At 36.7% G+C, this 132,772-nt stretch overlaps 10 protein-coding genes across 26 annotated transcripts; 4 read left to right on the top strand and 6 right to left on the bottom strand.

Moving 5' to 3' along the window:
* Positions 1-8,529: 8,529 nt before the first annotated feature.
* LOC115416273 (low affinity immunoglobulin epsilon Fc receptor-like) lies at positions 8,530-9,533 on the bottom strand. The gene has a single exon (XM_030130021.1). It carries the CDS (start codon positions 9,356-9,358, stop codon positions 8,564-8,566), a length of 795 nt encoding a protein of 264 aa, XP_029985881.1. The 5' UTR covers positions 9,359-9,533; the 3' UTR covers positions 8,530-8,563.
* Positions 9,534-14,146: 4,613 nt separating this feature from the next.
* On the bottom strand, positions 14,147-26,474 carry tgfbrap1 (transforming growth factor, beta receptor associated protein 1). Of its 4 annotated transcripts, none has more exons than XM_030161009.1 (13): positions 26,218-26,474; positions 24,364-25,079; positions 22,626-22,820; positions 22,359-22,513; positions 22,142-22,224; positions 20,765-20,945; positions 20,500-20,660; positions 20,013-20,070; positions 19,774-19,917; positions 19,408-19,551; positions 18,299-18,458; positions 17,663-18,129; positions 14,147-16,674 (listed from the first exon to the last, which is right to left on the bottom strand). In XM_030161009.1, exons 2-13 carry the CDS (start codon positions 25,058-25,060, stop codon positions 16,486-16,488), a joined length of 2,634 nt encoding a protein of 877 aa, XP_030016869.1. In that variant the 5' UTR covers positions 25,061-25,079; positions 26,218-26,474; the 3' UTR covers positions 14,147-16,485. The 4 variants fall into 4 exon arrangements, with proteins under 4 accessions (XP_030016869.1, XP_030016877.1, XP_030016886.1 ...); XM_030161017.1 differs by having other exon boundaries at positions 24,364-25,074; XM_030161026.1 differs by lacking the exon at positions 26,218-26,474 and adding an exon at positions 26,096-26,185.
* A 604-nt stretch (positions 26,475-27,078) lies between these two features.
* Positions 27,079-37,193, top strand: cul4a (cullin 4A). The gene is made up of 20 exons (XM_030161044.1): positions 27,079-27,708; positions 28,778-28,893; positions 29,214-29,317; positions 29,884-29,953; positions 30,037-30,110; positions 30,195-30,357; positions 30,450-30,539; positions 30,675-30,757; positions 31,152-31,219; positions 31,501-31,619; positions 31,738-31,930; positions 32,034-32,138; positions 32,295-32,405; positions 33,092-33,177; positions 33,294-33,401; positions 33,571-33,684; positions 33,764-33,869; positions 33,960-34,132; positions 34,698-34,850; positions 36,279-37,193. Exons 1-20 carry the CDS (start codon positions 27,573-27,575, stop codon positions 36,372-36,374), a joined length of 2,268 nt encoding a protein of 755 aa, XP_030016904.1. The 5' UTR covers positions 27,079-27,572; the 3' UTR covers positions 36,375-37,193.
* Positions 37,194-43,186: 5,993 nt separating this feature from the next.
* On the top strand, positions 43,187-52,998 carry lamp1a (lysosomal associated membrane protein 1a). Its single transcript, XM_030163328.1, has 9 exons — positions 43,187-43,523; positions 47,736-47,842; positions 47,966-48,185; positions 48,798-48,959; positions 49,042-49,244; positions 49,358-49,483; positions 49,570-49,636; positions 49,722-49,889; positions 52,061-52,998. Exons 1-9 carry the CDS (start codon positions 43,469-43,471, stop codon positions 52,198-52,200), a joined length of 1,248 nt encoding a protein of 415 aa, XP_030019188.1. The 5' UTR covers positions 43,187-43,468; the 3' UTR covers positions 52,201-52,998.
* Positions 52,999-53,019: 21 nt separating this feature from the next.
* Positions 53,020-63,362, bottom strand: grtp1a (growth hormone regulated TBC protein 1a). 2 transcript variants are annotated; one of them, XM_030163341.1, is made up of 8 exons: positions 62,790-63,362; positions 59,263-59,414; positions 59,029-59,187; positions 57,561-57,685; positions 55,952-56,048; positions 54,727-54,899; positions 53,895-54,080; positions 53,020-53,776 (listed from the first exon to the last, which is right to left on the bottom strand). In XM_030163341.1, exons 1-8 carry the CDS (start codon positions 62,843-62,845, stop codon positions 53,684-53,686), a joined length of 1,041 nt encoding a protein of 346 aa, XP_030019201.1. In that variant the 5' UTR covers positions 62,846-63,362; the 3' UTR covers positions 53,020-53,683. The 2 variants fall into 2 exon arrangements, with proteins under 2 accessions (XP_030019201.1, XP_030019212.1); XM_030163352.1 differs by lacking the exon at positions 62,790-63,362 and adding an exon at positions 59,506-59,635 and having other exon boundaries at positions 53,250-53,776.
* An 11,570-nt stretch (positions 63,363-74,932) lies between these two features.
* On the bottom strand, positions 74,933-82,326 carry adprhl1 (ADP-ribosylhydrolase like 1). The gene is made up of 7 exons (XM_030160661.1): positions 81,668-82,326; positions 79,479-79,643; positions 77,093-77,218; positions 76,831-76,971; positions 75,938-76,065; positions 75,737-75,869; positions 74,933-75,635 (listed from the first exon to the last, which is right to left on the bottom strand). Exons 1-7 carry the CDS (start codon positions 81,879-81,881, stop codon positions 75,466-75,468), a joined length of 1,077 nt encoding a protein of 358 aa, XP_030016521.1. The 5' UTR covers positions 81,882-82,326; the 3' UTR covers positions 74,933-75,465.
* Positions 82,327-85,256: 2,930 nt separating this feature from the next.
* On the bottom strand, positions 85,257-91,799 carry dcun1d2b (DCN1, defective in cullin neddylation 1, domain containing 2b). 3 transcript variants are annotated; one of them, XM_030121611.1, is made up of 7 exons: positions 91,669-91,799; positions 89,602-89,818; positions 89,346-89,514; positions 88,649-88,779; positions 88,456-88,538; positions 88,152-88,248; positions 85,257-87,727 (listed from the first exon to the last, which is right to left on the bottom strand). In XM_030121611.1, exons 2-7 carry the CDS (start codon positions 89,774-89,776, stop codon positions 87,648-87,650), a joined length of 735 nt encoding a protein of 244 aa, XP_029977471.1. In that variant the 5' UTR covers positions 89,777-89,818; positions 91,669-91,799; the 3' UTR covers positions 85,257-87,647. The 3 variants fall into 3 exon arrangements, with proteins under 3 accessions (XP_029977471.1, XP_029977461.1, XP_029977480.1); XM_030121601.1 differs by lacking the exon at positions 91,669-91,799 and adding an exon at positions 90,792-90,876; XM_030121620.1 differs by lacking the exon at positions 91,669-91,799 and adding an exon at positions 90,366-90,386.
* Positions 90,927-103,686, top strand: tmco3 (transmembrane and coiled-coil domains 3). Of its 10 annotated transcripts, none has more exons than XM_030121558.1 (16): positions 90,927-91,097; positions 91,908-91,934; positions 92,866-92,996; positions 93,533-93,846; positions 94,451-94,618; positions 95,094-95,273; positions 95,474-95,674; positions 95,812-95,940; positions 96,032-96,124; positions 96,283-96,469; positions 97,101-97,218; positions 97,314-97,509; positions 98,845-98,995; positions 99,089-99,168; positions 99,255-99,404; positions 102,066-103,686. In XM_030121558.1, the coding sequence occupies exons 4-16, from the start codon at positions 93,589-93,591 to the stop codon at positions 102,177-102,179; spliced, it is 2,025 nt and encodes a 674-aa protein (XP_029977418.1). In that variant the 5' UTR covers positions 90,927-91,097; positions 91,908-91,934; positions 92,866-92,996; positions 93,533-93,588; the 3' UTR covers positions 102,180-103,686. The 10 variants fall into 10 exon arrangements, with proteins under 10 accessions (XP_029977418.1, XP_029977411.1, XP_029977442.1 ...); XM_030121551.1 differs by having other exon boundaries at positions 92,863-92,996; XM_030121565.1 differs by lacking the exon at positions 90,927-91,097 and adding an exon at positions 91,155-91,401.
* A 3,444-nt stretch (positions 103,687-107,130) lies between these two features.
* LOC115413773 (potassium-transporting ATPase subunit beta) lies at positions 107,131-117,266 on the bottom strand. 2 transcript variants are annotated; one of them, XM_030126865.1, is made up of 8 exons: positions 117,118-117,266; positions 116,874-116,992; positions 109,919-110,047; positions 108,886-108,999; positions 108,605-108,810; positions 108,452-108,514; positions 107,618-107,710; positions 107,131-107,421 (listed from the first exon to the last, which is right to left on the bottom strand). In XM_030126865.1, exons 3-8 carry the CDS (start codon positions 110,007-110,009, stop codon positions 107,263-107,265), a joined length of 726 nt encoding a protein of 241 aa, XP_029982725.1. In that variant the 5' UTR covers positions 110,010-110,047; positions 116,874-116,992; positions 117,118-117,266; the 3' UTR covers positions 107,131-107,262. The 2 variants fall into 2 exon arrangements, with proteins under 2 accessions (XP_029982725.1, XP_029982715.1); XM_030126855.1 differs by lacking the exons at positions 116,874-116,992; positions 117,118-117,266 and adding an exon at positions 113,645-114,163.
* Positions 117,267-117,396: 130 nt separating this feature from the next.
* Positions 117,397-132,235, top strand: grk1a (G protein-coupled receptor kinase 1 a). Its single transcript, XM_030126842.1, has 7 exons — positions 117,397-118,378; positions 122,771-122,898; positions 123,826-123,983; positions 125,198-125,281; positions 125,721-125,845; positions 127,421-127,622; positions 131,292-132,235. The coding sequence occupies exons 1-7, from the start codon at positions 117,677-117,679 to the stop codon at positions 131,582-131,584; spliced, it is 1,692 nt and encodes a 563-aa protein (XP_029982702.1). The 5' UTR covers positions 117,397-117,676; the 3' UTR covers positions 131,585-132,235.
* Positions 132,236-132,772: the final 537 nt, after the last annotated feature.

Raw genomic sequence — 132,772 nt, 5'->3', positions numbered from 1 at the left:
CATGCCAATTCTTCTGACATTATTTTCAGACCATTTAAAGCTTTTGTAAATGACCCCTCTGGAGCTGTATTGTTAGGTATAAAAGCACAGCATTCTTGGCCAAACATGTAACAGACACCTCCTTGTTCTGTCAACAAAAACTCTAGGGCCAATCGATTTTGATAGGTCATGAGAGATGTAGCAGCCAATTGTTCATGTGGACTTTGAATGCATTTCTAATTATGTTTTGCAGTCTTTGTACATTAAGATGGATATAATTAATTCGATCCACATTTTTATTAATAGTTATCCACCATGTTATAGATTCAAATCCTGCTGCTATTTGACTAACCAGCTTGTATTCATCAGGAACTCCCCTGGGAACTCCTATTCAGATTCAGATTCAGATTCAAGTTTATTTGTCATTTCAGCATATAAAAATACACAGAAACGAAATATTGTACTCAGGTCCCCGACTGTCAGCAGCATTTAGTAAAAATAGTATAAGTTACTGATAAAATAATAAAAATAATAAAATACTGATATAAAAAAATATCAATGACAATAACAATAACACCCCGCTAAAAATTACCTATAAATAACTAAAAAAAAATTTTATTTATAAAGTGCACAGCAGTAAAGTGCCAATTTAAAAGTGCATTCTGGGCTCAAAGTTCAGCAGGAGTTGAGTCTATATAAGCCGGAGAATTCTTATATATATCAAATTCATCATTTTTTTAAACTTCTCTTACACCTATGATAACTGGTTTTAGAATAAATTTGACTGGCCATGTCACTATAATGTGCCAGTTCATCAGAGTCAGCTTTAATGATCTTAATAGGACTGATTAGGGATTGTATAGTACATGTACCATACCAATTAGGGGGTAAGTAATTCCTGAGTGCTCGTCCCCCACAATACCAATATACATCTGATCAGGCTATGGTCAGTTTTGTTACATTTTTCCAATTAGTTACATTTAGGGTCAAATTGCACCAACCATATGACAAATGTCCAACTAAAATACCACTTGTGTTATACTTAGTCAGACAAGTATGGTTGTTTTCTACCGATTCAACACAATTTGTGGAGTAATAACTAAATAAAATAATATTAAAAAAAAAAAAAAAAAAAAAAAAAAAAAAAACGTTCGCCACTTGCAAAACCTTGTACGTCACTTGCGTAACCACCAACTCACTGCCACTTGCAGAGTAATGAAAGAAATTAATAAAATGCATATGCTTATACCTTACTTGTGATCATTTCAAGCCAACGAGACAACTCAATTATTACTCTGTAACTATAAATTTAGTATCAGAGAATTACCAGGTTCAGACAATTCAATTTAGAGCATTCAATTTGCAGAAACTCTGATATTAGAATCAAAAAGTTTTCTGCTCACCTTATTTTTAGGGCCTTTTGGAATTGTCTGAACCGGTTCTCCGCTGATCCCTCCAGACCCAGTCCTCAACCGGATGCGGCCTGCAGCTCTGCCGTCCTCACTCGGATGCAGTCCCAGAGTCAGCCAGTCATGTCAGGGTCACCAATTTGTTACCGTATTCTTTTATTGGAAGCTCTAAGGACAAGTCTGGATTCAGATCAGTCTTAAAGTTGGCAAAATTTATTCAGATCACAAATAAAGTGGACACTCAGCACTGAGGACTCAAAGACAATGAGCCCCGAACATTACATGAGATCTCAATTTATTCACCCTATGGGCAGGCTCACCTGTACAAAATGGGTTGGTCTTTAACTTAGCGTTATCTAAAAAGATCAAACAGATGTGGGGCTTTAACTCTAAGTAAACTTATGCCAACAATAAGTTTACCCTTATCACCTATATGTGACAACACTATGTGTGTGAATGTGTTTTGTTCAGATGTGTAGCTAGAAGAAGAACAGAACCTAATCAACTCTTGTTCAGACTGATGGTTCCTATCTAAACAAGCTTATCCTAGTGATAACATACTTAAAACTCCAACAGAGTAATACATCAATCCTGGTCACAAAGAACTCACTATTAACATTATTGAAGTAAAACAGATTAAGACAAAAGAATCCTGTAGCGGCTATTTGTCATCCAAATTAAATCAGCTTAAAGGTGACTGAATTTAAGACTGTAACAGAACTCAAATAACCACTAGATGCACCATGGGTTTGTGGTTTACGCAGTCAAAAACACAATGTCCATACCATAGATGTCGTTCAAGTGGTTTATTTTCAAGATTTTGCAGGAAAACAACAACTGAGGCCTTTTGTGCTGTCTCTCCTGCTCATCCTGTCTGACTGTCTGATCATCTGATAAAAAACCATAGGCCCACCCAGGTGCATGCTGGTCTAACTTTGTGCTCCCTGTTAATACCCAGGTGCCCACAGTCTAAACCACAGGTGTCAAACATGTGGCCCGGGGGCCAAATCCGACCCGCCAAAGGATCCAATCCGGCCCACGGGATGAATTTGTGAAAAACTGCAAAAATTACACTGAAGATATTAACAATCAAAGGTATCAAAATCATTTTAACTCAGGTTCCATGTACAGACACATACAGTCTAATTAGATTTCAAGTGGGTCAGACCAGTAAAATATTATCATAATAACCTATAAATAACGACAACCCCAAATTCTCTCGTTTGTTTGGTGTGAAAAAGTAAAATTACATGAAAATGTTTATATTATCAAACTATACTTTTACAAAAAATGTCAATAATCTGAACAAATCTGAACAAACGGAAATGTCTTAAGAAAAGTAAATGCAATTTTACCAATATTCTGCCTGTTACTCAATGTTTTGTGCAATTGTAATGCACATGTGTAAATGATAAACTGATAAAACGAGGCAGAATAGTGTTAAAATTGCACTTGTTGTTCTTAAGACAATTCAAGTTCATGTTCATGTTATTCAGATTTTAAAGGAAACTTTGTTGACGTAAACCTGATCATAATATAATTTTACTTTTTTCACTGATATTATTTTACTGGTCCGGCCCACTGGAGATCAAATTGGGCTGAATGTGGCCCCTGAACTAAAATGAGTTTGACACCCCTGGTCTAAACCAATAAGAAAGCACAAAACAAAAAGGTGCTAAATACCAAAGAATGAAAACAATAACCATAAAAATCAAAAAATATATTCTAAATATTAAACAAACAAAAAATAAACAATTAGCAAAAAAAAAAAAATTAAGTTAGTAAACAAAAAAGGTAAATTAACTTTAAACAAAAAACTAAACCGACAAATAGCTCCTACAAATCCTATGTTAAAACAATAGCTACTTAATACTGAAACAATTCATCATAAAACTTCAATATCTAAAGTCAAATATATTTCACCTCTTTCTCGTCTGTTGAGGTACATCATCACGGGGGCATTGACTTTTATCACCAAAAATGCAGCCAGTCCCAGAGAGTGTGAGGCAGGCTGGAGCTCCACACTGTAATTAACATCTTGTATTTTGTGTTTTTTAACCAACATTTACTGGTTTGTTCTCATACATGATACCAGCCATCCAGAAAAGCATCTGTTGTTACACATTTCCTCAACATTTTTATTTCCATAGCAATGCATGAAGTCAGAAAATTGTCTCCAATGATGCTTCAACCTCAACAGCCTGAAGAACACTTAGAATTTTAGCAACACTTATGAAAAAGGACCAAAAGTGCACATTGGATAAACTGTGGTGTTAGTGGTCAGGTGAGTTACTGGATTTGGCAAGTGTGTATTGTGACAGCATAATACACTGCCCGGCTAAAAAAAAAAAGCCCCACCTGCACTATCTGACTGCACCACCTTTGGTTTTGAGTACAGGAGATATTCACTGTGACATCTTTTTTTTGCTAAATAATGCTTACACAGTGTCACAATAAGGTTCATAATATTTTTTCCATCCATAGTTGCATTATTTTTTGATTATTGATGATAGAGAATCAGACCGCTGCATCAAGTCTTCCCAAATTTCCATCCCAAATTAGAATCTGGACTTTATGGAGGTTAATCCATATGTGAAAATGATGTCTCATTCTCCCCAAACCATTCTGTCACAAGCCTGATGACCTTGATCAATCCTGGCATATAATAAACATAACATAAATAAACATGCCTGGCCAAAATAAGAATAATAACTGACTGGCTTTAACTAAGCAAATAGTTCAGATCCGTCCGAGGGTAAGTACTACTGGTTAAAAATGTTTCAGCTGTATCAAGTTATTTAACCCTAACTGATGGAGTAAGTAGCCTCTTATGTCTCTAATGTTAAAAAGACTGGACAATGCCAGGACTGATCAGGATCATCAGGCTTATGACAGAATGGTTCAGGGAGAATGAGGGCCTCCCTAATCCGAATGACAAATGGCATGGGATAATGAATGACCTAACCCTAACCCCTAACCCTAACTCTACAGGGTGTCCCATAAGTCTCCATACATAGGAAAAATAAACGTTTCTTGACATAAACCATTTTTATTTATATAATATGCTCTATATGACTGCCATTTTGTCGGGAACACATTTCAGTGCATGTCTGCTGAAGAACTACAGGGTGGAGAAGCAAAATTTACAATATTTTGAGGCAGGGATTGAAAGACAGTGTATGACCAGTTAGTTTATTGAAAGTCATGAGAATTTAAATCTTCAAATCATATTTTACTGCATTTCTAATGGTCTTGTTGTCTACCTCAAGTTCAATTGCCATTTTTCTTATGGATTTGGTTGGATCCTTTATGGATTTTGGATTTGAGAGCTTTAATAAAAGCTTTGGTACGTTTTTTGTTACTTCCTCCACTTCCAGACTTTCTTGTAATAGTTTTGCTCATAGTCATTCTCTTCTTTCCATTCTAAACAGTCTTTATGGACACTCCAACTATTTTTGAAATCTCCTTTGGTGTGACGAGTGCATTCAGCAAATCACACACTCTTTGACGTTTGCTTTCCTGATTACTCATATGGGCAAAAGTTTCTGAAAAGGTATGGATAATAGTGTTAAGTATGATTATGACATCAATATGTTTGGTTTCAAAACAATTGACGTAGTGCCTGCTGAGAAAAAACAACTAAATGTTCATTGTAAATTTTGCTTCCCCACCCTGTATAAAGAAGAAATATAAAGAAATACATGTTAGAACCATATATGTATGGAATGTATTATGTCTCCTATGTATGGAGACTTATGAGACACCCTGTAGTGGTCATTTGTTATTCCATGCCATTTGTCATTCGGATTAGGGAAGCCCGGAGAATGAGACATCATTTACACACAAGGATTAGCCACTATACCGTCCAGACTCTAATTTGAGATATGATGAAGACTTGATGCAGTGGTCCAATTCTCCATCATCAATAATCAAAACTTAACCCTTTCATGCATACTGGTCACTCCAGTGGACAGTTATTCTATAGCTTTTCTATTGTTTATTCATTGGTTTTGTTGTTTTAGTTCCATATCAGCCAACAGAGTGGAGCTTACACATCATCCCACACACTGCAATTCATACAATTATTGTAACGTTGCTGTTCTTGATAAACCTGATCTGCAGTAACATGTTTTAGTGTAAATCACTTGCTAATTGTTATTAGACTGTATTTAACAGTTTTCTGAAACAAAAGGTTTTTTTTTTGCATATTGTCTCCATGAAATGAGTAATAACTAGCATTAGAGTATGATAAAATGTGAGAAAACATCAGATTAGCTGCATTAAAAATGTTTTAATTTAATAGTTTTCACACAGTTTATCACTTTCTGATGATGAGTTTTAAATACACGTTTCTTTGCTTCAAAAATTAAACACATGGAGTCCCAGCTGAGTGGGCATTTTTGTAACTCCACGAAAAATAGGTTCATTAAAAAAAAAAAAACATTAAAAAAAAAAAAAAATCAATTTCATTGTTTTTTAATCCCTAAAGAGGACTAAAAACAAAAAATATTGACTAAGGTTCTCATAATTCATGCATGAAAGGGTTAATGCAACTATGGTTGGAAAAATATTATGAACCTTATTGTGACACTACATAAGCATTATGTGGCAAAAAAGATGCACAGTGAATGTGTCTTGTAATTAATCCCAAAGGCGGTGCAGTGAAATATTGCATGTGCCACTTTTCCTTTGGCTGGGCACTGTATCTTGTACTACCTAACTCCCAGTGTCTTAAGTCAGACAGTTAAAAACTAGTTGCAAAATAGTTGTTTTTTTGTTTGTTAAATAATACATTTAGGACAGAACATCAAAAATGCCTTTAAGCAAGGAAAGGTTTGGCAACTGTTGCTGTCACCAAGATTGTCAATGTAAGTTGAATATGAAGTTGTTTCTTAATTCAGATTTATACACAAATGAATCTTTAATTGTGTTTTAGTTTGGTTTTTAAACATGCAGACCATAGACTGTATTGTACTCTTGTCAGTAATCAATCAACCAACAAAACAGCAAGTTGTCAGAACAGCAATTTCAGCATTTTGGTACATTCAGTATTCACTGTGTGTAAAATGTAGCTGATGTGACACTGGGGTTAAATGAATTATCACGGGGAGAACGTGTGTGTGCTGCAGGATTTGGGAAATGCAGCTGTGATTTAACCACAGTGGTACAGTTAATTTCAACTACACAGAGAGAAGAATATGGTTTCAGAGGAATCATTGTCATTCAGCTTGCAAGATATGGATTTTACTTTTGAGATATGATGGAGTTGTGTGCCATTTTATTAGTATTTAGGTGCCTGGCATTATTTAAGCACCTGTCTAAGTGTTGTTAAATTTATTTAGCATTTTGGCAATGTATATTAAAGTACTGCTGTTTTGACCTCATTTGTATCAGTTTTTGTTAATTTGCTGGGTGATATATTTACAAAACTAAGCATGTGCTACCCAAGTGTCATGCAACTGTTTTTTTTCTACCATTAAAGGCATTCCTGGGCAGCACAGAATATACTGGATGAATATGACTGGACAGATACATATAATTTGCAGGTAGAAGGACAACAAAACAAGGAGAATACAAATCATCTCTAATTATGATGTATGTTGTAGATGTTATATGAAGATTATATGAATTACAATGTGTATGCAAGATGTATACATTATGTACTGTGTGTTATTTGTTTCTCATTGTCTGTCATTCTTTGCATCACCTCTTACATCTCCTTTTTTATCTACACTGCAGACAGTTTCAATTTGGTTAAATCTTTAACTCCAGATTTTCCCACTATATCACCATTTTTGGAGTAAATGTAGGGTCTGTAAGTATTAAACCTGAATGTGGAATTTTTAAGCTCATGCTTCTCCTGAAATAAGTGTTTTTTTTTAATTAGTCAAAGCTAATAAAATTCCAATTTTACTTAAAAATGCCTCTGTGAGTGCATCTGTATTGTGGCCCCTAACAGATTCAGAGGAAGAGCTTCAGATTATGGGGTACAATCTTGAAGTGGAACAGCAACAGCAACAGAAAATGGAAAGTGTCTCAGCAGGAACATCAGTAATATCAGCTGATTCAGACCCAAATGAATGCTGTGTGACACTAATATGTCATCCTATTGCTCTGATACTAATGCTTCACTTTAAATATACTTATTCATTTTTGAAACATTTCAAAGCACCATTAGTGTGATTGATGACCACAGTGAGGATAGAATTATTTATTACAACATCAAATCAGAAAATTATGGACAGGATGTAAAATTAAAAGGAAAACTAAAAACAGTAATTAGAAAAAGGTGCTGGGACAATCCTAGACCACAACACACCTTGGATTCTAGACTTGCTAGTAGCAGTTTGGATGGATGGTCCTTATCGTCTATAGTCCAGAACACACGGCGTTCATTTCTTCCAAAAAGAAAAAAGCAAAAAGAAACAGGAATGCTGACTGGTCTAAACATACAGCTGAGACTTCCTTTTGGGATAGTGAAGTTTGACCTGGAATTTGTGGTACAAACTCTGACAAAGGTTTGCTTCAGTAGTCCTGAGCCCATGTGGTTCTGCCTGTGATGAATAGCAGATGTCAATGCAGTGCCTTCTGAGGGATCAGAGATCATGATGTTAAATTCAGACTTGTCCTTTTTGCACATAAATAGTCACATTCCTTGAATCTTTTAATTATGCTACGCCAAACAGAGGGTGAAAAATCCAAATCCTTCCTTCCTCTCTTTAAGGACCTTCATGTCAGTCCATCTGTCTGTCCTGGAGCACAAAAGGAAAACCATCTCAATACAATTAATCTGCTATTTTTGGAGTGCTGTCCTTTTGCTATTTAGACACATGTAAAGCACAAATGGAACCCTGAAGAAGAAGTGATAACAAGGAAATCATATATTTCCCCAAACCTGCTACAATTTCTTAGTTAATTATTGAAATGATGCTTTCGCTGTTGTCCATCTATCTACATTTGACTTATTCAAGTTACCATTTTCTGAAAATAGCAGATTTCTGTGCATAGCTCATGTGCTAAGCTGATGAAAGTAAACTAACACAGAACCACTTTTGGTTCCTGAACAACAACAATTTAATTTCAATTAATATAATACATGTAACACTTTCTAGTCCTTTAGAGTCCATCATATGTCCCTGGGCCAAATGTAGATGTTAACATCTCATTTCTGTCAATCAAAATAAAGTGAGAGCTGCAGTTTCACACAGGTAGTGCCGGTTGCCAACACATACAATGTCGTCCCAGGTGTTTAACCAGTTCTCATCTGTGTGGTTGCTAGATGGCACAATGGCAACACAGTCCTGTCCAGACCCCTCTGTGTCCCAGGAGACCACAGCATTATTGGGCTCATTAGGCATCCAGTAGGTCAAATCTTGTGGGGGTTTGTTCCCATTTATCCAAACATAAACTCCTTCCTTCACCAAGTCTTGCAACCCAATCCATGCTGAATGGAAGTCTGTGTGTTGTTGTGCATACTGAAAAGTCACACTCGTGAAAAATACCTGGTCTTCAGTATTCTGGACGATAGCTAGGTCACCCCCCATTTTAATACATTCAACACGAGCGTCTTCCCAGGTTTTTGTTCTGTTGGACAAGAAAAAGCAGCGTGATGCATGCTCTACCCAGCCAGGCAGGCAGCGCGAACACTGAAGTGTGTCATTGTCGCAAAGTGTCCAGAGGAAGGACAGTCTGTTTGAGAACAGGATTGAATGCTGGCGTTGAGTTCTTTCTTGTAGCTGCATGGATTTAGTCAGTTGTGCATTCAGCTGTTTGTTCTCGTCTGCAACAATTCTGAAGTTTTGCAGGGTTGAATTAAGAATTGCATTTAACTGTTTCTTCTCCTCTTGTAATTGTGCGATCTTGCCCATGGACAGTTTCAGCGCCGTGTTCAGCTGTCTGCCCTCTTCTTCATAAATTGAACAGTTTCCTTTGTTGATAAGGATTTTGGGGAAGCATATCACACCAAACATCACTATCAAAATTACAATCGAAATAGTTTGCCAACTGGATCGAAGTCTATTGGGGAAGCTATTTGAGATCTCTCCAGTGTTGTTTTCATCTTGAGCTTGTGGCACAATGGTTGCTGACCCCTCATCAGGAGATTCACATCTAAGAGTCGAAAGAGAAAACGTAGAGACAGGACTGAAAAAAATGTGATTGGTAAATGTGCATCAATATAAATATGATTTTAAAAGCTCATAGTACTACATTCAGTTATTGGTTGATCTCTTGTAGGTTAATAACCACAGATAACTAATAACATGTAGGAATACATTCTAGGAACTGGACTTTAAAGCATATAGGGATGTGCCTAAGCCATTTTGGTTACATTTGGAGAAATTTTTATTTTACATTGACTGCAAAAATAGAAAGTTACATGGAATAACAAAAGGAAAAACACATTTATGAGTAAAAAATACGCAGATAGCAATGCTACTTTTGACAACAGAGATGAAAAAACATAATTTCATACAGTTATGACAGTTCATAATATATTCTGAGTGGTTTACAGTCCTGTTTGTTGTTTATTTACTGCCTTGCTAAACGCTGTATGTATGCAGGTCAGAGAAAATTTGATGCGATACAACAAAGTTTTTAACACAATATCATTTCCACTGAGTGGTATTCATTAGTGTTCAGACTTTTGTCTTGTGGACAAGCTTTTGGAGGCATAATTCACAATAGTTCTCATCTAAAACAATATGTGCAAATAAATGAACCCTCCTGACCATTTGCCCATTTCCAAACATATGTTATCTGAATAGGTAGCCTAAATCTTTCATTTTGAGGAGATATTTCTGATGAATTTATTTTATGTACATGTTATTGAAAAATATTATTACACCAAATTAATGTACTCAGGTGGCAATTACGGAACATTTTTTACTTATCAGTGAACTTCAAAAAAATGTTCTGTGACGCACCTGTGAGTTGTGACCCAGTCTTTGGGAATTAACAGCAATATCTTGTTCTGTGTTTTTTATCACAAAATTGTGAGGGTGTTGTTTTGTTTCTTTCTTGTTTCTAAGACCTAAATAAACTAGTAAATAATTACACATGTATGGTATGGTCATTCTACACCATCTCTTTATTTAATTTACAAAATGATTACTCTGTCATAAATCCTAGCGGTGGAAAATGACATGTACCTTGACATAAGATTTTGTCTACATCATCGCTGGAGGGCTAAAGTAAACTCTGATTGAAAACATGATATGGGGTGCAGAATTTTTTTTAACCCATAAAGACCCAAACATCCATCGGCAACCAAAAGCATCTACTGATGTAAATGTTTAACACCTGTTGATCCACTAATCCTATCAATACATGTAAATAATTGGTGTGAAATACATTCATTTTCATGATCATCAGATATGATGCATTTGGACGTCCAGAAGCTCCGTAGTGAACGTGGAAACATCGTCATCTTCTACAACAGGGGTGTCAAACATGCGGCCCGGGGGCCAAATGTGGCTGGCCAAAGGGTCCAGTTCGGCCCCTGGGATGTTTTTGCCAAGTGCAAAAATTCCAGAGTCTTGAATTGAATTAAGCAAAAAAAATTAGCTTGAATTAAGGAAAAAATCTTGAATTAAGCCCAAAAAAAATCTTCAATTAAGTAAAAAAAATCTTCAACTAAGCCAAAACAAATCTTCAATAAAGTAAAAAAAAATCTTCGATTAAGCCAAAAAAAATCTTCAACTTAGCCAAAACAAATTTTCAATAAAGTAAAAAAAATTCTTCGATTAAGCCAAAAAAAATCTCAAATTTAGCAAAAGAAAAACTTGAATTAAGCCAAAAAAAAATCTTCAATTAAATAAAAAAAATAATCTTGAATTAAGCCAAAAAAAAGTCTTCAATTACGTAAAAAAAAATCTTGAATTAAGCCAAAAAAAGTCTTCAATTACGTAAAAAAAATCTTGAATTAAGCCAAAAAAAATCTTCAATTAAGTAAAAAAATCTTCAATTAAGCCAAAAAAAATCTTCAATTAAGTAAAAAAAATCTTCAATTAAGCCAAAAAAAATCTAGAACAACTTAGTTTTTTTCCCTCCTTTTTTTTAAGTGCAAAAAATAACATTAAATTATGAAAATATTTACATTTACAAACCATCCTGTAACACTAAAATGTGAGTAACCTGAACAAATATGAACAACCTGAAATGTCTAAAGAAAATTAAGCACAATTTTAGCAATTTTTCTGCCTGTTCCTCAGTGTTTAGTGTCTTTGTAGATCTGATCCTTAATGCACATGGAGAAATGATAAAATGAGGCAGAATATTGTTAAAATTGCACTAAATTTTCTTACATTTTTAAATTTAAATTTCAGTTTTTTCAGGGTTTTTTTTTTTTTTTTTTTGAAAGTTTATAAAAGTAAGTATTTTCATAATTTAATGGGGTTTTTTGCACTAAAACAAAGACAAAAATTTGGAGTTGTCATTATTTATAGGTTATTATGTTATTATTTTTACTGGTCCAGCCCACTTCAGATCAAATTTAGCTGAATATGGCCCCTGAACTAAAATGAGTTTGACACCCCTGTTCTACAACATTGATTCAACAGTAAAACCCATGGAGTTTGATCAATGACAGAGGATGGAGACACCTGTTTTTACACTCAGTTAATGATATATTTGCTGAAAAAGACACTTTTTCTTCATTTAACTTTGTTTTGATATAACCCTCAACTTTAATCTGAGCTTTTATGAACATCTACATGATCACTACATTAAACATAGGAAAATACCTGAAAATACTGAGCATAATATTAGAATAAATGGTGATAAATCCCTTTAGAAAAGTTAGAAATAGAGGAAAAACCTGTTGGGAGCTGCCACAAAAATAGTACTGGGTCTTTATGGGTTAAACATTCATTATTATAATTTCATTAGTGTGTAATCACCAGGTACCAGTTATTGCATATTCTTTACCACAGAATGAGTCCCTTCTATTATCTACAGAGGGAACAGTTTGTCTTCTTAAACGGGGGACATCATTTTATATTAGTACGTTTCTACAGTAGTCTTCTATCAACATTGCAAATAGTGGTTCTAGTTTGAACTCTAACCAAATCAATCCTATTTACAGGCGTTTCTTGAGGAAATAGCGGATACCAGTAAATTTGACATAGTGTACTTGTTAAATCCCAAAACATGCAAATTAACCCTTTCATGCATGAATTATGAGAACCTTAGTAAATATTTTTTTTTCTTGAGTGTTTTTATTCCTCCTTACACATGAAAAAAAAAAAAAAAACAATGTGATCTTTTTTCTTTTTTTTTCATGGAGTTACAAAAATGTCCATGCATTTAATTTTTGAAGTAAAGAAACGTGTTTAAAACTCAATATCTGAAAGTACAGAAGAGGATTAGGGCCACTGGAAAAAAAATAAAAATAAAATAAGGTCCAATATATATATTCATTATTATTATTATTATTATTATTATTATTATTATTATTATTATTATTATCATTATTATTATTATTACTACTAAGAGAAAAAAAATCAGAATTCTGAGATTAAAGTCAGAATTCTGAAATTAAAGTCAGAATTCTGAGGAAAAAAAGACAGAATTCTGAGTTTAAAGTCAGAATTCTGACTTTTTTCTCAGAATAACAATAAAAAAAATATATATTGGACCTTTTTTTTTTCTAGTGGCCCTAATTCTCTTTTGGAATAAAGTGATATGAGAACAATGAAATAAAAAGATTTTTAATGCTGCAAATCTGATGCTTTCTCACAGTTTAACATATTCTAATGCTAGTTATTACTCACTTCATGAAGATAAGATGCAAAAAAAAAAAAAAAAAAAAAAAAATTGTCTAACAAATAACAATTGGTTTACACTCAAACATGTTAGTGCATATCAGGTTTATGTAGTTACAGCACCAGTTACATCAGTTACAGTAATGGTCTGAATGTCAGTGTATGGGGTGGTGCATAAGCGTCCACTGTGTTGGCTGATATGGAACTAAAACAACAAAACCCATGAATATACAAGAGAACAGCTGGAGAAGAACTGTCCACTGGAGTGACCACTGTGCATAAAAGGGTTAAATATGGAACGAGCTAATCAACTCTAACTGACAGTCATTAGGGTGAGTTAGCTAGTTAGCATAGTTAGCTCGACTGCTTCATTACCTCCCAGACACGTGATCCAGGTTAATCATTTCTGTTGTTTCTCAGCTTCTTTTTACGGCAAGAGAAAGGAATTATATATATTCATAGACGGTTATAAGGTAACCGTACTCCAAGAAATTAGCCTACAAAAACTTGGTCGCGAAAACCTTTCTTAACAGCAAGAATTCGCCGCTACTTGCCATAACAACGAAGTGGAGGGAGTTCATATTGTAATCACGCGAGAGTTACGTTGGATGTTTATAATAAAATAATCATTTCTCATAAACGTGACTTGTAGCCACCAGAGTGTACAAATGTGAAGCAAAAGAAAGTAGATGTTCACTTTCCTAAAAATAATAAACACACAAGTTTAATTGTAAATTAACATAACCCCAATTTTCTGACTGACAAGTAAGATATAAATGAAGAATGATGTTGAAGGTCAGTCTGGAAACTACGAGCACAGCATAAAACTGCATTTCAGTTAAAGGGCTGTTTGATAGAAGCAATGATCCTTTAAAAAGGATACAATAGTCTACAAGTGCAGATTCATCTCATACTGTATGAGACTGACAAACAACAAACCACAAATGAATTATTCATGATTAAGTGTTAGATGTAAAGGTTGAAACTGAGACTCAGTAAGTTAATATTATTTCATGTTTATTAAAATGGGACGGATTTACAGTTTGTACACTCCATCCACATTGGCATTGATTAAGAAAGCAACAAATAGGTACAAATGCAATATATACATACCAGTTTACATATATTTAAAAATACAATAGCATTTTCCCCACACAACTGTTTAACTATTTTAAATCATTTTAGGTTATGGTTAGGAGGCCTTAGTTTAAAGCAAGCTTCACTTTATTTTCAGACAGAAATATGATGTGCATTAGGCTATATGGATGTCTGTCACTGAAAGTGATATAATTTTGTGTTGTCCTTGCTAGAAAAATAATATTTGCAGAAACGGGTTGCAAGTAAAGAAGGCTAGCATCAACAGTACAGGCATCAGAGGAACAGGCAAAACCCACCACAGACATAAAAGAGGACACATTCAAATGTGATAAATATAGACAATATGAGAGACACATTGTTTAGCTCTGAAAGTTGTTACTCACTTTAGTTGTTTCTTGCAGACTTTGAGGAGGATGTGGAAGAAAGAAAGGTTGTAATTTTATGGTCAGTGTGTCATGTATAGTTTTTGTGAGAAACAGCCAACAACACAGTTTTTGGACAAATGTAATAAAAAGTGTTAAGACAACCAGATACAGAACATGTTAACCTTTAAAAAGTATTTTGTCCAGAGCAGCTTAACAAACCGTATTTGGTTTCATTTTGACTCTCAATTATTCAACTGAATTCCAGCTAATCCATTAATTTAAGAACATTTATGAGATCAAAGCAGCAGTTTCTTATTCTGTAACACACATGGAACTTTGAAAATTTGGTGAAATAAAACCAGTTAGTGCTTCCTCCTGTGTTCAGAGGGTTGTCTGATGGGGTTTAAAAATCAGAACTGTAACAGCTGCAAAGCCCATTTCAGGATCATTTTTAAATATTGGGTGTATGATGCACAATATCAAAACTTTTTTGATTTGTTTTAAATTTAGTTTATTTAATTTTGTTTGATAAAACTTTGATGAATACATCAGAAGTAGGTATGGTTTAGACTAGCTCAATTTTCAGTTATCTAAAAAGATTATCAAGGCATTCAGTAGAATAAACCTGAACACTACAACAGTCGTCACTGTCCCCATATAGTGTTTCACCGGTGGACAATTTCAAGTGTCACAAATGAGCGCCATCTTGTGTTCATTCGTGTTTTACATCTCGTTATGCCTGTGAAGGAGGAACAGGATTCATTGCATCTACATAACAGTGTGTTCTGCAACAAACAAACCACATGGATGTGTGATGGTCAGTGGCAGTGAAGATCCTTCTTGATTTATTTCATTTGTGACTCAAAAGCAGATAAAATGTATGCAGTTTGATTTCACATGAGCTCGTGATACTTCACATATCTGCAGCATACTGTATGACTCTGCCAGTACATTTGCTGAAATGTTAAACTGCGAGTCGACTGAAATATCATCAGTGAAGATTATTTCATTTGTGCAAGGGCCAATCTGGCAATTCATGGTACAGTCTGAGTAGTGATTTGTTCCCAGTTGCGTTTAATCATGACAAGTGGGGAAATGTAACAGTTCACATAGGGATTATTCTGTTGTTGCTCCTCATATGATACACTGAACTTTAATAACCAAACACTCAAAGCCAGTGGCCTTAGTTAAAAATTGTTACCAGTGAATGACAGAAATACTGTAAATACAACATCCATTGCTGAGGGGACACAAAGCAGTGAGACCAAATGTCAGAGTGAAGTGTGGACATAAAAGACTGCCTTTCAACTTGTACGTCTTCACATTAAAACCAAACACTGCAATGTGCAGGTTAAGGCCACACTAGTACAATCTCCATGTGACTTTATCAGACCAGAACTGTAAGAGTGGATATTATGTTCATGCATCAGAAACATTTGCAACAGGGATCAAATATGGTATGTCTCATAGTCCAAAGCTGTTTCTCAAATTCCAGTTGAAAACCGTTTAAGCAAGGATGGGAACATTAGTGAACCACCAGATGGGGCAATCATTCATTTACTCTCAGTTTAAAGTGATAAAGGGCAGAGTGACGGATTTTTTTCCCCTCTTGATTAAAACTTGCAGTCTGAAAGTATGGTATATTTGCAGCGCAGGAATAAACAGCTGAAATCCTCTGTTTCTCCCATGCCCTCAATCGCACACTTTCAGCATCTTTCTCTTTGTGTTTCTCATTACTTTCAAGTAGATTCTTACAACAGCGATAGGGTGTTGTGTGCTTTTTGTGATTCCTACAGTCTGTAGTCATCCAAAAACTCAGCCTGTCCTGCTTTAGTTTGGTGCCTCTCACATGAAAGAGTAGAGAGTGAAGTCTCACGTATGGTTACTTCTATTAGTTAACTGTCTCTTTGTGGGAGAGTCTCTTACTCTCTGGGCAACACAGTGAGTATGGACAGGCACTCCCCCCGGAAGGCACACCACATCAGGCTCACTGAAGGTGTTGTGGCACAGGTGGCATCCCTTCTTTGCTGACACAACGACTGGCTTCTTCCGCTCTTTCAACTGTGAGAAAAATACACAAGAGTACACAATTATAATGAAGTTATGCTGTAATATGATGCATATTGAATTTCCCTCGAGATTAATAAAGTATCTATCTATCTATCTATCTATCTATTACACTGAACAACAAAAGATACACAAGTAGGTATATAAAAAGATCAGTTCCCTTTGTCATGGAATCATCTCCACAAACAGTTAATGGTCAATTCATGAACTTTTAAGTGATATATTATGCATTTTCAAATCAGCAGCTGAAATGCCAATAGTTCAACCTCAAAGATTTTCTAAAAACGTGGTCGAAATGTTCCAAAGAACAACCTTCTTTATAGACCAAACTCCTTAAAACAAAAGCACCAGAACCATTGTTTACACCAATACATGTCTAGTTAAAACAGCTCAGACCTGTTACTCATTACAAGTCAGAGCATGTAGTGGTGTGTGTCTGTGGACATACCTGTACAAGGTGTGAAGTGTACTCGTATCAACTTTATTTTTATTTCAAAAACTTTTCTTTTGTCAGCCTATATTTTAATATTTTTGACAAAAGAGGATAATAGATTGTATGGTTATGGTAATTTTGAAGATTTTCAGTAGGTTTGTGGAGAGTTTAGATCCTAGGATGTTTCTTTTTGTTGTCTGATTAAAAACTATGCAATTTTGCATCATTTTAAACTATATTATTGCGTAGTAGCTCAAAGACACGTAACAAAAGTGCTCTTTGAAAACAATTATCAGATTTGTTAAGGGGCTTCTTTTCTGAGGAAAAATAAAAACATACTTCTGTGGGCTAATGTTATGTTTTCTCTCCAGAGTGGTGGCAGTGGTGTGTCTTCTAATGGTGCTGAAAACACTGATTCTGATATGACTGGTGAGGCTTTTTCTGTATGATATGAGCTATGATGAGAAGTCATATAATGGCAGGTACAATAAACAATTCGATGCAGTCACTAGAATAGAACAGAAACACATATTCTGCTCCGTTTCATACCCTGTCATGCAGCAGCTGAAGGTTTTCCGAGTGGGCTAAACCCAGAGCGATCTGGGAGGTGCGGCAGGCATGCATACTGGCCCTAACGGCTCGACCCAGAAAGGGCCTGAGCAGCTGCAGAGACCAGCCTTCAGGGAGCATCCTCAGTACCCGAACAGCGTCGAACACCTCCCCGTGCCGATTCAGAAGGTCCACTGCTGCCATTTCTAGCTCTCCACTGCCGCCGCCTGCTGCAATCTGGGATTGTCCAGGGAGGCTACCATCAAGATACACCCCGAGGAGAAGATGAAAGAGCTGCTGCCTGTAAGCAGAATCCCGACGTGAGGAGGCCCATATACAGAAGGCCTCAGCAGACGGGAAGTCTCTGAGTTTGTGCACTAGTATGTGGAGTGCTTTCTCATTCTCCTCCAGTTTTCCATGTAGTGTTGCACGCTCTAGCAGCAAATGTTCACAGTTCTCCATTTTACCTAAACAAAGCAGAGGAATTAAAACTTTAAGGGTCAAGACTGATAAAGGATTCCATTCCCTTAAGCACGCCTTACAACATGTTACTTATTTAAAATTTACAGGCAAGTAGTAGTATCAGACCCGAGAATAATTACATTCCTATATTCAGTCAACAGACATGTACCTCACCTAAAAGATACTGTACACGGTATAGGTTGGACTCCCTGAGCATAGCTTGAAGCCTCTCTCTAGCTTTTGTCAGCTGCTCGTCATCTGTCGGTGACTCTGACAGTAGTGATAAGACCCTCTCCACGTACAACACAGCCAGGTGCGTGTGAAACGTCTCCTTCTGGAAATATGCCACAAGACAATAAAAGAATTTCACAATATGGACTTTTGATAGGTTTTCTTAAATTTGTAGTACAACAGTTTCAAAGCAGTATTACAGGGCACAACATGAAGGCATTACTGAGGTTGAACACCAGAGTGAAAACTGTTCCAGGTGTTTATACTTTACAATAACCCACTGATGTAGCCCTCCCAGTTCTTGTCATGGAGTCAAATTCTTCTATTAATATCATTGGACCTCACAAAATCCCTCAGCTTCACTCCAAGTTGGTTTTTAGTTGGGAATTTTGAATCTTAGAGAAATATAAAAGTATGTGTCTAAGCTTCCCCAATAGCTTATTTTTCCACCAGATTGGATTGAAATTTGTATCTTGCATGCACTCAACATTCCATCAATGACATAAATCCACTGAGTGTTAACCTACAGCAAGCGAAAGATAAGTAAAACAAGCTCATTCCAAAGAATTACCGAGTGAGGAAGAAACATTTCTTTCAAAGTTTGTCTATAGTGCAAATATTAGCACTTTCCCATTAATAAAACAGTTCACCAAATGCAACTGAGCTTTGAAGTCTGACATCAGAACTAAAGGAGTAAAAGGGGTTACAGCTCTAGAATTTTGCACGGTCCCATGAACTTAAAAGAAGCTCTGACATACATTTTTAGAAGCAAATCCACGGCATGAACTGGGAGGTCATAGTTGAGTTGACACAGAAAGATCCAGTACAATAGCTTCAAAGCCATAACTGGAAGGCAGCGCTGAGGTGGGAAACCAGAGGGAACCTGATACTGTAACCTAATAAAGAGGAGAACTGATACTGCAGGAAAATTCCTTTCACTGTGCTTGTTACCTTAAAAGAAGAAGGTTACGTGTACGATCAGCATCAGCATTCACTGTCTTAATGAATAACAGACAGTCTGGCTGAGCAGAGATTGTATCCGTTTCCTGTACCTGTATCTGTCGGTCCAAAACCAGGTGTTCCAGGTAGAGGAGCAGCGCCTGCTTGTGTTTTCCCAGATAACCAATAACATCATCAGGGTTCAATTCTGGCAGCTCTTTAGTGGCAGGCCTCTTCGTAAAGATGCAGACACCTATCTATGGTGGATAAAGAAAGGCTGGGTTACCAGTGGAGCTCTTCCCTTTCACACCAGATATCAAACATGAAGTATTTAATACAACAAGCACAATTCACACAAGACACTATAGATGAATTTAACAGATGAAGAGAAAATAAGAGAAGTGGTTGCTCTCAGATTGAACATGTACTTGAGAAGTGAAGTTACAGTTTTAAAATAATTCCAGGTCTTGAGAACATACAGTGGGATCCTTCCGTAAAGCCCAGTCTGCATACTTCCACACGAGATCCAGATTAGAACAGGAGGAAAGAAAGTCCACAATGTACTCGTATAGGTCAGATCTTGTAGAGTCCTGCAGATCCCCGTCTGCTACACGAATCCACAACTGTCAGAGGAAAACAGAAAAAGTGTGCATTCAGTATGAAAACCTTGCATAGGTGTTACCTCTTCCAGATAAAAATTTAGTTTCCATGTACGTACCTGGAGTGCAGATGAATCCTGGCCGTTGTAATGATAAAGCAGCCCTAGTGCAAAATATCTACGTGAAAGGGAGGGGAAAAAAAGACGTCATGAAACAAATCATCTCCCTCAAGATGTTTGCAGATGAAGTAATTAAACTGCCGTGTCTTATCTGGATGGAGTATTTAAACCCGTGCCCAGGTGGAAATTAACTGAGGGACAGTGTATTTACCCAACAAAGCCTCATCTTATTCAGTCCCTCCAGGAACTTTCTCATTTTGTGAATGCAGTAATTAATGGAAATTGAAGTGATCCCCCAGTGTCCATGACTTTGTCTGTTTGTCTGGTAATGAATACAGTTCTAAACATGGTATCAAATGTAGAGGATGTTTTCAATTTTGATTCATTACTCTTTAAAAAGCAATTACATCATTTAAAAAAAACATCAGCCAACAAAACAGAGCTTACACAGTGACTTGTTTTTTTGCATTGATAGTAATATACACACTTGTGATATTTCTCAAGCCACGGGACGCTGTCTGCTAGGAGGCAGGAATTGTCTGTGGCTAGCAGGTCTAGAAGGCTGTCGTGATCCTGCTCTGCGTACAGCTTCAACAGTGCAGTGTCAACATCCTCCCTGCAGCCGTTTGCCACCTCTGTGCTTCGTACCTGTGAGTGGAGATGGAAATACATTTGTATAAATATAATCATTAAATTATGAGAGCTAAATCCTCTGTAAATTCTAAATAAGAAAAGCAACATCTCCCTTTTACCTCTCCTAAATAACTGATGAGAAATTTCTTGCATCGCAATACTTTTTCCTGATCTCCCTGTGCCAGGTGGTTGAGATCTGCAAACTCATGGAGTGGAGGATGGCAGCGTGTGAATGAAGAGGAAGCTGGCAGTAACAACGGGTAGAGAGATATCAGCTCCCGAACATCCAGCTGACCCTTTCTGTAAACAATAAATAAAGGTAAAACTGCACATGAGCACAGCAATCAAGAACTAGAAGTCTGACGGTAGAGGAATAAGAAATCAGTGAAGTAGCTCACACATCAACAGAGTCATAACAAGTGGTGCCAGGCACAACAAACCCCGCCCCTTGCATGTATTGTAGCTTATTTTGGCATCACACCAGCTGATGTCATCATGTCTATGCTTGTGCTGGTGTCAGTATATCAGTTGCCTCTATTTATGAGCCAAGTTTGAAGTAAATTGAAACAAAATTGATGTTTTTATAAACATGTGAAATCTTGCCCATTATAAGTAAATGGGAGAAGAACAAAGATGTAAAAAATTCATTCAAAATTTGAACTTTGATTTACTTTTCCCAAATTGTAATCACATCTATTCTGGGTTACTGGCAATCTATAAAACAAATTTGGTATGAATTCAAGCAATAGTGTTGCTGCTAGAGTGTTAATATAGAAACAAACCAAACCAAAAACAATACCCCTTGCCTCCCCTTCGGGGGGAGGGGATGTCTCATAAATCTGACAACAGGAAATGAGCTACATGCATTAGATGGCAAAAACACAAAGGGTCCACAGACAGATTTAGATTAAACCAAAAGCTGCAGTTTTTGTTAAGATCATTTTGCACACCAACAACATTCACACATTGCTTCACTTCCTTTAACCTACACCACAGACATTCCATTCTATATGCTTATGATTCATTCAAAAAATTGTTCTTGGGAAAAAAAAAAAAAAAAAGCATCGTCTAAATCTGTCAGAACACCATAAATACACAGAATCAAAATTTGTGAGAAACTGAATAGTGGAGATGAAACACTACAATTTCCATGTTTACATGTTGAACATTTTTTTTAAGAGCCTCCTTGACAAACTTTTACTTAATCCATTAAAAAAATGACATTGATGAAGCTTGGATGACACAGTAATGAAATAGTGCTTCTAAACTATTTTTTATTAGAATGGAGCTTTAGGATTTTGCAAGGTCAAGTGAACTTAATAGAAAAGTTAACCTTTTTTTTTTTTGCAAGAAAAACCTAATTTGGGAAGGCTAGGGAACTTGATATGAAATAACCCAAAACCACATGATCAGAATGACCTGATGTTATACACAACAGTGGTTTTGACTCAAACATAGAGGGGAACAACTCAAACTAATAGAGAACAAAAACTTACCTGAAGTGTTCTTTTGCTTCTAGAAACTGAAGTTGTCCAAACTGTATGAAACCTGCCTGCTGGAGGATCCTTTTGTGCAAAATCTGAGCATGAAAAAAAATGGAAATACATTAATGGGACAGATTTATAGATTATTATGATTACTGGTGTATAGCAAAAGAATCACACTTAAATATTTATCCACAAAGTTACAAAAGTTACAATAAAACATTGTTACCTGAAACTTTTCTTTGGGAATATTTCTCTGCGCTCCCTCAGTGAGAATGAGTGCTTCTTCCACTCTGTGACTGACCAGTAAATCCTGGATCTGTCTCTCCAGTGGTAAGGGTACCAGGACGTACACGGCTTTAGTGGACGCCAGGATGACCTTTCCTACAACACGTCAAACTCACCGGTTAAAACTCAATCTCAGATAACCACGCTGATGTGTTTTGTAATATGTGGTGTAAAGAGTTTGTCTAGTGTGACAGTTGTTTAAGGATACCTTCAAAGTCTTGTAGAATGTGTCCATCCCTGAATGAAAGTGTCTGTTTCAGCTGCTGATCCAGCATACTGTGGATCGTAATGAAGCTCTCATCTAGAGCCACGACATAAGGAAAGCACACAGCAGCACCAATCACACTCTCAGACCAGTTGACTGGAGCTCGCTGAGATACACCTTCGGCATTGGCAAACATCCCTAGAGAACACAGGGAAAAAACTGTGTGAGGGCATCTGGATTTTCATGGTCAACATCAACAGCAGTGATAGATTAATTGTGTTTATAATAAAAGTAAAAATGTCAGTTTTCAGTAACACAGAAACTAAAAAAACAATAAAGGTATGTAGCAGGGGTCTCAAACTCATTTGCTTTCAGGGGCCACATTCAGCCTGATTTGATCTCAAGTAGGCTGGACCAGTAAAATAATAGCATAATTACCTATGAATAATGACAACTCCAAATTTTTGTCTTTGTTTTATTGCAAAAAAAAAACCAAAACATTAAATTATGAAAATACTTTCTTTTATAAACTATCCAAACAAAAAAGATGTGAATAACCTGAAAAACTGAAATTTCTTGAGAAAAATAAGTGCAATTTTAACGATATCATGCCTGAACTTACCATTAATACATATGCATTATGGATCGGATCTACAAAGACACTAAACACTTAGTAACAGGCTGAAAATTGTTAAAATTGGGCTTAATTTTCTTCAGACATTTCAGGTTGTTCACATTTGTTCAGGTTATTCATATTTTATTGTTACAGGATAGTTTGTAAACGTAAATATTTTCAAAAATTTCCTGTTAGTTTTTGCACTAAAACAAAGACAAATATTTGAAGTAAGTATTATTTATTGGCATAATGTAATTTTTTTTTTTTCACATCAAACCAAGAAGAAAATATGGAGTCATTTTAGCATGTTATCATGCTAGTATTTTACTTGATATCGTATTGGTCTGTATGTGGAACCTGAACTACAATGAGTTCAACAGCCTTGACTGTGGAACTTTTGCACTTTGCAAATTCATCCCACGGGCCGGATTGGAACATTTGGCAGGCCGCATGTTTGAGACCCCTGGTCTACAGGTAAGTAAATAAATGAAAAAGATAATGGTAAAGAAGAGAAAAATGGCACTGAACAATTTTAATCAATATTCATTCTTAATAAACAATGGTTTTGTAAATCATATTTGGTGTCAAGCATTTTTTGTAACTTTCTCAGCTTCAACAAATTAAGGCTTCCCTCCTAGTACAAACTAAGACTAAACTCAGACCAAATACCAAACTAAACAAAAACCAAAGCTAATGATATACTCAGAATTCTTCAAAATTCTAACCCTGAAGCACATGGTTTAAGAACAGAGCTCTAACTGAAGGGAAACAGTCGTAAGGCTGCAGCTGATTGTTTTGACTGATTATTGATTAACTATTTGGTCTTTAAAATGTTAGTAAATAGTAAAAAAAAAAAAAAAAAAAAAAAAAAGTTTTATCAAAGGTGTAGTTTGCACAGCAACACAAACATATTCACTGTATGATGATAGAGGAGGAAAGAAACCAAACAATAATTCACTCTAAAATAAATCAAGAGTAGTGGGAAGATGCAATTTTATCATTTGCTTCCTCAAAAAAATAACACAAACCATTTTTCACAACAGTTCTTTTTAAGAGAACATTTCTGAGTGTCAGAAGGTGAATGAAGTTTTACAGTGCCAGTCTTGGCATTTCATACCAACTTACCAAGACCACCAGGTGCTGCCAAGAGAAACTCCTCCCTTCCGATCCTTTTCACTATCGGTCTCCTCTCCTCACTGTTGTAAGGGAAGAGGTCTTGGTGGGCTCCGGTGTTGTAGTTTAAGATCATGTATTGTGTAGCAAGGGCCAGGCACAAGAAGTAACCATCAAGACTGACCGCACAAGGCTGCTCAGGTGTGCTCACCTCTTTGACCAGCTGCACCCTGTCCTCGTAAACCATAAAAATCTGAACCGTCCGCCTTTTGGAGGAGAGCACGCCCATTTCCACACAGAAGGGGTCACCATTTACAGGGTTTTCATTTATGCAGAATGCAATCACACCTCTGATCTTGGCTCCTCCCCCTGCCGCAGAGGGCACAGTCTCCAGGGTCACCATGTCAACAAGGAACACTACTCCATCGCAAAGTACTATCAAACGCTCCAAAGCCGAGGCAGCCCGCAGCTCAGCGACTGGTTTCTTGAGGCCCAAGTATTTGTGCAGCAGCTTCTGAGCAGAGTAGCTGAGTTTCCCTTTTGCAGAAGTGACCTCATCTAGTAAGAAGTGGTGGATGAAGCAGTCATTGGTGCCTACATACAAGTGTTTTCCACAGCATTCTATGCATTCGATGTTGATGCGAGCCTTGTCCCCCATGAGGAGATCTCGCTCCACAGCGGGGACTAGCTCAAAAGCCTTCACACTCATCTCGGCCACGGCATCTACACTAGAAGAGAAAAAACATTCAAGCATGAACACAACTGGAAACAGAGGACATCAATATGCCAGTTTACTGACAAGCATGTACTGTATTATTAATATACTGGCATTATTACTTAATACAGAAAGATAGGCATGGGTGTATCCCTCATTTAGATCATACTCTGGAGATATACACCATGAAGATGTTGATTCCAATAGTGAATTTTCAGTAACGCACTAGTTTGACTAAACAATCAATTTCAAGAGCTCACTAGCCTTTGGAGTATTGCAATGCTCATTTCGAGACTCCTTTTCGACTTTATAGATCAATAATCAATCAGAAAATGAAATGGTACATGAGAGACTACTGTGATACAACCTGAGCAGAGCAGATAGCTGTGTTTGTGGTCAGTGAACACGTATCCTACCGTACCTTTATCAGTGCCACAAGAGAGACTAAAATACACTTCATTTTCTACTATGTCCACAATCACATTTAAACTCAGAAATGTGAAAAATGTGAAGGATAGTGTCACTTTCTGTTATTTTTATAGGACTGTGTGCGTTTAGACAATGCAACTTCGCCACCAGTGTAAAATACTGAAACCTTTTCAGTGATCAGAATAAGAAATTATCGGTGATCAGTTAAGCTGGGGGCGATATTAAATCTGTAACAATTCTGTCACATTAGATACTCTGAAGTGTAGCGGTGCAACAGCTAGCTAATGACGTTGCTGGCTAGCCTGCTAAACGAACTGAAACTAGCAAAACAAAGTTCGCTAATAAACACCAGTTTGTTTGGAGATGTAATAACTTATCAAAAGGCTTTAATAGACTCAGCATGCAAGGATGTCGTGATCGAATTAGTCCATTAAATGATTAGTTATTGGGCCACCCAGCCATGCTAACATTAGCACAAGGAGCTTGCTCATAGTACAGCCAATGTTAGCCACTTAATTATCGCTATTATGGATCTTAAATGCTGCTAAAGAATGGCTTATCAATGTTAATATAATCCACGAAAATGCAGTGCTACATTACCACAATCTGTCCAAAGAAAAAGCCCTTAGTTTCAACCGGCCTCCCCTCCTTTGAGATGATGCTCTGCGCACCAACTCCCTCCCTAGCGTTAGTTTTCCTGGGAGCTGTTAGCAAGAACCTACCGCTACAGACGGCACTGGAGACGGCAGGCCGGGGATCACCACTCACAGGCGAACCCTACTCCACAACCAAGTTCCATGACGAATACATACGGACAGGCAGTAGTACAGGCATATTGTCCGGCTCAGCACAACACTGACAGGGGGAAATATGGCTTGAATCGTTTTGGTCTTCCTGTCTAGTCTGAAACGCCGCCCGTTTTCACTGAACTCCTGCTGCTCGCAGGTGACACAGTGCTGCGTTCAGATCCAGGAACAAAAATTTGGATAGGAGCATTTCACATTGCTCATACTGAGTACTTTATTTGTGTGTGTAGTATTAATTTGATAATTCGATTTATTTTGGCAAGAAGCTATTTAGACAATTAGATTATTTAATCAAATGGCAATATTAAAAAAAAGCATAGCGTTACTTAAAATATGCCACTGTAGTTTATGATACACGTCGACAAGCTATCTGATACTGACTCTCATAAACTCATATTTAGCTTAATTCCACGAAGACATTTGTTATCTGTCATATATTATAATAATATTACACATTTGTAACTTAAATAAATGTATCAAAAATACAGCAAATAAACAGTAATTAAAACACACGCAGTCAAATTCAAAATTACATCAAAATGATTAAATATTATAAATAAATACTAGGTCTAACAATTAATCTCTGGCCACCATTTTTTTATTTAACAAAGCCTAAAATAAAGGTTGCTAATTCTTCAAAACATTACAAGCTTTGAAAGCAATGTAAAAGAAACACATTTCATTATTTTTTAAATAAAGATCCTAAAAGTACAGTCTGTCAGTGAATGCAACTCCACTGCTTTTCACCCAAGATGCACCTGTCCAACTGAACTGTCTGAGAAAAGCCATTTTGTTGTGCTAGCTAGCTATGTGGGTAAAGAAAGCCATTAGTTGTATGGGTCTGTGATACCAACGCTAACTATGTCGCGTTTATGTTTTTGTTTACAACTGCAACATCCAAAAATTGAACACTTTATTATTTGTAAGTAGCGAACAGTGGCATGGTGTAGCCATTAAAGCTAAAGCTAAAGTGCTGTGAAGAAGACGAAAACTGGTAGCTAAAGTGAGCTGCAGTTTCTGGTAACATACTGTTAGCTTGCTATCTGTTTACTTAGCTGGTGGTAGTTATGTTTTCTGTTTAATTAACGTTAGTCAGTGTTTACATGTAAATGCGTTTTAAATAGACTGGGACCTTTGTACTCTCAACCAAAGACAACGGGTTCAACAAAGAGGCAGAGTTACTGACTGTGAACAAGCGACTAAACAGTATAACGTTGAACTTAGCAAAACACTTGAACCATACAGCGTTAAGCCAAAGCGCTAATCTGATAATGGCAGAGGACACCCGACAGGACAAGAGAGCCAGCTTCTCCGCTATAACGGACACCAACGGGATGGCCAGGACCTCCGCTGTGGCCTCAGGCAAAACAGGCGCTTCAAAGAAATTAGTCATCAAAAATTTCAAAGGTACTGTCACTAATAATCATTTTCACTGGGATTCTTCTATCGCAACAGCATCGGTTATCATTAATGATTGTATCACGACAGAGTAACTTTCAGACCATGCAGGCTAAAGTTGTACTGCTCTTGGTTGTTTATCTTTTCTGGCAGCAAATGAACTGCTGCCAAGTTATCTCTGATTAGTGTGTACTTATGAGGGTTCACATGACAGATTTTATTTGCTTACCTAAAATGCGTTTGTGATGTCCTAGTTTTTATGTAATAATTTTCCAGCCCCATACAAAGTTCTCCATAGTACAGAGTTATAGATATGTTAATAAATTATTCCTTGATTTGTGAATTAATGGTAAAACTAGCTTGTCAAATAGACTTATGGTAGGACAATATGTTACCATGTTAGAAATTCATAATAGAAATTGTCATGTCAGTTGATAACAATAATCATAATGATAAATGTCAAAGCTGTATTTTGTATGAGTTTTAATGACGATTTGTATTCCTGTGTAACAGTTGAAGAAAGTAGAGAGTTATTAGGGTTCGTGGTAGAAGACATTAAAACTGTTACCTTGATAAAATATTTGTCCATCATCATAACATGCATGAAATTATAATTAAGTAAAGCAACAACAACACTGAAACATTCTGTTTTATTTGACATTTTAAACTAATAGGCTTGTAGAAAAGAAATTATTATGATTATCAAGATATTACGTTACATGATAGTTATCATAGCTGCTGATTTCTGAGAAAAATAAATAAGTAATTATGTAATTATATGGTTAAAAACTTGTAATATGATGATGATCATTGGCATTTTATTGTCAGCACTAATTGATTATCAATTCTTTTACTTAATTCACAAATAAAAATATGTATCAGAATCAGTTTAATTTATTAATCCCAGGGGGAAATTATTCGATGTTACATATTGTACATACTGTATATGTTACATGTATGTTCGTATTACAGAATACTGCATAAAACTTGATCAAAATTAGCAGAAAAGATGATCTCAGCAAGTTGTGTTGTAAGCTGTTGTAAACATACTCTAATTATTGCTTGCTTTTTGCAACAGACAGGCCAAAACTAGCAGAGAACTACACTGAAGACACATGGCTGAAGCTACGTGATGCAGTGGGAGCCATCCAGAACAGCACCTCTATCAAATACAATCTGGAAGAGCTCTATCAAGTTTGTTACCTTTTTTTTTTTTTTTACATCTGCAGTTTAATGATCTCATCCTTGATTCTATTCCATAATTTTTCCATTCCATTCTGCAGTATATCTTCATTTCATTCAGTGCATGTTGTTAAACTTGTAAGAACTTGAACAGATCTTCTGTTGCCCAGAGCCAACTTCTGCTTGTTACTGTGGCATTACTAGACATTAATATGCATAGCCTGGAAATTCTCAGTTGCATTTCCACATAACAAAATATATATAGTTTTAACAAATTTATAACTTGTTTTTCTTTCTCCTCCATGTCTCTGTCCCCTCTGTTTTGCTTGAAGGCTGTTGAAAACCTGTGTTCCTATAAAGTTTCCCCAACACTGTACAAACAGCTACGACAAGTCTGTGAAGATCACGTTCAAGCTCAGATTCACCAGTTTAGAGAATATCCTTTTATATGCATCAGTCAGGTAAAGGGAAAACCTGTGCAGATGATATGGTGAGACCTGGTGTTGGTGATGCATGTGTACTTTTCAGCTATCACAACCAAATGCAATTAAGTTTTTGTTCAATTCCTGTAATTACAACTGCAGCATGTTAGGAGGTAATTACTAAGTCAGGAAATTAGGTGGTGGTGTTTTTCACTTTTATAGCCTTTTGTACAGTAAACAAATAATCATCAGACAAATAGATTGAATACGTAGTTGCAGCCTAAATGTAATGGCAGGGTTAGCCTTGTTTTAATGAAGTGTGGGCTGTGCTGTCATACTTAAGGTCTTTTGTAATTACGTATGAGAAGGTATGGAGTTCTTCTTATGTTGAAATCTCACACTGGGGTTTAACAAACAATGAATGTGGTGGTCATAAGATGCTTGACATGTTTTACATACTAATTTAAGTACAGATGATATTTACCTACAAATAGCTGTAGTAGTATGCTTATGCCAAACTGTTTTAAATGAATGAAACGGAATGAATGAACAGGATGCTTCTCCTTAACAATGAACTCACAGAGTCTTTGGACAACCTTTCCTTCCTGAAAAGGATGAATCGCTGTTGGCAGGATCACTGCAGGCAAACTGTAAAGTTTGACTCATCAGATATGCAACTGTTGTTTTGATGAACGACTACTACACTGACGGTTTTTGTTTATCTCTCTTGCAGATAATGATCCGTAGCATCTTTCTCTTCCTGGATCGTACCTATGTGCTGCAGAACTCCCTGCTCCCCTCTATCTGGTAAAATTGTGTTTTATTTGAAGCAATTTGTTCATTCAGATGTGTTATACAGAGGAGGCTGAAGGTTTTTTTCATATGTTGCAGGGACACTGGGCTGGAACTGTTCCGTATTCACATTGTGAGTGACAGTGCCGTTCAGAAGCGGACAGTAGATGGCATTTTGGAGCAGATAGAACTTGAACGGAATGGTGAGACTGTAGATCGCAGTCTACTCAGGAGTCTGCTGGGCATGCTCTCAGACCTGCAGGTATTTTATCACTTTGTTATCAGACCCACTTGCTTTATGGACTGAGTGTGATATAAGTCAGTGTCTTTACCTCCCTGATTGACTTTTGTCAGGTTTACAAGGATTCATTTGAGGAACAATTTTTGATTGAGACCAATCGGTTGTATGCAGCAGAGGGACAGCGCCTGATGCAGGAGAGAGATGTGAGTGAAACCCACTGTATATGGGCTTATAATTAAAGTGTTCTCATCTCTTGTGGTCATTATTCATTGGTAAATTGATTCCAAGAGTATGTTTTGTTTTTATAAATGAGTTGTATATCATGTGCCTGTGTACAGGTGCCTGAGTACCTGCACCATGTGGCTCGTCGATTGGAAGAGGAGAATGATCGTATCATGAGCTACCTCGACCAGAGCACTCAGTAAATCTATTAAATACATTTGACCTTTTTCATTTTCAGCTACTTTTTTATTTATAATTTTATAACAACATTGTGTTGAATAATATCCAAAAAATAAATTATTTAACTCACTTTCAACCTGTGTACTAACCTAAAAAAAAAGACAAACAGAGTCTACAACAGATTTATTACAACACTTGTTGGTGCTTTTCTTCTTGTGGTAATGACATGAACACAGTGCTATTATTTTTTTTTTTTTTACTTCAGTGTCACTGATGATGCAAGACTCACTGTGAAAAAGTTAGGATGTGAGAGGGCATTTACAGACATGTTCATCAAAGCACAGACTGAATGTTATTGCATTTGTACAGTGTACTCATCACTACTGTGTCATTTCCTCTTTGTTACTTTGCAGGAAACCACTTATTTGCTGTGTTGAGAAGCAGTTATTAGGAGAACATATGACAGCAATACTACAAAAGGGTATGGCTTAAACTGTGACTAACATTTAATTATTTTTGTATGCACATACCTTTAAATAAGCTTGATTATCTGTTATACGACTGAAATTGCTGTTATTGTAATGTACTAGATCAGAGGGACTTAGTTAGAAATGTATTGCACAACTGTTTCCTTTAATTGTGGATTTGATATAGTTGTAAAGAACAAACCTTTACATGTAGATTTTTTTTTTTTTTTTTTTTTTCCAAAACCTGGATAAATGCACATGCAGTATGCCATACTTTGTGCAATTTTATTTTCAGGTCTGAGCACTCTGTTGGATGAGAATCGTGTCACAGAGCTGGCTCTCCTTTACCAGCTCTTTAGTAAGGTAAAGGGAGGACTTCCCACACTGCTGCAATTCTGGAGGGATTACATCAAGGTACACACCTCACAAAATGCATAAAGTTTAAATGAATCTCACAGAAAGTGATGAGGTCCATTTATTGTTTATTTTTCTGTCTGTAAAAACAACATGTTGTAAATGGTGTTGATTGTAGTCTTTCGGTGGAGAGATTGTATGTACACCGGAAAAGGACAAGGATATGGTGCAAGACCTGCTGGATTTCAAGGACAAGATGGACAACGTGGCACAGAACTGCTTTGCACGAAATGAGGGTTTCATCAATGCGATGAAGGAGGCCTTTGAGACCTTTATCAACAAGAGGCCCAACAAACCTGCTGAACTTATTGGTAGGTCCTGATCATTCAACAGTCATGTACATATTCACAAAAAATGTTTTGGAGGTAAAATTCATTGTGTTTTTTATGTCTTTTATTTTTCTATTTTACCCAGCTAAATATGTTGATTCCAAGTTGAGAGCAGGAAACAAGGAGGCTACAGAAGAGGAGCTAGAGAGAATCCTGGACAAGATCATGATAATCTTTCGTTTCATTCACGGTGTGTTTATTGTATGAGCAGACTGTACAGACATAAATGTGTAAAATTGTGTGTTAAATGAAGATGTTATAGTATTTGCTTTCACAGTGAGTGTTACTAACCACTCCAAAGTTTTTTTTTTACACTTTTGATCCATCTTCTCTTCTCTCCTCTCAGGAAAAGACGTGTTTGAAGCTTTTTACAAGAAAGACTTGGCCAAGCGCCTGTTGGTCGGCAAAAGTGCTTCAGTTGATGCAGAAAAGTCTATGCTGTCCAAGCTCAAACATGGTGAGCCTCGATTAGTGTCATTACTTGTCATTACTTGAAATATAGGTACAATTATTCAAAATAATTTTGTAATATGGAAATAAGATATTTCTTTATTAGTCGCACAAGGGGAAATTCCTAATTTAAAGCAGCAACAGTGGAGTACAATAAAGCACACAAGAGAAAAAAGAGCATTCAGTTAGCACAACATCAAATATAGAACTTTTAACTTAGAAATCAAAAAAAGCTAGAAATACTATTTACAGCTGTTGTGTACATGTTGAATATATTACAGGTGGAATAGGGGAGATATTTATATGTACACCTATATACACATATCTACATATATAATTATGTTTTTAGACATGTGTACAGATTCCACGTATGTGTATGGTTTATTGCACAGATTTATTGAAATATGGTTTGATAGGCAGGCTTAATTATAGGACAAATGTTTGTTGTTTACAAGTTGTCCTGGGCTACTCTGACCAATGTAAGCACATTATGTTCTGTAAATTTTAGACGGTAAAATACTAGTAATATGAAGTACACTAATGCTTCCTCTCACAGCATCATAAGGGTGTTATTTTTGTCCCTGTGGCACTAAAATAAGTAGTTGCTGGAACCTGACTGTTTTTTTGCAGTGCAAATGTAGGGATGTGATGTTGCCATTCATGACATTTTGTGTATCGTTTGACGTCCTCCAGAGTGTGGAGCAGCATTTACCAGTAAACTAGAGGGGATGTTCAAAGACATGGAGCTGTCCAAAGACATCATGATCCAGTTCAAACAGGTTTTTACAATCCTTTTGCAATTAAATACACATATAGTCATACAGAAATTTCAATATTGTGTACATCTGGCTGTGCTCTGATACTGAAGAGTAAAGATTCTGATTTTACTTTTCAGTATATGCAGAATCAGAGTGAGCCCAGCAACATTGAACTGACAGTCAACATCCTCACCATGGGCTACTGGCCTTCGTACACACCCATGGAGGTCCACTTGCCCCCAGAGGTGGGTGTTTATCATAATTAACTGCCATCCGCTGTTAACAAATATGTTCTTTTGTGCGAAATAAGAACTTCAAGCTTTTGTGATTTGATTTTTAAGGTGCTTGGATTGTTTTGTTATCTGTCATCAACTCACATTTAACATATTGCGTCATTTCTTAATGTTTGCGTAGATGGTAAAACTCCAGGAGGTGTTTAAGCTGTTTTACCTGGGGAAGCACAGTGGGAGGAAGCTGCAGTGGCAGCCCACACTGGGCCATGCTGTGCTCAAGGCTGAGTTTAAAGAGGTGAGACCAGTAGTAAGTACATATAGAACAAATTTGCTGATATCTGAACTGTACCTGTAACCACTATTTCTTCTTGCAGGGTAAGAAGGAGGTGCAGGTCTCGCTCTTCCAGACGCTGGTGCTGCTCATGTTTAATGAGGGAGAAGAGTTCAGCATAGAGGAGATTCGTACTGCTACTGGCATAGGTGAAACATCCTTTTTTCTTCTCAGATATGTTGTACTTTTAACAAAGGTACATGGTATGTATCGGTGTCTTTGTCATATATTTTGTACAGAGGAAGGTGAACTCAGGCGCACTTTGCAGTCCTTGGCCTGTGGGAAAGCACGAGTCCTCAACAAGAACCCACGGGGGAAAGATGTGGAGGATGGAGACCGTTTCAATTTCAACAATGATTTTAAACACAAACTGTTCCGCATCAAGATCAACCAGATCCAAATGAAAGAGACGGTAAAAACAGAATCATTACGCATTCTGCCTTCTTGCAACATACTTTTTAGGGGTCAACCAGTTATGCACTCTGACGTTTACATTTTTTTTACAACCGGTTATATATTTTTTTTTTATCTCTGTGATAAAAATCATCTATAAATAGACCTTTTTGCAGTCGCCTGTCTCTGTTGCTCTAATTTAGCCTCAAATTTCAGTATAAATTCTAGTCTCATTTATTTTTGCTTTATTTACTTTAGAAAACAGAAAGCTGTTTTGTTAATTCAGTTAAATTTGTTAGAAATGCAAGTGAGGGACTCTAAGATATTGGTGAATCATTCTCAAATTATAATTCTTAAACAGTTCTTTGCTCACTTGTTTATTATGCTAAATTTTTACTAATAGATTCTCTTTAGTGCAACTGTTAGTGCATTGGTCTTTTTGATTAGCAGTAATTAGTATTGTTCCTGAAAAAACTGCATTAGTAAACTGCGAACCCTCATCTTAATTTTTTTATTTCTTAAATATTTTTTTTCAAATCAAAATATAATCAGATTTTTAAGTAGCGAACTCCTTGTCCTTTCAGGTGGAGGAGCAGGTAAGCACCACAGAGCGGGTGTTCCAGGACAGGCAATATCAGATCGACGCAGCCGTGGTTCGAATCATGAAGATGAGGAAGACTCTAAGTCACAACCTGCTGGTGTCGGAGCTCTACAACCAGCTCAAGTTCCCTGTCAAGGTGACCAATCACAGCTTCACATGCACACACTTAGGGCTGTGAACCAAAAGTGACATCTCGCCTAAAACAAGGGACAGATTAGACAAAAAGTCATATGCGTGTTTTACCACCAATGTTACTTTGCATTTTAGTGTGAAACATGGGCATCTGGGGACTCTGAACAGTACATGGAGTTTGAAAGAAACGATCTGTTCAGCTGTCAACTAAAACAAAACTATTGCATCAAATTAGTTTATTGAGTGTTGATGATTTAGCTAAAATAATAATCTAATACACTTAAGTGAAACCCTGGGCCATTTGTTTCCGGTCAAAATCATTTCAATGTAGCACTAAACAATAGGTAAGTTACGATCAAAAAACAGCAAAGGTAAGACAAAATACAAAATCAGTGCTTCATAATGCAACAGGTTATTTTTGTTCTTTGGTTTGTTCGAAGAGTTTTAGCGCTAGAGAAATAATACTTGTACTGTTGGATCTGCTTAGTATTAGCTTAGCGCTGCAAAGTTTGTCACATTGGTCCATTGTTTTATGAAATTATTCAAGACATACGCTTGTCTCAGACTGTTAATTTGTTTTAGATATTTGCTCATTTAAGTGCTTGTTATTCGGTTGTGTTCTGTTGTCTGACAGTTGGTGTTGTTGAATATTTAGCTGATGTTCTTCTGGTTACATGGAAGTATAGAATGTGTACATGGCTACAAGCATAGCATTGCCATGGCAGCATAGATGGAACTGTTGGCACTGGAGGCAAGTGGGCTTAAGAGGCTACCCAACTGGTTTTTGAAAAGATGTTACGGATGTCTCAATAATAATAATAATAATAATAATAATAATAATAATAATATGGAATTTAATTTTAATTATTCAATGGTCATTAAGGATCTTCATTAAGTTAGTAATGAGTAAGTGTACTTCTGCCCTTTCTGCACCAGCCGGTTTATTGCAACGTGATATCATGAAATTGAGTAAATATACACGCCACTTTTAATTGGTGTGTTATCTGTACGCATTATAAGCTTTCCACGTGTATATTCACGCCGTGTCAAAAACCACGCACTGAGGGTTAGGGTTAGAGTAATGGTTAGCGGTTACGGATATGTGAACGGGAAATCTTGGCGTAAATTGACACGCAATCAAATGCCGTTGAATAACATGCGAATGGACGAAAACGTGTACGTATAGCGCGTCAAATGCTGTAAGAACTGACATGACATACAGCGCACTTTTATGAGATCAGTCTCTTTATTGTGTTAAGTCCTTTGGTTTTTTAATTAGTAACTCTAAACTTATTTACTCATGTGTTTCCTTTTTGCATTTGATAAATATATTCCCATTTCCCATCTTCCAAAACGTCAGCTCTGTGTTTGCCTTTCTTGCAAGCGACACATCCAAAGGTCATGAACCTGCTTCCTGTTCTGTTTTCCTCAGCCCGGCGATCTGAAGAAACGGATCGAGTCCCTCATAGACAGAGACTACATGGAACGTGATAAGGAGACTCCAAACCAGTACCACTATGTTGCCTGAGGGGGCGCTGCTGTCACTGCCATGCTTTCATCACAGCAAGTATACAGCTGGCCTCCAAAACAACTACAGCCCTTCAGCCGCCCGACTCTCCTCTGGTGCCCACCTCTCCTTTCATCCACGGTCCTGGGCGTAGTGTCCAGGTCACGCAGAGCTCCATGGAGACGAGAAACTCAGCTGTACTTACCCCACTCTGTATTCTCTTCAGTGGGTCTTGTCTGCAGTGGGGCTGGAGGAGTGGCCTGCGTTGTCGATGGTTGGTTCATGTGACTTACAAATCTGCTAATGCAAAACTCAACTAAAAAAAAATAGCACTTTTTTTCCTTTTTCTCCCCTCCTTGGGATTAGGATTTATTTTTCTTCATCACGTCAAACTCAAATCACTTCTTTTCTACCATAGTTGGTTTGTCTTGAGTTTTAAGTTGTTGTTTTATTTAAGTTTTTTGTGTCAGAGTTCTCTTTATGAATGGCTGCATAAAGTGCTGAGTGTAAGCCTGATCAGTTGCGTGCTTGGCCTGGCAGATAAACGGCTCTTTAAGATGTGATGAGTGAGAGGACACTTAAGGAAGGATGACATGAGCAGCGGGGTGGGTGGGTAGGTGGTCCTGATGTGTTGGGGTCTCTGTGGTTTTTTTTTTTGGAGCATACAGAGTAAATGACACATGACAGTCAAGCCACTTGGGTTTTTTTCTTTGGGTATCTTATGTTTTTGACCAAAATGTCCAAATGTCTGATGTCACGTCCTGATGTTTTTGTAGATCAGATTGTATTCTATGTAAGAGTGAGAAAAGTGAACCTGAATAAATGATATTTAATAATTCAGAAAAACATTTTAATTGAATGTTTTGTCTTTCATGTCCTCAGCTCAAATGCTTGTCACTTTTCCACTCCAAAAAGTACTCTAGATATTTTCACCTACTACCTCTTTGACTGTCTAATCTGAATTTTAGGAGAACAGTGAGGTAACGGTGAACTGGAGAGGCCATTAGCGGGGTCAATATATAATTGAGGGACTTTTGAAGTCTATGGAATATATTTTGCATACAAAAAAAAAATCTTAATGTTTTTATGTTCATTAGGATCATGTCTTTAAAAGTTCTATAATTATTTAATAACAAACAATCACTTATTAATAAATGATTAGTAAATAATAAATGACTAGATATACCAAAATGTCAACTAAATATCCATCCAAATTTAATAACCACATTCTAATTAGCTAAACAATAATAAAATGAGCTTATTAAAAAATTGTTTTGTGTTCTTATTATGTTGAGATAATCATCATCATCAAGATATTTCTTTTTTGGCAATATATCACATTTTATATGGAAAATAAATTGTATTTGTGTCTGAGAAATCACTTTCAACAAAGTTACCCATTAATTCCAAATCACATGACCTGCTCCACATGATGTCATTTCCTCCTGAAGAAAATACTGGCAAGACTGTGTTCTTTCTCCTGTTTCTTAGTTATTTGATCTAAAGTAGTGTGTGAGACAAGTGTGTATTTATATTACTCTTATCTCAACAGTGTTACTACAATATCTTTATAAATAACTTTCAATTTTACTCAATTGTATATATGATATTTAGAAGAATCTTTCTGTAAAGATGCCATGTGGTGTTACGGTTATGTTGATTTTAAGCCTGAAAACAGCAAAAATGTCAATTATACCTGTCAACTATGTTACCCTGTAAAGGTGACTCAAAAAGTCCCTCAATTATAAACTGACCCAGCGACTTTCTATGAATGCAACTTGTTTGTGATTGAAAAACAGAAACTCCTCCATACACACACACATTGCACTTTTCTCTTTTTTGTGACACCATCCCAAATAACAATAGAAGTGTGGATTTCTGTAGTTTTTTCCTCATACAATTGACCTTGAGAAGTTATTATGAAGTTATTATTTTCAGTTTGGAATTTGAAGGAATTCAGCTCTTTTATGAACTAGTCTCTTGTCTGCACAGAGGTTACAAAGTCTACGTAGAAGTAGAAGTGCTGATTCTTTACTCCAGTAAACTCAAAGTCTTAGTTTTGCTCGTCATTTTCTTCCTCATTTCACTGTATGTCTTCTACAATGGTTTTGTGTTGTTGCACAAGATCACAACTCGGTTTGAATAATCACTAAAATAAGCAGTGAATCCAACATTAAGAGACTATAGAAATGTTCGTTTTGTATCTTTTATACCATGTTTCTCTTACATATTTTTTATTGTGTGTGACCTGAGGAATTCACAGATAGACTGTAATTTCACTGTTATTCTTCAAAGACATAAATATGCAAAATGAAAATAATTCCCCTCAAGGGCGATTAAAGTAAAGGAATAAGCCTGTTTTGAAATGCAAGCAGAAAGGATATGTGTTACAATGAAAGAAAGAAATTTTATTTTTAGTTACTTCCCACCATTTCTGCTATAAATATTTAGTAGTAACCATTAATGTTCCTGGAAAATGGAAGTGAAAATGAAACGGTATCTGTGGTAACTTTCACTATATGACACGGGGGTGCTCCAGTTTTTGTACAATTAGGAAATAAATGTACAAATATGTTTTTGCTGCTCATTTTGGACAAGGCGACTACATGCCTGTGGTGAAAAAGCGTGATTGAACTATGCAGGGAGAATGTAACAGGGTCCTGGTAAGTCCTGGACAGCAGCATTTAAGCAGCCTCTGCGTTCCTTCTGGGGTTTTGCACACCCTCGTGAATTGATGAAGGTGTCAGCTGACTCCCCACAACACATGCAGTAGTTGGAGCCTGAACAGTGCAGTGAGTGTGTGTGTGTGTGTGTGTGTACTCACATGCTGCAGGACCTTATGGTGAAGGACTTGTTAAAGTTTTTCTCCCCATTTTCTGTTTATGTAACCACATATAGGCCTGCATGAATTAACAAAAAAGTCTCCAAAGCAGATTTTTCTCAGCAAATACATTTAGAACTAATATACATGAACAACCTAAAAAAGACCCAGTGTTACTTTTGTGAGAGTTCCCAAATTATTTTTTTCTCTAGGTTTCGCCTTTCTTAAATGATTTATCACCATTTATTATGATTTTATCCTTTGTATTTTGTATTTTTTCAATGAAAACCATGTATTTTCGTGTATTATATTTACTAATCATGTAGATGTTCATAGAAGCATAGATTAAAGTTGAAGGTTTTTATATCAGAAACAGAAAACTGAAGAAAAAAAGTGACTTGTTCCTTAAAAATATCAATAACTGAACATAAAAACAAGTGTCTCCATCTGCTACCATTTGTCAAACTCCATTAGTTTTATTGGTGAATCAATATTGTAGAAGATGACGGTGTTTCCACGTTCACCATGGAGACTCTGAATGTCAACGACCAGGAAAAGATGACAAACTGCATTTTAAACCAATTATTATTATAAGTATTGATAGAATTAATGGTTCAGAAGTTATTAAATATTTTAGATCAGTAGATGGTTTTTGGTTGCCAGTTGCTGTTTGGGTCTTTATGGAATAAGCCATGACTTAAATAATACCTGTGAATTCTATGAGCGCAAGTTTTCACTGTAACACTGTTCCTGGAAATGCATGAGTTCATGAAACACCATTCACACCCTGCTGATGCCTCACCTACTGTATTACATTTGACAGTTGTGTGTTTGCTACAAGTCACACTCTCTATTAATCAGATCATAAATGGATAAATCCTAAGTCATTTATCATCTCTCTGCTGTAGGTGTATATTAATGTCTTGTAGTGATGTGACGTTCATGAACGAATTGAATCTTTTGAATGGCTCTTTGAAACGAACGATGGGAACCGAGTCTTTGTAAAGAGCTGTTCATTTTTTAAAAAATTTTTTTTAAGGAGGGAGTGTCCAGTTGCCTGTCAATTTAGCGTCACTGGGGAGGCATTGGCTTTATATACAGAGTAGAAGTGAGAGAACTCCTGATGTGGTATCATTTTGATATTTACATTAGAGATATCAGGTATTTTGCAATGTTACTTGAAGTATTTTATTTTCACTACAGTTTTTTAGGTATTTAAGTACTGTAATTGCAGTGATTAATCACTTTTGTGTTTTGTGCAATTTTTTTCCGTTTGTTTACTCACATTTATTGTTCTTGTTCTGAGAATTGCACTACAGTTCAGGTATTTAAGTAACTGCAGGGATTAATCACTGTTGTATTTTGTGCAATTTTTTCCATATGTTTACACACATTTATTGTTCTTGTTTTGAAGAGAATAAAATGTTATTTCATATGAAAACACCTTATTTTCTTCTTCATTTTTAGGCTACAGACTAGTCCACATAATGTACCGTGATGTTTTTTGTCAAATTCCAGCATTTGCCTAATGCACAGGTGTCAAACATGTGGCCCGGGGTCCAAATCTGGCCCGCCAAAGGTTCCATCTTGGCCCGCGGGATCAAAGTGCCAAAATGAACCTGAACAGTCCAGGTTGTCAGAATCCTTTTGGTTCAGGTTCCACATAAAGACCAATGTGATATCAAGTAAAAATAACAACACAATAACCCATAAATAATGACAACTACAAATTTTCTTTGTGAAAAATTGTGGAAAAAAAATCACATTACACTGTGAAAATATTTACATTTACAAAACCATTCTTTCACAATAAAATACAAATAAATACATAAATAAAAACAAAGATGAACAACCTGAAATGTGTAATTTTAACAATATTCTGCCTGTTACTAAATGTTTGGTGCATTTATGGATCCACTGTGATTTGAAGATGTGTTAATAATAATAAGAGATGGAATATTGTAGAAATTGTTCAAATTTTAGTCCCAAACTCCAAAATTTTAACAATGTTTTGCTTTTTACCAAATGTTTATGTAACACAGTGTGTCATGTACATGTATAAATACTAAGTCAAGGCATAATATTGTTCAAATTGCACTAATTTTTCAAATGAAAATTCTGTTTTTTCAGGTTATTCACATCTTTTTTGTAAAATGTTAATATTTTCAAAATTTAATTGGGTTTTTTTTGTACTAAAACAAAAAGAAAAACTTGGATTTGTCATTATTTATAGGTTATTAAGTCATTATTTTACTGGTCTGGCCCGCTTGAGATCAAATTGGGCTGAATATGGCCACTGAACCAAAATGACTTTGACGCCCCTGGCCTAATGTCACATCTCATGTCATGGATTTAGCCCACACATTTTAACTAACTATTCTTTTTTACGGTAAGATAATATTTACTGCTGCGCCAATTAAACACCTTTAAAATGTAATGTCAATCATCACATGTAGCCTATTTAGTCATTAAAACACTGGTGTTTCAAAATAATGCAAAAACCATAAAAGAGCCAATCTTTTGAATGGCTTCAGTGAACGGCTCCTGATTGAACGGCTCCCTTCAAAGAGCCAAAAGTCCCCTCACTAATGTCGTGTGGTGGTTTTTATGTCATTGCAGGGCAGAGGACAGCACCTTTTTTTTAAATTTTTTTTTTTAAAGTTTGCTGCAGTAGTTGATGCTTTTTTTTTTTTTTTTTTTTCATACTTAATTTACAAAATACCGTATCCACATAGACCAGAACATGGCATGGAGAAAAAAAAAACACAACATAACATAATGCTCGAGGTGAGGCAGGAAGAACTTAAATACAATTACATAAATAGGTAAGTAAATTTAAATAAATAAATAAATAAATAAAGTAAGTAAGTAAGTAAGTAAGTAAGTAAGTAAGTAAGTAAAGGAATAAACAAGAAGAAAGATAAATAAATAAATAAATAAATAAATAAAAATAAATAAATTACAACTTAAATTTATTACATAAGGCTTTAGTCTTCACAGCTTTAGGGTTGGTGCAAAAGTTGAGTGTGTCTAAATAGGATTTCAAATAAGATTTAAAGACCACAAAGCTGGGTTTCTGATTAGCAAATTTGCTTGTATGTATATCACAGGTGTCAAACATGCGGCCCGGGGGCCAAATCTGGCCCGCCACAGGGTCCAGTCCGGCCCTTTGGATGAATTTGTGAAATGCAAAAATTACACTGAAGATATGAACAATCCTTTTAGTTCAGGTTCCACATTCAGACCAATTCAATCTCCAGTGGGCAGGACCAGTTAAATACTATCATAATAACATAGAAATAATGACAACTCCAAATTTTTCTGTTTGTAAATGCAAATATTTTCATGTATTTACACTAAAACAAAGTATAATTTCAAAAAAAAAAAAGTAAATAACTTGAACAAATATGAACAACCTGAAATATTTTAAGAAAAGTACAGTTTTATTCTGTTATGAAATGTTTTGTGTATTTGTAGATCCACTGTGATCTGTGAGTTATAATGTACATGTGGAAATGATAAACAGAGACAAAATATCATTAAACTTATGACTTATACTTATTTTTTCAGTTTGTTCATGTTATTCACATTGTTTGAAAGGATAGTTTGTAATGTAAACCTTTTCATAATGTAAATTTACTTTTTTCATTCTAAAACATAGAGACAAGTTTGGAGTTGACATTATTTCTATCTTATTATGTTCTATTGTTATATATGTTATATTACTTTACTGGTTCGGCCCACTTCAGATCAAATTTAGCTGAATGTGCCCCTGAACTAAAATGAGTTTGACACCCCTGATGTATATGAAATTTAGCAAGTAAGGAAATGAGATTAAGAATAAACAATTTCCGAACAGAGGACAGCGCCTTGTGATGATGATGATGATGATGATGATGATGATGATGATGGGTGCAGAGAAGGGGCGGGGTCACGTGACCTGGGAGCTCTAAATGCTAGCCGTTCACATGACCACGTCCATGGCTTATGCACTGTGACCGTCTTCGATACCCGCTCTCTTCCAATTGGACTTGTTTTTTTTTTTGTTTGTTTTTTTTCTCTTTAAGAAAGAAGCAGAATAACTCTCCTTTTTTTTATTTACGTGTGACATAGAAGCGTACACGACAACAGGAAGCCCCGCGGTCAAAGTGACGCTTCAGTTTTTAGCTAACGGTCGGTGAAGTCAAGTGCAGTTCACCGACCCACCTGCGCCCGGAGCAGCCGCACCGCGAGCTCCTATCCCCGGACTCGGACCACGGATACACTCCCCGTTTTCCTCCGCTGACTCGGAAGGATGAAACTCTCCCACGTTTTGGCTACGCTCATCATCGCCTGGGTTGCCGTTTTCGGTGAGTGTTTTTGCGGTTGAACATTGCACATCATCGTCATACTGCCGCTACACTTTGACCAAAACGACGTCACGGTGTCAGCTAGTTAGGTAGTTAGTTAGTTAGCTAGCTAGGTGAGGTTATCGGGTTTAACCAGGTAACTAGTAGGGTGACCAGGTGTCTGGAGCTTCACTTTATGAGATTATAAGACAATGTTTGGTCCTTTGTCCCACATATTGAGACAGTGTCCCACATTTTGACTACAAAGGGAGTCCATGAGTTGAAGCAGATTATAGTTAGGATAGATTTTTACCCAAATCTGACACACAATTCTGAAAATCCAGTTAAAAAATACTACATTTTCACCTCACAATGGCATCATATTCAGGTTGTGTCAGCGTAAACTGCATATGAGATGTTGGACACTGCCCAACAAAGGATCAGAGCAGGTGTTAATTCTGGTTTAATGCTCAGTTTGCTCAGTTTTGTTCATGTAATCCATCTACTTGATTCTGTTCATGGATAATAGTAATTGTTGCAAAAAAAATATACCTCATGATCAACTTCAATTGTATTTTACTAGTTAGAGCTAAGCAGTCAAAAAGTACTCATATGTATTATATAAGTTATAAGACATTATATCAAAATTTACAACCACCTATCATTACATAGACCTGCATAAAAAATGAATCCGCAACTATGGAAAAATAAAGGTTAATCTGTGGAGAGTTACCATAGAGAGAGTGAGTTTTGGACTTCTATTCTATTCTATTCTATTCTATTCTATTCTATTCTATTCTATTCTATTCTATTCTATTGTAATGTAATGTAATGCAATGTAATGTAATGCCATGTGTTGTTATTGTTGACCAGCAGATTGGCCCTCATTGTTGAGTGGCTTTGTGTTGCAAACAGCACAGTCGGGGCCTTCTGGCCATGTTAGTTTATGGTCAGGCCGGTTTAATCTGCCTGAACACAACCACCACACACACAGTCACTGACACCTGGGTGCTGCTGACACAGGAAGAGTTAACTGCAGCCATAGCTCAGCTGAAAAACCACACTCCTGCAATTGCAAGTGTCACATTATGATGTTTTAGCTGTTAGTCACTTCAGTGCGGTTGTAGTTGCACAATGTATACTTTGTATTTACCCTCACGCCAGCATTTCCTTAAGAACAGGCAACATGGGGCAAGGTGGGATTATGTGTTTTGTTACTTTGTACACACACCAGCTGCTATCTACAGTGTGATACTTGGTCCAGGCATGCGCTTTTACCTCATGATCTGATTGCAGTGTTGTGTAAACTGTCTGCGGTGTGTTTACGGAGTGAAAAGAGGGGTGACAGCCAGGTCAAGTTTCAGGATGACAGCAGGAGACCTGAGAGCTTCATAGACAGAGTGTTAGGGAGCTCTTCAGTAGATAATGGTAACAGTGAAAGTTCATGAGGGAAAAGAAGTAGGAAGTGAAAAGGAGCAGAGAGAGGAGACTTTCAGGCAGTCAACTGTGTCATAACTGAGTTATGAAATAGGACCAGTAGATGGGTGGGCATCTGACACCACCCACTGTTCAAATGCTGTTTCATCCATGTAAGAAGGTAAACAGTGTTTCCACAGAGGCACAGTGTTTACCATAGTCGTGAAAGTGCAAGAATAATAATTTTGATTCATGTGTTTTTGTTATTGAACCAGTTTAGTCACAGGCTGTGTGTTGTTTGTTTAGATAAAGATAAAACACATTAATTTTAGTCTAGCCCATAAAACAATAATCTGAATTATCTCGAAAATAAAATGTAATATTGTTATGAATGTTAATATAAATTTTTCTTTTGTCTTTTTTTTATTTACCATATCTGCTAAAATGTTTACAAGATGTTTAAATAGTGTGCTCTTTTGCTTTAGTTTACATGCTCATCATTGAGTTGAATGTTGAATGCAAGTCTTTGTCATGTTGTGACCTTAAAAAAGAGTTTACAACCACAAATAACCATCTTGTTTCACCAGGTTTTACAAAACAGCTTTTGGTTTGAAAGAAATTATTTGAATTCAAAAGCTGTAATGAATTTGTTTTCTCATTTTTGGCCCTTCCAGTCTTCCATTCAGTGTAAGTGTGTGCTGTTGGATATTCAGCCACAGTGGAAGGATCACAGTAATGAAAGAGCCACATTTGTGTTAAACTACACACTCTGCAAGTATAAAGCAAGAGGTGAAACTGTATTAATACATTTGTGTGTTTTAACACTGGTGCAAAACACTTTGTAGAATTTGAGCAGTAATTGATAAGTACATGTGTGATGAATAGCCACTGTGGTACCCAAACAATATGAGGATTAGGGCCACTATCACACACTCACAGGTACATAACAGTGACTCTGCACTTTTTAGGCTGTCACAGTATTTTTAGCCCACAGTGCAAGTCTGGAAGCTGCCACTTTGGCTCCACTGGTGAAATTCTTACTGCTGAGGACGGTAGTATCTCTGAGTAATGAGCTGCACAATTCCCTGAAAGACAGAAAGAAAAAAAACAACAGCCAGAAGTGGAATTGATGAGCTCAGTTTTTAGCCATTTGAAGACCTCTGGTGGTAACTGTGTGAACTGCATTATAGTGTATGTGGGGCAAAATATCATGTAACACCACCTCCCATGAGGCCACATTATGTAGAGTGAATCACTGCAGGCATACAGAATAACACAAGCAGCCACAGGTTTACTCTTATGCACAACAACCTAAAATATTCACTAAATGATCTGCAGTGGAGAAAATATTTTCTTGATGTTCTATTGTTTGAACACATGCAAAGATTTTGTTTATGGATTTTTTATATCAGTTAAAAATACAGTTTAATTCTACTCTGCATTTTTATTAGAAAGCTCTTAAACTTTGACTTGTGTGTCCTGTCACTGTCCGCATTCTTTATACTGATGATTAACATATATGGTAAAATTTGCAGATGCCTTTGCAATATTCAGTCTCATCCAGATCCATGATAATGAGGTCTTGTCATTGATAACATACTCTGGTAGCTTGAGTGACAAAAATTCTGTTTTGGTTCTAGATCAGTTCTTTAAAAAAGGATCGACATCAACTGCTGTGCCTTTGTAAACTATCACAGATCCATGCTCTTAAGAGTTATATCAACATGAGAGTTTTAGGATCACTGCGGTCTTGTTGCATGATATTCATGACTGTTTTATATCAATACATGAACATGAGGATTCATCACCAGACACAAACTATTTTATTACCCTGTCATCCTGCAGTAGACGTTATGCTGTTTGGGTAGTCTGGGAAGGGTTTGTAAAACACTTTGTTTAAAGTCTATGTGAGTGTTGTATGAGGTTTATGAGAGTTGGTGGTGTGTATGGTGTTGCTACTTTGGATATGTGAGTATTTTTGGAAATTAGCTTGTAGTTAAATCTGATGCAACACATTTTTCTCTCTGGTCCTTGTTAAATAAACTAAAGTAATTAACAGTAAATTTCAAGGTTTCCTCCAAAGTATCTTCACTAACTTGTTCAATAGAAAGATTTTCTGCAGCAACAGATGAATTAATTTCCTCTGAACTCATTTGAGCTGATAGGACAGTAACGGTGGTGTTTGCTTAGCTGATCGTAACCTCATGAAACAGTGCTGACTTTTTTTGTCCACTTTTGCTGACAAGAGTCTCACAGATTTATAAATATATCTGAAAAAAAAATATTGTCATGCTGTTTTCACTGGAGACAGCCTTTTCATGCAAAATAAGAAGAAACTTGTACTTTCCTAGGTCTTGGGAGGATAATGATATTGATATTTATGATAATTGTGATAATATTCCACAATGCTGCCAAACTATGCCGATTTTATTAATGTTTATTTTATTCATTGTATATTTTGTATTCTAGTGTCTTGCAGAATCTCATCAGCGCTATTACAAAACCAAAAAATTAAATCTGTGTTTTTAGGCCTTACAATTTCTTAAATATGATGTTGGCAGGTCTTAAAATGAATTGGTTATTAAGTTTATCTAACTTTAATAAAGTTGTATTAATTATAGCATAAGAGAACTACAAATCAAAACCAACATGCAACCAGCTAATTTAAAATGTGTCCTGTTCAGAGTTTATTAAAGCACACCTAGCTACCTCCACAAGCAAATAGTAGAACATAAGATAGGTCTTAAATCGCCTTCATAATAGTTGAGGTACTTGAATTGTTAAATTAATCAACCCTTTGCATCCTGTCCCCTCCAGGCTGCATTCAGGCGGTTACTCTGGAGGTGAGGGAAGGAAACTCCACCTGCATCAAGGCTGAGCTTTCTGCATCGCTCTCCATCACATATGACGCCGCCAGCAGCACGGTACTTCAGTTCACAGCAGTAGAATGCTTTCAGTGTCTAATGCATGCTCATAAATTGTAATAAAAGGGTGAGAGATGCCATTTAGTTTATTATCAGACAAGTCACCAGTGTTTGTTTCCTCAGAGAACAGTGCAGGTGTCTCTGCCTGACTCCACCACAGTGGATACGGGCAGCAGCTCGTGCGGCACCGATGGCGGCTCCCCGTGGTTGGTGGCCGTGTTCGGATCGGGCCATGCTCTGGGCCTGAGCTTTTCAACCAATGGAAGTCTGTACAGCGTCGCCAATCTGACGCTGCAGTACAACCTCAGTGACTCCTCCATCTTCCCTGGCGCCAACAGCTCCGGTGAGAAGAACCAACATAACTATTATGCTGCCTTCACATGCCATCGGGATGATGATCCTTTCCACTTGTGAAATCGAAATTACAAGTGTATTGTGTTCAAGTGCTTTTGTTGTCTTAGTGAAATGAAAAATGGCTGACACACCATTTCTTGTAACCCTCTACTTGGGTAAAATAGTTTTGGATGTGTTATTCATCTGCTACAGCATTTTTTTTTTTTTTTTCGCAAATTGTGTATGCTATGAATGTGTAAAAGCATCAGCTAACAGCAGCAGAATGTTAATAAAAGCATTGTTTGTCATTTGGATTAATTGCTCTCCACCATGTTGAAAAGTTCAAAGGTTATTTTCATCTCAGCAGCTTGTATATAAAATATTTTCCCAGTTCTCCAGTGGAAAATACGATTTGCACGGGCATTCATGTGCAATTTCTGAGTTCACAACTAATATTTATCATAATTCCCATAGCACATGAAGGCAGCATTAGTTACTATAAGAATCAAAAATGTATATGTGTGTGTCTTTAAGGTTACAGTACAAGCTTGAAGAAAGCTAAGGGTAGTTGAGCTGTGGTTTTGTGGGTGTGACTAATTTGTTCTTTTTATGTGTGTTCTAGATGTGGTTACTGTGGTGTCAGCTTCAGTTGGTATCTGGGCATCGGTCAACACCACGTACCGCTGTGTGAGTCCCCTGACGTTTAGAGTTGGTGGAGCGGGTGTGACGTTCTCCGACATGAGGCTCGAGGCATACATGCCTGGAAATGACCTGAGTCCAGCTGGTACGAGTGTGATTATATGTTAGTCTGACTTTGAAGATCCACTTTTATCTGATAACCTATTTATTTGTCATTTTCATCACAGAGAGTGTATGTACAGCAGATCAAACCAGTACTACAGCTTCACCTACCACTGCTACTACTACTACTACTCAAGCCCCAGTACCAACTCCTCCAGGACAACCTGAACGGGGATCCTACTCAGTGTTGCGCAATGGTACTGCATGTCTCCTGGCTCAGATGGGACTGCAGCTCAATATTTCCTATTTCTCCCAGTCTCAGAATCAGGTAACTAATGTGGGGGTTCATGTACAAGTCACTAGCATATTGCAGATAAATCCACTCGCAGGGTTTGTAATAATATTTGGAATAAACTGGATGTGGTTGTTCCTTTTTGACAGACTATTCAAGAATTAGTCAACTTGTCTCCCAATTTGACGACTGTGTCAGGATCCTGTGAAGCCAGCAGTGCTACACTAATTCTCACCCAAGCACAAACCACCACCCTTAACTTTACTTTCACTCTGGTAAGTCCAGCCCTCTGTTGTATACTGTGGAGATACACAGATAGTTTGTGTTTGCATGAATTCAACCCCTCTCCTCCTATCTGCAGAACTCTACATCCAACAAATACCATCTGGGTGCGATAAGTCTTCTTGCAAACTGGTCTGATATGACTGGTATGTCAACTACCCTAACCTTTTTAGTTTTTGTCTCTGTTGTTTAACCTGACGTAACATACACATACTCTATCACTCTGTTCAGCTCCCTTCTCGGCCAGCAACACCAGTCTGGACTACCTTCGGAGTTCATTGGGCCACTCATACATGTGCAATGCAGAGCAAACTCTGGCTGTGTTACCAGTTTTGTCTGTCAACACATTCAGACTACAGGTCCAGCCTTTTGGGGTCACTACCAACCAGTTTGCTACAGGTAAGCTTATTTATCAGAATCAGAATACTTTATTAATCCCAGGAGAAATTGTTGTGTGTTACAGTTGCTCTGTGCAAGTATAAAACAAACAAACAAAAAATTAATACATAAATACTGAATAAATATCTGTTCTGTTTAGCCTTATATTTCCATAATGTTGTTGATGATGCAGCCTGGGTTTTTTTTAGTCTTAGATAATCAGACTGAACTGCCACATCAAAGAACTAGTTGAGAAAGAGAGATTTTAAGAAGTGAGCACCAAGTGTCCTGTAGTCCAACGGCATATTTAAAGACATTAATTGACATTTGTTTGACCTTTCAAGGTCAAAGGTCATGGCACCAAATGAAAGCCCATATGTGACTTCCTATCTATTGCCAATAGTAATTATATCAATATCTTCAACTGCTTTGAGGTTACAGCACTTTGAAATTTTCCCATTATAAATCAATGAGGATTTTTAAGAATTCAGAAATTCATAAAAAAAATTCAAAAATCCATATTTCTCCACTCTTCGAACAAACGTGGTAGCCCTTGCCCCAAGGAACCTCTGCTATAAATTTCAATTGATTCTGACTGACTTATGGAGAATTTTCTTGAAAAATTGTTTACGGATGGATGGATGACAACTGATATCAATAGTCCACCAGACCTTTGGGCCGTGGGACTAAAAATGAACAAAATTATAAGCCAGTGTAGCGGATTCCCCTTTCATCTTTTATACTAAGCTAATTTCTCTGTTATTAACTTGATAGTTAACTCAGTGATATTGATACTTTATACAACCGTGAGCGTTTGTATAAACACATTTCTTAAACTGTTCTTTTAAACAGATGCGTCCAGACTTTTTATGTCACACTCCCTGTTCTACATACTGAATAAGTTGATGCAGGGAGAGGATTTGGCCTTACACACTGACAGATTTACAGCAATACTACAGATTCACATCAACTTTTGTAATATATTGAAGTACGGAGCTGCTGTACTGGGACAGGCTGATACAGCACAGATATCTGCTCCTCCCACAGGACTGAAGAGTAAACAGAGCATGTAGTGTAGGATTGAACCAGCAGGACTAAACATTATTAAATAAAATGACTTTAAGATGAGTACATTGTTTTGTGCATTCTATGCATAGTAAATAAAATAGTCTGATAAAAGTGTTCCCTTTGCTTTGGTATGTATCCATAGTTGTAATAGACATAATTGGTAACTTTACCACAAAGTAGAAAACTAAAGAATATATATGTCCTGTAAATATAAGGTATTGTTACGACCCCAGCTAGGGGACCTGAGGGCATAACATGAAAAGAGTGGACACCTTTCCTCACTCCCAAGCCACAGAGAGAAACCCCGAACACGGGTTGTGCATGTTAACAAATTAGTGATTTATTTACAAAGTGCATGTGACAGATAATGAAAACTGAACAAAACGGCAATTGGAACTTCAGGGTGGGCTCAGGCCAAAATAACAAAACTTTACTAAACCAAGAAACAAGGCTGACCTGCAAAGAAAAGGAACCAAAAGACAAAGTCCAACCTCCCTTACCAAAAGAGGAGAAAATGAGACAAAAGGGCAGCCCACCCCTACTGCTGAAACCGGGAACAAATGACAGGATGACGACGGGGTTGGGAGTGGAGGAATGGCGACCCTGGACCGGCCCAGCTCTGTGATCTTTATAGGTCCGCCTTCGGCTGGCTGGTCCAATCTGTGTGCGGGATCTGGCTTAGCACCTGTAAAACGTCACCCATTCACGCACAGCTAAAAGGACACACCCACAGAGTGACACAACGACCCACCTATGGGTCATAACCGTATACAGGACCATGACACATTAAACCTGTAGATACTCTAACTTTAATCTAGAAGGTGCTGTACACTGAAACGGTTTGAACTTATGAAAAAATTACACTTTGGCAGTATTTCAATGTAACCAGGCTTAAAGCAGCTGTGCATCCAGTAGGTCAAGGGTCAGAATCGCTCTTCAGTAATCCCTCTACTGTGAGTGCATCTCATATGTAGGGATATAACTATTAACCACTGTAAATTATCGGCTATGCAACATGATGGGTGCACTGCACTGTACACAGTGAAGTGCTGGGTTTCTGCATAAATAGCTTCTGTTTGGGGTTTTTCATCTTCTTCCTCCTCCACTTTCTTCTCTTTCTGCAGCTGAGGAGTGTCAGATGGACCAGGACCAGATGCTCATCCCTATTATTGTGGGAGCCGCTCTGGCCGGCCTGGTGCTGATTGTCCTCATTGCCTATCTAATAGGCAGGAAGAAGAGTCACGCCGGATACCAGACCATCTGAATGTTCCTCATTAATCCTACCCCTGATAGACTGACATATGAAAGGATGACACTGAGTGTTTGAATGAACAAGTTGTGGACTGTGCACACGAGCATGAATGGATGGAAGGCGCTGTTGAGTGCATGTTTTGCATATCCCATGTGACCTCTGGATATTTGATTTTCCTTCCACTTTCTCTGCGAATGATGAAAACAGGCCAGAAGTGCTGGCTAACTTTACATGGTGTACATTTGGATGAAGCCCAAGAGGACTGAGCCTTAATCTGGTAGTGAGAACCTGCTGTAGCAAGTTCTCCATCAACTGTTTGGCTACACATCACCCCCGTGCTATTCTTGTTTCATTATGTTTTAGGACTTGGTTAAATTCACTTCAACTGCTATTGTGTTGTTTATAGCTTTGTAACTATTTATAAAGAATCAATGAATACCCCAATGTAATTAAGAGAAGCAGTCAAAGAAAAGGGAACGTTCTGACATTTGCTTCCATATTTCTTTGCGGTGGAAAGTGGTGAAAGGCTGAACTGACCCAACACTGCAGTAAGAGAGATGCAGAGTTTAACCATTTTGATAAAAAACGTGGATTGCTGTTTTCTACAGTTTAATGGTGAAGATTGTTGTGCATACTTTAAACCGAAGATGACACGCTGACACTGACATTGGTTATGTTTATATGATTGATTTTCCCAACACAATGTTCATAAAAATTGTAGTGATTTGATCTTTTATTTTTATAGAAAATGGTTTGATCTCGTTTTCTATTATGCATCATATTAAGAGGTAATAAAATCTTGAAGATCTAGCCTTTTTTGAGTTTTTTTCTCCAATATTACAGTATGTTTTTCTCTTGTTTTGTCCCATACACATGGCTGTTGACATGGCTGAAATGTTAAACAAGGTGTGCATTACGCAGAATACTCAGAGCTGGGATCACTGCCAGGGTTATTTCTGTACAGTGCAACAAAATACGATGTCAGTACTACGACTGATTAAAGGTCCTAAAACCTCAAGACTGAAGACACTGGACACACTACAGAAAAAGCAGCCCAAATGTATCACCACTGTGCACATTAATTAATGAACAAAAAAGCCTAAATACAATTAAGTGAAACATACATTCTTGAAATGTTTTAAGTCAATATTCCCATTAAATACATCGGACTTTCAGTCAAGGAACTACTAGTCGTACATTAGGATGGATGTGCTAGGAGTTCAGAACAACTTAGATGACAATTGGTATAAAAAAAAATTCTCTGCTATGACTTGAAACTGATTAAAGTGCTAATTTCTACATCTTAATAATAGAAAATACTTAAGACATGCTACAGCTCAGTTTTAAGTGGAACTGTCACATTTCTATTCCCATACAATCATATTTACACTTCTGTAAAAGCATGTCGTAGTCACTATGACATCAAGGTAATAGGAAAAAGGTGCAAATGCGTTCATGTGTGGAATGTGTTTAGGCAACAGAAACGCGGTTAGGGTCAGGACTCTTCTGCGATGATCCGCGCTCGACATGTTTCCCGCAGCTTTGCCAGGGTTGTCATGGAGAGACTTCCTGGTTCAGTGAAGATTTTCTGGGAAGGAGGCAAAAGAATAAGATTAAAGGATTAGTAAATGAAAGGAAATGTCCGGTTTAAACATTGTTTTCTACCATGATATGACACTTGTAGGCAGGGATGGGAGTGTTTTTACCTGCATGAAAATGTGGCATTCGTCAACAAAAGGTCCATGGGTGATCTGCTTAAAGATTTGGCAGATGTCTGGCAGTGACTGGGCCTGTTGAATCTGAGCCTGGTGGTGGTGGATCAGTGTCAGAGCCACACGGAAGAGGATTTTAGAGCCCTCGTAGAACAGACAATCCCAAATCCGCAAAACTGTCTGTAGAAAAGCACCAAAAAATAAGCACCTCCCACTCACAAAATAACCCTGTATGAAGGACTTCATCTGAGTGCTTTCACAAGTAACACTGATTAGCTTGACTTTGATCAGCAGGTACACTTTGATCATTGAGTCTTATTAACCCAACATGAACCCCATTATTTGTTGTTCCAGTGTGTTATGTGGTGAGAAAGGTGGATTTGGTTACGTTTGGACTGATCCAGACTACAGATTTTTGGCCTTTTTGTTATTAGCTAAGCTGCCTTGACTGTTGGCAGTACCTTCTGAACAGACATAACAGCGTATCAATCCCCTTATCCTACAAGAATTATGAAAAATTATATATATGCTGCAAAACATGCAACTGTTCTTGTATTGAAAATGCATTCATTTTCGTAAGCATGTAGTTGGAAGTCTGCTCATTTTCTTTGCTTTCTTTTTTTAATCTCCAAGACTTCTTTTTCAGGTCTAAAAGAACCATAATAATTCCACTCAAAAGTATTTTAACGCTTTTCTAAAAGCTTTCTTCAACTGTTCTTTAATAGAGATTCTGTGTTGGCACAAAATAGATAACACTACAGTGATATCTATAGACATAATTTACTCCTTACTGCAGACACCATCATGAAAAGGCACATACACTCACCTCTACAGGCAGAATGTCTATGTAGAGACAGATGAACCATCGAGAGACCACCAGAGTCCACATGACATTATGATCCACCATGGTCTGCCAGACCCCAGGGAGTTTAAGTCTCACCAGCTCCCCCAGAACCTCCTGGTCAGTCTTCAGTCCCAGCATGGCTGGACTGTAGTAGTCTGAAACCACCCACATCGTCAAAGTCACGCACTTTAAACAGGGTTCCTACAGGTTTCTACAAGTTAAGTTTAAGAATTTTAAAGACCTTTTTAAAACTACTTAGAACAGAATTCAATGTCTATTTTACGGCCATACTGGCAAAAATTCATGTCTCCTGGAATTTAGGAAAATGTATTCATTTACTCCAACGCTTTGATTCCCACTGTTCTGAGTCATTCCTCACTGGGGGCTGTAAAAGTTAGCAATAATTGGTTCCTAATTTCAGTATAAATTGTTGGGTTGGAATGGGTGGAACCGAGTAGACTAATGTTACTTTCTTTGCAATTTGGACATTTCCCAAACAGATGTAAAACATTTATAGCAGTTTATGGCAACATAACTTAAGATCTACGATATCAAATTTAATACGTTTAAAAGACTTTAAGGTACTAGATGCAGATTTTTAAATTCAAGAGTTTTAAGACTCTGCAGGAACCCTGTTAAAATGTGTTTACGGATGTAATGACCATGAATGAGTAGTTGACAATCAATTGTTTTACAAATAACTTCAACAGCTATTAGTCTTTTTCTGTTCATATTACGTGACTTTTATAGTTATAAAAGGAGAATAAATCCAACAATAGTTTAATAACACAAACACTTTGGAGGAATGAGAAATGAGTCATTAACAGAATCTCAATTAGTAATAATAATAATAAAGGACATGGAAATAGAGATATGATTTTTTTCAGCCGTTGTTAATAAGCGGACTGTAAACAATTATGCAATATGCTCATGATCAGATTATGTGATAACTGGAGGTTTGGGAGTTTGATCCCTGACTCGGGTCCACCTGTTATAGGACTAGACACTGAACACCATGTTACTCGCCGGAAACGGTACTATCGATGTGTGAATGTGTGTGTGTTTGTGTGCAAATGCCTGAATGAGACATACTGTGAGGTGCTTTGAGAATCGGTTTCATAGAAAAGCACTGAATGTGAGTCCATTTACTGTTCAACAACAGAACACGGCACAAACAGCAGCTAATTACTGTTCAATAAACACACACCTGGTAAGATTCTTCCAATTAGTGCGTCCATCAGCCAGAAGGACTTCTCTTCATCCTTTGTGATGATCAATAGATACCCAGCTATGAAGTTCATCCCCTACGGCCAAAATAAAGACATCTTTAATTAAGTATCTATTACATATCCACTTATAATGTAAGAGGTAACCTGAGTATGAACAGAGATTAAAGGGGATGAGTTCGTTTGTAGGGAAGATGTAATTACCCATAAGGACCTGCTTCCTGTTTGAATCACAAACTAAGTTACTCATGCCCTTGTGGATGAAATTTGCCTTTCAAATATCAGTAATGAACGTAGGCTCTATACTGTGTTGACACCGATAGTGATACCTGTAACCTGTCTTTGGAAAGGTGTGTGACTAAGCCCAGCGGTATAGAACAGAATAAGATCTTGATTGTCACTGTCACTGTTACAGGAATAATGAAAACCAGTTAAGCAGCTCTGTTCAGTTTAGGAGCAAATTCTTAAAATGCAAAAAGAAAAACTGTATATAAAATCTTTCACACAAAATTACACTGAAAATATATACTGATAAATGCTGAAAACATCCCAAAACTAGTAAGAAATACTGAAAATATACAGGGTGGGGAAGCAAAATTTACAATATTTTGAGGCAGGGATTGAAAGACAGTGTATGACCAATTAGTTTATTGAAAGTCAGGAGAATTTATTTGCCACAAGAAAATTTACATAATAGAAAATGTTTTTATTCTATGTGTCCTCCTCCTTTCTCAATAACTGCCTTCACACGCTTCCTGAAACTTGCGCAAGTGTTCCTCAAATATTCGGGTGACAACTTATCCCATTCTTCTTTAATAGTATCTTCCAGACTTTCTCGTAATAGTTTTGCTCATAGTCATTCTCTTCTTTACATTATAAACAGTCTTTATGGACACTCCAACTGTTTTTGAAATCTCCTTTGGTGTGACGAGTGCATTCAGCAAATCACACACTCTTTGACGTTTGCTTTCCTGATTACTCATATGGGCAAAAGTTTCTGAAAAGGTATGGATAATAGTGTTAGGTATGATTATGACATCAATATATGTTTGGTTTCAAAACAATTGACGTAGTGCCTGCTGAGAAAAAACAACTAAATGTTCATTGTAAATTTTGCTTCCCCATCCTGTACAAAAGGCCAAATCCATACCAGATACAGAAGACAAAGGACATATACAAAATAAAATTAACACCAACGTGCGTAAGTCCTGAGTATTGCAGTGAGTTAGAGTCAGTATTGCTATTGTATTGCATATCGTTAGCCTCAAAGCAGAATTGCCTAAGGGATATTTTTGGCCAAATTTTGATATTTACACAACTTCACTCTCCTAACACTGCTGTTTCATTTTACGCTGATATCACAATTTGGCCAAAAATCTGACAATGACAATTATGCTGTGAGGCTAATGATATGATCCAAATCACCATCAGTGATCATAGCCAAAGTTCTTTTCACATGTTAGTCACTCTCATATACTCCATTCTGAAATCATTCCATCTCATTTAACTCCTAATTAAATGTATTTCTGCTTCAGTGTTAGGCATTATCAGACTCCACTTGAAACTGGATCTTCAGTAGACCAGCATTACCTGACAATAGCCCACAGATGGATTATGGTGACCATAAGCCCGCAGCACATTGTACAGAGATTTCTGCATGCATGGGCTGGATGTCTTTCGGAAATTGATGTTGTCTGGAAATGTTCTGTTCAAGTCTGAAAGACAAATAACAGACAGACAATCCACTATTTTTCATTTGGTTGTATAAAACACGAACATCCAAGTGATAGAAGAGACAGAAATGCATTAATGTTTTTTTTTTTAATGATACATTAAACATAAGTCTGTCAACAAATACAGTTTGTGGTGGAGATGAGAATTTCAAGCAAAACGGAATAATCACTGGAAACTCTGCAACAGTCGTATAAAACTTAGGGTAGACCACTATTTGGTCAGAACAGATTAAAAAAATAAAAACTTATCATGGTTTACAAGTGGCTTCTGGTTAATTCATAGTGTTTCTATGCCATTTCATTGATATTAAGCTTTCTGACATTAGAACAGCTGGATTCATATACAGCATGTGGGAGTACATATAGATTTTATGGCTGGTGATGAACAATGACTGGTTGTCTACAAATTCTGCGAAAGAGCGAAACAAGACTAAACTTTGTTACTTGTGACGTTGACAAGTTCATTTTATGCTTTAGATTAAGTCTCCACGCCAAAAAATGCCTCTTTATAAAAAGTTGGAAAGCAAAAGAAAATTGTGGAAAGGTACTTTTGCATATTTTTACTTTTGCTAATCTTGCTAATTAACTACATTGGTTGTTGATTAGCGTGTGTTACATATGTGGCATATTCTTATGAACAAACCAAATGGCAAGCAAACAGAACCAATGAATTTTTCCTACTATGCCTGATGGCCACTCTTAGGCTATGCTCAGACAGCAGGCAAATGTGGCCTAAATCCCAGTTTTTTGCTCATATGTGACCTGTATCCGATCTGTTAAAGACAGTTTGAACAGCATAAATCCGATTTTTTCAAATCTGACCCAGGCCAATTTGATATGTGGTCCTAAATCCGATGTAACTGATATTTTGCAATGTAACTTCAGTCTGAACAGCCAGGTCACATTTATCTGACCTTTACGTCAGTGAAATACGACAAACGTCACAATTCTGTGTCCCAGGAGGAGCAGGAGCAGGAAAAACATACTTACTTCCGTAAACACAGTGCATGCCTGCATGGTAGCATATTACATCAGGACCTTTTTTGCACATGTGGGTCACTTCATTCAGGTCAGACTCAAAAACTGATAGAAGTCGCATTTAATGTGTAATATGAACCAGCACACACACAAAAAAAATCCGATTTCACCAAAAAATCTGAATTGTGCATTAAGACCTGCTGTCTGAACGTAGCCTTACTAAGGTCATAAGATTGTCTCATAATCCTATCATTTTAAGCTGTAATGTACTGTGAAGCTGGTATTAGTTACAGTTACCACCACATAAGGGGTTCATAGAGTTAATGAAAAGTCAATCAAAGCCTGACCTGTACGGATGGTCTCCACCAGTTTGGGGTCATGTTGGGCTCCTAGCAGAGACTGGTAGTAGTTTGGGTTCTTCTCTAGCTGGTCTTGAGCCCCGCTGGCAGTCATCCAGATCAGAGCCCGGTGCTCATTGGGAACCCCCTTCCGTACATAACGTTTTACTGAAGAAGAGAATAACCAAGTTCAGTATGCAGTATTACTACACACAGACTCAAGAAAGTTTGTTTTTCACTTACCCTTTACATTCTTATGCACTTTGCTTTTTCCTTTCAGCAGTTTGGACCACTTGATAGATCTTCGGGTGAGCACAACTAGATACTCTGACATCAGCTCTTCATATGACTCGTAATCGAAGTCCTCCGAGCGCTCGAAGCCATAAGGATCCACACTGGGAAAAAAGCAACAGCTTTTATCAAGATTTAAAATGACTGTGTATTCACTTTACTGTAAACCTGCTTATTTTCATTCAGTATCAGTACCAGTGTCTGTTTCTGCAGGTATTCATTTGGATAAAACTATTAGAGCATAAAAAAAAAAAAAATTCACTGACCACACTTTCTAAAATAGCTACTCTCTGCTTCTGTATTAAAAAGATGTGTGCATGTGTATGTGTGTGTATAGCTCAACCCAATGCCCTCAAGATGCTTAGGTAACACCATAATCCTCTTCCAGCTTAAACCTTTCACAAGAGCACAGATATCCATGAAGAAGAAACACACCTTCAGACCAGCAATGTGGTAGATGAAAAGACCTGTTTTCAGCCTCAGCACAAAAGCACCTCCTACCAAACCTCTTCGCTCTATACTAAACAGTCTGAGCTTTAATGATGTGGCTGTGCTAATACCACTAGAAAATAAAGGTATCATCTTGCAAACTATATTCCTCAGTGGTGATTCCGTTGCCAAAACAAAAGCGAAAGAGTATAATTATATGCATCATTGTGAATTGTGTGGATTTCTGGTTCTCGACACTTGTGCGAGCTTAACGACTGCATTCTATTTTATAGGGAAAAATCTACTTGCATTGTGGATGATTGTATTTTAATCAGTTTTAGTTTCTGATTAAATTAACTTGAGCTATACCAAGACTCAGAAATAACTGTCTATATTAAAATGATATGCTTTAGTTGTGCAATATAAATAATAAACTAACAATACTTGACAAAGGACATTGTTTGCTGAGATATATAAATAAGGCAAAACAAAACTGAGCACCACTCATAGGAAATGACTGGAAACAGATCTTCACAGTGAAGTTTCTACAACAAGCAGGGTGCATTTTTAATGTTTTTTTGAGTAAGAAAGGTCTCCATGAAGGCATTAATCTAGATTTTGGCATTCTTTCAAGACTTTCAAGCAGCCAAAACTCAATTACCGAAGATCCTTCACCTCAACATTTAAGCTGATGGAAGACAGACTATTTGAAGAGGACACTGCTGTGACTTGACTGTGTACATTTCTATTTGATGACTTTTCTATAAATAAAGCTGTGTATTTTATTTGAGTTCAATTACAACTGAATACCCCTTACTTGTTGGGTAAACCTGATCTCATTTTTGTTTTATCTAATTTATCCTAAACTTTGTCCAGCTGTAAGTCAAAATAATATTTTAATATTTTGAAGTTTACACTCAGATGCCAGTTTCATACTTGGGGGAAAAAAAGTATTAAAGTAGTTTGTGGTGTTAACTTGTATTGCAGTGTCCTCAACACAAGCCTATATTTAATTTTATAAGAAAAAAATGAAATCAATAAGTTTCACCCTGTCTAAACTGTAAACAACTATTGATATTACATATAGTGTGTACAATCACATTATAAAGGTTAGCAGAAATTATTTGAGACACTTTAGAACACAGGTGTCAAACATGCGGCCCGGGGGCCAAAATCGGTCCGCCAAAGGGTCCAATCCGGCCCTTGGGATGAATTTGTGAAATGCAAAAATTATAAGATTTAACAATCATTTTAGTTCAGGTTCCACATTCAGACCAATTCAATCTCAGGTGGGTCAACCTATAAATACTCACAACTCCAATTTTTTCTCTTTGTAAATATAAATGTTTTCATGTATTTAAGCTAAAACAAAGTACAACATTGCAAAAATATCTGAACAAATATGAACAACCTGAAATGTCTTAAGAGAAGTGCAATTTTAAAAATATTCCACCTGTTACTAAATGTTTTGTGTATTTGTAGATCCACTGTGATCTGTAAGTTATAATATACATGTGTAAATGATAAACTGAAGCATAATATTATTAAAATTACACATTTTTTCCCAGTTTGTTCATATTATTCACATTGTTTGAAAGGATAGTTTGTAAATGCAAGCATTTTCATAATGTAATTTTAGTTTTTTCACTCTAAAATATTGAGAAAAGTTTGAAGTTGACATTATTTATATATTGTTATATTATAATTTTACTGGTTCGGCCAACTTAAGATCAAATTTAGCTGAATGTGGCCGCTGAACTAAAATGAGTTTGACACCCCTGCTTTAGAACAAGGAGAGTATCTAAGACAGGGGTGTCAAACTCATTTTAGTTCAGGGGCCACATTCAGCTAAATTTGATCTGCAGTGGGCCTCACCAGTAAAAAAATAACATAATAATATATAAATAATGACAACTCCAAATTTTTGTCTTTGTTTTAGGGTAAAGAAAAAAACAACAACACTAAGTTATGAAAATACTTACTTTTATAAACTATCCAAATCAAAAAGATATGAATAACCTGAAATATCTTAAGAAAACTAAGTGCAATTTTAATGATATTATGTCTCGGTTTATCATTTACACATGTAAATTACAACTTACAGATCACAGTGGATCAACAGATACACAAAACATTTAATAACAGGCAGGATATTGGTCAACTTGCCCTTCAGACATTTCAAAATGTTCATATTTGTTCAGGTTATTCGCATTTTTGTGAAATGGTAGTTTGTTTCAGTGTAAATACAGTAAAATGACATGAAAATTTTTACATTTACAAAGAGAAAAATTTGGAGTTGTGAGTATTTACAGGTTACTCTGATGGTATTTTACTGATCTGACCCACTTGAGATTAAATGTGGAACCTGAACTAAAATGATTAATATCTTTGTGTAATTTTCACATTTCATCAATTCATCCCAGGGGCCAGACTGGACCCTTTGGTGGGCCAGATTTGGCCCCCGGGCCGCATGTTTGACACCTGTGTTGTACAGTGTCCTTGGGTGTCTTGAAAGGCGCTTATAAATACAATGTATTATTATTATTATTATTATTATTATATAATGTAAAATATTTTGTGAATTATGGAACTTTCTACCCTTGTTGGTGTCTACTATTATGTATATTTATTGTTCAATGTTAATTGTTCAAATTAAAAAAAAAAAAAAAAAAAAAAAAAAAAGGAGGAATAAAAACACTCAAATAAAAAAAAAAATCTTGACTAAGGTTCTCATAATTTATGCATGAAAGGGTTAATCTTACACAAACAGAATGTCCCTGTAGGTGTTCATCATTTGTAGTAGTTTACAGTATTTTTAACAGGTTAGCTAACCGTTGGTTTAACTTGATAGCTAGCTATTCCTCCACGAGGAGATGCATAAAGTAAGAAGAAAAAGTAACAAGCTACACTTACACCGAGTCAGAAGGTCATATTTTACTCACCTTTACCTCCCAAAGTAAACATACTGTAAACCACCTAACCACGAAAACATTTATCAGACCGTGTTAACTATTCCGGACCAGTATTATGTTTGCTAACGTTCTCATTACCTGCCCACTCTGTCTTTAGCTCTGCCGTCGGGCTGGCTCCTGCTGCTCTTCTCCATTGCCTCCTCTATTCCAGTAAACACTCAGCCAGCATCCAAAGTGTAGTTTTCATCCAAGAAGACGAAAAATAAACCAAATATATGAAGAAAATCTCAATCTCCAAGTCACACCGAGGTAGCTTTTGTAACTTTTACCTCTGTCACTGTTGAAGTAGATGGGCAGAGGGAAGAAGGAGGGCTAGAAAAACAGTCAGAAAAGTAACTGAATCCATTTTTTTTTTTTGTCTTTTACCGAAACTAGGAGCTGTTTGAGTGTTTATTTAGATGTTTTCCAGATCCGTTGGTTTGGACAGACCAGGGTTTGCTGCTCCGGGTTTAATCGCCATCCACATGCACCTGTCGCCGGCTCCCCTCGTCCCGGAGAAAAACGACAAACTTTAGTCTCTGGTTCGTTTCACAACATCCACAGTCCAACCCTGGATTGATGGACGGTGCCCGCTGGAGTCCAGGTCCAGGTCTCGGTTCACCTCTTGATCCACTGACAGTGAAGTACTCCTTAAAGATTTCGGACTCGTGACGTCTGCCCCGGGACACACGGACCAAATGCTGCTTTCAAGTGCATCTGTGAAGCTCCGACTTTACGCTTGTCACCGAGATGTTCAATAGAATCCGAGGCACGTTCAGGGTGCGGTGGTCTAGAGGTGTAACAGCCCCCCAAAATTATTCACTCTAAGAAAAAAGAAGAGGAGCCCCCAAAATTATCCACAATAAGAAAAAAAAGAGCAGGCCAAAAAATGATCCACTGTAAGAAAAAAAAGAGAGCAGCCCCAAAAATTATCCACTGTTAAAAAAAAAAGAGAGCAGCCCAAAAAATGATCCACTATAAGAAAAAAAAAGAGAGCAGGCCCAAAAATTATCCACTATAAGAAAAAAAAAGAGAGCAGCCCCAAAAATTATCCACTGTTAAAAAAAAAAAGAGAGCAGCCCAAAAAATGATCCACTATAAGAAAAAAAAAGAGAGCAGCCCCAAAAATTATCCACTATTAGAAAAAAAAGAGAGAAGCCCAAAAAATGATCCACTATAAGAAAAAAAAAAGAGAGCAGCCCCAAAAATTATCCACAATAAGAAAAAAAAGAGAGCAGGCCAAAAAATGATCCACTGTAAGAAAAAAAAGAGAGCAGCCCCAAAAATTATCCACTATAAGAAAAAAAAAAAAAAATCATCCACCATTTCAGTTAAGGGGGTGCTGTTTACCTGAAAAGTCTCTTGCTTTAAAATTAAGGCCACCACAAAAAATAAAAGCATAGGCTTGAAATTTTTAAGGCCTTCAGCTAATGTGGCTAATGCTAACGAAGCAACCCACTGGAAGTTGAGGTCAGTGAAAAATAAAGTTATTTTAAAAAATATATAGTGGATAATTTTTTGGGCTGTTGTCTTTTTTTCTTACAGTGGATCATTTTTTGAGCTGTTGTCTTTTTTTTTTTTTTCTTATAGTGGATAATTTTTTGGGCTGTTTTCTTTTTTTCTTACAGTGGATAATTTTTTGGGCTGTTGTCTTTTTTTCTTACAGTGGATAATTTTTTGGGCTGCTGTCTTTTTTTCTTATAATAGATAGTTTTTTGGGCTAATGGATTTTTTTTTTTTTTTTTTGGCCTTTCTCTTTTTTTTCCTTATAGTGGATAATTTTTTGGGCTGTTGTCTTTTTTTCTTTTAGTGGATAATTTTTTGGATTGTTGTCTTTTTTTCTTATAGTGGATAATTTTTTGGGCTGTTGTCTTTTTTTCTTATAGTGGATAATTTTTTGGGCTAGTAGATAATTTTTTGGGCTGTTCTCTTTTTTTTTATAGTGGATAATTTTTTGGGCTGCTCTCTTTTTTTTCTTACAGTGCATAATTTTTTGGGCTGTTCTCTTTTTTTTCTTATAGTGGATAATTTTTGGACTGTTCTCTTTTTTTCTTGTAGTGGATAATTTTTTGGGCTGTTGCACCTCTGGGCCACCGTATGTTCTACTAAAACAGGGGTGTCAAACTCATTTTAGTTCAGGGGCCACATTCAGCTAAATTTGATCTGAAGTGGGCCGAACCAGTAAAATAATAACATAATAATATATAAATAATATCAACTCCAAATTTTCTCTGTATTTTACAGTGAAAAAAGTAGAATTAAACAATGGAAATGTTTACATCTACAAACTGTCCTTTCAAACACTGTGAATTACTTGAACAAACTGAAAGAATAAGTTTAATTTGAACAATATTCTGTTGATCTAGTTTATAATTTCCACATGTTCATTATAACGTACAGATCACAGTGGATCTACAAACACACACAACATTTAATATCAGGCAGAATGTTGTTAAAATTGCACTTATTTTTCTTAAGACATTTCAGGTTCTTCACATTTGTTCAGTTTATTCACATTTTTTGTGAAATTATACTTTGTTTTAGTGTAAATACATAAAAATATTTACATTTACAAAGAGAAAAATGTGGAGTTGTGAGTATTTATAGATTATTATGATAGAATTTTACTGGTCTGACCCACTGGAGATTGAACTGGTCTGCATGTGGAACCTGAACTAAAATTATTGTTAATTTCTTAATATCTATTTTTGCATTTCACAAATTCATCCCAAGGACCAGACTGGACCCTTTGGCAGGCCGGATTTGGCCCCCAGGCCGTATGTTTGACACCTGTGGACTAAAACATGAGTGGCTGCAGCACTAAACCAATAAATAATAAAAATAAAATAAATAAATAAATAAATAAATAAAAATTCAGTGGTCACTTTCTCGTGAGGATACCCCCCCCCCCCCCCCATAAAAGCAGGAAAAAGAAGAGGACTTTTAATTAAAAAGAAAAAGTTTCAGATCATTAAATACTGCAATACTCATTCTTTTTTTTTTTTTCATCTATTATCCCACGTGGCTACTAAGTCAAACACTTGATTTTGCTGCAAGATCATTATGAAACTTTAATGAGAATTTAACTTTATGCTCTGCTACGTTTTTGTAGCTACTTTTATCATAAAATACTTCTTATACACTCTCTAAAATAATGGTTTTCAATGTTTTTGCCTGTAGTTTAGAAATGTAGATGCTATTACAAATTATGATGTATTTTTGATCCTAGATTTTGGGACTTAAACTGAAAATATTATTCCTGTACATACAAATGTTAAATAAATAAAACATTCTAACCATAAACTGATTCAGAAAAGGAATGTGATTCATAAAAGTTACTAGCATGCAGGAAATTGTTTGTTGATGCTTAAAAACTTTTTTCCACAGTGTATATCCTCCTCAGACCCAGGAAAGGAAAGGTTTGGGCTTCTTTTTTTTTTCTTTTTTTCTTTCTTTTTTCTTTTTTTTTTCTTTTTTTTTTTTTTTTACATCAAATAATTGCCTTGATTGGAAACAGCATGACGCAACAGTTTCTTCATGTACATTTTGTGTGGAATGTCATTTGCAGTGGACAGTGTTTTTTTTTTTTTTTTTTTTTAATAAAATTGTTTAACTCCTGTCCCCTACAGAGGACACAAATGCACTGGTGGATCTCAGGAGGATAAATTAAACCTACATCCATGGTACTAACTTTCATGAAGTTATAGTTTTCAATCTTCTGTTGACCTGATAAAATTATACACTATTAGACCTATTAAACGGCTCTGTTCAACTGTGCATGTAACAACTGAAAGGGTTCTATCTGCACTCTTCTCTTTTACTTTGTTTTAATTGATTATTATTTATGTTTCATTGATTATGTTTTAATTATAATTGTGTGTTTTTATTCTGTCTCTTTTCCATTTTTGTAAAGCACTGTGAATTGCCCTGTGTATGAATTGTGCTATAGAAATAAATCTGCCTTGCCTATTTTAAAGTTTAGTTGCATCAATTCTAGGCAATAGATTAACCTTTCCATACGAAAAAGTTAATAAGCATCTTGTGGCTAAAGAAAGCTATTCATGTTTCACATCAGTATCAACTTTTATCTTCTTCTCCATATAAATGTGTTCCACAGCTGCAGATTCTATGACTGTAACAGAAGTGTTGCTGTTTCCGTTGGTATTTGAAAGCAGCAAAATGGAGAATAGCCACGCCCTCCTCTCCACAGACACGTAGCTCAGGTAAATCCAACCAACCATCTGTTTACCTGAGCCTCTGCTGGACACAGAGCAGTAAAATACACACTGAAACTGCCTGGTGCATTTCAGTATGGCTGATTCAGGCTGTCACTGTCTTAAAATCATTATCTAGTTTATGTGTGTAAGATTATACAACCCATGGTTTTATGATTAACTTTGAAAATGCAGTGTTCCTTGTTACCATTTGAAATAAACATGTGATTTCTCACACTGGGGCAGTCAACCAGGTTCAGACACATCAAATTAACCCTTTCATGCATAAATTATGGGAACATTAGTCAAGATTTTTTTTTATTGAGTGTTTTTATTCCTCCTTAGGCATGAAAAAGAATTCCGATCAAGTTTTTTTCCTCATGGAAATATGAAAATGTCTATGCATTTAATTTTTGAAGTAAAGAAACATAAACCCAATATCAGAAAGTGAGTGGGCTTGTGTGATATTTTGTCTAATGTGACCAAGAGTTCAATACCCCTGGATCCTGAAATTTGTCTAACTGGACATTTTATGAAGATTAATGAACCACTAAACAAATATCAAACAAAATTCCTCGAAATAGCCCTGGCAGTGGCTAGAAAAATTATTGCTGTCACAGGGAAGTCTGATTCTCCCATTCCTTTAACCAAATGGTACACAGAGATGAACAGTTGTGTCCCTTTAGAAAAAATAACATATAGCCTAAGAAAGTCATATAAAATTTTTGCCAGAATTTGGCAACCTTACTAAGACTATGTAGGTGCAATTGTAATTTAACTGGCCTTATTGTGTCATGCCATGTGTCCTTTTGAACAAAAAGTAAGAGCGGGAGCTTTTTTTTTTTTTTTTTTTTTTTTTTTTTTGGGTGAGCAGGGGAGGGAGGGCAATATTTGTCATATTTGTTTGTTCCATTGTTCTCTTTCTTCATTTGTAAAATGAAAATTCGAAAACCTAAATGAAATATTAAAAAAAAAAAAAAAGAAAATGCAGTGTTCCTTGTTACCAGTTGAAATAAACATGTGATTTCACACGCTGGGACAGTCAACCATGTTCAGACACATCAAATTAACCCTTTCATGCATAAATTATGAGAACCTTAGTCAAGATTTTTTTTATTGAGTGTTTTTATTCCTCCTTAGACATGAAAAAAAATTCCAATCAAGTTTTTTTCCTCATGGAAATACGAAAATGTCCATGCATTTAATTTTTGAAGTAAAGAAACATAAACCCAATATCAGAAAGTGAGATGAAAACAATGAAATAAAAATATTTTAATGCTGCTAATCTGATGTTTTCTCACATTGTAACATATTCTAATGCTAGTTAGAACTCACGTCATGGAGATAACATGCAAAAAAAAAAAAAAAATTTGTCTGACAAATAACAATTGATTTACACTAAAACATGTTACTCCAGATCAGGTTTATCAAGAACAGCAAAGTTACAGTAATGGTGTGAATTGTAGTTTATAGGATGATGCATAAGTGTCCACTGTGTTGGCTGATATGAAACTAAAACAACAAAACCCATGAATATGCAAGAGAACAGCTGGAGAAGAACTGTCCACTGTAGTGACCAGTATGCATGAAAGGGTTAAAGTTGCTTTTTGTCACCTCAAGGCCATCTCTGAACACCACTTCATTTTAAAAGCATGATCAACACAAATTTTGAGTGAATTTTGGCCTCCTTTTGGCCTCTCTGTGGGTCAGTTTTGGCTACTTTTTGGCTGGATTATGGGGATTTGGGGCTTTTCTGGGACAATTATGGCTATATTTTGGAAGTCCACAATTAGTTTTGGGTGAATTTTGGCTTCCTTCTGGTTTGATTTTGGCTTGCCTGTTTTGGGCCCATTTAGGGCCCATATATCTGCCCAGAACTTTGCCAAATGGCATGCCAGTTTTGGGCCAGATTTAAGCCATAATGATTTTGCTATGTGGGATACTGTCACAGTTACATTGTATTTGTATGTCACAGAATGGCTGTTTTTTTTTTTGTTTTTTTTTCAGTGCTAGAATGATGCATAGTCAGGAAGAAATATTTGATTAGTTTAATGAGATGGAGATGAAATGGGGAAATAATGACACAGTTACTCAAGGTGTAAAGTAGAGTGTAGTGTGGAAGGGATTTTTCAGAATGTCTGGTTTGTTGCAGATGAGAATGGTCAAACGTAAGAATATTTTGTTGGCTGATACTAGAGGAAAAAGAGAATTCACAGCCTCTTTGGGTTTGTGTGCACTCAATGACTGTGTTTTCAGCTTTGACTGAAGATTGTAGCACTCCACCAAATTTGTAGAAAGTTCTGCTTAAATGGAATTACGTAGAATTTGATTAGAGGCTGCCCTACAAACACACATACTGTACATAGACACTCAACAACGGCTGCACTCATCACCAGTGAATCACCAATCAGGATAAGCTTCAGGATGGACAGACCATGGATCACAGCCTTGATTTCTTATCCTCTTGTGAAAATACCCGACTGAGTCCAAATGCAGACTGATGTTTCAGCAGCTGTGTAATCCTGGTCCTTTGATCCTGCTGAGGGGCGGGGTTTGCTCTGCGAACTGGACAAACTTCAACCGCTGACATGTTGGCAACACGTTCACGTGCTCAGGGAAATTATTACACCGTAGATTCACATTCTGTTTCGTACACAAATGCTCCGGTCAGTGTCTTCATTAGATTAAAGGTGATGCTCAGTGTTTACAGCCTGTTAGCCTTTATGATAATTTCATTTACTAATTTTTTTAGCTTGATTTGAGGTTTGTCAATTACAGAAACAGTCTGTACTTGTGATAACTGAACAGATAAGGAAGAGTGTTTACCATACCTTTTGGGGAGTCTATTTTTAAAATTGGAGGTGTAACAATAAATCAGTGAGGAAGGGTACTTATTAACCTGACAGGAAAATGACAATAAAATATTTAGAAGCAGACAAATATAATGTAAGGCAGAGAAAAGCTAAAATAAACAACCCATAAATTGAAAATTTTCTTATTGCATGTAGGTGTAGATTTGATAATAGTACAGTCTCTAAATGACATGCTATTAATCCTTAAAGGTACTATTTCTGACATCCAAAAATTTTTTTTGACACTTTCTTCACTGGTTTATCACCATTTACTTTAATATTATCCTCTGCATTTTTTTTCAGTTAAAATTACATATTTTCCAATATTTAATTAATTGCCTGTGTAGATTTTCATAAAAGCTCAGAGTAAATTCAAAGGTTATTATAGCAGAGAAACTGAAGGAAAAGTGACTTTTTCCAGCAACATATCATAGTAATTGAACATAACCACTGTAATTTGTCAAACTAAATAGATTTTATTGATGAATCAATGTTTAGGAAGATGACGGTGTTTCCATGTTCGCTGAATGTTCAAATGGGTCATATCTGATGATGATGAAAAGCTGAGAAACTGCAATTAACCTGAATTTTTTCATTGTATTGATATGATTATTGGTTTTAAAGTAATTAAATATTTTAGATCAGTAGATGCTTTAGGTCTTTAAGGGTTTAGAGTCAGTCATTGTATTATCTTTTTCTCATTTTTTGTGAATATCATGTGTTATTTGTTTACCTATGAACGGTCATGTGTGTTAATCTTATCGATAAAGTGAATCCTACTTGTACAAAAGATCCAAAAAACAGTTCAGTTATAAGCACTTGGTCAGCCATTTATACTATCTGAAGGTTATCACTACTTCTACAAAATATTGAGTACCCGATTAATGATTTATACATCAGAGAGCAGAGAAAGGCATTTAATGAATAAAGTGATGAGATATTATTGTATTTTAATCAGCAATGTTGTACATTTGATCATTGCAAAATAGTCTCATGAATAGGCTACACTGTTCCACAGATAATACAGAAAAACATGTTTTTGTCACTGTACGTGCATTGAAAGTCACTGATTTGTTTTGTTCCTTTATATCTGAAATTATCTTAAAAGAACACTGATTCTATACCATTTTTTACACTTAACCTAAAAAGTAAAAGTGTCAGTAAAACGTATGATTTTGGGTTTATAGGTTTGTTTGACAGAAGAATCCCCGTAGTTTATTGTGGTGTATTTCGGCCTCTGTTTTTGGTTGTTAATGAGATGTTGAATCCCATTAGTTAACGCCACAGCTGGTGCTTTGCTGTTTTCAGAAGATCCTTCGCTGTCGACGACTTCAGAAAGTCCAAAACTTTGCACGTTATTATCTGTTATTTCCAGGGATGTTACTTGTGATTTTCTCAGCCCGTCCTCCTCATTTCTGTCCTGTGGTTTTTCATCTGTTGTTTTCTCTTTTTCCGTCGTATGGATTTGTACCTTGTTGACTTTAGGATCTGAGTCTCGACTATTTGCCGTGTTTATCAATCCAGTTCTCAGAGTGTTCAAGCTGTCAGAGTACGATGGTGGGATTGTTTATGAATGCTGTGGTGACTCACAGTAGGACCGATCTGCATCTTGTTGATAATCAGATCTATAAACCCGTGGGATGACGTAGTTTGGCAGCCCTTTCTGAAACGCCACATCAACAGGTGCATATGGATTCTCCACTGCTGTTGTATCTGTAGAAACTTCCTCAATTTCAGGTGTCAAAGCGTGTCTTGTTTTGCCACTAATGAAAGGTTCCGCTAACTTTGACTCATGGAAAACCTCATTCTTGTCTGATTGTGAGCTCTCTGAAGACTCAAGTTCAGGCTCCTTCAAATAAAAGTGTTCTGGTGTGGAATCTTCACATTTGGTCCACATTAAAGAGCGGGGTTGGATGGTCGCAACATGCCACATTAATGGATCTTCTACCTGTGGAGAAAGTCTGTGAGGTTCTGGAGGCGACCACTGTGTGACAGAAGCTGAACAGAGGAGGTGTAGGTGTCCATTTTGCAACTTGTCGGAAATACTTGTAGCTTCCTCGGCTGCACGACTTTCATTGTGTCTCCCTGAATTCTGAATAATATCCTCCTCACAACATAGACTTCTTTGATTGTTAACTGAACATTCACCTTTAGTTTCATGATCTGATGTTTGGTTGCCCGACTGCACACTTATCTTTGCCGAAGAGTCATTATTTTCTTCCAGACTTGCTTTAATCGCCTCTAATTTTTGCGTTTTCCTTTTAGTTGTGTCATTTCCTTTCTGCTGCCGTTGGACAGGTTTAGCTTTCATCTGCTTGTGTTGGTTTTCGTGTTGCCCTTCCTCATGGCACGCCACCCTCTGTTTTACATAACTCATCCCTTTGCCTTGTGCAGGAGGCTTTTCATTCCAGTGTTTCAGGTCACTTCCTTTACACACAGTAGCCATGCTCTCGAACCGCCCTTTTAGCGAAGACAGGAGGATCCCTCTTCCAATCTGTCTGGGTTTGATTGGTTTCTGCTGATTCTCCGTATTTAACCCTCTTTCCTTCTGCTCAGCCATGGCAAACTTAGCCACTATATCCTTCACGCCACCTCCCTTTTTCTGTCCAAGATCTCTTCTTTTTTGGTCTTTCTTGTGCAGGTCGTGCTCCCTGTCTTGCTTCACTTTACCAGTCGCTCCTCTGCTGAAGCACAGGGTTCCTACCTCTCTTTGGTGCGTGACAGGAGGTTTGGGGGTGGACCTTATGAATTTTGACTGGAGTAGCTGGAATGACGACAGGCGCCGGGGTGCTACGTCTTCTACCTTCTTTTCCTGCATTTTAGGGAGCTTGGTCATGCAACTTGATGGAAGTTGATTGTGCTTCAATGACTCTTCAACTCTCTGATTAGACCACGTTGAGTTTCCATTGTCTCTTCCACATGCAACCTTCAACCCTGGCTGCTCCATGGTTCTGTTTCTGGAAGACCACTTGGGTAGGTCGTTTGTTAGGTAATGAAGGAGGGTCTCCAGAATCCCACGCAGAGCCGGACGACAGTTGCGATCTCTAACCAACTTCCTCAACATACTGGCATTAGGGCTGATACTGGTTTTCTGAGAATCTGGTCTACAGAGAGTAGAAGACATGCAAAACATAAACGCTTTTAATTCACCACTTGAGCACAATTAGAAAGTCAGATTTGAAGAGGGAAATGCAAATTATTCAGAGTCGGTAAAGTCATATGGTTTGTCAAAACTAGGAGTAAGAGTTATTATTTGCAAAGTGTTTTAGACCAGGTTGAAGTTTGTCAGTGTTTGTGGTAGATGTTTGGTTAGGGTGATGGCCCTGAACTCCATAGGTTATTAATAACAGCACCACTGCTGGGTTTCTGTAAAGAGAGAGAGTCTAGTTTGGACCGGCTCCATATGTAAAGTGTCATGAGATAACTTTTGTTATGATTTGGCGCTATCTAGTTAAAATTTGATAGATAGATAGATAGATAGATAGATAGATAGATAGATAGATAGATAGATAGATAGATAGATAGATAGATAGATAGATAGATAGATAGATAGATAGATAGATAGATAGATAGATAGATAGATAGATAGATAGATAGATAGACCACATCCACACATGATATAGACTAGATAAAGTCAAAGAAGCCCTGACTGACCATTAGGGTGCAGGTGTAATTGTATTTTACACCTATAGATTTTTGAGGATATTTCTTGTGGGTCTTCTGTTTTTATCGTTTTTATGGACCATATGGACACGACGATTCCTGATCAGTATATAAATTCATTTTTATATACACATTTTTTTTATACTCATATTTCAAAAATATAATATTTAAAGACTAGCCATCAACTTTAACCTGTTTTTTCTGTTTGTTTGTTTGTTTGTTTGTTTGTTTCTTTCAGTTAAACATTTACACATTTACACAAAACATTCTGCTTTGGTTTCTTGCACTATGTACATATGAGAGTTTGATGGCTACTGTAATATAGCATTTAATATTTATATTATATCTATATTTATATGACTCACCTAAATATAGTCTAAAATTCATTGTTAAATAAATGAAATAATAAATGAAGTTATATGCGCTCTATAAAAAGTGAGACTTGGTTGAATTGACAGTCATTAGATAAATGCAACATTTACTTCATAAACAGGACAAAGTGTTTTTTTGTAAAATATGACGTCAAATCAAACATATTTAAATCAACAATGGACTATATTTTACACCATTTCAGTAGAAAAAAAAAGACTATTATATTGCAGACATAGAAAACAAAGGAGTAAGAAAATATGTGTTTTACTTGATTTTTTTTGTTTATTTTAGTGAGATTTTACAAGTTAATAAAGTTTAATGAGTGTGTGATGGATAAAAACATATTTATTTCTGTTAAAACATGGGATGCATTGTAATCATTTATCCAGTTACTATTTTTGTGACTCTTTTTAACAGTAACATATGAAAGGTAAAGTTGAAAAATGATTCAAAACTATTAGAGTTATTTATATTTATGTGTGATTGTAAAGGACATCCAAAATTTGAATTACTTTTGAATTAAATATTTCTTTCTTTCTTTTAGACAAAGATTTAAGATTGAATCTATTTTTCTTGTGAAATCATTTGGTTATGTTAATAATTTAGTCTGCATTAAGTACATTTGATGAACCTTTCTAAAAAAAATTTTAATTAATATTTTACATCTTTAAATCTACTTAAAGATACTACATGACCATATAGAGTAATGTGGGTATTGTTGTGGATAATATTTGCATCAGTTCTTGTTGAGCTGCAGCGAAGTGGAAACATAAACTATTTAGAGGATTAGTTCAAAGAGTTTAAAAGTGGGAAATGTTAAAAGAAAGAGGAAAATTGCTATTAAATTATGACAGGGAACAGGATAACTAAAATTAATGTGATTTGTTAATATATACAGAGACTTCATGCATTGCATTTAGGAGTCAATTTTAATTGTTTTGTCATATTTAATAATTCCCATTTAATGGTGCCTTTACAATGTGTTATACACCATACTTGATAAGGTCATCACAGTATAAATAATGAATTATCACAGTATAAGGAAACAGATTTCCACTTTACATGCACTTTAACTTGAAAATAGACAAAAACCACATTCATAAACTATGAAATTTATTACATGTTGTAGATTCAATTCATATTTTTTGATAGAAACAAAATATGCTCAAATTAAAGAGAGCATTGTATGTTAAAATCCTTTGGGCTTCGTCAGAAACAAACATTTTACAAAATTTTGCAGAAGCCTTTCGTCAGATTTACTCTGAAACACTATACTTGCACTCTGAGAGACCTCTGCATAATAATTCCTATGTACCTGAATGTGAACAAATGGCAAATAAAACTATCTTTAAAGCATTATGAGCTAAATGTTAATGAAGGTTAGTTTAAGAGAAGAAAGCTGCTTTCTGTTTTATATTCTTCACTAGTTTAATAGTTTTAGTCACACAGCTACAGTGACAGCTGCTTCTACGTTTCCAGTTTATGGCAGATCTGAGAAGAGTGGACTGTAAAACCAAGGAGGGAACGAGAGGTGAGGAGAGGACTGAGGCCACTTAAGACTGTTGAGGTACTACCACTGAGGACTAGGGGGTGGTGTGGGACAGAGGGAAGCGGTTTTAGAGTCAGTGCAGTTCCTCTGATAGCCAGTAGGGTTCAGGCCAGTGGTGAACAGGATTACTTGTCTATGCATTTCTCTGCAGATGCTGCCTTGTAAAGTGCGTCTCCCAGCTCCTCCAGACGTGCTCTTTTGTCCAGATCCTGGTACAGTCCTGAAGGAACCTGGTTCAGACCATGCATGAGTCCGTAGAGACTTCCTGCAATCAGGCCTGTGGCTTCACTCTCACCTGATTGGGGGGGGGGGTTAAGAGTAGATGATGAGCAGGTTTGGTGTTTTATGTGTCTTTTATTCGTGTATTTGACAGGTTCAGGATGCTGTGAACCTCACCTCCGTGGAACATGGCTCGTTTACACAGTTCAGCCCAGTCATTTCCCGCCGCCAGAAGGGCATCGTAGGCGATCATAGGGGCGTCATGACCTCTCCGGCCTGCACGACCTTCAGAACTCCAACGCTTATACATCTGTATAGAGAAAGGTTTTATGCATTTGATTTTTTATGTGAATTCACTTTTTTTTTTTTTCTTCTTACCTTATCTGTCTCGTCAGCATCATAGCGATCAGGGAATGAAGGTTTGTTCTGTCCTTCCTGCTCTATCTCCCTCTCCTCCAGATAAAACTGCCACTTGGCCTCAAAGTAGAACCAGTTTTCCTGATATTCTGGAAAGTCACACACACTGATGGCATGATTTAACATAAACTTTAAAAAATCCATACTGCCATAAATGTGTTTGTAATAGCAAAAGACTTAACCTCCTGAGACCCAGCAATGCATTTTTGTCCTCTGTAGGGGACAAAAGTTTGACAGTTTTACTTAAAATATGCTGTCCATTGCAAAGGACATTCCATCAAAAAAATAAATAAATAAAAAATATTTTAAAAATGTATCTGAAAAAAACTGTTGCATTATGCAGTTTCCTATCAAGACAATTGTTTTATGTAAAAAAAATCAAACATTTTCACTTTCCTGGGTCTCAGGAGGATATGATTTAACTGACCTGAATCAATCAACCAAACAATTTTTTACTAATATATACATACTGAATATTAAATGATAAAAAAAAGTTTTCACATGAAAGTACTATGTTGTACAAGGCAACATAAACTAAAATCAAACAGAATTCCACAACTTTATTTTAATCTTCCACCACTGCTATTGGTTCATGAAGGATAAAATGACTTTGCACAATAAGGGATCTTTAACAGATCGTAGTTTTCCTAATTATATTTGATGTCATGCATTATTTCAACCTATAGTTTTGACCTTTTATTTGAATGATTTCACTTAAATGACCTGAAGATCTAAAAATAACACTAAAACTAAAGAAAAATTCAACAAATATAGAAAAGAAAAGAAAAGAAAAGAAAATAAAAAGGAAAAGGAAAATGTCAGCATTACGATAAGTAACAGAAACCTAATCATACCTGCCATGTGTCTGATGGTCTTCTTGCAGTACTCCTCAGCTTTTGGGATGACTTTCAGGAGCTCACGGCCCCACGTCACCGGGGGTTTTCCCTGGATCGCATAGGATGCAAACAGTGCTGTTGTGAGGGAGCCAAGGAAGCCTGAAGACAAGAATAGGACCACAACGGACATGAGACACCATCTGTAAAGTAGCGCTGCAACAGACAAATACATAAAATACATCAGCAGTAAAACAGTGATTGAATCTGTCAACAGCTTCACCTGTGGGGTGGTTGTGGGTCATTCGTCCAGTCTCGATGCTGACCTCCACCAGGCTGTCTAATCTCTCCGGCTGCCAGTATCTCATTCCCACACACATGGCTTTGGCAGCTGCCCCAAATCCAGACCCTGGAAGCACAAGTCCACACACCCTGATGAATGTTTTTACACAGTATTTTCACTAACCTTAGAAGAAAATGGAGCTGGTTAAAGGCTTTTAACAGATGGCTCCTATTCTCACTTGCAAAATGGTAAACAGTCTGCATTTAGATGGTACTTTTTCTACTTTATTGGCACCAAAGCACCACATAATGTACCTATCATTCACCCGACAGTGGCAGCAGGGACAAGTGAGGATTCAGTGTCTTACCCAAGGACATTTCAGCACATCAAGAAGAGGACCAGAGGATCAAACACGACCCCCTACCTCTTGAGCCACAGCTGCCTCAATCAAACATGGCAGCTTTTAATAGCAAAAATCAGAAGCTTTTCTAAAGTCTTTGCTCAAACCATAGCAAAGAAAAAGTACAGAAGGAGATATGTGCAGATTCACTGGCTGTTGATGTTTTATTCTGCACAATTTGTTAAAAAATAATGTAGAAACTATGAAATATTATATAAATCACTACAGGTCACATAAAGGATATTCACCTCATATCATTTCCCACCATTTTTAAAGAGTAATATCTCAGGAATGGCCTCACAAAATGTATTCAGATTTGTAAGCTTGGACACAAAACAAGATTTTAGGATTTTGGTGGCCAAAGGTCAAAGGTCAAAGTCATTGTTACTACACAAAATAAGCATTAACTCAAGGCTACTGTGAAGATAACAGAAACATCTTGAGAGTTTTTTTTTTTTTTTTTTAATTTGATACATATGTCTTGGAGTGAAGGAGGAGGTGATTAAATGATGGTGGCCAAGGGTCAAAGGTCAAAATTTCCATATCAGCTAGCACTAGAAAGACAAACATGACTATAATGTAAGTAACATGGACAGATCTGATTATTGTAAAAAAAAAAAAAAAAAAAAGTTTTAAGTAACATGAACAAGTTTTCCATTCATTCATTCATTTTCTGAACCCGCTTTATCCTCACTAGGGTCACGGGGGTCGCTTGGAGCCTATCCCAGCTACATAGGGGCAAAGGCGGGGTACACCCTGGACAAGTCGCCAGTTCATCGCAGGGCTGAACATATAGAGACAAACAATCACTCTCACATTCACATCTATGGGCAATTTAGATTAGCCAATTAACCTATTAGTGCATGTCTTTGGATGGTGGGAGGAAGCCGGAGTACCCGGAGAGAACCCACGCAGACACGGGGAGAACATGCAAACTCCACACAGAAAGGTCCCACCCCCCGTCGACTGGTGTTGGAATCGAACCCAGGACCTTCTTGCTGTGAGGCACGAGTGCTAACCACTGCACCACCGTGTCGCCCAGTCGTGTCGACAAGTTTTCCAGTTGGAGTGAATTCCCCTCAATATTGGATTCATTTCAAGCTTCATGTTTAGTAAAATATCAACTCTGCACTTGTTGTAGTCTATGAGATGATGACCAGTTAACCCATAAAGACCCAGTGTTACTTTTGTGTCAGTTCCCAAATGATTTTTTTCTCTCTGAGCTTTATTAAGTGATTTATCACCAATTATTATAAAGTGATCCTCTGTATTTCACATTTTAAAGTGAAAAATCATATATTTTCTGATATTTAATTCACTGATCCTGTAGATGTTCATTAAAGATCAGAGTAAATTCAAAGGTTATTGTATCAAAAGCAGAGAAAACTGAAGAAAAGGTGACTTTTTCAGTAAGGTATAACGTTAACTGTACTTAAAAACAAGTGTGTCCATCTACTGTCATTGATCCAACTCTATGGCTTTTACTGGTGAATCAGTGTTATAGAAGATGACAGTGTTTCCATGGTAACTACGGAGCCTCTGAATGTTCAAATGGGTCATATTTGATGACCATGAAAAGACGACAAACTGCATTTTACACCAATTATTGGCATGTATTGATAGGATTAGTGGATCAACAGGGATTAAAAAGTTCAGATCAGGAGTTGCTTTTAGTTGCCAGTGGATGTTTGGGTCTTTATGGGTTAAACCAGTTAAAATGACCCAACAAATAAATCCAGTAAGACCAGCTAATACCTCCTAAGGCAAGAAGCTGTGTTTTCTGTTTTTTGTCCTGTCTTTTTGTTCTGTCTGTAAGCTCGATCAAGTACCTGTCTTACCTGTTCAGTGTATGTCTTGTTGTAATATCAAAGCAATCATCTAGACTGCAAAACAAATCTACCTATGGGTACAAATAAAGTAACCTTGAACCTTGAACCTTTCAGCAGGGTTCAATAAAAACTAACATGTGCTTAAATCTCCAACAACCTTTCTCATTGAACGGTGTGTGCCAGGCCAGCAGAAAGTTATGAGGTTTGAGGTGAACACAGCCCTCCACTGTGGCAGGATCAGGGGCTCGGCCTTGCAGAGACACCATGGCTTCAACGTAGAGACGGACCAGCTCCCGGTACAGGTCCTCTAGACACCAGTAATCTGGGCACACACAAACACAGTGACTAAGAGTCATTCATGATAGGCATGAAAGGCGAGATGAGTGGTGCTGCGGTGGGCTAAGTTTAGCCTCAGCCTGCCTCACCACAGATTAGGACCAGCATGCCTGTGGAGCGACTGGAGTCACTTCCACACACCATGAGGTCAACTGGGATCCACGAGCAGAGCTCTTAGCCATCCTGATAGAATTTGTTTATGCGGGCACTGTATACATGAGAGTCTGTGTTGACAAAGAAGCATCACTTCTAATTCAGTGATCCGGGACTTGAAAGATGGGGACTTTCACTCTCTTGACTGGACTTTGGACTAAATTCTTTAAGATGGAGGGTCAAAGAATGGAAGCTGTTACTTAACCCTTTCATGCACGAATTATGAGAACCTTAATCAAAATTTTTTCGTGAGTGTTTTTATTCCTCTTTAGGCATGGAAAAAAACAATGCGATTGAAAATTTTCTTCTGAAAAAAAAAAAAAAAAAAGATAAATAAATAAAATAAAAATAATTTTAAAAATGTAAAAAATACATTAAAAAAAAAAAAATAATGAAAACAATTTCTTATGAACCCATTTTTCATAAAGTGGCAAAAATGTGCACTCAGCAGGACACCACACTTTTAATTTCTGATGCACAGAAACATGTATTTACTGATAAACTGTGTGAAAACTATGGGAGGATTTGTGATTCTGGGGGTTTATGCTCAGGAGAGATCGACATAATGATACCAATTCATGTCAAAAAAGATATGGAGTGTCTTTAAACTTTAGTAAAGATATGTCTAAAAAAACCAAACAAACAAAAAAAAAAAAAACAACAACGAAAAGAACAACAAAAATCCATGAATACACAAGAGAACAGCTGTAGAATAACTGTCCACTGGAGTGACCACTGCGCATGAAAGGGTTAATCTATTAGCAAATTCTTTAATGCATGTTTGTAATTCTTGTATTTCTGTATATTCTGTAACTGAAGAGCCTGATAATCCTAAAACTAAAGACTGGAATGAAAAAGATAAACCTTGGACTAAAGTGTTTTGGATTCAATGATGTATCTTTATTATTTTTTTTACACTATGATTCTGGATGTTAACAGCAAAGGGCAGAAGAAGCATTAATTCAAAGTACTGCTACTACACTGTTAAAGTACACCACAACAAATTGTACATTCAAAACCTAAATATTAAAAGCATATGTTCTCAGTAAAATATACTTCAAGTAGGAAAAGTATCAGGATGATGTACTTTAAAGCTAATCCAAGAGAATTCATTTAGCTCAAGAATCAGTTTATCACCAATCAGTACATTTTTATAGAGGTGGTTTTCACTTCACACAAAACTTTTGAGACTATAATCTGAAAACTAAGTAACTAAAACTGTAAAACGCATGTAATGGAATATAAAAGTACAATATTTAGCTCTGACACGTAATGAACTAGAAGTATAAAAAAATGTATTCGAGTAAATGCATCCCAGCACCCTAAGTACTTATTCTTGGTGTTACATGTGTAGTTGTATGGATGCTTGCGTGCACTATACAGTATGTGCTCAGGAATGTGGCTAAATAGGGCCTCCTAATCTCGAAAAATGTCATCAACATTTTCTAAAAGTACTGTCATCGGCTGCAGCCCGATACTGCCCTGCTATTGTTCTGAAAAGGAGAGAGGATCAGCTTTTCCAAAGTATTCTATTTCTGACTCTTCTGTCCTGGAAACTGCTGGCCAGATTATGGTATGTCAACAGGATTTATCATGCGGACATGTTCTGCCAGTAAGTGATTAGCAGCTTCCACTGACTATATAGAAGCAGCTATTCTTGTCCATCTAAATGTAGGAGGATCAAAAACACAGCTGGAAAGGCCTGACGCTGTGACTTCATTGAAGAATAAACGAATATGGAATTTTAATAAAGTTGCATGAAATACTGAGGTGAGATGTTACATTTGTATAATCTGACAGCGATATCATGTCTCTAATTTAAATAAATGATCTTCTTTCTATGAATCTGACACCTACCTGTTATAAGAGCCTCTGCTGTGGTCATGTGCATCAGTGCTGCATCACTTAGGGGCCAGTTATCAGGGTCCAGTTTCAGAGCCCCCAAACCTCCCAGAGATGCCAGTTCTTCTTGGATCTTCTTCCCTGAAATGCACCCTTCCCAGCGGCCCTTCCTGTAACCCAAGGCATCCCCGACAGCACCCAGGACCATGCCAGCCTTAAACTTCTCCATGATGCTGGGCGTTTGTCTTCAGATGAGGAACAAGGATACCCTGGAGCCCTCAGGTGATCACCAAAAAATAAATGAAATAAAATAAAAATCTCTTGAATTAAAGTGCCACAGATGACACAAGCAGATCTGTACTTTCCTGAATTAATCACAAATTAATGGTGGCAAATATCCTGGAAGACTCCTAGCCTTTCTTCTTGATTTGGTTCTACCTCAAACCTCTGCTTCTCCAGCTTCATGCACTACGACCTTCCCACCCTCAACTCCAATAAGCCCCCATTAGTGGTCTCAAACAAACACCCTCTGCACCAAGAGTGGGCATACAGACACACACAAAAGCTTCACGTTATCAGCTTCAGCTTCTTTGTGTTGGGCGGCGGTGAGTTGAGCCGTGATCAGGTGTCTCCTAAAAAGGCAATCCCCATGGCTCCGTGGCCTAAAAGCTCGATGGCTGGGTGTGGAATGGTGATGGGGGGGCCGGACGCACTGGAGGAGATGCTAATGTGCTGCTGGGCTGGAGTGCAAACTCGTCAGCTGGTGCTAGACCTTGTTGACATCCCACCCGCCCCATGGGAGGAGGACAAGAACGAAGCATCATCCCAGTTAATGCCCCGCACTCCACGCCACGTCTGCCTCCTCTGTCATTGAAGCTTTCTGAAACTCCCAACCTCATCAGCTGAAACTGCTTCATTAATCATCTCCTGCTCATCTATCTGAGCTCTACATCCAAAAGTTATCCCCCCCTACTCAGCTTTTTAAATCCTCCTCTAACACCTTGGATCTCATACTCTGTTGCCTATGAAGTTCAAATCATTTTGTTTTCAGACACATTCCTCTTTTTATTCCTATTTGTAATCACATTTAACCAGGTTCAACGATTACACACTGAGTCCCAGTTACACTTCATCTACCAAGAATAAATCGCATTGTCGAGATTATTTCATGAAAAGATAAAGGTAAAAATATTCAACTTATATCCAATGTCCAACTTTGTAGACAACAGTGTGCATTCTCAATCCTACGTACACGTTGTTTTTCTCATATACATTTATTTTTTTTCCCTTTTGTCTTTCTGGATGTAGCTCATCATTCCCAGTAACAGAAGACAAAGCTTTTCCAGATGATGATGATATGCAACAGGAATGCAACCAGAGAAGCAACAACTGTTAAGCTGATGCATACGTTACAAACACACAACAATGGAGTTTTGTGAGAATGTTCACATTTTTTTCCACTAAAATCAACTTCTCTATAAATATGCATTTGATGAAACAACATATATTCATAAATATTTTTAATTGCTAATCTGATTGATTTAATTTCTTGGTCTTAATTTACAGTCTTCTAATTTTTCTATTGTTTCTGTAATCCTTTTGTCATTAACATTGGTCATTTCTGATACAACCCATGTATTCTGTTTTCTTAAACTGCCTAAAGTTGTGTCTATATTAACTTTATAAATATAATATATAAAATGATGATTTTTTTTTATTTTTTTATTTTTTTTATTTCTTTTACGGACCTCAACATCATAGATAATAAGGGTCTCTCCTCAATGTTTTTTTCAGTTTTTTTTTTTGGTTTTTTTTTTCAAGCAAAAATAAATTATTAGTCACTGAAATTACTAAAGTTTACATGAGTAGAATTTTATTCTATTGTCCATCACTGTTTAACATAATTCATTCAGTTGTTATTATTATTATTACTATTATTATTATAATTTTAGATTTATTTTTTATACATGATTAACAACAGGGTCAGACCACAAGTGCCTCCACGCACAACAAACCCCGCCCCTCGCATCGATCCAGCTGATGTGTGTGTGTGTACAGATGTCAGCGTATCAATGGGCTCTATGCACAGCCCCACTACTTCCTGAACTTCAGGTGGGTCCTTTATTTCCTGTCTTTCATTATTGGACACACTGATTAATCCAGGTGTGTCTGCTACTTGTTGGGACAATTGATTGATTAGGCACACCTGGATTAATCAGTGTGTCCAATAACACTGGTCAACAACAAATTTATTGTTGAAGTTTTTTGAGCTGATTTAGGATAATTCTGGTGTGCTGAATCCAAAAATCACATTAATTTTGCTCAGTCAGGTCAACTTTCTGAACTATGCTACATATTGGCTTTTTAACATTTTTGCTTACATTTATGGGCATTTTCACATCATATGATACAAAATTCTTTCATATTTCTTGCAATAAACGAGTTCTGAAGATTTCACTTTTGCCAAGTTATGATTAATGGTTTTTTTAATATTACAGGTGAATGAAATGGCTTCGACTAGAAGATCTTGCAAAAATAAGCCTGACGTATTTTGTTACATCTGCGGTGAATACACCATTGTACCTGACAGGAATCAAGTGATCAAATGATTTTTTTTTTTCTCTTAAAACCTATTTTGGGTGAGAACTATATAAAAAATCAACTGATAAAGTCACAAAAAATGTAATCAATTTTGTGAGAAGATCAAATTTTTCAGAATCAAATTAGCAAAAAAACCTGACCTGATTGAAAAAAACAAATGTCATTTTTGGATTTAGCGGCGCAAAATGGTCCTAATTCAGTTGAAAAAACCTAGACAACTTGCAAAAAACATTTTTTTGTAACCCAGTGTAATGAAAGACAGGGAATAAAGGACCCACCTGAAGTTCAGGAAGTAGTGGGGTTGTGCATAGAGTCCATTGCCTCTATATATGTGCCAGGTTTGAAATAAATTGAAACTAAATTGACATTTTTATAGACATTTCAAATGTCACACATTATAAGTAAATGGGAGATGAAAAAAAAGCTAAGAAAAATTAATCAAAACTTGAACTTTGACCTACTTTTCCCAAAATGTAATCAGATTTACTCTGGGTCACTGGCAATCTATAAACCCAGTTTGGTATGAATTCAACCAATAGTTTTGCTGCTAGAGTCTTAACAAACAAACTGAACCAAAAACAATACACCTTACCTCTCCTTCGGGGGGCGGGGTAATAATAATAACATGCTGTCTAACATAATCTCACTGCACCACAAAAAAAACAAATCAGTCTCTGAAAATATACTGTTATACAATGGTTGTCCTTTCTGCAGAACATGTTAGTTTTGGTGTTTAATTTAAGAAGGGAGAGGGAACATAAAGTAACATTACTTTCTGGTCCATCATGTAAATGCACCAGATATAGTCACACAGGCTCATTTTCAACAGTTTCTTTTGTGTTTTTCTTCTACTTTACTGAGTGGAGCTGAACAAAATGACATAAAGCTTCTTAAAGTTGGTCAGACTAAAGCTGTTTGATCAGGATCAGGTAAATCCACATCTACAGTCTCCTTACTTTAGTTACTGCTCATTTATTCATGAATGAAAACACATTGACCAGGCTGTTAAAAACAACATGCTTTATTGGCAATCTTTTATTTTTAACAAAAACAACATACTGTATGTTTCTGTGATAAAACATGATATTCTGTCATTACCTGTTCTTTGCCAGCAAAAATAATACTGTTTTGATAAGAATGATCTGCTTGAAAAGAAACACTCCATCACACAACTGAAAAATAAAAATGTACCATTTTATGTTCGGAATTATGTCTCACTTTCCTGCTCCAGAATAATGTCAGATCATAAGCGATCACCCATCTTACTATCTTTACCTTATGCAGACTTGTGTTTTAGCTGACAGGGGTTCTGGAAATGAGTTTTTGTTGTCATTTATTCATTCAAATACAGCCCAGTTGTTTATTAAATTTGTAAAGCGAACATTTCATGCTTCTTTTGGCGATTTTTACTTCACATTTGCACAGGAGAAAACACGGAACGCATGGCAAATGTTGACTTTGTCTCCCTTGTCATGGTTCAGTGATTATTTCCAAAGCTGTAATGAACAACCTAATTCACCCCAGTTTCTTTTAGTGTACATTCATGCATACTGCTATAATTTAACACTGACTTATGTTAATTATGAGAGCTTAAATGTTTGTCAGTTGCATGGATTCTGCATTATCTGTGGTTGTGTGTGAACATTACACAACAGTGAACCTTGCCATGTTCTTTCAAATAGATATTTAGGGTTTTTCTTATTACTTCAAAACACATACAATAATGGAGATTTCTCTACTCCTCAAGTCTGATTCCTTTTGCTTTTCTATGAGCTATTTTATAAATATTGTAATAATATAGGCGTAAATTATGCAAATTGGCGTCGTTTCAACAGCACCCAAACCCTAACACCTCTAAGAAAACCCTGAATACTGGATTTATAAAGATGAAAAACAGATAGCATGGTAATACCGAAACACCTGCTCAGCAACAAGTACCTCAGCTCTATTTTCTGTTAAACTCCAGCCAAGTTGCATATAAACCTATACAGCGTAGTTTACAACGCTGCATTGACCTCTACAAGCTCAAAAAGGTCTGTTTTAATCATGTTTATATCCTGCTGTTATGTAGTACAGAACTGCAGGATTTCAAGAGGTACTGAAAGGTGGCAGAAAAATCAGCAGGGTGACATGTTCTTCACTTTTGCACTTAAAAGCCAGTGTTACATGTCACCATTGACCTACAAGTTAGCGACACACAAAAACCTCAGACAGTGTAAACAAACAGTTAAAATACTCTTGGCTGGGATCCATTTAAGAAAAAAAAAAAAAAAAGGCTAAAATGTCTAAGTGAAACCTACTGTCAAGTAAACTGAATAGCTCTGGAGCTGTGTGCAGTGACAAATGTCTTATCTAAAACAGAAAAAGTGTAACTCAGTGCAGTTTGTTGAATTGGCAAGTCATCAGCTGGATAATAGCAATGTGCCAGTCAGTCTCTTTGTGTACAGCAGTTTTAAACCGCACCACTAAAGTCGACCAGAACCTAACTCAATAGCATTTAAAAATCAGGAAATTATGATCACACATGTCGCAACCTGTTCTCTAAAATGCACATTTTAGAGAACATCTTAGAGTTTTCCTATTCTGCTTCCTATGACTAGCTTTAACTGTGACATTAGTGACTTTTGCTGGTGCTCAAAAAAATACTTTTCTGTGTAATTTGAATAAAAACCTTTTGCTGAACCCTAGTTTCTTAGGATAAACAAAAAAATTAAAGTATGTACCATCTTATCGCAAAAGAGGCAATTTGTTTAACCCCCAAAACACCACACACACATATGCGCACGCACACAAACATACAATACCAAACAAGCTTTTTCCTCTCTCCATGTGATTGTAAGAGAGCCACACATTCCAAATATCAGTGAAAGTAACCTCCTTATTTCCTCATCCACATCTATGGCATCGCTTCACGCTAGCTGATGAAAACATGCAGATTTTAACAAACTGTTCCATTCATAATTTACATGTGAAGAGGCCACATCCTACTGCATCTATAACTTAATTTTCAGTGAGCACTGAAAGCTCACTGTAACTGTCCCTCCTCACTGTGCCAAGGGTGCAAGTTAGTGAGCCAAGTCCACAGCAGCAGTCTGAGGCCGCTCTCACCACTGATGAGTTTTAGGGTACCCATCGTTTCCATATTGCAACTCAAAAGCCTGTCCATTTGGACTTAAAAATAAATGATGTCCTCTTTTCCTTTCCAATCTCCTTACGCTTCCCATTATCACTCTTCCATCAAGGCATCTCATGCTGTTGAAAGAACAATCTCGACAATAAGCTGCAGACAGGCCTATGTAGAAGGAGTCTCTTTTTGGCCCATTTGTATAAAAATCTGTACTAAAAAACTGGGAGAAACACAAACTCCATCCATTGCATAAAGCAGGAACAAACACTATGTCATGGTGATCTTGCTACCCGTCACAATCGGCCGAGCAAACTCCACAAAGTCATCTATGAGGACAGGCCACGCCCCTGAGGAGACAAGAGAAGACGCAACAACGTATTATATCACATCATCATGTTATTTAACACATGATACACATCAACCTGGGTGAGGTGGGGGCTGTGGAATTCACCGATGCCCCCTGCTGGTTGGGCATTTAGCAACACATAATCTTTACTCATATGTTTTGTCCTGTCTCCAGAATGAGGTATAAAATTAATGCTACATAAACTTAAAACAGATAAAAACTGGATGAAAAAATTGTGAAGCTGCTTCAAACTTTACCATCAGGATATAGGTGTCAAAGCACCAACAACCTACTTAAAGAATGCAAGGCCATATCATATGGATTATCATGTGACCACTGACTGTCTCTGCCGTTTAACATGGATTTAATCACTGAATTGTATAGTTCATGGATTTCATTTATCCTACTGGCTTTAATAAGCTCACCTTCCTCGTCGTAGTTTGACATGTCGTCTGCAATCATATTGCCAAAGTCCAGAAGGAGGTTCCATGTGTCCTTGGGGATTGACCGCTTGTGATGCTCCTGAATGCAGAACAGTAAGGAGAATAGGAAGAATAGGTGAAAAAGAAATGCAGTTTATGCACTGCACCCTGTATTAGACTTAATAAAACCCTAAACTGAAACTTAATTATATTTTATTATAAAAGAGCATTTCAACTATCAACTATTTTACAGAGATCATTTTCAGATTATTTTTTCAATTAAAATCTGAATTTTAGCTACACTTACCAACAGGAAACGATTCCAAAGATCCAGGAACTTGAAGCGACCTGTCAAAACTAGATTCCAGTAAGCCACAGCCATTTCTAAATCTAGATCAGAAAAAAATTATGATTATGTTACATAAAAAAATCTGTTTACACAAATATGCAAACTAGTTCTTCTGAATTTCAAAAACAATTTAAGAGATTATTTTACTTACCCAGACCTTTCTGGCCAGGATTCTTGGCAAAGTTGAAGGTGAATTGATAGAAGTCTTTAAACTTTCCTGTGTCTTTCAACTCCTGCTCTAGTCTGGGAAGGATTGCCTTGAGTTTTTCAGGGCTGTCACAGCTGAAAGAGACATTGAATGGAAACAAATAACTCAAACTTCCAAAGATGTACTGATATGAGTAGTGGAGCTGAATCTCCAAGCTGCCCAGACCTAAGCTTCTAATCAAGAAATCTCTTCTTTGAAACCTTTGTATGAATATCACCTTTATCCAAGATCTTTCCAACATTTTCAGAGGATCAAGTGCTATCTTTTGCATTTTTAGGTGCATGGATGGTGGGTTTGGTATCCCCTTGCAAGAAAATGTTAAGTTTTTGAGTAAAAAAGTTCACACAATTATGAAGGTCATATCTGCAACCAAAAATGGAGAAACAGCTCAATCAGATGATAACTAAATGGTAACATCCAAAAGCAAAAGAAGAAGACTTGTTAAATAAGTTCACTGTGAACCAACTGCAACTATTAGGGCTGGAAAACTATATTTTCATAGTTTTGATGCTCTCTTCATTAATTTTACATTCACTTGGCTTTGGTACTCATTGCTAAAGCTAAACCCCGCCTTTAGTGCATAACAATCAACAGTTGTGGTATTCATGTGGTATAAAACAAAAGTATGAATGGTGCTTACCCTAATTCAGCCATGCCATCCAGGAACTCCTTCCTGCTGAACTCGCACTGTGTGGCTGCTCTGAACTTCCATGCCACTACGAGTATGCTCATGCTAGCTGGGTCCAGCATCAGGTCATCACAGAACTGCTGGATCCCATCAATGCCTATCTTATTCTCATCCTGAGGGTCTGTAAAGACAGCAAAGAAGCATGAGAAATAAGTAAGTCTTGCTTTCTTTACTGTAACCCTGGTTGGTCTATAGGCCTAATACTTGCCTTTGTATCTGCTGTAGAGCTGTTCCAGCTTCTTGCGGTCCACTGAGGTTTTCATGGATTCTTTATAGTAGAGGTCTGGATTTTGGAAGTAGTTATCTGTGGCTACTTCTAGTTTCCAGTCATTCTGTGTCAGGCAGTACAGTGCTGTCCTCTCCCCTGCCTGCGTGAAGGACATGAACTGCCGAACCTTGTCCTTCTGTGATGACTTCAACTTGTGCTGTAGACAGAACGCAGAGGTGAACGAATGCACAGGTAAATGCAAGACTGGTTAAACCTCCCAGATCACCACCCCCACCTCATGTGCATTTTTGCAACCAGTTTTGAACAGACACCAAACCAGTCTTTCTGTACTGGATTACTGCCTTATTACCTGCCTACATCATTTCTTATTGTTTTTAAATGGCAACTGCACTGTAACAAACTGCAAAAAAGAGACTACAACCCAAACATACTAGGACCTTGAGGACCACCAGAGTCTATGGGTGTATGCAGATGCACACATTAAACTTTCAGAACATCTAATAAAAACGGTGCATGGACTTTAGTCCTCCCATCAGAAAAGTTGTTCCCCTTAAAAGAAACACAGCTGTAAGATAACCTCAAAAAGGATATCGGATGTCACAAACGCTTGTAAAAACGTAAAAAAAAAAATTAACCATGTGTGCACCAGCATGTAGTTCAAGTATTTTCAAGAGGAATGGACCCATTGGCACTTGCGATAAAGACTTAATTTGCAATAAAAGTGCGTCGCTGTGTGAATGTACCGGTCATCTGCAGGACTGCACATCAGACTTGACCCACCCGATGATCATACAGCAAATTCACCGAGACAGACCAGTGTTTAGCGACCCACTTTGGAGGGGAGGTGGAAGAGGGGGAGGAAGAGGAGGAGGAGGGGGGGTGATCAAGCAGGCTCCCTCCTGACCCGGGTCATCATAGGCAAGTTACCAAAAAGGGAAATGTGCGTACCCGAGCGTGGGTATCGGATCTCAAAATATGCCAACACTGACCTTCCATTTCTCCTAATATTACCGACACACATCTGCCTGACAATGCGACACTTGGTGCAGGACACCGCTATGCCCCGTCCCGGTGTGTCCCCTGACCTTACCTTAAACCTGTTATCGCTATTTGTGCTTGTTGAATGCGACAATAATATGTCCCGGTTTCTAATTTTAAGTCTTACCTACCATTTTATCACCCGCTGTTTTGGCCAACTTGATATCCAATTATCCGACATGCGCATGCGCGAACCCACTGCGCCAGTGTCAGGGCAGTTCATACATGGGAGTTGTAGTCCTGCAGCTCAGCAATTCAACAGGCCCTGTGACTTGCACAGCCTTAGCTTGTTGTTTACACACAAATAGATTATCTAAAGTATTTTCTTTATTACAATTACAACTAACTTGGAAATATTTAAGAAAAAAAAAGGTCACTAAATAACTTTATATTCAATCTCCCAATGACACTACACACACACATACAACAGGTTTAAGGTAAGGCAGTCGAAGGTGTTTCGCAGTAGTAGAAGTTACATTGTCGTTACTGAGGAATAATGTTCACTGTTAGCTAACCTTTTACAAGAAAAAGGGCAGTAAATGAGCCAAAGTTAGATGCACTTGACACTAACAAGCTAATAAAATTAAACAACTGAAAACTACAACTCCCATATCAAAGCCGTTAAAGATGTTTCGGAAGTAATGTTAAGATGGATCAAAGTTACATCGACACGATTATATTCTGAAAACAAAGCAGTTTTTGTGTGTCTTATCAGTTTGTGTCAGTGATACTGCGTGACAGGTACTGGTAGAGTGTCTCCAAAACGTTGTTGTCATTAACGAAGTCAGTTTGGCTAATGTTAGCTTAAAGTTGCGGTGAACTGAGTGTTGTGTCATGGGAGTGTATGTGGACTCAGCTGGCTGGAGCTGGTCTGACAGCTCCGAGGAATTTGCGGACTAACTAAGTATTACTTAATGCTCCAGAACACAGGGCAGGTTAAACTTTATACACACTAAAACTATAACCCTGAACAGACATTTCTCCTTCTCTACTTGTAACGCTACATACCTGCGCGAGGGAAGGTTAGCTTCCAGTTGCTAGCAGGGACAATGTTAGCGACGGTTAGAGGTCGGTATAAACATGAAGTTGCTGCTCGCCAAGAAAGTCGGTGAACGCCTGCATCGACGCTGGCTTCAGCTATGTGGCAGGGGAGGAGGGGTGTCGGTGGTGGTAGTGGTAGTGTACAACAGCCTGATTGTTCCCTTCTTCTTGTTTCTCTTCTTCTGCGATCCTGGTGTGGAGTTCAGAGGCAGGACGGTGCAGATATCTCTCAGGTAGCTGTACTCTAATTTGTTTCTCTATTTGGACCGACCATCTGTCCGAATAACTTTATCATCTATTAGTGTTTCCCTTTCATTTGTGTCTGGCATGTGAGTGTATTGTAATATTTATCACTTGGAAGGCGTTATTTTGTCATTCATATTGAAAAAATTAAGATATATGCTACTTTGTCGTCGTTATTTATACTGCATGTGTGTATTAAGAGGTGTAAGTGTTACAAGAAGCAAGCAACACAAGAAATCACAGATATTACCTAAATGTGCTTAATTATGAAAGTCCTTTCTGGATGTATATATATATATATATATATATATATATATATATATATATATATATATTTCTTAGTAAGTAGTAATACCTGTGGTTTTCTGTACTTGACTTGACATTTCATTTTCTGTTCTAGGAATTGTTTTAATGCAGCTCATTTCTTTAGCAAATTAGTATCCTAAACATTTCACATAGTTAGGGTATTTATTTAGGATACACAGGATATGTGCCTCACATTTGCACACAAGCAAACACACTTTTCATTACTATGTCACACTGCTCCAGTAATTATTTCCAAAATTATGTAGAATCAATGTGTCTTAAATGTGTGAAAATAACGAAGTAGAGTATAAATGCCTCAAAACTGGACCAAAACATGACTTCATTACTGATTGTGAGATGAAGCTGTTGTACAGAAATATTGGCTTTTACAGCAGAAGCAGCTTAGGTGGAAAAACAAGCTAGCCTTTCAGTGTGAGTAAGGTTTAAATTGCATGTACATTCATCTCAGTTTAGTTTTCCTCTCTTCTGCCACGTATTTCAATATATGCTCTATCAAATGTCTCAAAATCATGTTTGAAATTTCTAAAGTCTGATGGCGACTGAGGTCATTCTGTGTGTGTGTGTGTGTCTGTGTATACTTGTTCTTTTCAGCAGCCAAGCTCCACACAGTGCTGCTATTGATTTCCCGCAACAGTAACAAAGTGGCTGCAGTCCAATCTTAGGAGGAAGGACAGAGGAGGAGTTTGGAAAATAAACATCACTCAGCTTGACTCATGCTCACAAAGGTGCGGACCAGCTTGGGTGTGAGTTAATTAATGCAGGCATAATGCTGGTTTAGGAAAACATTTGTGTGCAAGATAGAGCACAATGTCGGACTAAGGAGGGCTTGCAATGTGCAGAAAAGCAAAATTAAAACATGCTCAGTCACGTAAAGTGCATTTTACACAGCACTACAAGGTGCCATTGGCCACTTGAAGTAGCCATTAAAGAGAGAAAACAGGTGTGTATGCACAGCTGTTATTTCAAAGCTGTTAAGACAGGACCGCACCCAACCTGAAGAACATACTGTCTCTTGAGATTGCAATGGTATTGAAGTGCACACTGGCTCAGAGAAAAAGAAATGTAATCTTACCTGTACATGGCCTGTGAAGGCTGTGGCTCTTGTTTAGAGAAATATTTCAGGACACAGAGGATTACAGTGCCTTATACTCTCCCTTCTGACTCCTTCTCTGCAGTCTTTTCATATTTTAAATGTAGATTATTTTCTTCTTTGGGTAGTTTTAATTTGATTCTTTCTTACTCTCTCTGTTTCAATCATTAGGTCTCTTCCTCTTCATCCATCCCCACACTCTAGTGTAGACAGGCCTCGAGTTTTGGATGCAGGTTGTATGTTTGCTGCTGTGCCTTGGCCCGGTGGGGGCACTTGCTGTGCTGCAGAAGGACCAGGTGGCCCAGCATGCCCTCAAGCTTTATCGGACCAAGGGAGTTATACACGGCCACACCTGGGTGGCCGGCAAATGCAAACGGCTGGTGGGCCTCTTGCATCAGAAGAATGTGGTTGTCAAGAAGCTGGCAGCAGCTGCAGATGCTGTTGGTCGAGACCAGGCTCTCTCAGAACACGAGAGGCACTTCCAGGTACTGGACCAAGAATAAGTGCCAGATGGAGCAAAAACTGACCACAGAGATTTACTTGGCTCTGTTTAGCTCTATTTCATAGGCTACACAGTACAAGGTGTGTAATATAATATGTGGAAATCTTCGTACTTTACTATAGTAACAATACGTATTCAGAACATAGTACAGTACAGTTCAGATGTCACATAAATGCATAAATAGAGATGGCCTTGTTACATAACATCTGTAACTAGATTATCCAGTGACACTGCACTTTTTAAACAATAGTTTAAAACTATAAGATATAATTTCAGTAGTGATATAAAACTGAAAAGGTGTGAATTCTTAAATTTAAGCAACAACATTTTTGCTGCTTAGTTTTTTTTTTATCAGTTGAATAAAAGTCACATAGTTTGAGCTCTAGTTTAGTAGGTCTTTTAATGGTCAGATGTACATCTTAAATTGAAGAGTGGTTTAATAAATCATATAAATGAGCCTTCTTTAATCTTCCCAAAAGTGGTCTGTGTCTACTCAGTTGAGGCTTTTCAAAAAAAAAAAAAAAGCATTTAAAAAAAAAAAAAAAAAGATTTATTTACAATATGGTTTCTTCATTTCTTTCCTTCAGGTTCATACTCTAGAGGTTTTCCAGAAGGAGCTGAATGAGAGCGAGCACTTGGTGTTTCAAGCGGTGCACAGCCTGCAGAGGGCACTGCAGGGCGACTACAGGGACGTGGTCAACATGAAGGAGAGCAGTAGGCAGAGGCTGGAAGCTCTCAGGGAGGCAGCCATAAAGGTGATGATAAAAGTCACACATATTATAAAGTACTAATACTGAAGTATTACTATTACTATTATTATTATGTGTATGTCTGATGTAACGGAAAATCATGGAACACAGCTGACGGCATTGAATGTCCATGAGAGGTTTAATGTATGATTTTTACTATTTATCCAATGATGAAATATATGTCAGTATTGGGGACATGAGTTTGATCATAATATTTATATTAAAATGTAAATAACCACTTTAAAGTAACTGTACCTGTTTTTGTTGTTGTTTTTTTTACTTCTTCCATATATCTGTTGCCAGTCCTTAATGTCCGAATATGAAACATTTCCTCTGTCTGTGAAATAAAATTCACATTATTATACAGTTTATACTGTCATTCTCCACCCAAAGCTAACACACATGCAGTCTCATGTAAATATTTATAATTAGGAGTGGCATATCTACTGAGCAAATGTCACATGTTTTTGTCACCCATCAGGAGGAGCAGGAATATGTGGAGCTGGTGGCTGCTGAGAAACACCAACAGGAAGCTGTGAAGAATGCTTTATCCCAGAATAAGACTCTGTCCATGCTGGATGAGATCCTGGAGGATGTTAGGAAGGCAGCAGACCGACTGGAAGAGGAGATTGAAGAGCATGCATTTGACAACAACAAACAGGTCAGAAACAAGCAGCATTCACTGAATCTGGTCCTTATTTGTGGCTCAGATGGTCACAGTATAAAGCAAAACACTGAAGTCATTTAAAAGGATCCCTAAGCTTCAACTCAGCTGGGAGATTTTTAGAACAGCATGAGGCATTACCAAATGAACAAAGCTAATCATTTTTTTTTTCTTCCTCATCACACTGGTTTGTGTAGATGAAAGGAGTAAATGTTGAGGCAGTGCTGAGAGTGGAGGAGGATGAGGAGAATGGAGGGAAGAGGAAAAACAAGTCTAAGCAGAAAGAAGTGGAGGATGACCTGGGGCTGAGTATGCTCATTGACTCCCAGAATAACCAGTATGTCCTGACTAAACCACGAGACTCCACAATGCCCAGAGCAGACCATCACTTCATTAAGGTCAGCTGCCATTTTTTAAATTTTGTGTTTATTTGGATCTATCTTTCCCAAAGCATGAAATATAGCTGCATCCTTTTTCATATTATTATATATTTCATATTAATCCTCTTTTCACATTTTTTCCACATTATTTCCAGGACTTGGTGTCCGTGGTGATGTTGTCATTGCCCTGTGGTTGGATCTGCACTCTGGTTGGTCTTCCTCCGATGTTTGGATATATCATCTGTGGAGTCCTACTGGGTCCCTCAGGACTTAACAGCATTAAGGTGTCTATGTGTAATCAGATTTAAAAAGCCAAACCAGTCTTAATGGGTATTCTTGTGTGTGTTCACATCAAGGTTTTTTTCTGTGTTACAGTCTATGGTCCAGGTTGAGACTCTGGGAGAACTTGGCGTATTCTTCACTCTTTTTGTGGTGGGACTGGAGTTCTCACCTGAGCGCCTCAGGAAGGTAAACAGCAGGCCTGGATATTTTTAGGATCACTATTTTAAGGCTGTGCAATATGGAAAAAAACATATCCTGTACCAATAGAAAACATTTCATATTATGCTTGTTTATTCTTCTTTAAACTTAACATATATCTTGATGAGTGTGTACTGTGTGTGTAGGTATGGAAGACGTCAGTTCAGGGTTCATGCTACCTGAGCCTGTTGATGGTTGGAGCTGGTTTGTTATGGGGACAGGTTCTGCGAATCCGACCCACTCAGACTGTCTTCATTTCCACTTGTCTGTCCCTCTCCAGCACACCATTAGTATCTCGTTTCTTAGCAGGCGGGAGCAGAGGAGATAAAGAAGGTATGCTGTTGTGTCTGGACACATAATCACATCTAGTGCTAAAGTTGCAAGTTTACAATCAACCAAACAACTCCCATCCTCTCTCAGAGGGACTGTAAAAATGCAAAGAAGTCCATGAGAACTAGTGTTTGCTTTGTCTGTTCTGGGCTTTTTAGTCATGGGGATATTAACTCCACAAACATACTGTGCCACAGTCATGCCACGGTATGTCACCTTAAAGCTTTTTAGAGTAGGATGTTGCTTCTCTGAAGTAGAATATGGATGAAAAAGAGGCCCGTTCTGAACTACTGTAGAGACAATTTGAAGATATAAGTAGCTCATTGTAATGTAATGAAAACAGTCATTCTTATTTTTTTGTAATTACACACTAATGAAAACGTAAGTAGAAATATTAAATTCTGTTTCTGCAATGCAACCCTCCTAAGCCCTCTGAAATTCTATACACTAGCCCTTTAAACTCAGACACATAATACTACGTACGTTTTGTAACAAATGACATCTAGGTCTACGTTATATTTCCATGCATTGTTACTGCATAGTATATACTCAAAGTTAAAATGAGCCAATTATTTCTCGCAATTATAATCATAATATTTTACTGTAATTTATTCTGTAATGCACTTCTCACTAGGTGACCTGGACTACAGCAGTGTTCTCCTTGGTATGTTAGTAATGCAAGATGTTCAGCTCGGCCTGTTCATTGCTGTCATGCCTACTTTGATCCAGGCACAGAGTGGAGATGTGGAAAAGTGAGGAATTATCATTCTTCTTCCTGCACATTCTCAGTTTTCCCACAAATACACATCAACAACATTGTAAATGTGCTGTTCCCTCTGCACCACAGCTTCCTGTTTGGAAGTCTCCGCGTGCTCTACCTCCTGGCTCAGGTCTTGGTTTCTCTGGCTGCTGTGCTACTGCTGTGTATGTTATTCAAATCCTTCCTGATTGGCCCTTATTACAAGAAACTGCATGCTGAGAGCAAAGGCAACAAAGAGATCCTGGTGCTGGGGATGGCAGCTTTTGTCTTTTTCATGCTGACGGTATGCACTAATGTTTAACCTGTTGTCATTAGTTAGGACTTTCTTTCATCTTGTTAAGTGATTCACTGTTTTGCCTTGTTCCTATACAGTCTTCTTTTTTCTTAACATTTCTACCATTTTTCTGCAAATAGTGCTGTCTGCCTCAGTCTTAATTTATTTAACCCTCTTAAAAAACTGTTTGTGCTCATTGATTTCTAGTCAGATTGATGCAACTTAGTACTTTAACTCAAGCAATAATATATCTATGCAATATTTTCAGTTGTCCTCTCCTTTATACTTTACTCCACCACATTTTCAGGACAGATATTGTAGTTTACACTATACTACATTCAGTAAAAGTAATTTTAGTTAGTAAAGTTAGTTAGCTGATTCATGTATTTTTACAAAACACTTACTAAAAGGATTTATTAATATTGTTATTATTATTATAAAAGTCTGCACAATAGATTTTACAATTTTGAGTATGAACACAATAATCCATCAGTATTTTACAACTGTTAATACGCATTTCTGTAGTAGGCAAGTCTTCACTTTTACTCTTGGTGTTTTCTGTAGGTTTTGATGCTTACAGTTATGTAGTTTTACGTAAGAAAAAGTTTTCAGCATTTTATTCAGTTAATGTACTTCAGTAAACATTTGAGGGTATTTAGGCTATGCTCAGACTGCAGGAAAATGTGGCCCAAATCCGATTTTTTTTGCCCATCTGTGACCTGTATCTTATCTGTTAAAAACATTTTGAACATCATATATCTGATTTTTTCAAATCTGACCCAGGCCACTTTCATATGTGGTCCTAAATCCAATACGTATCTGATATTTTGCAATGTGACTTCAGTCTGAATGGCCAGGTCACATTTATCCAACCTTTACATCACTGAAATGTGACAAACCTCACAATTCTGCATTCCAGGAGGAGGAGCGGCGGGAAAAAACTGATTTACTTCTCTGAACACAGTGCGTGCCTGCGTGGTCACGTATTAGCCTACGTCATGACCTCTTTTGCACATGCGGGTCACTTCAGGGTCGTATTCAGTTCATACTCAAAACTGATAGAAGTCGCATTTCATGTGTAATATGAATGAGCACACAAGAAAATCAGATTTCACCAAAACATCCAAATTGTGCATTAAGTCCTGCTGTCTTAACGTAGCCTTTTACTGCACTTCAGTTGAGTACTTTTATATTCTGCTACTGTAGTCAACTACTATTTAAGAGTGAAAATCACCCTTTTTAATACACTACATGTGTTACTGTTTATTATTTTCATCTTTTTATGTATATTCTAATATTAAAACATTTGTACTGAAGTGAGATTTGATTTGATTTGATTTCCAGGTGACAGAGTTTCTGGACGTTTCCATGGAGCTCGGTTGTTTCCTGGCTGGAGCTCTGCTGTCCTCCCAGGGTCACATGGTCACTGCAGAGGTCATGGGATGCATCGAGCCTATCAGAGACTTCCTGGCCATCATCTTCTTCGCCTCTATCGGTCAGATCCAATATCACAGTTTCTAACAGCCATCACTTAAATTCTGCTGCTTCTCTCTGGGATATTTAAAGTGTTGTGTGTGTGGTGCTGCAGGTCTTCATGTGTTCCCAACATTCGTGTTGTATGAACTCACCATCCTGCTGGTGCTGACACTCACACTGGTCATAATGAAGGTACAGCACCTTCCTCTTCAGCTTCACTATGTTTTTGTCACATATTACTTTCCTCATTTTTACAGCATTCCTTGTATCTCTTCCAGTTTGTTATGGCTGTGCTGGTGTTGTCGGCCATCTTACCTCCGGGGTCTCGGCACATACGTTGGGTCGTCTCAGCTGGATTAGCGCAGGTCAGCGAGTTCTCCTTTGTTTTGGGCAGTCGAGCACGTCGCGCTGGCATCATCTCCAGAGAGGTCAGTCACTTTTGCAACTAGATGGTTTAAAATGGAGAAGGGATTTGTGTCAGCAGGGAGTGAATACGCTTTAGAATAAAGGTGCAATGAAATGTGGACAGTATTAACATAGATACTCTGCATTTAGAACAGCTAGTAACTAAAGAGAAGTCTAAAGTTTCCTTAACATTTAGACTTTACATGGATATCCACAATGACTTCTGTTATAAATCATAGAAACACTGTGAAATCTGAATGATGGAAACACAGTGTTTCTAATTTTGTCATGGTGAAACAAGTATTTTTGCACTTTTACTTTCAGGAATTCAATTTTATTTTCCTGCTAATATCTTTGTTAAAGTATAAAAATGTTTATTTCTTTATTTGGTGTGTGTTTGACCATATCTTTTTAAAATTACTACTACTGCTTTTGCTGTAATGTATTTTTGCTTGTAATGTATATGTAATGATAAGCTTTTTTTGTGTGAAATTAAACTCAAATTCCTTTTTTCCACCTCATGTATCAGTTTGACGCACTTGGACTTAACATGACCTTTTTTGCATTCCCATTACTCAAGACCAGATTCTAGTTCTAGTACCACCTTTGAAAAATAGTAACTACAACTGGTTACTCTACTTTTGAATGCTTTATATTTTCTTTTTACATATACATTTTTTTACTGTATTTATATTTTAATCGTATGTGCTGTGTCCAATAAATATCTTACTATTGGCTTCAGGTACAAAAATGGACTTCGCTGTATATTATCTATATCATAATCATCATACTGGAAGGTCTCAGAGTGTCTGTGTGTGTGTCGGCATGATTCTGACAAATTGAGATGTTTTTAACTGGCCAATTTGATACCTACAGTTGAGGAATAGTCCCTTCCCCATATTAAATATCTCAGCAAGTTGATAGGACCAGTATTTTCAGAGATATTGGTCGTTTTGGAGTACAATTGCCTTACAATCACAGAAGCGCAGTACCACGCTGCATGATGGGAAATGAAGTTAAATACAGGAATGCCACATTTACTCCCGCAGTCCCGACATATCACCTGCAGCTATACGGCCTGTGCTTACTGAGTGACATTTAATAGAGAGAGTGAGACTGATACATATATATGTGTCCTTATTGTACACACTTCTCATCTGTAGTATAGAGTTAGCTTTTTGCATATATCAATAGTTTTTGTTGTACTTAGTAGTATATGTAAATTTTATATTTAACATACAGTATATAGGTCTATATTTAATATTTGATCTTGTAGCTTTCATACAATGCTTACAATTTTCTGTATTTTGTGTGATATTTTTTATACAGTCCTTTTTTGCACTATTGTTTTATACTGAATATACTGTGAGAAAAAGGCAGTTCTAAATGTTGTTGCCGGTGTCTGAAGTTCTCTTTTTAGACAATATGCAGAACAGGAGGCACATTAAACAAATCTGCACCAACAGTAATGTAAAACTGAAGCCGAGATGATAAACCTTCATCTGCAGGTTCTGTATCAAACCCCAGAATTCTTCAAAACAGGGTGTGACCAAAGGAAAAAAACTGTTTCCTGTGTTTCACTGATCTAAGTTTGGAAATGTTCATCACCCACATCCACACCACAACGCTAATCTGAAGTAGTTCCAACCAGAAATAGGGTCCGAAAGGATGGTTTGACTGTCCTGATGTCTGAACGTTCTCCTGAACCTGTACGTGGTCCACAGGTAGAACTAGTACTATATATAATGGTGCATGTGGGTGTATAGTCATGCAGATCACAGATTGGACAATCACGAATTGTTGGTGTGACAAATACATATGTCATAATGTGGGACTCTGAGCCAAGCTAGTGGGTATCTCTGAAAATGTAGAAGCAATTTTTGAAGTTGGCTCTGTGTTGATAAAATGGCCAAACATTTGAAGCGTAAAGTTTTTTTTTTTTTTTTTTTTTTTTTTTTTGCTGGAATAAACTTATAACATTTTATTTTGGAAATGTTAACTTACATTTCAAATCTCCTCTTTGTCAGTTGTTGCTGCAGTTGCACTGAAGATAACGTTAACGATAGTTTACGCTGTGTTTCAATAATTTCCCCCTGGGATTAATATAGTATTCTGATTCTGTTACTATGACGACCAACCCTGGTGAAGTAGTCTTATACCTGTGGTGAATATGCAGCACGCTGAGGGTAAAACCAAGCCAAGGAGAGTTGAACTGTTTCAGACTGTGGAAAAGCTGCAAAGGGCTTCACAAAGAATGACATATATGTGAAATAGACAGAATGAACTTAAGAGTGACAAAACAACAGAAAAATAAATCCCAAAATTTTATAAAATAATGTCACAGAAGAACCTTGGACTTAGACGAACTTTATTGATCCACAAGGGAAATTACTTGGTCACAACAGCTCACTTGCATACAAAAACACTAGAATAAACACTAGCAAAAAGAAAAAAGAAATTAAGTGTGAAGAGATAAAAGTAATAAATAATATAAATAGAATACACTAATAAAACAGAAAAAAATACAAGGTTTGCATATGTACAAATGACCTGTGAAACTGAACCATCGATACCAGATATACCCTAAAAATGCTGATATGTAGAGATGACAAGTTAATGTCATGATATCTAATAATCAGATTTTCTCAGGCTTTATATTCTTTTCCATCTCTGTCTCTGTTTAGATCTACCTACTGGTTCTCAGCGTCACGACTCTCAGTCTCCTACTCGCACCAGTCCTCTGGAGAGTCACCACTCACCGATGGGTTCCTCGAGGTGAGCGTAAAACAGTCACATGACGTCTCGTTCCAAACCAGCTTCAGGGCCAAAAAGTTTCCATTTTTCATAGCAAGCAGTGGCATCATGATCCAGCAGAAGGTGGCCCTTGTGTTAACGCACACAACAACGCAACACAGCTTGCTGATTATTGCACATCATATGGACCAAAATGTTCCAGTCTGGATTTTTGATTAAGTATCGTACTTTGCAAGTAAGGAAAGGCACAGGTACATCTATATCCGTCTATAACAGACTGTTTGTGATTGTTAAATTAAAAGATTGCCATTTCTGTCATGGCTGAAATTTAGATTTTAAAGGGCAGAAACTCACTTTACTTTGTTTACTTTGGTACGAAGCTCATACAGTATTAGCTGACAGATGAGTGGAGAAGCACAAGCACATTCCTGTTGTGAAATGTGCATCAATGGGAGAAAACCGATCCTTTTCCCTCTGGTACCTTTGGGCTGATGTAGAATGAATCATTTTCATTTGTTGTGGCACTGTATTGTTTTTCCAATCTGTTTGCTTTTCACAATCATAAGGACCAAATCATAGGAAGAGGGTAATAAATTGTATTTCTTTTTTTAAATTTTTCAGATTTTCTAACACTTGATCTACCTGCGGTCTATGAACATTTATTTTCTATCCCAGATGTGGTTCTAGGCAGATGATGTTACTGCACATTTACAAAAACATATCTCCTTATAACTACATTTACATTCAATTAACTGTTTATTTAATGGTTAATAATACAATGTACAGTGTTTCTGATCATACATACACTTTTTCTTCTATGTGGTTTTAAAGCTGCCTCCATCACTGACTTTATTCATATTTTGTGGAAGGACCTCCGTCTTGCTGGCACTTATAGGTTTTTGATTAATGTACTACTGTGAATGTAGCTGTGATGAAACACTGTAGTGTTACTTTAAAAAAAAACGACAATAATTCTATTTATAACAACTGTAACCTGCTCTTTTTCTGTCATATTTATGAAAACCTGGGAATGACACATATAAGTAAAAAGTAAAAAGTGAAGTATGAATAATATTTAGGCATCAGATAACAGTTAATAAAAACTACATTAATTAGAGTTTCAGAATTCACTGGTACATATATATAAGGTCCTGCACTACTTATCATTGAATGTCAAACTGATGTGCCTGTTCAATGCTCCACTGCACTATAAGGAAGTCTTAAATGAGTACAGTCTCATTGTGATAGGGAGTTTCTGTGGCATCTTGTAATGTAAATGTCATTGTCTTACTCTTCATAATGTGCAATGTGAATATGTAACAGCTACATAGTATATTTAGTTTTTATATTGTTTTGTTTTTTTGTTTTTGTTTTTTTAGTGCAAAGGGTGTTTTCTTTACTTTAAGGATTGAGTTTACATTGATGTGTGAGTGGATGTAATTGAAGCTTCCAGGATCATTAAATGTTTTGTACAGCTCTCATCAAAACATCCATGTATTCTTAAGTTGTGCAACTTATGAACTTATTTATTAAAATTCACTCAACAAGGAATTTTCTGTAGTGCTGGGATCCTTTTTTTCTGTGGAAATGCACACACACTGCAAATTATATGCTTCTTAACAAGATTTTTAAAAAAAACAAAACTTAGATTTAGAAGTGTTTGATAATTTATCTTGTTTTAAGAGTTAATTTCTTATTTTTGGTGTTCATACATCTGTAGACATGCTTATTTCTAGATTTGACAATGTTTATTCAAGAAATCTTGTCAAGTGAAATTATTTTGCCTCACGGACAGCTATTTCACTTGTTTTGAGTACCTTTTTCCTAGATTTAGTGTTTTAATCTTGTTTTTAGACACCCCTTTTTTGCATTGCATAATCTACCCGATCTATAAGGTTGTCTTGTCTTAACTATAAATGAAGTATACATTCCACAAAGTAAGATGTTGTAGTCCTTTAAAACTGATGGAAAAATACTGAGAGTATTGAATGAATATTTCACAGATGTATCCAGATTCGGAACTTTAACACATCTATTAAGTGGAATCATTTGTGAAGTCTGACAGACTTATCCAGTTTGCCCAGTTTAACCTTATGAGGACACACACCGGCGACCAAAATCATTTACTGATATAAAAAGTTTAATACCTGTTGATCCACCAATCCATGTAAATAATTGGCGTAAAATACAGTTTGTCATCTTTTCATGTTCATCAGATGTGACCCATTTGGACGTTCAGAGGTTCCGTAGTGAACATGGAAACACTGTCATCTTCTACAACATTGATTTACCTGTAAAACCCATGGAGTTGGAACAATGACAGTGGATAGAGACACTGGGTTTATGTTCAGTTACTGAGAGTTCACTGAAAAAGTCACTTTTTCCTCCATATGATAACTTTCAATTTTAATTTGAGCTTTTGTGGACATCAATCATGATTAGTAAATTAAATGTAGGAAAATTCCTGATTTTCACTTAAAAATGCAAAATACTGAGCATAATATTAGAACAAACGGTGATAAATCACTTAAGAAAAGTTAAACTAGAGTAAAAAAAATAATAATTTGGGTAGCTCTGGGTCTTTATGGGTTAATATCTTTGTGGCTGAGCTGTTATCACTGTTATCACTAACTGGTTCATATTGTGTATGTGTAATATGTGTGTGTTTTATATCTGTGTGTTGCTATCAAGGTTATAATAGTTTTGGATTTTTCATTATAGTTTAGTTTTATTTAGTTTTGACTTTTTTTTTCTCTAATTCAGTTAGTTTGAATTAGGTTTTAGAGCAGGTTTGATAGTTTTGTTAGTTTTCATTTTTTTCTAAATGCTTAGTTTTAGTTTTTTCAGATCTTTTCTCTTCTTCTCCGTCGTATTCCAATAAATCCCAGACAGGACTCTGCTGCTTTGTCCCAACTTTAGTCTCCATGTTTCCAGGTAGAGTGGGGACCAGAAGACGACTGGAAACCACAAGTGACAGACTGTTAAATATATGGTGCCAGCAGCTAAAATTGCTAGAGCGAAATAAATCGCTTTCATATCAATCCGACATTGACAAAGACGAAAACTAAGGGAATTTTATCCATAATTTTTATATATTTTAAGTTACTTTTATAAGCACACAATACAGTTTCAGTTATTTTTTTTTTCTTTTAATTATAGTTTTTATTTATTTCAGTTAACGAAAATGTTTTTTCAATTCTAGTTTTCGTCATTTCGTTATTTTTCGTTAATGATAATAACATTGGTTGCTATTCTATGTCTTGCACAGGGCGTTCATGTAAAAAATTGTGAATTACTCTTATTGGACCAACCACTGGTAAAGAAAAGTTGAAAAAAGCCACCAGTAATAATAATAATAGTAATAATAATAATAATAATAATATCCAAGTGTGCTAAATCATAATTGAGTCAAATATACATTGGGTTAAATACACAAATCAGACCAATGGCAGTTATTCTTATTGCTGATTCTTATTGTATTCAGATCCATTTACGAGATGAACTGACAGTTTCAAGTTTGAATCTATGTGATCAAATTATTAGTTACCGTGTAATCCATCAGAAAATCTACTTCTAGGAAACCAGATCTGGCTTCTAAGAGCTCCAGGAATAAGGAAACCCCAAGTAACAGCGAATAGTGGATCAAACAGGACACGTGTATATGTGGCATTTCTGTGAATGTGTGTCCTCATGTGAACACACCTGTGCTGTTTAAGCTGATAACCCACAAACTATGCAGTCAGCAGATTTATGAGAAAACTCATCATCATCCTATTAGCATTGGTAGACATGACGGAGTAGTCAGAGCTCTACACACTGCAGACTGAACCTGAGCAGACCTTTATTGGTATGTTGTGTTTGCAGACATTTTCATAACAGATACCATGATGTCACACATGCAAACATTGGCAATCGAGCTTCTCACTTTACACTGGTCTACAAGGAAAATGCTTCCAGAAGAAAAGTAATGAAATTTTACCACATGAGAGTCACTGATAAAGAAAAATCAAGTAACAAATGCTGGTTGGCTGAACTTTCCATGATACAGCCTTGGGTCAAAATGTGAAATTCAAGAATTAACGAGAGAATGGATTTGACTCAAAAGGAATATTTGTCTCAGAGCTACAAGATCTACTTCAAAACACTGTCTGCACATTAGAATACATTCACTTTACAGGTTCTATTTAGTGGAAGATTTATAAAACTATTATATAAATGTACATAAACCAATATATATGTGTAATAACACTTAATCATATACCTTGAAAACATCAGCAAACCGGCACTTTTGTCATTTATTTTCCAATTAATCTTATTAGAATACATAACATTTAGCACATTTAATCTCTGAAGCAAATCATTTCTAAAAAACTGTAGACCAGTGTTATCGACACAAACTTATGAGAACAAATACATTTTCATTTCTGCACATGCACAGCCTCATCATCTGTGGAAATGACAACCCTCGAAGGACAATGTGAGATTGTATCTTTTAAGTCTGAAGGTGAGGTGAAGTTGTGCACAAGGTCACATCATAATGTAGTTTTTAAGTTTATTTATGGTAACACAGGTTAGGAATCACTGCAAAGCATGACATGTAATGTTAAAAAAGCAATATGAGAGATACGAGTGGGCCCATACATGTTAGGTTAAGTTGAATACATGTGGTTACACTGGAAAAAATCCAAATCTTATCAAGTGTATTTTTCTAATTTCTAGTCAAAATATCTCATCACACTTAAAATAAAACATAATCACCTAAAGAGTAACTATTCAGTGAGATAGAAGAATTCATTTTTAGACAATAGATCTTGAAAATCTTATTTCAAGAAATCTTACCAAGAGAATTTTCACTTGTTCCATTGGCAGATTTTTTTGCTTGAATTAAACAAAAAAATTCTTATATTCTCAAAGTTCTTACATCTCACTGAAAAGTTACTCTTTAGGTGATTATGTCTTATTTTAAGTGTGATGAGATATTTGGACTAGAAATGAGGAAAAACATGCTTGGTAAGATTTAGATTTTTTTCACTGTAAAAGGTTGTTAGATAGTAAATCAAGTCATTTCTGCATTGTGTTCCGTGAACTGCTGATGATTATTGAGGATCTATCCTCCCTCCTGTTGCGTCATTTCATTGCTTTGAGGTAGAAGATGACTTTTCCCTCATAGGGGTCATGGAAGTTTTGGTAGCTGATTTTGTCAGAAACCACTCTGCACTGGATCTTGGCGTATTTCTTTCCAACCAGGTTGAAGCGAACAGCCACCAGCGGGTTGACGTAGGTAGGCTGAACAAAAGAAGGTTATTATTATCATATCTATCAGAACCCATGAGACCACTGTCTAATTTTCTCAGAGCTTTAGTTACTTTGGCATGAAATGAAGGCTCCCTACAAAAAACACAGGGATCACATCTAGTTTTTATAAGATACAATTGGACATTTCTCTATGTTTTGCTACATTTCAAGTGTTTTTCTTGTTTACCTGCGCCAGCTTTCCATAGTAAGGGAAGTAGGAGAGATCCATGTTTCCATTTGCAGGGAAATACTCGATTTTTTCCACATTGTCACATCCCTCCTACACAGAAACACATATAAAAAAATAATGTCAGCCTATGTAAAGGGTAACTCCACTGACATCTAATCAGCATAATCATCACAATGCATTTATTTGTAACAAGGAAAACAGTTAAAGGCATTTATAATCAGATAAAATTATCTGACTCTGATAGATTAAAATATTTAAAGCGTTTTATTGTCATGTGTACATTAAAAAAAAAAAAAAAAAAAGTTTTCCTGTGCAATGAAAATCTTACTTTGCTGTCCACACTGAATACAGAGATAATTTAAGATTTATAAAAATAGAAATGGAATAATTTAACTAGGAAATTAAAATAAACAGAACAAAGTGGCATTTAAGAATGGTAGGCAAAAGAAAATGAGCATAAAAATACAGAAAAAAAGAGAGAAAAATATATATTTACATAAATGTGCAATTTCTGGGTAATTCTGCAAACTGTCAGAGGTAAATGGTATATAACGTGCAAAACTTTAAATACACATAAACAGTATCACAGCTGATACACAGTTTTATTAATATTAGCTGTAAAGTTAATAGTTTTATCCTTCATCACCACTTTTTCCTTTGTTTTGATATTTTGTTCCAATATTATTTTTGCACAACAGCTGAAGGAAGAAATATAGAATTTTATAATTTTCTTTGATTTTTGTCATTTCTGTAATTTTATGCAGTGGTTATCCAGATATATTTGGGTCCTTCATGTTTTTGTATTACTTTCACCTGACACCAGTTTCTTACCAGTACAGTGCAGTTGACATAAGGTGCAACACCAGTTATATTGGATGGCAAAAAGTCAATAACCTGCAAAAAAAAAGAGAGTAAATTTGTCATATTTATCTCAGTTCTGCTCATGTTCTCATGTTTTCACAAAGTGCTTATGAAGAGCCCTACCCGGTTCATTTTAATGACAACACAAGGCATGGTGCAGTTGTACCCAAAGGTGGGGTCCTCGAGGCCTGAACACGGTCCCAGCATGCTTTGCGTGAAAGGGCATGCCCACTTGGTGTGATGGGGGGCAGAAAAGGTCTTCTGGATGAAGTACTTTCCCTTTGTGCAGTTGTAGGTGTTGCATTCCTGTTGCAGGGTGTCGTTGTACGCTACAGGAAGAGATGATTAGAAACATGACGTATGTGTATTTAGACAATGAAAACATTAGTTGGGTAAACACTAACGTTTCAGGAACTTATGGAGGATGTTGGACATCTTCATCCAGCTGGCCTTGTCTGATGTGTTGTAGTTGATTTCAACAATCTCCTCTCCGTACGTGTCCGGCCACACCATCACCCCTGGCAAACACAAAGCCTGTTAGAGGACACTCATGTTTAACCCTTTCATGCATAAATCAAGATTTTTTTTGTGAGTGTTTTTATTCCTCTTAAGGCATGAAAAAAAAACTGCAATTTAATTTTTCTATGAGCTGATTTTTCATGGAATTGCAAAAGTATCCACTCAGCTGGACATCATGTTTACATTTACATTTATGCATTTGGCAGATGCTTTTTTCCAAAGCGACTTGCAAAATGAAAGAAAGATACAAGAATAGATTAAAAACATAAAACAGCTGTACAATTATTGAATTTTAATTTTTGAAGCAAATGAACACATATTTACTGATATACTGTGAAAACTATGAATAAAATATTTTAAAATGCTGCTAGCCTGATGTTTTGTCACATTTTAACATACTCTAATATAGAAAGTAAGCAAGTAAAGTTTTATTTATATAGCACTTTTTAAAACAACATGTTACAAAGTGCTTCACATAAAGAAGAGATAGATCAAATCAAATTAAATTTTAAGCCAATTTACAGAAACCCAACAGAATCCTCCAGGAGCAAACACTTATGACTGGTTATTATAAGTTATTACTCACTTTATGGAGATAATATGCACAAAAAAAACAACTTTTTGTTCAAAAAAACCTGTTAATTACAGTCTTATAATAATAACAAGGAATTGATTTACTCTCAAACATGTTCCTGTAGATCAAGTTTATCTAGAACAGCAAAGTTACAGTAATGGTATGAATGTCAGTGTATGAGATGATGCATTTAAGTGTCCACTGTGTTGGCTGATATGGAGCTAAAACAATAAAATCCATGAATATACAAGAGAACAGCTGGAGAAGAACTGTCCACTGGAGTGACCACTATGCATGAAAGGGTTAATTTTGGTCACTTTTACGTGTTTTTGTTGTTAAGTTACCCGGCGATTTTAACCGGTCTTGGTAATCAGGCGCGTACGGATCCAGAGTGTACATGAGCACCCAGATGGCCAGAGAAAAGAGGGCCGTCATCACCACGTAGAAGGCCACATAATACAGACTGATGTACACTGTGAAAGCAAAAAGAAAGAAACAAGGAGTTACACTGTATGAGCTCAGCTCTCTGGTGTTTCCTCATCTGAACACAAAATAACATGGACTAAAGAAGACTCTGACTAGAAAATGGCTGAAAGGAGACATACCCACTACAAATGACTGGACTGATGTAGCGTACAATATACATGTCATGGAGAGAATCACATTTAATTTAAGATATAAAACTGATATTTTTACTGAAAACTGGTCAAAGTGGCTCACTTATATTGTAACCATGAGACTGGACTTTGTATAATTTCAAAGGACCCTCAAACTTTACTGTAAAGGAGAAAAAAAAAATGTCTATCTATCTATCTATCTATCTATCTATCTATCTATCTATCTATCTATCTATCTATCTATCTATCTATCTATCTATCTATCTATCTATCTATCTATCTATCTATCTATCTATCTATCTATCTATCTATCTATCTATATATATATATATATATATATATGAGTATATTGATGCATGTGTGTGATGTATGTATATGTGGACTAGATGCTGCTCTAAGGTTGGACTCCTCTCCCTGTTGTTTGTTTGTTTTGTTAGTGTAAGTATTTGTGTTATGGTTTTCTCAAAAACAAAATAAAAACTAAATAAAAAAAATAAATAAATAACATGGACTAAAATGGAGATACACACAGCCACTTTCTAAAATCCCACCTTTGTTTACAATATGGGTTAGAACAGTGGTTATGTTTGGAGTGAAAACACAAGGACACCAGTTGTAAGTCTGCACCGGCAGAGGTCAAGGTGTCCGCTTGTTGATTTGAGCTCAATTTAATCTGATTAGAAGATCAAACACAGATGAATGACTCTCATAAAAGCCAGAAGCAGAAGCTTATCACCACGGTAGGGTCTTTATCGTTCTGAAAACACATCTATGTTGTGGTATGTGAAGGACTGCAGAAGTCATACACAGTGGTGAATATAGAGCTTTACTTGTTCTCAGAGTTCTTCAGCTGCAGACCCCTCTTCAGGACACAAAGTTTGAAAAAATGTCACAAATTTCCCTCAGTCTAAAGTTTTACTCACTGTTCTACTGTCAAAACACTGTTTCTGAGCATTTTTGACATTTTTTTTTTGTCTGTTTAAATTTTTTATTTATTTATTTATTCTTTTTACAACTTCTTAATTGTAAAGCTTCTAAAACTCTTAGAATCCAGGATCTATTTTTGTGGCGACTTTCAAATTATTCTGTCTTTTCATTATTTCCTGTTATTTATCACCATTCAACATAATTTTATCCTCTATATTTAGCATACTTCACAAAAAAATGATATAATGTAAAATTTAATAATCAGGTATTTCCCATATTTAATTTCGTGACCATATTCAGTTTTCTGTATTTGATGACATATGGCAAAAACTAACAATAAAGCTGACTTTGACTTTGATATAATTGATTATAAATGCTCAAAGTGAAATCAAAGTAAGAAAAAAAAAATTCAAAAAAGTTACTTTTTCAGCAAAATTTGTTATTCGCAGAAAAATAAGCATCTATTTGTCAAACTACATGGGGGTTTTATTGGTCAAATCAGTGTTGCAGAGGATGACTGTGTTTCTGCATTCTCTACGGAGCCTCTGAACGTCCAAAAAAAGACTTGGAAAATTGCATTTTACCTAAATTATTTACATGTATTGATAGGATTAGTGAGCCAATAGTTATCATTTACACTTCGTTATCTTTTTCTTTTTTTGTCATTTTAATCTTATCACATCTTTTACAACAGACGCATCTCCTGTGTTGAGGTCGATATTTATAAAGTCTCCCAGAGAACACTGTTTTCATTCATTCATTTTTATATCATAATAATACTGGATATTTTCCTCTAGTATTTGGCAACCCAATAAAAACAGTTCTGCAAAACCGTTTTGGGTTCCAACTCTAAGATTGGGAAAAACATAAACAGAACATAAGGTGTAACTGAGCTCACATCAGTTTTTTTGTATCTCACAGTTGCATGTATGTGCTGCATTGTTTAACAAAGTCCATGAGAAACCAAGTTATAATCAAACACTTGATCGATTACGCAGAACATGTCTTAATTAGTTCAATTCCATCAAATATGCCGATTTTTCGTTCAGTTTTTTTTCTTTCTACAACACCAGGCCATATGTGTTAGAAAATAAGCATGACATTGCTCCTTCTTAACTCAAACATCAGACAATTCAGATAAAACTTTAACAAAATGACACTTCAGTCACTATGTCTGTTTTTATCTGTGTAGCACATTTCAGACACAAGTAAACTCAGTGTATTACACAGTAAATCACAGAAAGCATTATGTTTTTAGCCACCTACACACAGAAATCTCAGGGGTCATCAGGTAGTTTGTTCATTAGTTTATTTTTAGCTCCATTCATGAGGCATTTATTTTTTAATGACCTTAGGAATGTGACTGGACTACAGCCAGAGAGCAGCTCAGGAATATATTCAGAACCCCAACCATGTACGGCCTTGTAGAAGAAGTATTTCTATTAATGTACAAAAAGCCAGAAAAATACTCTCCTGGGAAATTTAATACTGAAGAGAGTTAAAGGCTAAAAAAGGCTGTGATTTAGGAAGACACCTGTTGAAAGAGTACAGGATACAATGCAATGTTTAATGATAATTTTAGCCTTGGCTGAACTTCAGAGTATTCGTACATCTAATCATGGAACCTTTCAGAAGGAAGGAAAAGTGATTTAAGTACAAAAACAAAAGAAATAGTTTGGGGTACAGTTTAACTTTTGTTCCCTGGTGTTACTTTCTAGTGACTGGTTCTGAAATTAAAATAAGTTACTGTAAAATTACTATCTAACAGGATCATCTGCTCACCAGTAGAAAACAACTGACACACAGATCAGTTTTACTGTAACACTGGTCAACAACAAATTTATTGTTGAAGTTTTTTGAGCTGATTTAGGATCATTTTGGTGTGCTGAATCCAAAAATCACATTAATTTTGCTCAATCAGGTCAACTTTCTGAACTATGCTACATAGTGGCTTTTTAACATTTTTGCTTACATTTATGGGCATTTTCACATCATATGATACAAAATTATTTCATATTTCTTGCATTAAACGAGTTCTGAAGATTTTACTTTTGCCAATTTATGATTGTTTTTTTTTTAATATTACAGGTGAATGAAATGGCTTCGACTGGAAGATCTTGCAAAAATAAGCCTGATGTATTCTGCTACATCTGCGGTGAATACACCATTGTACCTAACAGGAATCCTGTTAGAAAATGATTTTTTTTTCTCTTAAAACCTATTTTGGGTGAGAGCTATATAAAAAATCAACTGATAAAGTCACAAAAATGTCATAAATTTTGTGAGAAGATCAAATTTTTCAAAATCAAATTAGCAAAAAAAAACCCTGACCTCATTGAGAAAAACAGATGTCATTTTTGGATTTAGCGGTGCAAAATGACAATGACAACTGAAACAAATGAAAAATGACAACTTGCAAAAAACATTTTTTTGTTACCCAGTGTAACAGATGAGTCTGGTATTTTCATATTACAGGTCATTTTCACATGAAACAGGTAGTTACAGTACAGATAATTTCATTCCTACCCCATTTCTCTGGTGTTCTGCCCATAAATGTCCCATTGTCTGAGTTCCAGACAAAGCGGCCAAAGTCTTCACATCGCTGCCCACAGGTCCTCTTCTCCTTCAAGGTGGCCATGTTGAATCAATCAAATTCAATGTATGTATCTCCTCTCTCCTTTCCCTCCACAAATACTTTGAGACTCTTTCAGGTTTGTGTTAGCGTCTCGTGCTCTGTTTCATTCTTCTTTACAGTAAAAGTTGTACCCTGGATGTCGCCCCAGAGTGTGATGCATGCGTTATCTCTTATTTAGTATTTATAAGGCCCAGATAAAGGTGGGCACGCTGCAGGTGAGGGAGCAGAGGTGGGTCAGAAACAGAGCGGAAACTTAAACTTCCAACCTCCACACCAGTGTCCTTAACACCTTGAGAAAACCTTTAGGATCACCTTTAAACATCCAAGGAGAGCACAAACTATAAAGAATATAAGCAGAATCAGCTCCTGTTGTGTTATATAGTGTAAAATATCTCACTTCTCTTTAATGCTTTATTTCCAATAACAAATATAAAAACCTAAAACACATTCATGTCGCTAAAACTTAACTGGCATATCACTTTATTTTTTATTATTATTATTATTATTTTTTAAATAATTTGATTGATGGATTTTCAACATCATAACATAAGTCTCCACCCCCAACTTAGATATAAACATGTAAATATATATGCCAAAAGACGATAGATAGATAGATAGATAGATAGATAGATAGATAGATAGATAGATAGATAGATAGATAGATAGATAGATAGATAGATAGATAGATAGATAGATAGATAGATAGATAGATAGATAGATAGATAGATAGATAGATAGATAGATAGATAGATAGATAGATAGATAGATAGATAGATAGATAGATAAAAAATACGGTCACCGCTCCACAAAGACATACCACATCAACAATAAATAAAAAAATAATTATAAATAAATAAATAAATAAATAAATAAATGCAGAGTATGAGTAGATAAGAATGAGATACATTAAAAAAGAAAGTAGAATTAAGACAAAATGTGTTTTCTGCCTATCACATAAAAACATAAAATATGAACAGGAAACACATAGCATTCACACATATTCTAGATGTGAAAACATAGCAAAAGCAAAAATAAATAAATAAATAAATAAAAATAAAATTGAAAATAAATAAATAAATATAATATGTATAATACCCACAGTTATCCAGGTGATGCTGGCACATCACTTTTAACATAATATCTCTTCTTCCGTATTTTCAGCAACAATTAAATCAGTTAACTATTAACTCAAATGTAAGAATGTAAATGTTTTAAATGATTTACCTACCACTGACTGAGACAAAAGACGACAAGGTGAATGTTGTGGAGTGGCTGAGTGGAAGCCCACACCTCTGAAAGGTTATTCATGCCAGATCATAATGCACCTTGGCAGAGCTTCAGCAGTTTTGCAAAGAATGGTGGCGTAAAAGTACAGTGTAGATGTGCAAACCTGAGAGAGACAAAGGTGTTTCTGCTAAATACTGACCTGAAAGGGGTGAATATTTATGCAACGGCTTTTATTTGCATCACATCTTTTTAATGAATTGATCTTATATTGGAGTTTGCATATTCTCCCTGTGTCTTCATAGGCTCTCTGTGGGTATTCTGAATTCCTCCCACCATCCAAAGACATTAGGTTAGTTGATCTAAATCACCTGTAGGTGCAAAAGGGAGAGTGAATGGTTGTTTGTATGTATCAAAGTAACAAAGTACTAATACTTCACTACAGCACTCAAGTATATTTTGGGAGAATTTGTACTTAATATTGAGTATTTTTATTCTGTTTACTTTCACTTTTACTTTACTACATTTCCTAACTCAGTTGCATACTTCTATTCCAAAACACTGTTAATGCACAGTATTATTACTAAAAATAAATTAAAGGAAATTTGGTGTTTTCACCGCTGAGATTACCGGTGACTGCAACAAAATCAGGAAGCTGATTTGTCATTGAGCCTAATCGTGTAATGTGCAAGTGCAAACAACAGTCCACACTCAACTCTACTGACATGAGCAGCAGTGTAATATTCCAAATTCTGACTGCCTTTGGTTGATATTAACATTTACTTGTACTTTTGCTTTCATTACTTGAGTACATTTAATTATAGATTACTTGAGTCACTCACGTACAGTAAATACTAGATACTTAAAGACTTTAACTTGAGTAGTATTTCAGTTGGTGACTTGAACTTCTACCAAAGTACTTTTTTTGGTAGGGTACCTGTACTTCTACGCAAGTGTGACTTTCCAGTCCTTTATACAACACTGATCAGCTCTGTAATGAACTGGTGACACGTTCAGGGTCCACCTCACCTTCACCCATTACTTCCAACACTCCCATGACCCTCACAAGGATTAACCAACTAGGATAATGAACAAATGAATGACATGTATATACACCGATTTTTCAGACAAAATGATTTTTATAATGATAAAAGGGTGTGTAAAAGGTCATAAAACTATATTGAAAACAGAAATATATGACTAAGATTTCAAATTATAGCAATGATAAGTTATGTTATTATTCATTCTTAGAGAACTTTCCGACAGACTGAATTTAGTTCATATGAAAAGTTCCGTAATTTCCTTGAAAATCCTTTTTAGCAAAAATTCTAATGGATTTAGAAACTTAAGATGTTATACTATTGAACTCCAAAAAGTTTGAAATCATTATCTCAATTCTAATTTTTTGATTCAAAGTCAATAGGTGTGTGACTTGACCCATTTGTAAAAAATTTGTTTTCACTTTGACATTGAATATGTTTTTTTGGGAAAATTCCTGTCATAAAGACAATGATGTTGACTATTATTACCCCTTCGAACACAATAAGGAGGAAAACAAGGGATCGAATGATTTTTACGGACACAACCAACATGCAACATAGATATTAATGCAGAATATAAAAACTTGATATATAGTAGATTCTGTTGGATTTCTGTAAATTGGCTTAGAGTCTGGTTTTGACCAACTCTATATATAAAGTGTCATGAGATAACTTTTTTGTTGTGATCTGGCGCTATATAAATAAAATTTGATTGATTGATTTGATTGGTTTTCTCCTGTAAGTCGCTTTGGAAAAAAACATCTGCCAAATACATAAACATAGTAGTAAAAAAAACCTAAATTGAATCATTTCAGTGCAGTGACTAGTTTTAGCACACTTTGTTGAAGATACTTACATATTTTTAGTTTTGAATACAGATCTGGTGAGATACTTTTTCTGAAGTAGAGGATCTGAATTCTTCTTCTACCACTGATAAAAGAGGTGCTTACTTTTTAGAGCCAGTGCATATTGTTCCTGGCAAAAAATATACAAAAGTGAAGATGTAACACTTTGAATGTTACGTGAATACTACAAACAAACAGGAAAATCTACTGTCTTTTGTGGTTTTGAGAAGACATTGACAGAGCTGGTTTCATTACACGTTTTGTCTGGTTTGACTCTGACAGTAGCTGCTGTGTTCTGAGTGTTTTCTCCAACCCACTGCATGCATACCACACATTTCCTTCCTCTCTCTCTCTCTTTTCCACTTTCATTTTGTGTCTCTCATCTCCATCCCGGTCTTACTCTCTTGTTCCGTTCTCTTCTCCGGCGCACACATGGGTTAGCACAGGATAAAGCATTACAGAGTTCCAGAGTGGATAAATCCCTCTGGGGAAAGCTGATGAGTCAGGTAGATCTGCATGTGTGTGTGCATGTGTGAAAGGAGGAGGGGGTTCACAACTCAGTCTGTCAGGTTGGGTGACGGACTCACTGAGGAAACCGCTGAGCTCTGTGGGGTATTTCTGTATGTTACTCTGTGCTTCTAAAGGAAGAGGAAACCCGCTCCTCAGCTTCTTCTCTGAACTTGAAGCTGATATTATCATCATCTCTGCTCCTTTCTTTTTGTTTTTGCTCCCTTGTCTTCTTTAGAGACCTCCACCTCCACTTGCCTGTTTCCACTTTTCTGCTGCATCTCACACACCTTTCCACTGTGTCACCATGGATATTGGTGGCCTGACCACAGTGGTGGCCAACTCTGCTTACATCTCAGCCCGGGGGAGCTTTGATGGCACCGCCAACCCTGCGCATAACCGAGATAAAAAGTACCACTCCCGCCTCAAGCTGCCCCACATCACAGTATGTGAGGGTCTGAGGGAGACCCTGGACCTGGGCTTCCAGACGGTCTGCGTGGAGCAGCCAATTGGCAAACGTCTTTTCCAAGAGTTCCTCGACTCCATCACTGAGTATAAAGGCCCGTGCCGTTTGTGGAAGGATATTGAGGAGTACAACAATGCTGAGGATGAGGACCGGGTGAAGAAAGCAAGTAAGATCCTGAGTCGGTACATGGAGCCAGACGCCAAGTATTTCTGCCCGTTCTTGCCTGAGAATGGCATCACGAAGGTCAAGGAGAAACACCAGGAAGCTGGGGATGAGCTCTTTAATGAGACTCTAGACAATGTGATGGACTTTCTCAAAGAGGTGCCCTACACGTTCTTCCTGGAGAGTATGTATCTCAAGAGGTTTCTGCAGTGGAAGTGGTTGGAAATGCAGCCCATGGAAGAGGACTGGTTCTTGGACTTCCGTGTGTTGGGTAAAGGAGGGTTTGGAGAGGTGTCTGCCTGCCAGATGAAGGCCACGGGGAAGCTGTACGCCTGCAAGAAACTGAACAAGAAGAGGCTGAAGAAAAGGAAAGGCTACGAGGTATGAACTACACTGGTCTGCAAGGAAAATGCTTCCAGAATAAAAGTAATGAAATTTTACCACATGAGAGACACTGATAAAGAAAAATCAAGTAACAAATGCTGGTTGGCTGAACTTTCCAAGATACAGCCTTGGGTCAAAACGTGAAATTCAAGAATTAACGAGAGAATGGGTTTGACTCAAAAGGAATATTTGTCTCAGAGCTACAAGATCTACTTCAAAACACTGTCTGCACATTAGAATACATTCACTTTACAGGTTCTATTTAGTGGAAGATTTATAAAACTTTTATATAAATGTACATAAACCAATATATATGTAATAACACTTAATCACATACCTTGAAAACATCAGCAAACCAGCACTTTTGTCATTTATTTTCCAATTAATCTTATTAAAATATGTAACATTTAGCACATTTAATATCTGAAGCAAATCATTTCTAAAAAATTGTAGACCAGTGTTATCAGAGGGGGTGACTACTGTAGATGTGTCTGGGTTCATGAGGTTGAAGATGGATCTAAGTGCACAGGACTGAAGGGGTTTAGTAGTGGAGGAATTGTAGTGGCAGCACGGGTGGTTTCTCGCCATTCAGGCCTTGTATGTGCGTGCGTGCGTGTGTGTGTAATCCTCAAGTCTAAACAACACTCAGTAAGTACAAGGCCTTCATCTAATATGATTAGTGCCTTCAGCATTAGCACTTTTTGATCTCCTTATAAAGTGCCAATCCTACCATGTTTAGAATTGGAGTACTGTTGAGGAGATTTCACCATCTTCTGCAAGGTTTTACTTATATTAGAATTAATTTATCGCCTTTGAAACATCCTTTGCAAATCCAAACTACAGTTTTTGGCTCCGTAAACCATAACAGCTGCTTTAATGGGTTTTCAGCAGAGGATGATTAAATACTAAATACACTGTTACTTGCTTTACTTAACTATGGTTTCCAGGTGTCTGTATTTACTTTATTTCTCTTTTACTCCCTGCATTTTGACACAAATGTCTGTACTCGTCTTTTCCTTGTTTTTGAAGGTAGAGTCAGTTATTTGTGTTTTGTATCATTTCACATTTTCCACATAACACATCATTGTCTATCAGTGACGATCACATAGGACATATTCTAAATTCTGTTGATAGATATGTGAGGTCCAGTTGTTGTTACATGGAAACAGCCAGTAGATATGTCCTTCATTGGCCCTTACAGTACATTTCAGAGCCTGTATTTACCTAGTTTTACTGCAGTGAAAAAGTTGCATCAGTGCTTTTTACATAATTCTTGAGCTGAGAATAAGGACACTTTTGTTTCCCCAGGTTTTCAGCTACCCCGAAGTCACCCAAAAAATAGTTACTGCAGGTTTTGACACAATGTCCATGGTACTTTCAAAGTATCTGTGGATGATCAATACAAAGAAGTAGATACTGCTCTCTGAAGATGATTATTACATGAAATTATGAAATACTCAGACATTCAGCTAGTGAATGTTTACAGCAGGCCCTGGCTTGAGGCCCCAGGCTTTTACAAACACAAAATCAGGGACTAATTGAAACCAGTATTTTAGTATCTATGAGTAAAACCACTGACAGCTGCGATACTGACAGGTGTGATTAACAGCTCTCTCATCATTCAAACGATTGATGAAGTTACTGTTTTATTGTGTAATCAAGTTAACATTTAGCAGTAACTCAGCCTCTGGCACTCATGTTTCTCCAGCTTCATTTTTTTGTCCAAAAACAGTCCCTTTTGACTACAAAAAGCCCAGATGGCAGCAGCTGAAATGCACTCACAGCTTGGAATCCATGACATTGCCGTGGCTCCATCCACTTTGGTGTCTCACGTCCTCCTGTGTCCCATCGGACTTTAACTCAGAGAAAATACAGTTAGTGACATGAGAAAAAGGGTGTTTTGGTTCTATTTGAATAATGGCATCATTTACACATGTGATTTTTGTCACATGAAAAACAATTTTGGAAGTCAAATAAGTTGCACCGGGGATGAACATATTCAAGTACCATTTGGTTGAGTTTGCAGTAGTCAGTGAAATGCAGCTCTTGTCTACCACAATACATGCCATCACAACTATCAGAGGCTGTCACCTCATCACATTCCACCTCATTCTTCAACAATGAATGACAGATTATTAAATGTGACATAAAAAGTGAAAGTCTGGTGATGTTGAGAGTTGCAGGTACATCCTCAGCTCTGTGGAGACTGAGGCGAGGCAACATTGTGATGATGTAGTTTATGCATCTCTTGGGTGCATAATGTACACATTCACAGTCAGTATGTTTTAAAACCATTTTACACCAAAAACTGGTTTTCCTCAACTTGTCAAATTTTCTTTTAAATACGTGTAACTGATGGCAAGATTCAGATGAAAACAACAAATTACACTAGTCTACAAGGAAAATGCTTCCAGAATAAAAGTAATGAAATTTTACCACATGAGAGACACTGATAAAGAAAAATCAAGTAAAAAATGCTGGTTGGCTGAACTTTCCAAGATACAGCCTTGGGTCAAAACATGAAATTCAAGAATTAACGAGAGAATGGGTTTGACTCAAAAGGAATATTTATCTCAGAGCCACAAGATCTACTTCAAAACACTTTCTGCACATTAGAATACATTCACTTTACAGGTTCTATTTAGTGGAAGATTTATAAAACTATTATATAAATGTGCATAAACCAATATATATGTGTAATTGTAACGGGCTGAGTACAAAGCCTGAACCCAAATGCAAGACCAGCAAACAGATGAAAAGTTCAGTGTGTTTATTAAACACAATCACAGGGGGAAAAAAAAAAAAAAACCCACACAGCACAGAATAGTTAACACGTCTGTGAAGGCGTGGGTATCTGGACTCGACGTCCGGGCTGTGAGTGGGGTCAGCACGGCCGAGCCGGAGAAATCCCGACAGCAACCCGACTAGGGCAGAACAGAGGGATGTCAAAAAACAGGCCAGGTCATACACGGGAGAGCAAAACAGGTGGCAACGGGACATGAGGGACAGGCTTACTCATGGTCAAAATCCAGGCAAGGGTCAAAACACACATGTAATCGTTGGAGGCTGAGGTAACCAGGGGAAAAGGCAGAATCGGAAGTCGGATGAACGAACCAGGTCAGAACCAGACAAGCAGGCAGAACAGGAACAGGCCGAATCAGTGGTCAGTAGACAAAACGGGTCACAACGGACGGGCAGGCAGACAGACAGACTGACAGGATCCAAAAACGCTGGTGAGTAAGCACAACGAGTGTAGCAAACAAACTGGCAGAGAAACAGGGGAAGACACAGGGTTTAAATACACAAGAGGGCGGGAAGACAATTAGACACAGGTGGAACACATCAGGGTGGAGTCAGGTAATCAGGAGCAGGTGAAACAATCAAGGAAGGGAAGTAAAGACACCAGACAAGACACATGAGGAAAACTTAACAAAATAAAACAGGAAATGACAGACAACATAAAAGACAGACAAAAATCCAGACACTGTCTGGGAGCCGACATGACAGTAATAACACTTTCTAAAAAATTGTAGACCAGTGTTATTTGTCTGTTTTTTTTGTGCAATCCTCAAACTTAAACAACCAATTTGATGTGCAAAACTGACTTCTGTGGTTTATGTGACAGTGTGAAATCTCTGAGAGAGGATGAAGAGTTATTACCTGTCAAGAAGTGATGAAAGAAAGAGAAGTAGAGGAAACAGGGAAAAAATAACGTAAAATACTATCTACACTTATTTCTTTTTTTAAAAAAAATATGTTTTATTGATTTTCCATTTCAATGAACACACAATCATAAACACAACAATATAACACTCCAGACAAAAAAAAACCCTTCTAACTCCCCTCCTCCCATCCTCAAAAAGATTTACAATGAATAAAATAAAATATTGATAATAATATTACTATGTGCATCATATGTTGACCAGACACACATTTCAGTGAACATTAATATGCATACAGACACATATATCCAGTGCATTATAAGTCCATAATGCGGTCATCCTCTACATTTCTATTTCTATTTCTATTTCACAATACTAACAGGCCTACTCTAGTAATAAGCTGTTTTGAGGTCATAAAGGTGGTTGCAACAGTCCTTGTCCAGATCTCGGCATTTGCACATTTGGGTTATTCATGAAGTTTAGGAAAGAAGACCACATCTTGCAAAAAGTCCTCAACTTTTCCTCTTGATCTACACTTATGTCTAGTTGATGTTATTAATAACATATTGGTGTTAAATACTGATTGGAGTGGACCCTTGTTTCTCCAGAACCCCAACAGACTCTAGAATCTCCACTCTAAATGTGCATATAAATATGCACCACATATCTGTTCCTGAGGATGAAATTTTTATTAATATCCCACCTGCTGTGCGGTTCTGTCCTGTAGGGGGCGATGGTGGAGAAGAGGATCCTGGCCCGGGTTCACAGCAGGTTCATTGTCTCTTTGGCGTACGCCTTCCAGTCAAAAACAGAGCTGTGTCTGGTCATGACCATCATGAATGGAGGAGACCTGAGGTTAGAACACAGACACTATCCACAATAATCTGTCTGTTTTTTTTTTGTTTTTTTTTTTTCTTATTTTACCATGTGATTTCCTGTGGTTCACCCTAATTTGCAACCCAGTGATCTGAATGAGGATTGTGTTAACCCTTTCATGCACACTGGTCACTACAGTGGACAGCGATTCTACAGCTGTTCCCTTGTATATTCATGGATTTTGTTGTTCTTTTCGTTGTTGTTGTTGTTGTTGTTGTTTTTTACACATATCTTTATTAAAGTTTTAAGACACTACATATCTTTTCTGACATGAATTGGTGACATTACATAGATCTCTCCTGAGCATAAACCCCCAGAATCACAAGCCCTTTCCATAGTTTTCACACAATTTATCAGTAAATACATGTTTCTGGGCATCAAAAATGAAACATGTGGTGTCCAGCTGAGTGGACATTTTTGCAACTTCATGAAAAATAGGTTCATGAGAATTTTTTTTTTTCATTATTATTTTTTTTTTTTTTTTAATCTATTTTTACATTTTTCAAAAAATTCTTTTTATTATTATTATTATTTTTTATTTTATTTTTTTTTTCAGAAGAAAATGTTCAATCATATTGTTTTTTTCATGCCTAAAGAGGAATAAAAATACTCAGGAAAAAATTTTGATTAAGGTTCTCATAATTCGTGCATGAAAGGGTTAATGTGATGTAGCTCTAAAAATAGGTTTAAAGATTCACAAGAGGCATATTGTCACTTTCAACACGGATTAAATAACTTGCGGGACTTCTTATATATAGTATTTATCAGTTTTGTAAAACTTTTCAGTTCACAGGGAGGGCCACATGATTCCTCCAAATGGAAATATATCAGTGCATGAATGAATGTATATTTGTATTTAATTTCATCACACATCATGTACATGTACATCATGTTCCATGCTGCTAGATATCACATCTATAATGTGGATGAGAATAACCCAGGTTTTGACGAGCCGCGGGCCTGCTACTACGCTGCTCAGATCATCCAGGGCATGGAGCACCTCCACCAGAAGAGGATCATCTACAGAGACCTCAAACCAGAGAATGTACTGCTGGACAATCAAGGTCAGAGGATAAAATACATGTAGACTCTGGTTTTTTTGTCTCAGAGAGCTGGTTGAACCATGTCTCAAGACTCTCAGTTTGTCATAGGTGTGATGTTAAATGTATCCTTGCATTTTAATTTTCTAATCTCAATCTTTCTTTGATATATTACACTGGTCAACAACAAATTTATTGTTTAAGTTTTTTGAGCTGATTTAAGATAATTTTGGTGTGCAATCCAAATGAATCCAAAAATCACTTTAATTTTGTTCAGTCAGGTCAACTTTCTGAACTATGCTACATAGTGGCTTTTTAAGATTTTTGCTTACATTTATGGGCATTTTCACATCATATGATACAAAATTCTTTCATATTTCTTGCAATAAACGAGTTCTGAAGATTTTACTTTTGCCAATTTATGATTAATGGTTTTTTTAATATTACAGGTGAATGAAATGGCTTCGACTAGATCTTGCAAAAATAAGCCTGACGTATTCTGCTACATCTGCGGTGAATACATAATAAATAATAAATACATTGTGTTAGAAAATGATTTTTTTTCTCTTAAAACCTATTTTGGGTGAGAACTATATAAAAAATCAACTGATAAAGTCACAAAAATGTCATCAGTTTTGTAAGATCAAATTTTTCAAAATCAAATTAGCAAAAAAAACCTGACCTGATTGAGAAAAACAGATGTCATTTTTGGATTTAGCGGTGCAAAAATGGTCCTAATTCAGTTGAAAAAACCTAGACAACTTGCAAAAAAAATTTTTTTGAAACCCAGTGTAATAAGATAAAATGAAACTTTATTGATCCCATAATGGGGAAAATGCACAAAAAAATGTGCAACAAAAAATACGACAAATAATAATAAAGATAAATCTCTATAGGCTATATACATATTTGCATAAGACATAGGATTGTTTGGTCTGTATGAGCTGTAATAAAACTAAGCTTTCATTGGAATAAAACAGTATTCATCCTGTAGAACTCACCTTGACTTTATTCTACTGAGGTGAAAACACATGTGCATGCCACCGTGTATAAACCCCCTGAACCGCTCACATGCACTTTACACCCACGCTACAAACTGCGTCTTACTCCTAACACAAGGACATCTTTGAGTTATCATGCTACTAGAGGCTAAGTATTCAGGGGCGTAATGTGTTGGTCAACATTCGTATCTGTGACGTGCACAGCTCTTGACATTACCCCGGTGTTTGTTCTCACAGGGAATGTCCGTATCTCTGACCTTGGTTTGGCTGTGGAGCTGGCTGACGATCAGTCCAAGATCAAGGGCTATGCTGGGACTCCAGGTACAGTGAAAAAAAAAAAAAAGGAGAATAATGAGGAAAAACAGAGACAATAACAGCTGCCAACCAGCTCTTTGTACAGTGCCAACCATCCACAGAACATTAGTGACGTCACATTAAACTGAACCAAACATCATCAGCATGTAAAGCAGCTTTTATTAAGTAATGAATATGATACAAAGGTACAAAAGCTCATTCTGGATCCTAATATATCAAACCTTTTATAACATTTTACAAGAAAATCCAAGAAATTCTAAGAGTTAGAAATATTCAAGGTCAATTTGTCCCCTTTAAATGTTTTATCCAGGCCATGTGGGACGATGGCAGACTATATTATATTATTGCAATCTAATTTTGGCCTAGTTAGTAATTTTCTGGTAATACCTGTAAAATCAAACTCTTAATCTGGATTTTAACAAGGTCTTGACCTGTTCTCCTGCAGGTTTCATGGCTCCAGAGCTGCTCAAAGGAGAAGAATACGACTACTCTGTGGACTACTTCACTCTGGGGGTCACTCTGTATGAGTTCATCGCTGCTAAAGGACCCTTCAGGACCCGAGGAGAGAAGGTAAACATGCATGTCACACTGTTTTTCAGTCTCTGTTTTAGACAAAATCAGTCATGTGCGAGGTTTTGTGGCCTGTGAGCCTTTCCATCTGGATTTTAGGCTATTTCATATTCTCCACAGTTTAAAAAACAAAAAACAAAAAACTGCCCAATATCTGACTGAACCTTCTATTAACTCTGTGTGGTGTATGTGTAAGTGTTAGTGTTCACTGTAGCTCAACTTTGCCTTCTTGTGGCTTCAAACTGAAACTACTGTAAAACACAAAGCCCTGATCCTTCATATAACTTCATCGAAAATTGACCCATTTCATTATTTAGTCAAACATGAGGCATGGTATGTACATCCGTCAGTATAGATATTTAAATATTACATATTATAGAGGTTGTTTTGCTTTTTGTATGATAATTTTGCATGAAACTTGAAGAAAAATTGTCTGAATATACATTTATTTACCTATAAGTAATCATGCTGCTGTTGATATTAGAGCTGTGCAGGTTAAAGTGTCTGTACTTTATTTATTTATTTATTTATTTATTTATTTATTTATTTATTTATTTCAAACATGCAAAGAAACAAAATAAAACAAACCGAAGCAAATTTAGACAAAAACAAAATAACATTTAAATGAACAGAATCTATCTTCAAGTATGTGCAAGTCTAAATTTTGCATGTTCGAAAAGGAGCAGGAAGAAGTATAAACTTACTTAATCTTACCCCTCAAGTGCTTTTACACCTTTATCAACTTCATACCTTTATACTTTATACCTGTTGAAAAGGTGATAATATGTCAGTATTGCACTAATGCAGGGGTGTCAAACTCATTTTAGTTCAGGGGCCACATTCAGCTAAATTTGATCTTAAGTGGGCCGAACCAGTAAAATTATAATATAATAATATATAAATAATGTCAACTCCAGACTTTTCTCTATATTTTAGAGTGAAAAAAGTAAAGTTACATTATGAAAATGCTTTCATTTACAAACTATCCTTTCAAACAATGTGAATAATATGAACAAACTGGGAAAAAAAATGTGTAATTTTAGTAATATTATGCTTCAGTTTATCATTTACACATGTACATTATAACTTACAGATCACAGTGGATCTACAAATACACAAAACATTTAGCAGCAGGTGGAATATTATTAAAATTGCACTTACTTCTCTTAAGACATTTCAGGTTGTTCATATTTGTTCAGGTTATTCAGATATTTTTGCAATATTGTACTTTGTTTTAGCGTAGATATATGAAAACATTTATATTCACAAAGAGAAAAAATTGGAGTTGTGAGTATTTATAGGTTGACCCACCTGAGATTGAATTGGTCTGAATGTAGAACCTGAACTAAAATGATTGTTAACATCTTAGTATAATTTTTGCATTTCACAAATTCATCCCAAGGGCCGGATTGGACCCTTTGGTGGACCGATTTTGGCCCCCGGGCCGCATGTTTGCCACCTGTGCACTAATGTGACATGTAGACATACAACCTGTGGTTTAGGAGTGAATGGAGTGGCTTCATTTCTGCTGTTCATTTGCTTTTTTTTTTTTTTTTTTTTTTTTTTTTTTTTAAGGTGGAGAACAAGGTGGTGAAGAAGCGGATTCTGAATGATCCAGTGACTTATCCAGAGAAGTTCAGTGAACATGCCAGAAGCATCTGTGAGGGTCTGCTGTGCAAAGAAGTGGACAAGAGGTCCGGCTTCAAGGACGGGTCATGTGACGAGCTCAGGGCGCATCCCTTCTTCAAGGAGATTAACTGGAGGAAGCTGAACGCAGGTCTGTCTGAGGAGCAAACATGGAATAGAACGCATCAGTGCATGATGGTTATTTTACAACTTTGACTTTGAAATATTTTACTGCCTCACCCTGCCAAAATATTTTATGTTTAACCCATCAAGGCCCAGTGCTACTTTTGTGGCACTTCCCAAATGATTTTCTCCTCTGTATTTTTACCTTTCTTAAGTGATTTATCAGCATTTACTCTAATATTATGATCTGTATTTTGCATTTTTGAGTCAACATCACATATTTTCCGATATTTAATTCACTGATCATGTAGATGTTCATTAAAGCTTAGAGTAAATCCAAAAGTTATATCAAAACAGAGAAAACTGAAGAAAAAGTCTCTTTTTCTGCAAAATCTATCATAACTGAATATAAAACAAGTCTGTCCATCTACTGTCATTGATTCAACTCCATGGGGGTTACTGGTGAATCAATGTTGTAGAAGATGACTGTGTTTCCACGGTAACTACAGAGCCTCTGAAATGGGTCAAATCTGATGACCATGAAAAGATGACAAACTGAATTTTACACCAATTATTTACACGTATTGATAGGATTAGTGGATTAACAGGTATTAAACAGTTTAGATCAGTAAATCATTTAGGTCGCTGGTGGATGTTTGGGTCTTTATGGGTTAAAATAAATATCTTGGTATTACCTATTGCTCCGTCATATTAACACTGCCTTAAAGGTGAGTTCCGTCTATATTGGATTTTTTGCTTTTTTCTTGGAAAACTTTGTGGTTTTACTCATACAATTCAAGAAAATATATAGATAATAGTTCAGGAGAAATATCCAATGAGTAGTGAAAAATACTTGTAAAAATATAAGTCAACATGCATAATATGTTAGTTTTACTACATTCAAGCTGCAGCAAAAATGACCCCAATTTAACATTTTTTGATCATACGAGTCTCAGATCAGTTTTTGTTTTATGATAGTGTGAATAGCACAAATAACATGGAATTTGAGTGTTTCAATTATGACCTGGACCAGTTCACTATGTGGTCCTAAGACAGATTCAGGTCTAATTTGTTCAATGTAACCCCACGTTAGAATCCATTGGACTTAGTGCATGTGGGTCAGATAAGGACTGTAACCAGTTCACTGTGGAATCTGACACCGGTCACATTAAAAATACATAAACTCAAATTAGAGCTGAGCAATAAGTCACAATTGAGGAAATGAATCTATCCTTGGTTCTGCTCAGTATTTTTTCAGTTCAACGTGCTAAATTACCATGACACATTTCTGCTCTTCATTTTAATCATGTAAACAAACACATCTGTGCATTCAGGGTTTAAATCTGGTCTCAGACCTTTGACCAACCACTTTGTTCTACTTCTAATTTACATTTATCTATCATAACAGAAGGGCGGTGTTGTATAAAGCAAGGTTATAATAGTTTTGGATTTTTCATTATAGTTTAGTTTTATTTAGTTTTGACCTTTTTTTTTTCTCTCTAATTCGGTTAGTTTTAATTCGTTTTTAGAGCAGGTTTGCTAGTTTTTATTAGTTTGTGTTATTTTCTAAATGCTTAGTTTTAGTTTAGTTTTAGTTTTATTATATCTTCTATCTTCTTCACCATCGAATTCAAATACATCCCAGACAGGACTCTGCTGCTTTCTCCCAACATTAGTCTCCATGTTTCCAGTGAGAATGAGAAGACGCCTAAACGACAAATGACGAGAAGTGACGGACCATTAAATATATGGTGCCAGCAGCTAAAATTGCTTGAGGGAAATAAATCAATTTTGTATCAATCCAACATTGACAAAGACGAAAACGAAGGGAATTTTATCCATAATTTTTATAAGTTTTAGTTAGTTTTGTAAGCACACAATACAGTTTCAGTTAGTTATCGTTTTTTTCTTTGAATTATAGTTTTTATTTATTTCAGTTAACGAAAATGTTTCAACAATTCTAGTTTTTGTCATGTCGTAGCTTTTGTTAACGATAATAACCTTGGTATAAAGTACTGGAACGTCACACTTGAGTAGAAGTACAGGTACCCTTCCAAAAACTGACTTTGATAGAAGTACGTCACCAACTGGAATGCTACTCCAGTTAAAGTCTTTACTGTACTTAAGTATATCAAGTAATCTACAATTAAATGTACTCAAGTAATGAAAGCAAAAGTACAGGTAAATGTTAACAACCAAAGGCAGTCAGAATTTGGAATGTTATACAGTTTATCCAGGATTTTAAAACACGGTGAAGTAAAAGATAATCAGCCCAAATATTGAAAATGATGCCTACATCACACACTTCAAAAACAAGGTTTCAAAAACCTAAACAGGAGTAGGCTACTGCTGTTATTATTAACGTCAGAATTTTGAAAAAGAAAAACAACTATGGAGTAGGGCTGCATGATATTGGAAAAAGCTGACATTATGATTTTTTTAAACTCTGCAATATATATTGCGATATGAAAAAATACTCAGGAGGATATAACAGCTGTGTTCTGTCGACATAAATGGTTAAACTAATTAGTTATATTTCCTCTCGTTGTGTTAACAGGTGCAAGGCACTGTCGACACAGAACACGTGTTTCAGTATCATCCTTCTCGTAGCCGAAATAATTCCAGATAACTAACGCTGCTTTTCTTTATGGCACCAAGTCTTCATTTTCCATGATTTTCTTTTGTTCGTTGCTCATTTTTCAATATTGTTACCAGCGACTCACTCCAAACTGATTAAGAATAATTGTGATTGGTGGATCGCTGCGCACAGTGTGTGTCAGGTACCCTTGAAATTAGATGAGAATACACTGAGTTCATTAGCCTCCTACATTGCAGGACCTGCGATGTGACTATTGTGCACATGTACATCGTGATGTCGATGCTCAAACGATATATTGTGCAGCTCTACTATGGAGTCTACATTACACTTCATAAACAAGGTATCCAATTTGTAAGGGTGGCCATGGCTCAGGTGGTAGAGCAGGTCGTCTAATAACCGAAGGGTTGGTGGTTCAAATCCCGCTCTATCCTAGTCAGTCCATTGTGTCCTTGGGCAAGACACTTCACCCTCCTTGCCTCCAGTGCCACTCACACTGGTGTATGAATGCGTATGAATGTTTGGTGGTGGTCGGAGGGGCTGTAGGCGCAGATTGGCAGCCACGCTTCTGTCAGTCTGCCCCAGGGCAGCTGTGGATACAAATGTACTTTACCACCACCAGAGGGAGAATGTGAGAGCGAATGAATAATGGATCCAAACTGATTAAGAATGATTGTGATTGGTGGATTGCTGTGCACAGTGTGTGTCAGGTACCCTTTGGGTGTCTAGAAAAGCGCTATATAAAATCCAATCCATTATTATTATTAATTTAGACCCAATGACAAACCAGCTTCCTGACTTTGTTGCAGTCATCTGTAATTTCATCGGTGAAAACACCAAATTTTCTTTAATTTATTTTTTGTAAAGAGTAACGATACTGTGCATTAAAAATGTAGTTTGTAATTGAATTAGGAAATGTAGTGAAGTGAAAGTAAACAGAATTACGATACTCACTAAAGTACAAATTCTCCCAAAACGTACTTCAGTACAGTGGTGAAGTACTTCATTACTATACAACACTGCAGAAGGAAGTGCTTGAACATGCATCTTTCCATCTGCTCTTTGGATCTTCTGGTCTCATTGCTCATCGTGTCTCCTCAGGGATTCTTCCGCCCCCCTTTGTTCCAGACTCCAAGACAGTCTACGCCAAGGACATTGATGACGTCGGGGCCTTTTCCACAGTTAAAGGTGTGCAACTAGAAGACAAGGACAAGCAATTTTTTGATGAGTTTGCTTCAGGGAACATCGCCATCCCCTGGCAGGAGGAGATGATCGAGACAGGGATCTACGGTGAGCTCACGGTCTGGGGCCCTGACGGAGCTTTGCCCAACGACCTGCGGCGTGAATCCATCCTGGAGCAGCCGCCCAAGTCATCCACCTGCACCGTGTCATAGGCAGAATAATGAGGAGTTTGCATGAACTGTTTGTTTATCAGTCAGTGAAATTTCACCCACTGGGAACCTTTTGGATAAGATTTCAATACAGGGTTGTTTTGTCACTCCAGTGAAAGAGGAATAAAAGAAGACTGAAGGGAAAAGGGCTTCTTTTTTACTACCGTGCAGCTTTAATAGATGTTAAGGCCAGAACTTCATCCCAGATTTACAGCTCTAGTCAAAAAACACTGTTTTAGTTTGTTTTTAAATGTTAAGACTGCTTTAACAGCCTTTTCCACTAAAATCTACCTTGCGTAATCAGGCTGCCTGTTTAAAAGCTGTTGGAGTTTTTGACAGTTTTGAGTGAATGTGTGTTTGGGTGTGTGTGTCAGAGAAATGGCAGCAGATCTGATCTTTTTTCGTTTCCGTCTTTCTTGTCTTATGGCTGCTGTGTAAATTGGCGGCTGCTCTGACTTTTCAGCTGTGTTTATAACTTTCTCAGATGCATTTTATATGACAGTGTAGGTTCGATGCCACACATTTACTGTATTTGTAAACACATTTGCTACAAGTTTATTCATATTTTATAGTTTGTGTTTGTGGCTGCAGAAGTGTATATGAGCTTGTACAGCAGAGATGTTTATGAATTCAAATAAATATTTTATCATGAAATTATCCAGTTTTGTTATTGACCATGACATTTACACTACAAACTCAAAAGTATGAAGAGAATATCTGGAAGTTAACATGGCATAAACAAAAAGGCATGCGCAGAAATCCCATCCATCCATCATTATTGTGTATAGTTTGTTTGTACTTTACTGGCTCCGACAGGCTGGACCTCTGTTGAATTAGGTCTGTCACACTCTCTCTCTCAAGAGTGAATATGAATGCAATTATTAATGTTACTAGCAGCATTGTACCCATGGTGCACAAGAGGCTAAAATCGCCCAGCATGCCTCACAGCATTTGAATATGGACATAAAACTGTGCCTTGTAGATAGTCAGGTAATGTTTCTATTCATTTGGCGAGTTTGGCGGCGATCGGGCCTGTGAAGGCTGTGGAAAATCTGCACAAACGCCCTCCTGTGCTGCAACATCAATCGGACACCGTACAGACACAGAACGTGCATTACAGTAGGATACTATACATTTAAATGAATTGACATTAACCCTTTCATGCACACTGGTCACTACAGTGGACAGCTA

The sequence above is a fragment of the Sphaeramia orbicularis genome, chromosome 3 (assembly GCF_902148855.1).
Source record: "Sphaeramia orbicularis chromosome 3, fSphaOr1.1, whole genome shotgun sequence".
Lineage (NCBI taxonomy): Eukaryota > Metazoa > Chordata > Actinopteri > Kurtiformes > Apogonidae > Sphaeramia > Sphaeramia orbicularis.
This window is presented reverse-complemented; position numbering and strand designations above follow the sequence as displayed.

Coding starts and splice junctions, on each gene's coding strand:
- LOC115416273 (XM_030130021.1), bottom strand. CDS start 9,358: ATGTTTGGTGTGATATGCTTCCCCAAAATCCTTATCAACAAAGGAAAC.
- tgfbrap1 (XM_030161009.1), bottom strand. CDS start 25,060: ATGAGTGTGAAGGCTTTTGAGCTAGTCCCCGCTGTGGAGCGAGATCTC. Junction 22,225..22,358: donor TTCCCAAAGAAAAGTTTCAG/GTAACAATGTTT, acceptor TTTCATGCTCAG/ATTTTGCACAAAAGGATCCT. Junction 16,675..17,662: donor TTCAGCTGCTGCATGACAGG/GTATGAAACGGA, acceptor TTTTTCTCACAG/TTGAAAGAGCGGAAGAAGCC.
- cul4a (XM_030161044.1), top strand. CDS start 27,573: ATGGCAGAGGACACCCGACAGGACAAGAGAGCCAGCTTCTCCGCTATA. Junction 31,220..31,500: donor GACAGCAATACTACAAAAGG/GTATGGCTTAAA, acceptor TTTTATTTTCAG/GTCTGAGCACTCTGTTGGAT. Junction 33,685..33,763: donor TCAAGGCTGAGTTTAAAGAG/GTGAGACCAGTA, acceptor TTCTTCTTGCAG/GGTAAGAAGGAGGTGCAGGT.
- lamp1a (XM_030163328.1), top strand. CDS start 43,469: ATGAAACTCTCCCACGTTTTGGCTACGCTCATCATCGCCTGGGTTGCC. Junction 49,245..49,357: donor TCTCCCAGTCTCAGAATCAG/GTAACTAATGTG, acceptor CCTTTTTGACAG/ACTATTCAAGAATTAGTCAA. Junction 49,637..49,721: donor AAACTGGTCTGATATGACTG/GTATGTCAACTA, acceptor CACTCTGTTCAG/CTCCCTTCTCGGCCAGCAAC.
- grtp1a (XM_030163341.1), bottom strand. CDS start 62,845: ATGGAGAAGAGCAGCAGGAGCCAGCCCGACGGCAGAGCTAAAGACAGA. Junction 59,415..62,789: donor GCTAAAGACAGAGTGGGCAG/GTAATGAGAACG, acceptor CTTTTTTCCCAG/TGTGGATCCTTATGGCTTCG. Junction 54,900..55,951: donor AATTGGAAGAATCTTACCAG/GTGTGTGTTTAT, acceptor GGGTGGTTTCAG/ACTACTACAGTCCAGCCATG.
- adprhl1 (XM_030160661.1), bottom strand. CDS start 81,881: ATGGAGAAGTTTAAGGCTGGCATGGTCCTGGGTGCTGTCGGGGATGCC. Junction 76,972..77,092: donor GACCCACAACCACCCCACAG/GTGAAGCTGTTG, acceptor TCTTGTCTTCAG/GCTTCCTTGGCTCCCTCACA. Junction 75,636..75,736: donor ACGAGCCATGTTCCACGGAG/GTGAGGTTCACA, acceptor CCCCCCAATCAG/GTGAGAGTGAAGCCACAGGC.
- dcun1d2b (XM_030121601.1), bottom strand. Junction 89,515..89,601: donor GCTCTACAGCAGATACAAAG/GCAAGTATTAGG, acceptor CTGTCTTTACAG/ACCCTCAGGATGAGAATAAG. Junction 88,249..88,455: donor TTTGGAATCGTTTCCTGTTG/GTAAGTGTAGCT, acceptor TTCTGCATTCAG/GAGCATCACAAGCGGTCAAT.
- tmco3 (XM_030121582.1), top strand. CDS start 93,589: ATGCAGGTTGTATGTTTGCTGCTGTGCCTTGGCCCGGTGGGGGCACTT. Junction 95,941..96,031: donor CAGGACTTAACAGCATTAAG/GTGTCTATGTGT, acceptor TCTGTGTTACAG/TCTATGGTCCAGGTTGAGAC. Junction 97,510..98,844: donor TTGTCTTTTTCATGCTGACG/GTATGCACTAAT, acceptor TTTGATTTCCAG/GTGACAGAGTTTCTGGACGT.
- LOC115413773 (XM_030126855.1), bottom strand. CDS start 113,756: ATGGCCACCTTGAAGGAGAAGAGGACCTGTGGGCAGCGATGTGAAGAC. Junction 109,000..109,918: donor AGACCGGTTAAAATCGCCGG/GTAACTTAACAA, acceptor TGTGTTTGCCAG/GGGTGATGGTGTGGCCGGAC. Junction 107,711..108,451: donor ATGTCAACTGCACTGTACTG/GTAAGAAACTGG, acceptor GTTTCTGTGTAG/GAGGGATGTGACAATGTGGA.
- grk1a (XM_030126842.1), top strand. CDS start 117,677: ATGGATATTGGTGGCCTGACCACAGTGGTGGCCAACTCTGCTTACATC. Junction 125,282..125,720: donor GGGCTATGCTGGGACTCCAG/GTACAGTGAAAA, acceptor GTTCTCCTGCAG/GTTTCATGGCTCCAGAGCTG. Junction 127,623..131,291: donor CTGGAGGAAGCTGAACGCAG/GTCTGTCTGAGG, acceptor GTGTCTCCTCAG/GGATTCTTCCGCCCCCCTTT.